Source organism: Dryas octopetala, chromosome 2 (assembly GCF_963921425.1).
Source record: "Dryas octopetala chromosome 2, drDryOcto1.1, whole genome shotgun sequence".
NCBI lineage: Eukaryota > Viridiplantae > Streptophyta > Magnoliopsida > Rosales > Rosaceae > Dryas > Dryas octopetala.
In genome coordinates, this window is record NC_141367.1 from 17,011,331 (window position 1) to 17,133,226 (window position 121,896).

A 121,896-nucleotide genomic window follows, 5' to 3' on the forward strand; every position below is an offset into this window, starting at 1 on the left:
CCAAAACTCATATAACAACTAATTAACAAAATCAGAAGTTGTGATTGAGATCAGAAAAGATAAGTTTAACATAAAACACCTTGATGTTTAACATAAAAGCTCACATAAAAATGGGATTTGCATTAAACAAATATATTAAATATATACACTCTAAGAAGGAAATTTAACCTGTGACTATCAAGCAGAGCAACTTGAAATTCATCTTTATCTTTCTATATCTCAAACTAAAAAAATGCAGAAAAGATAGAAAAGAAAAAATTGAAAATCGCAGATCAAACCCTAAATAATCAAACTAATAAAAGAATCTATTGCAACAAATCACAGAAAGAAAATATTTAAAATGAAAATCAAAACCAAATCCCTAAAAGCTCGAAGCAAGTTGATCAATTAAAAGTCATAATCAACCAAATTGATGAAGAAAACATATTCAAAATGAAAATCAAAACCAAATCCCTAAAACAGTCGAAGCAATGAGCAACTGATCAAATAAACCAAATTGATGAAGAAATCAAATTCAAAATCAACCAGAAATCAAGAGAAGAACTTATCTCCATAACCAGATCGACGAAAATCACGAAGGGGGTGAGCAAAATCCAAGAACAAATCGCGTGAGATAACGCTCCAAAGTTAATAGTTCACACAACGACCAAACTATAATTTTTTAACAATTATTAATTATACTAAACCCAATAAATGGGCCAAGGGAAAAATCAGAATATGAAATAAGCCCACTAGAAATGGGCTAGGCTGGAAAGAAGGTTTGGTATCTAATCTAAAATGTTTTTAAGAAAGTTAGTAGCCAAACTAAAAAAAATAGCCATGTGCTAGTATTCCAAAAAGTTATTAGAATTAGGTAGTTAATCCTAATTTCTATATTATGAAATAAATTCGTAACATTTTTTGGATATAAATGAGATTATATAAATCTTTAAATTTATATTACACGATTAGAATAAAAATAAATAAAAACAAGACAAGCAATAATCCAAATCTCATAAACAACAATCTATGGATAATATGGTACATATAGCATTTACCTATCCTTGGACAGAAGAGAAGGAGAAACTTAACAAATTGCTATTATCCACATTTGCCACTATGCGACAGTAATTATTTGAATTGCATAAAAACCTATATTATACTGTTATTAATTGCCACTGTACAACAATGACAATTTGCCCAATTAAAAAAAAAAAACTCCAAGTGCTCGACACAAAAAATACGGAAAAAAATACAACGTGAACTTTATTTATATAAAGTGGACCTATTTATCCTTGCAACTTTTTATGGGTGAGTTAATTTGTATATCATTAAAAACTGTAAAATTGAATTTAAAATAATTTGCTTAATTTTCAAATTTGTAAAATATGAAAACCCAGCACGATCAACTTCATCACCAGCTTCGGCCACATCACTCCCATTGAGGTTGGGCATTCTGGTTCGGTAATTGGGTTTCTGGGTTTATTTGACCTTTGGGTTTCGGGGTTGCAAAAGGACGGGAAGGACGAAGGATGGGGAAGATGAAGAAGGAGGGGATGGGGGCTGGTGGATATCTGCACACGTGGGTGGGGTATGGGTTTTTTTTAAGTTTTAAGTTTTTTTATTTTATTTTAAGTTATCAATATTTTAAAAAAAGCTTTGATGATATTTTCTGTGTCTTATTTTTTCACCCACCTTATAAATTTACCCCCTTTTAAATTTTAAGAAATAATAATCCTCTTTTTTCACCCCCAATGTCCCTAAAATACCCTTTTAGTATAAACACTATTTCCTCCCCCTTTCTTCATCTATATTTTCTTTCTTCCATAAACCATAAACTCTATTCACCCACCAAATTTTGAAACCATATGCAACCCCATACATACTCCTAGATTAGAAAGGAAGAGAGTGAGAAAGGAGGGGGCAGAGTTAAATCAACCCATAAATTGTAACTTTGTAATGTGTCCAAGAACTTTTATGTTAGGATGAGATTTTGAATAAGAGAATAAATTAAACAAAATAATTGATAAAAATAAGGGGAATTTGGGAATATGAATGATGGAGACAAAATCAAATATTGAAAACAATATTTTAGAGTTAGATTGTGAATAAATCTTTGCAGAAAAAAAATTATTTTTCATGAATCCAAAGTGGTTTTTTTTGTATATTAAAGTGAGAAAGATGAAATGAAATTATGTGGGTGTAGAGAAATGGGTGGGTATATATAGATGACAATTAATGCTATTGTTTAGTGATATAATTTTTTTATTATAATATTTTGATTCCCAAAAGGCTTACGCCTCCGTTTAGACCAAAAACATTTCGCGTAACACCGTTGCGTATGAAAACACTTGTTTTTTTGTTTCTTTCCGGGCCATAGAGCTGCCCACATTTGAAGTCAACCAAGCCCAAGTACATTAACACTTTTTCCACATTGGGTTCACGATCCCATCCCAGTGATGGCACACGCGCACTCACCAAAAAGGCCCTCTGTTTGCTGAAATCTCGACATAGGCACAAGAGTAGTCTGTTTCAGTTTCAAATTTGTTTATATCTCGTGCTTTATCTTTGTGTGAGTGTTAAAGAATCCCCATTTTTAATGCTTCATTTTACACGATCCTGTAGGAAAAGAAAAGAAACACAGAAAATTGGGATTCTTTCTTATTCTTAATCATATCTGATACAAATGGCTTAGAGGCCCTTAAATACAATTAGCTTTGATAAACCGACTATAACTGACAACTAGCAGTGCTTAACAACCTAACAAGTTCATTAACTAGCTAACTATTCTTTGACTGGTTCAAGTTCAACAGTAGTCGATCAGCTAGTATGCAGTTATACTAGTTTGTGATGCAGGTCCATGAGTTTGTGACGCAAAAGCATAAGAAGAGCCATCTCCGATTGTATAGTCTATGGGCTCAATTAATGAGCCCCCTTTACATAATTCAGAAACGAAAATAGAAGGGCTTGGAAAAATAATGGTACGCACAGGGACAAATCCAGGATTTTAAAATGGGGTGGGCTAAACTTATCTTACGAGTAAAACTCGACCGAATGAATGAATTTCATTAGCAAAAAAAAAAAAAAAAGTTATACCTAGTTAGAGTGAACATAATGAGCTTTACCCTAAAAATGCATATCTAAACAAAGAAAAAAAAATCGCACAAAAAAAAAGATAGCAATACAACAATTAAACATGCAATGCAAATACAATATAAAACTATCTAAGTTGGGCCCTACATATAGATATATAATACCTTTTAAAAATTTTAAAAATGCAAAAATTTCTAATTTTAATAGATAGTTGAGCAAAAAAAAAAAAAGAGTAGAGAGATTGGGTGCAAATACATATATAATACCTTGGTGGCTTGGCACCCTTTGGAGATTGGAGGGTTGAGCTATTTGTGTGGGGTCGGGGAGATGAGTTTTGGAGCTGCAGAGGAAAGAAGTTGGAGCAAGTGGGGATCTATGGGCTGTTTTCGGGGGGAGTGGAAGTAAAAATAATTTTTTTTCATTAAACAAAGAGGCAGTAGCTGCAGCATGTGAGAAGTTGCTCCTCAACAGAAAAAAAAAAAAAAAAAAATGAAACTGTGGGCAGTGGGTTACTGGGCTTGGGATGGAAATTGGATGGGCTAAGCTACCTAGGTAAGCTAAAAAAACAAAAAAAGAGCATGGGCTGCAGCCCATGCAGCTCACAACGTGCATTCGTCTCTGGGTATGCATGTCAATTTCTTAACATATATATAATATATGTAATATATAATATATATAATGAACAAGAATGCTCTAAAACTAACTAGTTACTAAGTTAATACAAAGCTAACCACCATACTGAACCCACCGCACAATGTAATCTCAAAATCCGAACCGTTTATTTTTTAGGCCCTACTTCAAAGAATATCCTTGTAAAAAATCTCCAAATTCGGAAATCATTTAGTCATTTGATTATATCAACAACTATTTATATGCTTTTATCGAAAACACTGATTGTCTATTTATTTGATCTCAATTAGATGACTAAATGATTTTCGATTTAGTTGATTTTTTGTAATGATGATCTTTGAAGTACGACCTAAATAATTGATGGTTCGGATTATGAGATTAGTTATGTGGTGGTCCCAAAAACATGGTTAGCTTCGTATTAACTTGCTAACTAATTAGTTTTAGAGCACTCCTCTATGTATGAATACGTATAAAATAAAATAAAAATATTCATAACATTTGTGTACCTTAATAGTGCAAATCAAAACAAATGCCTGTCATGGTCCTTTTTTCTTTTACAGGGTATGCAGAAGGTCTGCATATAATGGTGCAAGAACCAAACAAAAAGCCAAAGTCACACTAAGAATATTCTAATTATTACCCACCAATTTATGGTCACCATTATTGATCATACCAGTTTCACATCTTTTACTAAATATGTACATCCAAGTGGGAAAAATATGTACACTTGAATTTAATTCTTCCAACTGCTAAAGCACTTGGTTTCCAGTTTTGGGGTTTTGAAAGTTGTACCATTTACAGCTTACAACTGCAATATTTCTACAATAACCATCAACTCACTCTCTTTGCCTCTTAATGCATTTACTTACAGAATATATGTTAGCTAGCTATAGCTAGAGAGAGAGAGAGCATTTTCTATGTCATAGTTATAGATATGGATGAGGTGCAAAAGGAAGAGAGCACCAACAGTACTGTTGAAGCTGATTATAATACCAACAAATTAGTGAAGAAGATCAATTTCAAGCATAGAAAGAGAGGAAGGCCAAAGAAAAGTACTAGTGCAGCCAAAGATGATGATGATGATCAAGTTTTGTATGATACAAAGAAAGCAGAGGAGGCTGAAGAATCCAATTCCCATGAAAAAGAAGCAGTTGATGCTGAGGAGGAGACTGCAATTACAAGTCCATTGCATACAAAGAGGCGTAGAAAACGCAAGGGTACACCAAGACGAGCTGCAGTTTAATTAAACTTTTCTTTTAAATTTTTTCATCTTTATTTATGAGCAGAAAAGCTAAACTTTCTAATATATGTTTGTTTCTTGGAAAACTTCATATATAGCCTATTAGTCACTTAGATGATAATAATATTTATGAGCTAGCAATTTAAGGCTTGTTCTTGATTTCCTCATCATACATATAAGTTACACAATCTAGCTAGAAATATTTTCTGAGTACCATATATGCATGTTAGTAGTTGTTATTTTATTTCCTGACCACAATTGCGACAAAATTGGATTCACATGATAATACAAATTCTCATCACATGTAGTACTACGAGCCTTACATCTTGATATACAAAAGTAGTATTATAGACCTTACATCTTAATTTTGAGCTTCTTTGAATGCTCCGATTGGATTACAAAGACATCCAAGTAGAGAGTCTATTTAAGTGTCAGATTCAATATTGTCACGTATACATATGCTTTATATCGCTAAATATAATTGTTATGTTTTGAGAATATTGAAATCTCATATTGAATATTATTATAAGTTTTGTATTTCAACATATAATTCATCGGTCATTTTCATCTATTGCCAGCTGAGACATATGTAGTGTCAATGAGGAGACTATGTTCCCCTTTTGGTGCATGTTGCTCAATTTGGCATGACTTTTAACATTTCCAATTATATGAGACAGAGAGGATCGATACTACTGTTTTTCATGGTTGAACCTAATTTCTAAACATGCACCATCTACTTAATTATCTGCTCAATTTGGAAAGCAATTGTACTTTCTTTGAGTATCATAAACCGAGAATTATCGGTTCACATTGGCAGGGTAGGGGCCAGATCAATCTTCAATGTTTTATTATGTTCAGTATTATGTTCATAAATGTTAAATTAAACCCTTTTTCAAGAGGCATGTTGTACTTCTCAACCACTCATCCTCAACGCATTCATCCAACACTCTAATGCTTCATTGTTAAAATGAATATGACATTACAGCAAAAAAAAAAAAAAACTAAAGTTCAATTTAGACGCTAAACTATAGATGGTATTTCAACTGCATCCATCATTTACAAAATCATTCAAAACATTTCTCATCTAAAATCTAAATTGAAAAAATGAATTTTACTTCTTCTTTTTCTTTTTTACCCTCTCCACCTCCTACTCTCTCTCTCTTCGGCCAACCATCCCAACCTAGCTCCTCTTGACCCTACCCCACCACAACCCGCCGCCCTCCATTTCCACTTACCCGACTCTCTCTCTCCTCTCTCTCTCTCTCTCTCTCTCTATTTTCTCTCATTTTTCTTCTTCTTCCCCGTGTCTCCCTACTCTTTTGCTTGACTTCGCACAATTCGGCCGTGACCAGGCCAACTTCGGCCAAGCCCAGCTGGCGCAGCACCACCAACCCACAACTCCTCCCTCTCTCTCTCTCTCTCTCTCTCTCTCTCTCTCCTCTCTCTCTCCTCTCTCTCCCCCCAACCATCCCTCTCTTCCTTCTCATCTCTCGCAAGACTCCCTCCCTGTGCGCACCTCAACTCAGCCAAGGCCAGCCATTTCCTGGCGGCCTAAGGCCACAGGTGGGTCCCCTGGTGATGGCCATCCCCCCACGAGCTATAGTTGGGGTCAGGAAGGTTGTGGTGGGGGTGGGGGTGGGGTTGGGAGGGGCTGGGTTGGGAGGGTTGGCCAGAGAGAGGGAAGAGAGAGAGGGTGGGAGGTGGAGAGGGGTAAAAAATGGAAAAGAGGAAGAAAAATTCATTTTTTAAATTTAAATTTTAGATGAGATATGTTTTTGAATGATTTTGTAGATGATGATGCACTTGAAATACCTTCTATAATTGAGTGTCTAAATTGAACTTTAGCAAAAAAAAAAACAAGCATAAATTAATTATAAAACATTTAATATTATAATAAAATTCTATATAGTACATTATGATAAGGGAGATAATTTGAACAATTTGACCAAAAAAAAAAAGATAATGTGAACAACAAGACATGTAGGTGAAATAGAGTACTATCCTATGCATGGCAACTGATATTTTATCGAAGCTTTAGTCATAGCTATCCCCCCCCCCCCCCCCCCCCCCCCCCCCCGGTGCTCTTTTCTTGAGTCTGTTTTGACTGATTGGTTTTCATCAGGTTTCTAGACCCAGGGATGTTCCTGGTTAGCGTTCTCTTGTGGGCTTAGGCCCACCAATGTACCAAAATAAAAAATAAAAAAATTAGAGTGCTGTGCATATGATGATCCCTTACATAATCCAATCTATTTGTAACGTGTTAACAGTTGATATATGCATAATATATAGATATAATTTTTTTCTAGGAAATGGATTCCAGTTTGGGACATCTTCTAATAATATAAAGAGAAGTACCATTAGTTTGGGAAGGGTGGACCCAGAAATTTAAAATGGGGTGAGCTGAACTTTAAGGCTATCAAAATTTTCATAGCATACCGTTTGTTTTCATGACACTTCTCAAATTTAAATAACTTGTTAAAACACTTTATTGATCTAAAATGCAATTTAATCAAAGAAATCAAAGTGAATTTCATTAATAAACAACAAAAAATATACATACTTAAGTTGTGTCTTACGATTCTTCACAATATAAAATCATATCATAACTGATAGTATCAACAAGATCTTTTTTAATGTGATAACCATACAATAAGCAAAAAACTCATCACATATCTTGTTTCAAAATCAATTTTTAATAAATTTCATGGATGAAAATGTTAACTCAGTTGTTGTCGTTGAAACAAAAAGAGTCAACACAAGACGAATCAATCTCTCAATCAACCAATATGATTTTCTTGTTCTAACAAGTTCATGACATAATTCAAAAATGGAAGACACATTTTGAAATTATAAATAGTGTGCGAAATATTAGAATTGTCTATTATATGTGATCAATTAAAAAACTAATGTGTATTTAGTAAAATCAATTAACAACATATCAACAGTTAAAAAAATTAATAGTTCTATAACATATTATAACAAACTCAAACATTCTCTAACTTAAAATTTTAGAATTCTTCATTAAAATTGAAAGCCCTAAATTTTAAATTTAGAACCCTAAATTAAAACCATAAATCAAAAAAATTTAGAGATTCAAAAGGAGTTATTAGGCTATTATGAGTAGGCTATTGGGTGTATATTAACAATTGAATATTGAGTTATTAGACTAATGTCTAATATTACTACAAGCTTCTTTTTTTTTTTTTTTGCCAAAAAATGGGGTGGCCTACAGCCCACCCTAGCCCTCGAAGAGGTCCGTCTGTGGTTTGGGAACGCTTTCATATGAATAATGATCAATTTTGATAATTATGATCTAAATTAAATTGAATTTTGATAATTATCATCTAATTATTTGGTTGGTGGCATTTAATAAAAGGGAAGTTTTGGATCTAGTCCCTAATTTTGACCATCCTTTTAGACTAAGAAATGATGAGATAATGCCCAAAGTGCAGCTTGACATATATAATGACCAAATTTTGGGTTTCTTACAGGGTTTTCGATTGGACTTGAGCAATAAGGGATTTTGGGTGACAGTGAAGAAGTTAAAAAGGTCTGGCGATAGTGTTTTTCCTTTAAATGCATGTACGGAAACAAAAGAACAGCTTGGCGGAGAGCATTTTGGGTTGTTAACAGGGTTGTCCGACTGGATATAGTGTTTTGCCGGATGTAGGGAACGGAAAAAAAAAAAAAAGTGCAGCTTGGCGTTATGCACGCCGGTGTGGTCAAAACTTTAAAATCTATGGCCTGATGCTCTTCGTGGACAAGTCTCTGGTGTGGTCAGCCTCTCGTGTTAACTTATTCAAAATTCAAATGAGATTAATTTCTTAAAATTAAGGATATATGTATGAAAATCAACTAAAAAATCTTCCTAAAGTGGGTACAAGATAATTTTGTAATTCTAGATTTTATTTTTAAGTAAATAATTTTAAAGTTCACTTTACAGCCATTAATAATAAATAAACTCACTTAATGTTTTTCAGTGATAAAAATGTGCACCTAATGATAAATAAACTCACCTTATAAAAATAAAAGTTGTTCAAATTTACAAAAAGAAAAAAAAGCGCTAAGTGCGCATAAGGTGATGTGCAGTGCCGATAGCTATGCAGCAATAGTTACTGTTCGACAATAACTATGTAAAGATGAACATGACAATAATTGATGTGACTCCAAGGGTGATTTTTTGTATTATATGTTGTTTTTATGAGCTTTTGACATGTTTATATAAGAAAATTAATGCCTATAAATATCATGTTTTTGCCTTTCTTATAGTTATTGTTGCACAATGAGTAACAATGACTATATATACTCTCTAGTTTTGTTTACAACTCTTCTTGGATGAAGAAAAAAATCAAAATAGAAATTTTTTTTTTATTCTCTAGTTGATGACAACTACAAAATGATATTTTTTACTGACTACGCAATAATAAAAAGAACCATTGTTTGAAAATGTTTACATCACAAATTGGTTTTGGGCCGGATTCACGGCTAGGCCCGGTTTTATTGAAACCCATTGGCCGAGCTCAGTGTTCTTGTTTAGGAAGGAGCCCAGTACGTAGCTGAGCCCAAGTCCATGTGGAACACAAAGATCTCAAAGTATCCTGGTCATTTGGCGCCGAGTTCTCCTTGATGGACTAGGAGAACTAAATCAGAGAATGGAAAGGAAAGCTTGGGCGTGAAGCTGAAGAAAGGAAGTTCAAGTTCAAGTAAAAAAGGGATTTCCTAGAAGATAGGAGGGGGATCACTATATATAGAGGCATTAGGCATGAATAAAGCTTTCTTTCAACAACCTACAATTAACACACAACTTTCAACACAACTTAAGAATTCTCAAGATCTCAAGCATCTCAGTTTCTCAAGCTTTCAAGTCTTTTTCCTTTGTTTTTAGCTCTGCTAGGGTTTACTTTCCCTTAGTATTGATTTTCCTTGAGTTTCAACTATTATTTTCATGTTCTCTTACTATGAGATTTGTTGTTAGATTTATCATTGTTACTCGTTTTCAAGATAATTAATTAAGTTATTCATACTTTTTTCATCAAAATCCATTACTTTTCTATTCATCCAATCACTGTACATACAATCGTACGCACTTACGAATTCGAGAACACAGTCACTGAAACTTACGATTTGTAAAGTCCTTGAGGATGAAGGCAAGTTTCTTGTTCCTTACTTGCTATGCAATAATCTGGTTAAAAGTTTGTTCGGCGCAAATCATAACAAACATCATTTATTTATGCAAACGGCTCTCGGCCGAACGCAGTGGCACACCCGCATTCAAATAAACGACTACAATGTTCTATTCAGAATTCTCGATAATCCCTGCCGTGATTTTTTAGGGTAACAAAAAATAACTGATTCTGAATGTTAATCAACCAAAAAGCTTTTACGGTGTTATTGTCAGTCAATCAATAACATCAAAGTTATTATTGTTCAATGACATTCAAAAAATCGCATAAACTTGATACTTACATACATGAAGTGACAATGACAATCATATCATTGAGCTAGCTAGTGACAGTGACAAAGTATGATTATATTGCGGGGCGTAGAATGCAGAGTAGGCGCGAATTGATCAACAGAGGAATACCAATAGATCTGTCACGCAAAACTTTAGAGCAATTTTTATCTCAGACCGATGGATATAAGTTGATCACATAGGTTTAGTAACCAATTGAAATGTATAGTGTCAAGAGCGGTTATTGGCTAGCAAGGTAGGTGAGTGAACATGTTGTGGGTGCAGAGAGCTTGAAATGGCTGGCCTGTAATCGGTTTTGGAAAGGTATTTGGCAGTTGAAGGTCCCAGAGAAAATAAAACTATTCATATGGAGGTGTTGTCAAGAAATTATTCCATGTGTTTTTAATTTATATAAGTGCACTCTCTGATGGGCCCCATTGGTATCCCTCTTTGGTGGAGGAGAAATGTATGTGAGTAATCAAACACATGCATAGAAAAAGTGAACCATGCTGGGTGTAAAATTTACCACATGAGGAAAGCAATTTTACTATTGCTTTGGGGCCTATTTAATGAAAAGGTGAGCTAGCTGTATGGTATAGCTAAGGTTGGTGCAACAATTGTCACAAACCATGACATTAATAACAATGGGAACTCGAAATTGTGCTGTTTGACATCAATAGGCACTATTTGGTGGTTGTGCCTGATGAAGGATTTTGTAGTAATGTGGACTGCAAGAGAGAGTGGAATATACTTGTATCACAACAAGCTTGGTGAATTTGAAAAGAAGTATGATTGGGTGAAAAATTAAAGGCCAAATTGTATGCTTGGTCCTTGTGGTTTGATCATTATCTTAATGTTATCATGTGGTTCTGAATTTTTTAAATAATACCTCAGTCCATTGTAATGCAAGAATAAAGTTCAATTTCTATCTAATTTTTCATCTCATTTCAAGTTGTATGAATGTGATTTAGCATGCATAAACCAGACTATGTGATCAAGTAGTCTTCTTCATCTTCAGTATCAAGGTATTTGCGGTTTTTGCGGTTTTTTTCTTCGGTTGCCATTACTTGCAGTGTTGTTTTGCCCTTAGTTTTCTTCTTTTGAGGACTGGATTCAGAGCATTCATCTCTAACAGAATGCCCTTCTCCAATTTCATGGCCAGCTCTTTTTTTGCCTTGATGTTCGGGCTACACAATCAAAATATTTGTCAAAATTAGTATAAAAGAGGAAATGAACTAAAAAATGTACTAATTAATAAAAAACAAACTTGTTTTGCAGCTAGCTCACCTCCCCCATTAGCCTAGGCAACAAAGCTCAGAATTTGAGGACAACTTTAATAAGTTGGGTACTGCAACAACAACCACACCAAAGGCAAAATCAGTTTTCATGTAATCATATAAGTATAACTTGAAAAATAAAGCAAGGTATCTGAGCTATGAATTGAAAATATAAGCAATTAATTGAGTTAATCACTTTATTACCATTTTGTAGCCTAAATTTAGTAACATGAGTAACAAAAAGATGGAATTCATTAAAGGACAACTGTTATCACTTTACAAACCTAAAAAACTTCACAAGATACAGGAATTACATTTCATGACAAAAACTCTTTAGTGCCTTAACAACTATATACATTCGAAATTCTCCAAAAGTTGTCATTAACACCTGGCAACAAGTTAAATTAAATATTATATAGTTGGAGCAGATATGTCCCTATTGTCTCTATTTAAGTGTGGATACATCTTGTGGCATATATGATGTATAAACACTATCATAATATGGATCCAACTCATGAAAGCCTCTTGGTTGTGCCTTTAGTACTATATACCAATTTGAGGTTTCACTTTCTCTAGAATAAAAGATTTGTTTAGCTTGTGAAGCTAGAATGAATGGATCCCTTTCAAATTTACTTAAACCTTCGTGAAGATTAACTAATGTGAAACCATCTTTTTTTTTCACACCATTAACAATGTTGGTCCAATTACAGAGAAATACAGGTAACCTAAAAGTGTTGAAGTGAAATTGACCACAAAGTTCATGTGAGTATAGTGTAAAAAAGCTTCTCCTATTTGAACTAATATGTCATTTACCCTTTATTTTTCTCTTTTCATAAAAAATGGTGTTAATAAACTCAATTTTCTTGGGGCGTTTTAATTGGAGCTAAAATAAACTCAATTTTCATACCAAAATCAAACTCAATATTCATTCATTTTAATAAATTAAGAAATGGAAAGAGAATAAGATAATAAAGCAAGGAACAAAATGTGGCGGGAATCCAATTTCTTATACCCCCATCGGCTCTAAGGTTTCACTCCTTTAAACCAAAAAACGTTTCAGTCTTTCAGCGAAGGAACTTTGATCTTTGGGTTTTCCACAGAAACCCAGAAAGTCATGAACATGAGCCAATTCGATGGCAGTGCCGCCTTCTCCGGCGGTGGCTTCATGCCCCCTCAGGCCACCCAGACCCCCGACCCCTCTTTCGCTTCCTCCTCTAAGGTAACAACTCCCACTTGTGTTCACTCTCTTTTTGGTTCCAAAGAAACCAGAGGGAAATTGAAATTTTCAATGGAGCAGCAATTAGGGGTTTTTGCCAATTTCTCTTGAGGGGTTTGTGGACTTCTAGGGTATTAAACTGATGGGTATTGGGTAGTTTAAGAAATTGTTCATTTCTCATGATTTCCTGTGAACCAAACAGAGACTTAGGGATATGCTTTTGGTGTTTTGTGAGATGGCAATGCTCAATTAAAGCAATTTGGTTGTATTATTCATTAATTTAAGTGCGGTTATGAAGGTTTTTGGTGATTCTTTTGCAGAATCGTGACATCCAGGCATTGCTTCCACTGACCGTGAAGCAGATAAACGATGCGATTGTATCAGCGAATGATAAATCAGAATTTTTTATTGACGGAGTTGATGTGAACAACGTGGGTTTTTGTTTTAGTTTTTGTTCTTTTTTTCTTATAAATTTGTGGTTGGATTTTTTTGTTTTTTGTTTTTAATTTTCTTTGTCTCTAGGTTAAGCTTGTGGGGATGGTGCATGACAAAGCTGGAAGAATTACAGATGTTACTTTCATTCTTGACGATGGGACCGGACGGATTGATTGCAACAAGTGGTGAGTTTTCTCGAGCCTTTTCTTATTATTGGTTTGATAGTTTTGTTTTAGTTAATTTCTTGATTCTATGTCAATGATGGCTTCTTGTGTTCGTGCAGGTTTCATGAAGCAATAGACACAAACGAAATAGAAGGAATCCTGTATGCTTCTTTCTTTCCTGACCAATTGCACCCCTTTCCTTATTGTACATCCATTGACATGTAGCTTTATATGGGTGTTTCTCAAACATTAATAAAGCCAATTCTCTCAATATTTCAAGTTTCTTTTTCTTAATTATCTAGGATAGTAAGATGCAAAGTCATATATATTTCCAATTGCATTTTGTTCCATTTTTTCAAGATTTATTGGATATTTTCCCCATCTACTTTACTATGAAATTAAGTGAACTTTTAATTTATTTCATTTATTACATCAAAATATTTATCTTTAATATTAGGGATGGAATGTACGTTCGGGTTCATGGACGCTTGAAAAGCTTTCAGGGTAAGAAGACCTTAAATGTCTTCTCTATTAGGTACAACTCCATTCCCTTTTGTTTCACACTTCAATAGATTTTGCTTCAGAGGAGTAGTCCTCTTCATCAGTCTTTAGGTAAAGTTTGTTGTACATTATGGAATTTTTTGTCTTTGGTTATTACTAGGATTGTGTTTAAATTTGTTTCTTTCTCTTGGGTTATTGTTAGCCTTTTATTTTCCTTTTCATGAAGGTTATTTCTATTGATTGTTTATTTGCTACTGGAGAGATTATAGGCTTGAATATTGTTGATAGCTTGTTTAGCAATTAAATTTATTTTAATAAGATGAATAATCATTCCATCATTGGAAGGAATGAGTCAAGAAAATTGGTTGATACTAGGCAGCAACTTCAGTGATTGATTTAAATTTCCTTAGAAAAGGAATAATTCATGTCTTTACTAAGATTATTTGTAATTAGTATATTGATCATTCAGAGGTAGAATCTGGCCTGTCAACTTTTGGTACCTATATTTAAGAATATATGCAATCAAGTTCAAGTCTAAGGAAAGTTGGGGATTAAAAATAGCTTGGTTTTTCTTTTAGAGGTAGCGCATGACCTATTATTTAGGGCATTATGATGGAGAAAATAATAAAAATAATTAAGGAGCTAAAATTAGTTATATAATAAAAAAACGTCTCAACTTTATCAAATAGTTTTTGACTTTTTGTTATCTTTTTATGAAAAAGGAGCTTCAGAGGAGGTTACGAGATTTCTTGTGATATGGTACAGTTGAAAGGAAAATATCTTTTAGTATGCCTGGTTGTACGTGCATCTCTTAGGATATTGAGTTCTTTATTTGATGAGAATGCTGTTGCTAATATTCTAGTTCTAACAGGAATTTGAGGTCTTCCCTGTGTTGATCATTTACCATCTAAAAAACCCTTGCAATGAGATACTCAGTATATGTCATTTTGTGTAAATACAATATTTCATCCCGAGTATTTGCTTTTCAGCCTTCAGGCATTGTTTTTCATGACAAACAAGGTAGCGACAACAACCTTATGAGGAAGGATTTCTTTTTTTTTTTTTTTTAAATGAATTAGTAAGTATTGGAACTGTATTTTTGAATGAAAAGGTAGTAATTTAAAATTTGTGAGAATGTTGTGTTCCTGATCTTGTTAAGTAATCATGCACCTAAGGGCCACGCTGTAAAGTGAAGAGCTAAAAGCTTCTTTTGAGTATCATGCCCCTAAGGGCCATGTAGTAAAGTGAAGAAACACCCTGAGATGTGACCACTAAAACCAGTATCCTCATTCTGTGAGCTTTTTTTGTATTTGTTTAAGGCTGTTAAGTTGGGTCCAAATGCGTGCCATGGGTTAGAGGACTTGGAAATAACTAAGTCATCAATGAAGCAACCTCATGAAACAGGATTCGATTCAATGACGAACCTATACTTTCTGCTATTGTTCATATTGAGGTTCTAACATTGAAGTTGGTGTGATTGTCAGGCCTGTGGATGACTATAATGAGATTGCAAGCCACTTTATTGAGTGTATATACGTCCATTTCTACAACAGCAGGTTATGGGTACTGGTCTAACCACTGAAAATGTGATTGTAACTTTGGCATTGCATAGTGATGACATTGTTATTGAAGTGTATACTAGTTTTCTGATGTCTTTGTACTTGTGGTGATAGAAACCACAGGTTGGTGTTGGTGTCACTACTCAGCCACATATGACAATTCCAACAAATCAGGTTAGATTATTAACTATAGATTTCAGTCTGATTTATCTTTTATTATTTGCTTTACTAGTCCACTTTATTTTTGCCTTCAGTTTTCTGGCCAATATAACTTCGATAGCTTCGATGGACAGAAGAGCACTGAAGTAAAGGTCCTAGAAGTTTTGTGCCAGCATTCATACCTGTGAGTAACTATAAACTTGAAAATATTAATGTTCATCTATAAGAATACTGCTGTGAAGTGGCAAAACAGTCTCATGGTCATGTATTATACAGACTTGGTTTGTAGCTGATTGTTCATCAGGAAACTATGGTCCTGTGTCCAAAGCCTAAGAAACTAAACATTAACATTATATGGGTCTTTAGGGACAATTCAGCAAAAATTTATTAGCATGTTTCAATCCAAATCTTGTATGTATGGATGACCTCTCTTGGTTTATAAGCACCCATTATATTGGGCCAAAATATATTTGGTTTATGTTATTGATGAGTGCTGCACAAACAGAAGAAACAAGATCTTCTAAAATGAATTGTCATACTTTAATTGATGCAGATAACCTGAGTAAATGAGAACACATTTGTTTGGATAAGATTGAGACAGATTTTGGCCTATGAGAAGATAGTTGGTCAAAGTATCTATTTATTTTGGATATTACTGGGGACAACACACACACACACACACGAGGAAAAAAGAGCCCTGAACAACATTTTTTTTTCCTATAATATTCTGTTAAATGAATGGGATAATTTGATGTAGGTATTTCCACTCAAGCACCAATCTTATGTTAATAAACGGTCAATGCCAAGTCATAATTATAAAATCATCTATTAAATGCACAGTGTTCCTTTGTTTTGGAAGTTGCTAAAATTTTTGACAAGAGTCTGGCTATTGCTTGTTCTTGGCTAAAACTCAAGAATGTTTATGTGACATTTCTATTTTCTGTAAAATAAATAGAATATTTAGTTTGTTTTCACCCAAGCAACAGTCTTCTTCTGATGCTTGATACAAGGCCATTGCCAATTCACAATAATAGAATCATCTGCTAAATGCTTAGTATAATGTTGCTTTCTTTGGGCATTTCTTTAATTTTTGGCATGATCTTGGTTGTTTTAAAATTATTTTGTAGTCCATGCTTAATTTTGACAGATTTTAAATTTGCACTAATTAATTACCAAATGCCAATGGCCTAGAGGCCTTGTATAATGCAAGGAGGTGTTTCAAGTCCTCAGTTTGAAACTAAGGGATGGGAAGGGTTTAAGGGAAGGGAAGGACTATCTCCTCTAGCCACTGGATGGAAGAGAACAAAAAAGAAAAAATATATATATGTGATTAAGAAATTCATTGCATGCTGATTATTGGTATGCAATACAATTTTGAACATAAATGTATAAATGATAGTGTTATTTTTTTTTTTTTGTATGCAGATGTGTGAATTTCATGTACACATTTCCTTTTCTTTCCTTCCTTTTTCCTACATAATTGTAACTAGCATTGCATGTTTCAGTGCAAGAGAAGAGGGTGCACACCTTGATGATATTGCCCGACAACTGAAAATTCCAGTGAACAATCTCATGTCTCTCTCTCTCTCTCTCTCTCTCTCTCTCACACACACACACACACACACACACACACCTACCTGCGCACTTGCCCGTCCAAACTGATATCTAAATCTTAAATCTTTTTGCCATTGGCAGGCCAGCTATTGATAATCTTATACAGGAAGGCAAAGTTTACTCAACAGTTGATGATTATCACTTTAAATCAACTGCCAATGCTTGAATAAAGGCAAATGAACATAGTCTCAGCCTCAATTAGGTTGTGCTCTTTTTCTTTGTTGTGTGAAATCTTGAAGGTATACTAGAAACTTGAGGTGCAGAGGATTGAATGTGCAAGTAATTGTCAGCACTTTGTTTTTAGATGTATATCTTGTAGCCTAGCTATCTAAACTATGGGACTCTGAGATATTACTGACTAGAGTAATTTCCATTTCCTTCACCTATCCTCTATTAGAGTTGCATGAGTCATGCAGGTAGTGAACAATTTGAAGTTTAGGTTAATATAGTTTACTGAGCTCGTTTAAGCTTATGAATGATACTCATTAGTTTGTTATTAAAACTAGTGAACAAGGTCTATAACAATTGCTTCTATTATTCATATTTTTCTTTTGATAAGAAATATAATTGTAGTTTGAAAGAAGTGTAATGCATACTCTATTTAAGTAACATGTTACTTAATAAGTTAATTAACTACGTTTAGAATATGATCCCAATTAAATTCCAAACAAAACAATAGGCCGAGCGTGAAATGATTCATTGAGCTCATAATGAAATTTGTTTGTTGAGCTTGAGCTCTTCTGAAGCTTAATAAAAAGTCACTAAATTTAACCTTTATTATGGTATCATAATAGACAATGTACTCGTGCTAAGTTCTGTTTAGCTACACGTACCCAATAAAGTATTCTAAGCCTCTCATCTCAAAAGAAATAGTATCACGATGTTTAAGTCAAACTCAAGTTTGGCATAACTGGGTTTAAGCTCAATTTGTTTATCCTCTAATCACCTTTTTGTGTATATAAAAGTTTCATTTATCAAGTAGTTGAAAATCATGACACAGCCACAGGGCCCACGTGTCCATACATAACGACATGTTTCAACGATTTCAACTCAGACACAGTCTTCTCCCATACACAGAATGTAAATATAATAAAAAAAATTATTGCAATGACAATAATAGTATCTAAACCAAAAAATAAAATAAAATAGTTGTAAATAAGAAACAAAAAGTAAAAAAACAAAAGATGTCATGTGAGATGTGATCATGAAGTAATAATAAAGAAATGGGGTGCGAACGTGAGGAATGATTCTTTCTCTGACCACAACAAACCCACCATTTGCTTTAATTACTTTAAAGTTTAAACATAGTTTGACCGTGGACAAAATTTGGGGATTGAATTATCAATTATGCAAGCCAGCCAATTTCATACTAATATTTTATCAAATTTATTTATTAAATATGTTTGTTTTGGCCAAATTTATTAAATTTCTTGATTAAATAGAAAAGTTTTACTCAGTTATGTATAGTATACAAACGCATGATCTTAACGGTTCGTTTTTATACTCCAAAAGTATATACTTATCTTTTTGTATAAAAAATTATCTCTGTTAAAAATTATTTAATTATATAATTATAGTTCATTAAATAAACAATTTCGGTAACAGTTAAATTCATTATATATTTATTTGATAATAATTACGTGATCAAATGATTTCAAATTGGTTGATTTTTAGAGAAAACCTTTAAAGTTCAATTTTTAGAAATAATTACATGACCAAGTTTTGATGATAAACTACGATACCAAATGGGAATGAGAATGTAAAAAAGTGAACATAGCTACCTATTTTTTTTATTACTTTTTACTTTTTACTGTAAATAAAATAAAAAATAAAATGTAAACTCCGCCGAACTCTCTGCCAATGTGCTTTCTCTTTGTAGGACTTGAACACTTGCATTGCATTGCACCCTTTTTTGTATTTTTGTGTGGGAATGTGGATTGCTTTTTGGTTGCTTAGTGTAAAAGCAGTTTTAACTCTTATCCGGGTTTTGAGGCCTTCTCTGCTCTTGTCTGCCCACCTTGTGATACCCAATCTAATCTTTTATATTTTATTTTTGGTTTCTCATTCATGTGGATTTTGCTTTGTCCTGCAATAACTGGATTGGGTGGTTGGTCAACTTGGATTTGTCCCTCCCTCACTCACGTACTATGCCTAGCTTCTGCCTTATATTAAACACTTGGGGGCATGTGGCCGCAGCTTCCGGAGGTCCATAGAGGTGGCAATTGGGTGTTGAGAGAGAGAGAGAGAGAGAGAGAGAGAGAGAGAGAGAGAGAGAGAGATTACTGTTGCAAATAAGTGAAAGAACAACATATATGATAACAAAGTACTGTAAAAAAATAGATTGGATAGCCAATGAGAACCGTCCTCAGTTCCAATATGAGAATCAATGAATAAAATGCTTATAGAGTTATCTAAGCATTAGAAGATGCTGGCTGATAAACAATCAAGCTGAACCTATATGTTACAAATCAAGAGGCTAAAAATGAGTTTTCACCTCAATTCACTTAAGTCAGTGTAAGTATATGCATCTTAGGAGTTAATCACCACATGCATGTGAGTATGCAATCACATCTAATATACAAAATTTGTTCCGAAAATAATATACTTCAATTTCCATCCACAACTTATACTTGAGAATGAGAATGATAAGAAAAACCCAATTTTGTTATTGTATTAAAATAAATTAAAAAAAACAATTAATTCATGAGTGTGCTATATTTTATTGAGTATCTATATATGGGCACCAAGAATATCCCAATAATTTAAGAGCTAGCCAAGTTGGGTGACGATGCATAGTAGCATATATTGCATGCATAACCCCTGAGGCAGCCAACAGATCAAAGTCTGGCATGGTGTCTATAGATACCACATATCTCATCATATGATGACATGCCCTCTCATCATTAATTTCATTTCAATTTGTTATCTCATATCATATCATGACTCATGAGGGGTAGATATTATTAATCACAACCCAAATGATATCATTCATTTCATGCATGCAACATGGCATTCGGCGTTGGCATCTTCAGGATCCAGCTGACACGTGTGGATGATACTTATAAAACAATTATATTTGAAGTGCACACGTGTCGCCGAGATGGACATGCAGCTAGCAACGCACGCATGTGGATGCCATTACCAAATCTATCCTCTCGCAGAAGCCACCACACCCACCGACCCACCGTCCCTTCAGGCCTCTCTCTCTCTCTCGCCCTCTATTTCCTTATTTCTTGGATGCTTATAGTAAGCCATGCTCACATATTCAACACTTTCGAATATCGTCTCACATCTCACCCTTGGGTTTGCATGCAAATTTTATAGAGCGTCTAAGAAAATGTATTTGTTTATGTCCCATGCATGTATCGTATCTACTTAAGTGTAGCCACTTTTTCAAATTAGTTCGGTTTTTTCCAAAATTGCAAACCTCGAACCAATTTAATCGGTTTGAGTTTTTTCCAAATCAAAATTGACCAAATCATATACTAAACCAAAACTATCCAATTAATTCGCCGTCGGTTTTGGTTAGGTCGGTTTGAGAAAGAGGACAAATGAACCCAAAAAAAAAAAAAAGACAATAGAATAATGTACACAAATGAGAAAAAATATGAAGAAATTAAAGAAGATAGAGAGAAGTTTTGAAGTAAGAAAGGAATGAAGACATTGACTAAAAGGAGATTGAGATTGACAGGGGAATTAAAGGGATGAAAAAAGTGGAAGAAATCAAATATGCAGTGAGTATGACCATATTAAAAAGATCTTAATTCAGTTTAATTTGGTTTGAGCAGTTTACAAATAGTTTAAATCGCTTACTGAATCGTTAATAACAATTTGCTTCAGTTGATAAATCGATAATCTTTTTTTATTTTGGAAAAAAAAACTGACCCTAGACCGTCCCTAATGGTTTGATTTGATCGGTTTAATCAATGGCGGCTAATTCTGCTTCTCCATTTTCTAGACACAATATTTGTTTAAAAGTCGATCATTATAAGTTCATCTTAATTGATGTTACTCCACACCTCGACTTTTTTTTTTTTTTGTAGAACTCCATCTCGAAGAAAATAGTATAATGGCATTTCTCCAAAAAGAGAAAAAATAGTTTGTTATATAACATTTTATAAACAAAAAAAAAAAAACTTACTTATTGTGTATAGTACGTGATTTCTATTATTGATCATCTCATCATACAACCCTTGGCTCGTCAATTACATTTAAGCTTGACTTGCTTGATAAACATTCCTAAAATATCTTTCCAACTTTGGAATCGAATGAAAAAGAAAGAAAATTACAAAAATCGAAATGATGAATTCATCAATTTAATATTGTTTACAAAATAATTCTTGTTTTTATAAATGAGAAATCTGTGAGCCATAAATTTCATTTAATATAGGCCCCCTACTCTTTAAAGTTCATTTATTATCATTGGACAATCTTGTCTCACCCGTGTGGGTTCTTTACCTACGAAACCGAATGAGTTTTGAAAAATACAAATCCAGCCTCCAGGCTCTTCTCTAGGATTCCCAATCCCAAATCTTCTTTTTCCTGTCTTAAAAAACCATCACTTTTTAATTATTTTCTTTACAGTTGTAGAAAAAATATATTTCCATTTTACAGTTCCACTGTTCCAGTAGCAAAAGTGAAATTTATTTGCAAAAATTTAATGACCGTTAGGGGAAAATTTTCTTTATTTTTGATTTTCAGGCCCATGAGATTTCAACCATTGAAAATCATTAAGGCATACAGTATTTTGTATCATGATTCATGAGTACGTACCATTACACTTATCAAAATTTTCACTAAATTCGCCAAATGATGTGGTAGTTTTTTTATTTAAATATGGGCCATGGATCCCACTTTAGTCTTGATTTATTTTGAATAAATAAATAAAATGTTAGAGAATAATAGGGTTATTTTATAACCAAAAGAACATACCACATTCCTTCACCACAAAGCGAGCACTTCTATTACGCTCTCTCGGCTTATAACAAAAACTTGAGAGCTAGATTGGCTAGAGCAAACAATGACATGACCTCCTTCGCCTAATTAACCATTAAACATGCTTGAAAAGAGCCTGACTCCATGATAAAAGGCAAATAGCTTGTATCTACAACAAGTTGCACGCCTTGTTTGACTGCTAAGAAACCCAAAACAAGAAATTCTTTAATCCGCAATCAATATGTAGTTTTCCTAATTAAGTCGTAGTCATTCTTGATTCAATTGAGAAAATCACAGCAGGCGTGTTGTCGAAATGTTTTATTCAGAATCTCTTCATTTTCGCTTCAAGGCTACGAAATACGATGTAGGCTTAAGAAAAGGCATAATTAACCACAGTCGCTGCAAGAGGTGCGGCATCACTCAAACCAAAACAAAACTAGAGTTTATGGTGAAACTCTAGACAAACCCTCTCTAAAATTGAGTAATAGACAAACCCTTTGTGGGATCAAGAAGGGACAAACCCTCTTTAAGATCAAGAAATGGACAAACTCTCTCTATGATGAACAAGTGGACAAACCCCCTCTAAGATGAAGAAAAAGACGTCTCTCCAAACTAAGAAGGTCAAATTGCTAGCCTGCGGCGGCCTAAGATACCAAAGCCGCCTCGACGAAAGTTTAGAATTTTTTTTCCTCTCTAGTGACTAGGGTTTTTTAAATATACAAAATGAAATTTCTTTATGTAAAAAACCTTGTATAGTCTTTTTTACAAGATATGAAATATAAGTTTTTGTAGTCAATTTTCTTCTTTTTTGTTAACATGGTATCAAATCCATTCTTTGGCCACAACCCACGACTTCTAGAGAAAATGATCAATCTAGCTAGACATAATATTTTCTAATCTCTAATATTATTTGAACATATTAAACCATTCTAGTCCATCATGCCAGTAGTTATTGTACCAGTTATAGTTCTAGTCACAATTCTATTTCCAATTTCAATCATAGTTTTAGTTTTAGTTGATACTTGATAGTCTTTTTCTTGACAATATCTACATAAAAACACTTTACGTCATACAAGCATATCTCAGAATTGAAAATATATATTCTAATAGTCAAATGGTGAATCTGTCAAAATTTAAGGTTTAAAAAAGCCTGTATTACATATGGTGTTTGCATTTTCAAAATTTTAATTCCTATTTCTTATTGTTTTTGTTCCTTGTAGAATGGCTTTTTCTTATTGTTTCAGGGAGTAATTGAAGGAGTTTTGTAGGCGGAAGATTTGAGCGGCAAGTCGGCAACACACATATATATATATATATATATATGATGTTGAATTATTAGCTAGGCAGGATAATTTTGGTTGGGGTATAAAAAGTAAGGGGCGCCCGAGAGGTGCGAGTTGTCTTGGCATGAATCAAAGGAAAATAAGAATGAAGGTATAGAACTGTGGAGTAGGGACAAAAGATGACACGCGGTAAACGCAGGGATATATAGAAATGATTTAATCTTACGAGTCCTAAAGTCCTACAATACACATAGCATAGTCCTCTACTTAGGGTCACGGTGTCCCCTCTCTCTCCCTCTTGCTTCCCCACATTCATACACATAATATCATCCACACCTCCTTTAGTCTTTCCCTCTCTAAAACTCACAAAAAAAAAAAAAAAAAAAATCTCAAAAACCATAAAGTAATGCTTTCTTCGGTCAAGACCCAAGAGAGAGAAAGTGAGAGAAAGATAGAGACACACCGCTCAGTCATCCCATCAAAAGCTTCCACTTTGCTTTCTCTGCTCCCTCCCTCTCTCTCATCCATTTATTCTGATATTTAATCTCATTACTCATCAGAAAAAAGAATCTCGATCCTCGTGTAACCCTTAACACTACTCATCTCCCTTCTCTTTCATTCATTCATTCAGCTCTCTCCTCCTCTTCTACTACAACTACAACTACAACTACAACTAGTGAGTGCTACATAACATAGTCTGCTTGCTTACTAGTTACTACCTCTCCTCAATATCTGTGTCTCTCAACCCCCTTCATTCACTCTCTCTCTCTCTCAGAGCTCTGTTTTTCTAGTCTTCTGTGATATATTCATTCCCATTTCCCATATCCTTTGCTCTATTTCCGAAGACAAAGAAAAACACACACACACATACCCACATATCTCTTTCACCCATGGACTCATCTCAGTCTCATCACCCCCATCACAACTGGCTCGGTTTCTCTCTTTCCAATCACTCTCTCTTCGACGCCTTCACCTCCTCTCCCAACAACCCAGGTCCCATTCTCTCTCTCTCTCTCTCTCAAATATTATTCCAAAAAAAGTTTAATTTCTAAATGAACCCAAAATTATTTAACATCATATTTCTTTTTTGTTTGATCTTACAGCTAGTCTGGATCATCATCATCATCAACAACAACAGCAACAGCAACAACAAGATGCAACCGACCTATCCATCTTCAGCTCCAGCGTGGGCGGCCCGAAACTCGAGGACTTTCTCGGCGGCTGCAGTGGCGGTGCCGCCTCTACCACCACCGCCACACCGACCTCACTCCCTCACTTTTCTACTGAAAACGAGATATACGACTCCGAACTCAAATCCATAGCCGCCAGCTTCCTCCGCGGTTTCTCCACCACCTCCACCGCCACCACCACCGCCACTGCTCCCCAAACCAAACCCCAACAAAACCACCTCCAAGCTGTGGTCCCCATCGAGCCCGCTCCCAAAAAGACCGTCGACACCTTCGGCCAACGCACCTCCATCTACCGCGGCGTCACAAGGTAAATAAAATAAAAATAAATTCTTTTTTTTTTCTTCCTTTTATGGGTTTTTATTCTTTTTTTATATATTTTTTTAAACAAAAATGCTTCATTTCTTTTGTTAGGCATAGGTGGACAGGAAGATATGAAGCCCATCTGTGGGATAACAGTTGCAGAAGAGAAGGACAAAGTAGGAAAGGAAGACAAGGTAATTGTTTTTCATTTTTTATTTTATTTTTTAAAATCTTCGTAGGGTTTTAAGGTTCTTTGTGGTCCTTAGTTCTAACGTGCGCCTAAGGTGTACTAAAATGCTCAAAATCAATGGGTCCACTGGATCTAGCTTATGTATAGCTCTTTGAACGGTCCTGATCATCTTCCAGAGAGCCCACACCGGTACTGTGATCGGACATAAATGTGAGAAGAAGAACAAAACAATATCATGATATATCAATCTAAGGGCTCAGATCATTAGATCTTCCGGCTTTGAAACACCTCAGGCGCTAGTTAATTTTGAAGTAGCAACCCTTGCTATTGTGCGCGTGCGTTTGTGTTTTTTGAGTGATAATCATGAGTGGTAAAGATTCTGATATGGGTTTGTTTCGTTTGTGCGCATGACGTGAATGATTGCTGCCATGGATGCTATAATCATCAACTTGACCTCCATCGCAGTTTATTTGGGTGAGTTTTAGACTTTAGTACTATTTTTCCCATTTTTATATTATATATATAATTTAAAAACCATCATTTTATTTTACTGTAACACATGAATAAGAAGTACATCGGTGAATCATATCTAGTTTAGATTCACTATAGATTTGGGTCACTGTATCAGAAAAATATTCCATGCATGAATGCATTATCAGGGTTAGATTCTCATTGTTGATAGAAAATGTGAATAATTGTTCTATCACATCGGCTGGTATTTCACTCACATTTTTTTTGTCACACCATAAAAGTACAAAAGTATTATGAATCCACAATTTTTTTCTCTGCATGTATTTCAAGACAATACAAATTTCGTATATGCTAGAATGACCCTTGAATAAATTTGTGTATAGGTGGTTATGACAAAGAAGAAAAAGCAGCAAGAGCATACGATCTGGCAGCTCTGAAATACTGGGGTCCAACTACGACCACAAACTTTCCGGTAATAATCAGTTGCATGCATCATGCATGTCTTACTTTATTATTTTGTTTCTTTTTATTATATATTTTCTATTTTCTATTTGATTTTTTTGTTTTTACATCTAACTCTATGATCGATTTTTAAGGTTTCTAACTATGAGAAGGAACTGATTGAGATGAAGAACATGAGTAGGCAGGAGTTTGTTGCTTCTCTTCGAAGGTAATTAATTAATAAACATTTTTTGTAAATATTTCTTTCATTTCTTTTCTCTTGTTTCTTGTTTCTTGTTTCTGGGTTTTCAATGATATGATTTAGCTGTTGATGTATTTTTTCTTTTATGTGCTGTAGGAAAAGTAGTGGATTTTCTAGAGGAGCCTCTATCTACAGAGGGGTCACAAGGTTTGTATATAATATACCCCCTTTCTTTATTATGTATACTTGGTTGATAGTATAACTAGAATCTAATTAATTAAACTAAATAATATTGTTTTTAATTCCTATGAAACCCAATTTTTATATCAGGCACCATCAACATGGTAGATGGCAGGCAAGAATCGGAAGGGTTGCAGGCAACAAAGATCTCTACCTTGGCACTTTTAGTGAGTATTCCTTCACTTTCTCCTTTAAAAATAAAAAATCAAAGTTAATTAAATATTTTAATTATGTTAATTAACAATGACATTAATTAATTTGTGTTGAATGTACAGGCACCCAAGAAGAAGCTGCTGAGGCCTATGACATTGCAGCCATAAAGTTCAGAGGCCTAAACGCCGTGACCAACTTCGACATGAGCCGCTACGACGTGAAGAGCATTGCCAACAGCAACCTTCCCATAGGAGGAATGTCTGGAAAATCCAAGAACTCCTCAGAATCCATCTCAGATGGCAAGAGCGTAGATGGTAGCCGCTCGGTCGATGACCGGGACCTCTCATCTGCGTCCTCTGTGAACTTTGCATCTCAGCAGCAGCAGCAGCAGCCTTGTTCATCCAACACATTAAGCTTTGCAATTCCCATTAAACAAGACCCATCACCAGATTACTGGTCCAATATCTTTGGCTACAACCCTTCTCTAAACAGTGCCAAGAACCCTAACACTGTTTCAGTTGCGCCATCATATCATCAATCTTCATCCAATGGGTCTTTAGTACCCTTCAACATGGACTTTTCTACAAGTACTTCTGAGACCAACATTAATGGGTTCTTTGGTAATTACAATGCTCATGGCCAGCAGCAGCAGCAGCAGCAACAGCAAAGCAGTACTGGTACTAATTCAATCCCATTTGCTACACCCATTGCCTTAAATAGTACCAATGGTTATGAAAGCTCTTCTGGCTATGGAAGCTGGATTGGGCCAAGTCTTCACCCATTTCAGACATCCCATGCAAAGCTGTTTCAGACACCAATTTTTGGCATGGAATAGTTGAGCTGATCACATGATACACATCAGAAGCCCCGTGCGAATTATGAAAGGGAATAATCAAGGACAATGTTTTTGGGCTTTGCATTGCATGCACATGGGAGTCAACAACTTTAGTTGAATTGGTGATGAGGTGGACTGACAATCATAGATCATAATTCACAGGATTGTAGCAGCTGACACACTACTGTACTAACTCAACTTCTTTTGCTAAGATGGTGCTTCCTTTTTCTTTTGTTTTTTAGTGTACCCTTTGGTTTTTTTTTTTTTTTGTTCTTTTAGCTTTTTCTTTTTCTTTTTACTGACATGATTTTATATGGGTATAATGAGAAAGAAATCCTTTTGTAATCCTTTCTTCTTGGCTAGTATCAAATTATCCATGTGAAAGAAAAAATTGAAAAACAAATCCATTTCTATTTTTTGTTTTTTTCTTTTGTATGATGCACCTCCCATGTGATTAAAATGCATGCAACATTTGTGCATACGGAGATTGAAGAATAATATTTGCACAAGATCTATACTGATCCTTTGTATTATTGCACAAGATCTATACTGATCCTTTGTGCAAGTGCAAGTGCAAATAAGACAATCTTATTTGTACTCAATATAGAATTACCAAAGTGCGAAAGGATCCTGTGTGAGTGCAATTTTAGATGAACAACTAGGCGAAAAAGGAAAAGAACAAAGTAGAAAAATTAAAGTTTCCATAGTATATATCAAATGGTGTCACATGCTCATATTTAATTATCAAATATTTTATTAAAAGTTTAGGGGGTTTGGTTAGAACTTAGAAGGGTACGTGTTGAATTTATTATACACTTTAGTACGTCATTCAAAGCCAACACAATTAATTAAGGATAAAGGTAACAATAAATACTTAGATTGAAGCCTAACTTTATAAAATTCTCTTATTTATGTTCTATATATTCTTCCCTTTTAAGTCTCAATACTCTAAAGCAAGAGTGGCTTGAGTGCATGACCAAAAGTGAGAAAGCCAAAACTAAGTAACAAACTTTAACAAGATAATAATATATAATAGGACAAAAACGAAACCCAAATTCTTGCAATTGCATGTTTTATGTGAGCTTTTTGTAGAGAGGTCCAAATGTAAAGAATCCTGTCTTTTCTTGTCTCTTACATCCCTCTTAAGATGATGGCAGTCGTTTCCTTTGTACTTTCGGCGCCCATTAGATCTTCACCTTTGACTACTATTTTGACCACAATTCACAAACATGTGTATATATATAATCTTTTTTGCAAGACAGTTTCACTATGTTATATAGTAAGATTGTCAAAACGAACTATATATTGATTAAGTAGAATTTGTAGGATGTAAGGTTTAGAATCACAAATGAACAACATTACATTTTAGATTGTATAATAAGAGTCAAAAGGGAGCATTACCTATGTATAAATCGTATATGCATATTGTATAAGGGTGCAATTTGATCGGGCGGGTTTGCTTTATTTTTTGGATTTTTGGATTTGGGTTAAGACGGGTTGCAAACAATTAAGTTAACTCAACACAATTCAACCTAACCCAACCTAAATTTGGGTTAGGCTTGGGTTGGCTTAGGTTCAGATTACCCAATTTTAATTGCCTTAGTGAAAGCACTAAGTAAGCGAGCTACCTTTAAAGGAGGACGTTTAGGGTCAATCATAGTCACCTTAGCGAGGGGGTCGGAGGCGAAGACTAGCAAAGTTCATCATTCAATGGTGGAAGGTGACAAGAACACTAGAATTTTACGAGCAAGCTCTTAGCTTTCATCGTGAGTGAGAGAGGAATTGAGGCTGATCCAGCTAAGATGAAAGCCTTATGATAGGCCCTACCCCGTCTCTACTGGATTTGTTTTCTCGTCAAGACGCGAACTTTGTTTGGAGGCCAAATGACTTATCAGCATGGGTTTGGGGCAGAACAAACTGGATTGCGAATCAAGGCATAAAATGAACTTCTTTGGTTGTAGGTCTGTCACTTTCATTACATCAATGTGGTCATCCGAAAAATAGAGCCTTTTGACTCAACCCGCAAAAATATATAAAAACAATATAAGATAGAATACACATTTTGACATCCTTAAAGATCTCTAACTTCTCTTCTATATCAATATATAAAGTAAATATTATATTACTGATTTAAACTAAAATATAAACTATTATATAGATTATAGTATAATTCGAATTCAAAATTTGGGTTGAAATTTGAGCTCGGGTTTGGGTTAGGGTGGGCACGACCTCTACCCAAGCCCAACCCAAAAAATTCGGGTTGAGGTCGAGCTCAGGTTTGGGCAGGTTTTAATTTTTTAAAATCCTCTCACACGGGTCAAACATTGGATTAAACCAAGGTGATCGAGTTCGGGTTGAACCGGCCGAGTTGCACTTACCCCTAACATTGTTGCACCCCTGACATTGTTAAAGGCTCACTTATGAGATACTCTAGCATGCCATATATGTTGTTGGGCAGTGATTTCAAACCGTTGGATACATTATTTGTATGTGCAGTCTTGATTTATATTTTAGCTTGTGAGGTATTTGACATGTTATGACATATTTAATTAGACATAATTACATCTAATCAACTATATTGATTAATAAATTGGTAACATAGCAAGAGGTAGATATCAATATTTTGATTCATTGATTATTTAGTTAACATATATATATATGCAATTATGCATGGATTTCTAATTACAAATTGATTGATGAGAGACCAACATTGCAAACGTATTTGTATTTAAGGATTTGAATTATCTACTTGTCTTGTTTTTTATTGTTTTAATCTTCACTGTGTAATATAAATTCAAAGGTTTATATAATTTCATTCACACTCAAAAAGTGCTACAAATCAATTTCATCAATTGCTCTCTACTCTTAAATAATAAATATACGATTATTATTAAAAATCAAATAAAAACAAGCAAAGAATCCAGATCCTGTAATTAAAATGACATTATTTTGAATTTAGAATAATCATTTTGGATATAGATAAGTTTATATTGAAAAAAATAATTAATTATATGATATAGTCTGAACGTAGTTCTAAATATAAGCAAAATATCAACATATTTCAAACATTGTTAGAAAAATGTGTTTAATATTCATGTAATGACATCAAATAGCTGTTAGTTTAGTAGTATTTCTTTTTCCAATATTGAGAGAGATTTTAAATTCGAATTTCCCTAATATTGCAAGTTGAATGTTGTTTAGCTACTGTGTTTATGTGTCGATCCATTAAAAAATTTTGAATTGTAATGTATATTATATATAGGAAATTCACAGTTATTGGATAGTCCAGTTAAACAGACCGTAAAATTATCCATAACATACGAACACATTCGATTCCCCTCCCCCTCCCTAAACTTCAAAAAAAAAAAAAAAAAATTATATATAGGAAACTCGGCTTCACAGTATATATAGTCCAATGTATGTGTACAATATTGAGCTAGTTAAGCCTATGATCATGACGCCCAAATTAAATTCACCACGATGGGCAAAGTTAATATAGTCAAACATATTGATTAAGATTGTTGTATGCAAAACAAAAATTAAGGAAGAAATAATTAAGTTGTCGGGAATGATGCCAATAATGTAGTCTCTCAAACATTTAATTTCTGATGCGTAGCTAGCTAAGTCAGTCAAACTAGCTAGTGATATATAGCCATACCTGTCTTAATTAGCTAGCTAGGATTCAACCAAAAAGAAAAAAAATTGTAGCTAGGGTTCTCCTTGGTATTATTTTCATGTCCTCTACTGAATTTGATCCATGCTCAATTTACATGCCTAGCTATATACCAAACTGTGATCCACAAATGTCAACATGTTTTTTAAACTACATATATAGGACAAGGGGTTCTCGTGAAATGAAAGTTGATGTGTTAATTATTAATATATTATATATAATAATTGATTAAATACATAGTATATATTTATCGACACATATATGATACGATGGATTAATAATATAAAAATATGGTTATTCTAACTTTATTCTCATTAATAATAAGATGTGTTATTGAGATTGATCTATATATTGATATATTATGTAAATAAGATCAAATATTGTTTTCCATGACTCTTGATCAGTTGCTATTTGATTAATTAACTCCAAGCCTCCATTTAGTTAGCTAGGAGCCTAGGACTCAAGCTATATGTTCTGTTTTTTTTTTTTTTTGGCCAAATAGGACTCAAGCTATATGTTCATATAATCATATGCTATTTGTAAGCTATTTACTCAAAACTCAAAAGGCTTTTATTAGATATCAAATTACAGATATCGAACATAACCAAAAACTTTGTGATATATATTAATTTTAGCTATAATAAAGGAATATTTCTAAAAAAGAAGACTGTTAAATGCAAGAAGTATACGAAAGAAGGGTCTTTAATTTTATGGATGAAGCCAAAAAGGTTGGATCTTTATTTTCGGATTTTTCTTGTTCTTATGTTAATTTCAAGGAGATGTAATATTGGTGCAGCTCATTTTATGTACTGATATGTCTAATTAGGTGGATGTTAATTGTTCCGAAGAGGCTTACTGCTCAAGTGGCTGTGATATTATAACTTCCTAATCAGCTTCAATATATGAAAATCCTCTTTTAATAATAATAAAAAAAAATCAAATAAATCATCAAATTGAATGTTTTTCTCTTTTTTTTTTTTTTTTTTGCATTTTATTACTTCAATAGAAGTATTATTATTGTACATTCATGGCCCATCTAGTACTTTTGGAATCAAGCCAAAACCGGTAGATCATGATCATCAAGTACTGGATGCTCCTTTGATTAAAAGAAAAAAGAAAAAAAAAAAACAATAACTCATTGATGAGCTTATAGAAAGTGGACCCAACCCAAAAATAATGGATTCAAGTTTTTACCAAATAAGAAAACATTGTAATTAAAGAATAAGTGAAAGGGTACCAAACCCTTTGTACTACATCATGCATGTCTAACAAAACTTTGTCTTCACAAAAACAAGGTCACCACCACACCACATCACACCACTCAGCTCAGTAGAGCGCACATGACATTTCCTGAAAAGGCTACGTTTTAAAATGCAACCAATGCTAGTCAAATTTATTCAACAGTACTGCAATAGATCATCATCCACAATTTATTACCTTTTCTTTATTCTCTTTATTAAAACAATTGTGGGGGACCCTTTCTTTCTTTTTTGGCCTACAAACAGGTTATGTCGGCCACACACCCTCCAACCCTTTTTGCTCATTTGACTGACTGAGCTAGCTAGCTAGGGCTTGATAATAATTAATGAATACACAATCAGTATCTTAGAGACCAAAATCACTGTTTGCTTTGGTTAATTTAATCATGAAAATTAAAGATATTGAGGTCTAGCTTAGGCTTGTTAATGTAGGATGTGTACAAGGACTCGTGGATCAAGCACACAATAATAATAATATATAATAACACTACTCATGATCTTGATTAAACTTTGCTTTCTATTCTTCTTTCCTTTATTTATTGATGTGTAGTTGTAATTAATTATTAAAATAATTAATTTGTTTATGTTTTAATTATCTTGCATACAAATGTATATAATAATGATGGGGTGATGAGGCCGCACGTGCTGGCTGACTAGGGTTTTCGGCGACGTGTGCGGTTGAATGTTGGACTTGGAAGTCGAGTCCTCTTCATCACCTCCACACAGCTTCTTGCTTCCTCTGATAGATTAATATATGGTCCTGTGGAGTTTGGACGTTACATTTTAATAATGGCTACTAGCAGTACGTGAAAGTAGGCTCCTCCTTAATTTATATACATTGGTGATAAGTGAAGACCGACCCCCAACAAGTAACATTAATAGGTAAAGGTCGTGTGAATCATGTAGTCGTATATGCTATTTTATTGTTTTTCTTTTACCCTTTTTAATAGGTAAATACACATGCATCAACATGGACCTTCAACCTCACTCTAAGTTCACACTCTTTATTCTTTGAATAATGCTGAGAGTGCTAAATTAGTGTACTAAATTTGTATTTCAAACAACGTGAATCAATTAATTTTAAAAAGAACTCAGATATAAATTAATGAAACACTATTATATCATTTGATATATCTAATAATATTTTTTTTTTGTCAAGAAAAAAAGGGTAATTAATAATCGCGTTCTTATTAGGAGTGTGGATTCTGCCATTGGAGTTAGAAGTGCCTGCTAGTCTCAATGTTTTTTGTCTAACTCTCGAGGTACTTTGTGATATTGTGTTTTGTGAGATTTGGTAAAACTCCTTAATTATCATTGATCAGGTATAGGTATTTATACAAGTGATTACATGGGCTTAGCTTAAGGGCTTATACATACAAGACTTAAGTAACAAGAAATAACATATAAGCCCATTATCCAAAACCTTCAACACTCCCCCCAAACTGGGCGGTCTTGGATAGACGAGTTTCGAACGAAGAAGCAAATGGGAATGCTTGGAGAGAGCTTTGGTGAGCAAGTCTGCAACCTGATCAACATAAGGAACAAAAAACACCCGATAACTACCCAATGCAACACGCTTGCAGACAAAGTGGTAGTCAAGTTCAATGTGCCGAGTTCTAGCATGGAAAACCTAACTCAATTTTTTCTTTTTTGGGTCTGATAATATCTAACTTTAAAACTCTACTATGTCTGATGCATCAAGTTTAGGTGCGTTTGGTAATCTATTTTTTTTTTTTTATTAATCAACTGTTATCCATGAGTTTTGAACTCATGACCTACTCCTACATAATCAGTGGCAACAATTTTCAAATTTTATTTCCTATTTCATCTATAAATGTCCAAGATTTCTGGATAAGTTGGACTGCTATTATTGCTTGGTCTAGAGTTCTATAGTTGTAAATTGAAGATGGAAAGATGAATAAAAGCAAAACCTTTATTTAAGGCAATGAATGGATCAAAACAAAAAGATCAAACAGCCAAATCCAATTAATCTTGTGGAACCAATGGTGTGGGCTGAGCAGCCCTAGTGACCTTATTAGTGGGCCTCTATATAGAGATTAGGAGGACTTCTGGGTGTCTCTGTTCTATTGAAACATTATCATGGAGATTGGGGGTCTCCCCTCCTTAATTGTCCTACGCATTGACCTCTTCATGGCACTAAAAAATAACGTACTTTTATTGGGCTTGGAACTCTTCTTTATGTTACCAGTCAGGCACCTAATTATTCTGTTCACCTCAAGGTCCATCAGTGCCCATGCACCTCGATCTAGATGGGTGAGCTAATTAAAAAGAGATGGGCCATCTTCAAGAAACCTAGGCCGGCCTGAGGGACAAGATTCTTATTAGGCCCAATAGCTCCTAGTCTTTTCTGAAAAATTTGATCTTCCAATGTGTTGAATATTGATTATGGGCTCTCAGTCTTGAGAGTTGAATTGAAACCTGGACATCGACTAATGGGGAGGCACAAATGTATGTGTAGCTCGTTCTCATGAAATTATTCAATAATGGTTCAATTCTAGCTATTTGGAGTACTAATTTGGTACTCCAAATAGAACATCCATATATTTTTAGAGTGAAAACATAATAAATTTGGGTATATGTACCATTTGGGGACTAGATGGGACACCAAATATGAAAATGGTACCCAAATGGTAGCTCCCCATTGTGAATGCTCTAATACTGACCTATATTATTACTGTCACATAAGAGGTTTCTCTCCATGCATGCAGGGTTTGTGAGATAATACCCATTATCTTGATTCTTGAAGGCGATTGGGTGATTTTTTTTCCTTCATTTAACAACACTAATTGTGACCCAAACAGCAACCAGTTTTCATAACTTCTCATAAACACCGATTCACCACAATTGAGAAAAACGAATGCTCCTAAATATGTAAAAAAATCTTAGCTAGACTTACCTAACTTGGAAACAAATAAGAAAATAAATTTGCCTTTTGATATATACGACTGAAGTATACTTTTTAAAAACAACTTAAAAGATGAAAAATGTCATTAACAAAAAATTGCACTCGTCAAGGCACGTAGCTAAACCTTAGAAGAGACAATAGCAATCACCTTGAATATATCCCCTTCAAGTTGGACCTTATCAAATCCATGATCAACAGTCAACACCCATCAAGAATCTTGAAGTGGGTTGGGTTGGTATAATTCTTTATGCTTGAATGTGATTAGCCCTTGGGAACTTTACCTAACATTAAAAGCCAATAGATCATTATGCAATGCCAAAATATTGCCATTGGTGATGTCATCTTAACTACAATGAAAATGTTGTTTAGCGAGTAAGAAACAATTAATAGAGCAGTAGTAGTACTACTCGATCAAGTTGAAGATTAAGTACTTATCTACTCTATATATATTACTCACAATCCAAAATGGTGACCAAGTCATTTGTTGATAACATCGACATCATGTACACTTGTGAATGATTCAATCTACTACACAACATTAATTAACAGACAATGCCTTGGAAGATATATATTTACAAGTAATACTGCATGTACTGCATGCTAGTCTCTGCTAATTAAACAAGTTAACCCAAAAGGAGACATGTTTGCTTACACAGCACAGAGAATTTCATAGTTCATACCAACCACAAGTTTTCTTTACGGTCAAATATGCCAACCACAATTCAAGCCTCCTAATTAAACCCATCTTCAAGCTAGCCTCGGATTCTTTTGCCAATGTGGCACGTGCCACGTGTCATTCTCTAGCCACGTGTGACTTGTGCAAAAAAAAAAATGTTGACATGCTAATTGACAATTTCTCAGCTACACTCTGAAGAGGAATGAACGTTTGGGAATCTATGGCCGCATTTAAATAACTATAGTCCTAATCCCAACTATCCAAAAGCCACGGCTTCAAGATTAAGACAAAGTTTTGTCCCAATTAACCCTTTAACCCCATGCAAAAACAAATTAATGGTCCCAAGGCAGTGCCATAAATATGTCAAAAAACGGAGGGTATATTGGTAAAGAAAATACAAACAGAAGTAAGGACAAGGTACGGGAGTGCTTGGAGCCCACAATCATTGTATGACCAAGTGGCCAAGTACTAAAATCCGAGGGTGACCATTGCGTCATCAACTCAATCAAACGATATATAAAGTTTTAAACTAACTTACCAGCCGGATTATTAAATTCCAATCCAACGTTCCAAATCCGTTCTTCATTTACAAGCAGACAAGATCAGACCGTCTTTCTTCTGTCGGCTTCTCCACGTATTGTTTGATTTTTTCTTTTTGTTTTAGAGTCAAGCTGTTTGGCTCGGCTTTAGTTAAGCCACAACTTCCATTTGGCTTATTGATTGAAAGCATGGCAAGAAGGAAGGAAAATAACACACAAACAACTAAAAATATGAGTCCAGCTAATATGATAAACTAATTATGATGGATTTTGAGAAACTATTTTATAAGAGTTTTTAAATTAATCTAATAACACATGATTTATCGGATTTTGTATAATATATTAGTTTATTTTCGATTTTAACCTTTAAAAAAACTTTGATGTATCTCTACCTCTCTTTATAATTTACTCTTATTTGCAACAAATGTTTATCATAATCTATTAGTATAAAGTAAATCTAAGAGAGAGAGAGTAAATAATATAACTCTTCATGTTGAAAGAAATCACGACCTAGCACTTTTGAACATTTACATTCCCAAACCAAGAATGCTATTAGAATGAAAATGAAATGGAAAAGAATTAATGGGGTATTTTTATAACAAAAGGGGAACACAAATCACAATCGATCATCTTTCATTTATTTTTTTGTATGTTGAGATATTGTACTTGTGTTCAATATATATAGCGTAGTTACCGGTGTATTTGTGCCTTGTTGGCTTTGTGTAACAACCAAAGTTTAATAGATCCTTGCTTTAACTAGTAGAGGGAGGAAGATAGTGACATGAAACAAACATATATGGCATAGTTTTGGATTTAGAATTAAATGATTATATTTAATTTTGGAAAAATTAAAGGAAAAAGACTCCAAAATATATGTTGAAAGCAGATCAAGACTTCCACTTCAAAAGTTGCATCCGTAAGAATTATTATTTCACTTAAACATCAAATAAGGTTATTCCGTCATTCTATGTTGGTGATGTCACATAACCTATCTTCAATGCATGCAAGTTTTTCTCTTAAATACATATATAACTAAGAAAGATACTATTGATGCTCCCAAAAAGTCATCCTAAACTTATTTTCTTCATAACTAAACGAAAGCATATATGAAACGACTTCATTTAGGATGTCGACATAACCACAATATTGTATTAGTGATAATTCGGATTGCTGAAGCTTTTGGTAGGTAGCTTAGCCGAGCTCAAGTTTATTCTTTAAGCCAAGCTAATGCAAATTAGAAGTAAATTATGCGCACGATTAACAATATAAAATTGTATAGGATATGAAGGCCCAGACAAACGAATAATAGAGATGGGTATATGCCTATTTTAATTAAGTAATACTCACCAATTCTTGGAGCCACCTTAATACCTTATATATAGTGCCAAAGCAATACACTCTAACCCCATGTGGTAATCTAGAGAAAAAACCCATCAAAGCTCAAATACTATATACAACACAACCTCCTAGCTAGCAAGCAAGAAACCGTAGAAAATCAATCTCTTGTGAATGGCAGGACCTGAACTCACAAAAACCACCATTGCCACAAGCACCACCACCACCTGCACCAAAAACATGGTGACCAAATCATCATCAAGCACTAAAACCGCACTTAGGAGGTTTGTTGGGGTTCGACAGAGGCCTTCAGGAAGATGGGTAGCAGAAATCAAGGACTCCTCCCAACGTGTAAGGCTATGGCTTGGAACTTATGACACCCCTGAAGAAGCAGCAAGAGCCTATGATGAGGCTGCTAGAGCCCTACGTGGGGATAACGCCCGCACCAACTTCGCCTCGCCACCACCAGGAGGGGCAGTGAATCCCAGTGGGCTTGAGTACTCGAGCCCATTGGGTTCTTGTCCTAATCCAAATGGCGGGTTTATGTCCCGCAGGCAAGGTGGCGGGACGGGGCTTAGCTTCTCTTCCTTGAAGGCCAAGTTAAGCAAGAACCTCCAAAGCATCATGGCTAGTAGTAGTGACCATAACAAGTCATCCAAGAGTAGGGTGAGTGACCACTTCACTTTTGCAAGCATATTCCACTTCAGGAAATATCATCAGTACCAAAACCCAAATCCATTGATTGACATGAAGAACATAGAGAAAGTGGTGCAGCCTAGCATCATTGTGCCACATAATGGAGATCATCAAAGTAGTGCTAGTGAGCCCTCTTCTTGGGAAACCTCTAGTATTTCAGACTGCAGTGCGGACGAGTGGGCTCATGGGTTTCGGATTCCCGGGGCGGATTCTGAAGGATCGGATGTTGGGGAAGGGATGACTGTGGACCAAATTATGGGGTGGATTGATAGTCCGGAATTGAGTAGTGGTGCTGGTGATCATGGTGAGGGGTCAAGGAGTAAGAGGTTCAAGGTTTCTTCTTCTGTGATGGTGCCTCCAACATTTAGTACTCCTGGACCTCCATATAATTAGTGGATTGAAATTTTAAAATTAATCAAGGGAGGGTACGGATTAATTATGCAAATGTGTTTGCTAATTAATTATTGATCCGTATGATCATCATGTGATATGTCTAAGGCTAGCTTCTTTACAAAAGGCTGATAAGTTGGCCATAACAAGTGTACTTGTTGCTGTTGTAGGTTATGTCAAAGCTAAAAAGTTCTCCAAATTAAGGAATTAATGTACAGAGAGAGAGAGAGAGAGCTAGAGAGGCACACTTGGGAATAAAAAGATTATAATTATAATGAGTAAAACGTGAGATTTCAGCTGTTTTCAGATGACGACAGGACCAAGTTGGGTACTAATGACAAGGAATATGTTAAAATTAGAGTAGACGACAAAGTCTAATTAGTAGTGTTTTATTGTTTATGTACGTTTGATTAAAAATGCATGCACCCCAAACAAACCAACATCGATCGATCACACACAAATATATATATAACCAGAAGAAAATTGAAGTTAGCTATTCATTACTTCACGTCCCTCTTCAATCCAAATTATGAAAACAAAGATCGTTCGGTACAAGAAAGTGCATACTTTGCAAGTACATTGAAGCGGCCTTAATTTGTGGGTCTATTTTGGCATTTAAAAAAAAAACAAACAAAAAACTGCGAAACAAACACCACCTAAAGGGCCAATATGATCTGTCGACTTGAGTGAAAAATTTCTGCTCACATTTTTCATATAATTGAGGGAGATTGGAACTGAGCTATAGCCGTCAAAATCCTACAAGATCAAGAACACAAGCTATCTAAGTCACACCGGCATGGTGTCGATCAGCTGAAAGCTCTCAAATGCGCACTTAATTAAGTCAAGAGGAAATTTGGATTTGAATCCTTTCCTAATCTAACCTTTTACTAATCTATCTAATTAAAGTTTTTTTTATCTCATAACGCCACATGCAATTTAAATTTGGTTGTTCCTGGGACAATGTGTTGTACGCTTTTAAATGAAAGTGTATAGTTTTATTAAGGGGAAAGTGAGGTAGTTTGAAATGATTTGAAATTGCATTACATTTTGAAGTTCGGATTTTTTGTTGATGCAGAACGGATGGCGGAGAAGTTTATGCAACGGCTTGATCGTTGCAAACCCAAGAAATTTGGGAAATGATTTCTACTAGTCGTAGGGTTTGGCTCTAAAAGTGGCACTAATGCATATCGTTTCGAAGGGAATCGCGAAACGAGTCAAATTCATCGCTATGCCATGATGTATGGGCTTTTTCGGCCTTCTGAGGTCGTCTAGGGCCTCAAAACTGCATTTTAAACTTTCAGACATTTTATTAATTTTTATTTATATTTTATTTAGGTTTGTAATTACCCGTGGGCCTTAATAATAAGGTTGCTTGCGCCCTAGGGTTTCTTTAAGCATACTTAAGCAATTTTACAATTGCTAGCCAAATTATTCTATTATTTTATCAAATTAAACATTGAGGTTTTCTCTCAATTTCTTAGTGGATTCCAGGGTTCTTGTTCTTTTAGGTTTACGCTTGTAAGCCTTGGTTGATTGTACTACATCATTTGTGAACTAAATGTAGTTGATGCAATCATTTGTGAACTAAATGTAGTTGATGCAATTTGTTGCTATGGTACCCACCAAGACATAGCCAAGTTGAACGAATAAGAAAATAACTTACCTATCCCCGTGTTAGGGGATAGGTGGTATCACAAGAGAGAGAGGAAGAGAGAAAGAGAGAGAGAAAGAAAGAGAAAGAAGAGAGAGATAGAGAGAGAGGGGGGATGGGGATGGGGATGGGGATGGGGATGGCAGGTGACATCCCTTAGGGTGCAGGTAAGTTCTTCTCAACGAATAAATTTGCTCGATCAATTCTAGGATTAGGCCTTACTCAAACCGATGCAATCATTTTATGTTTTAGAGTTACTCTTTGAAGAAAGTTATTTGAACTATATATATATAGGTTAAATTTTACTTTTCGTCCATTTATGTAGTTATGGTCAAATTTTACTTTCGTCTTTATATTTTTAATTGTTTTGATTTTGGCCTTCTATTTTACAAATAGTTGCAATTCAGAGACATGTTAGTATTTCCATCCATTAAGTCGCTAAATCGATATGTTCTTGAATTGCTAACGATTTTTAAAGTACATAACTAAAATCACAATAGTTTGTAAATATAAACAAAAAATGTAACGGATTCGACAACTTAATTGATGAAAATGCTAATGTGTCTTTAAAATTGCAACAATTTGTAAAGTATATAACCAAAATATGAAAAAAGTATAGAAACAAAAGTAAAACTTGACCAAAATTACAATAACCAAAAGTAAAATTTGACCCTGTATTTATTGATCACATCGTTGGACATAGAGACGATGCCATCCCTGTAGGCTGGGCCTTGGGGTGGAGAGGATGGGACTTGGGGTGGGTTAGGAATTTAACATAGCAGGATGGAAGCCAAGCCTGTTAGCTACCTGGAGTTCTGGGCTCCAGTCAGGCCTTGCATGATAAGACCAAAGTGAATGGGCCTGTGAGCTTTATATTGTTCTAGTTATGAGGATCCACATCATTTGAAATCATGGTTGAAACAAGAAATTAAATTAATTTAACAAAGTCCTCTGGGGATCAGAAAATCAATATTACCATTCATGCTATGCTAAAAGAATTAAAATTCATTCATACAGATGATAAAACCAAGCGTAGCAATGGTTGGCATATGAATAATACTAGCTTCTTGGGTTTGACTCTGAACTTTGTACAAAAAGTGTTAAAAGTGACGACCCAACTATTTGTACTTGGAATTCAAAGTAGTAGCTAGACGAAATTTTATTTGACCAAGTAATTAGTCTTAGTAGGCATCAAAGAGATTTAGTCAGAAACTGAGTACTGAAACTGAAACATGCTTCAATTAATCATGAGGAGCACAAAGTCAAGTCCTATATAAGTATATAGTCCCAGGTTCACAAGCAGCAGTACTGGGCCTACTGGCTCATTGTTTTCAGAGACAAATTTGGTTACCAGCTGCCGACAACAGTCAAAAGTTTTGAGCTTGTATGCATGCATAATTGCGTGTTCTTTCTTTCTTTCGGCGTTTGGAAAACGTCAAAGTGCATAATAAGAAACACTTTTCTCAACTAATATATGTTGAAGAAATCAGGACCCATTCTTCGTTTGACTACATTTTAGGCTCCAGCCTTTACATCTGTTTGAATATAGAATGAAATCTTTTTTAGAATGATTAATCGAAAATATAAAGATTAGTATTTTTTGTACACATACAGGCACATTAGGATCCCTCATTAAAAACTCCCTCTATATACATATATGCACAAACATTATTATCAAATGTACATATAATATATGTGCACAAACATTTGGAAATATTATTTCTTCTTAGCTTTATGACAAAAGTATTAATCCAAAAAAAAGTTAGTATAGCCATAATAAGTGTTCGTCTCCGATCAATCCACACACATATAACAATTACTAATTTTTATGCGAGAGTTTATAATTTCAGTGATCAACTATTTTACTCACACTTTTAATCAAATTAAACAAAATTATACTCATGTTCACGGCAAAATTTTGACTATCTTCTTCTCCTTTATTAAATAAAAATAATAATATTTATTAAGAACTGTCATCATGGCCGGAGAACATTGAAAAAAAAAAAAGAGATGCAAGAACAGAATGACAGTTTTGGTTTGTGGCCAGACGCATAAAAAATTGGAGATGGTGCTCTGCTTTTTATCTCCTAGTTTTCAAACCAAGCAATGATCTCTAACCTTACATTTAGCTATATTAAATTACTAAACAGTAATCATTAGAAAGCATGTTAATTTTATCATTCCAATCATTATATTTCACTCTTAAAAAGGAAAAATTAAAAATTAGAATTCAAGCAACCTTTTTGGATAGTTTTCAATGTCAAAGTTCTTTTGGAAATTTCTTGAAAGAAGATAAGTATATATGCGCATATCAGAGACATAAAGCAGTTAACTAGTACTTCAAATTAATTAGCAGCTTCTGCACAATCCATTATTGGGCCTCGAGAAGCTTTTGATCAATGATCATAAGCATCACTGAAAGAATTAAGTCCCTTTGGAACTGGATGCTCTATTAATTTTTAGGACATTCTCTCCTGCTTAAATGGGGTCAGTGATGCCCCCATTATTGAGGAATATGTGTTTATTTCATTTGACACAAGAGGGTTTTGAGTCTGCCTGGGTTCAATTTGGCATGAAGCAAACAAAATGTTGCAGCATTAATAAAGCAAAGGTAAAAGTTTTAAAAAATAACTTTGACTTTGACTTATATGTCAATTCAGGATGCGTATTATGAATTGTACTAATGTGCCCCTTTAATTTTAATTTTAAAGCTAATTTGCCCCTTCCGTTAATCTAATTACATTTTTTGTTCAAAAAAAGATCACGTAAGTGAAGTTGTTTGACTTATATGTTCTTGTATTACAAATAGAATGATAAATTTATCCTTGAAAAAGTGATCACGTGTGTGACATATGATTAATTGTAGACAAAATTTGCAAACCGAGTTGATAAAAGTGGCACATTGGCATCGAAAGTAAAGTTGAGAGGGTAAATTGATATAACTCATAATTTATATCCTAAATTAACATAGAGATCAAAGTTAATTTGTTTTTGAAAAAATTTCCCTTAAGCAATTGCAAACAAAATGTTGTTTTCCTTTTTCTTTACTTGGACTTTGAACTACAATCGGCATTAATAAAATCATTAATAAAATCATGCATGGACACTTTTTTCAGTATGCTCGTCCATTGCGTTAAATTGTAAAACAATCGCATAAGATTGATCACACTAAGATGAGTAAATCCTATTTTCTTAAAATTTCTTAAAAATAACTCTAATTTTCTCACACAACTTTTATTAGCGAATAATCAAAAAACATGATCTGTATATAAAGCATCTCCAAGCTAGCCAATTAAATTACTAATGAATTTGGAAACTAAGCTTCTTTCCTTAGCAAAAATAATCCTCATTAATCAATATTAATCTCATGTGACATTTTCTAGAACATCTATTTCTCTCTTAACAAGCCTTACAAAACTTTGAAAGGCTTAAAAGTTGATATTCTTTGGCAAAACCCAAAAGCTGGCGTGTAGTGCTCTCAAAAATTGTTTGCTTGCTTTATGTGCTCTCTTTCATGCACTTTTAGCCAAAAGCAAATAAATAGAGTAATAATCACCACTCACTTTCATGCTTTCTATGTGATTCTTTAAACACACTCTCATGGAAAATATTTATCATGATTATTGGACTGACATACACTACTAGCTAGATATAGAATTATAGAGGCTTCAAGATCCTCTTAATTCTGGTATACTCTTATGTCACTTTGCGCTTTATATGGTCACATCTTTAATTGATAGAGATTATACTATCAAACTATGGAGGACTCTAGCTCCCGTTTGCCTAAAATAGTGAATGAATGGTTGCTTAATTGTAAATTTTAGGTAAAATTAAATTATGTTCATCATTTGTATGTACATATATATAGGATATGTACTATTCTTTTGACAATCTGTCAACATAAAATGCTTATATTTTTAACTATATGGACCGTGCATGTGTTTGAGTAAGAATTAACATAATCACTAATATAGATTAACAGTTTGGCAATATAAGCATTTTATATTTGTCAGATTTTCTGAAAATATTACATTTATATATACACACACACACCATATATAATGTTACGCCAGCGGTATCCGGCCTATAGATTTACCTTTCCTAACTCCATATAAAATAATGTAACAGCTTTTGTTTAAAAACAAAAAACAGAAACAAGAGTACATTGAATTCTTATAATAATTATAGGGCAAAGTGCCTGCAACAGGAGTTTTAATCCCAAACAAAGATATAACACACTAATTAAGAGTTATATATAAAATAAATTAGCAAAAAGCCACAAAAATTGTAAGTTTTACTCATAGACTCATATAAAAAAATCTATTCATTTTAAAGCCATAACGAGTGGCTTAAAACTAAACTTTTTCTCTAACGTCGTATGTAACCCTTACAAAGTTACACTTTATTTTGTTATGATGCTGAATGTAACTTTTGTAGAGTTACACTTTATAATTTCGTAGAAGAGAAAATTACAGATTTAGTCAACTTATTTTATATCTAGTTCAATTTTAGTCTCTACTAATTGTTCCACTTGTTCAATAAAGGTCCAGATTTATTTTTTCAAATTTAGTCTGCCTTTTACCTTATCAAATCTCACTCAAATTCAGCAAACATACACTTGTTTAAAAGTTATGCATCTCTTCTTTACAACCATATAAAGATCATTCAAATTGGAGTTCTAAAACTCAAGATATTTGACCCCAATGTAAAGTACCCGAAATTGCTAATTTTTCAAATTTCACCCAATCTCAATTTTTTTAGATTCTAATACTCCAAATTGGTTCCTATGACTAAGAAATGTCGAAATATAACTTATACTTTAATTATAATTGAAGAAAACACAACCCAAATGATTTAAAATTACAAATTTGGACATTTATTGAACAAGTAAAACAATTAGTGGACTAAAACAGAACTTAAAAAAAATTGTGGACCAAAATTGAACTAGGTATAAAATAAGTTGACCAAATCTGTAATTTCCTCTTTTGTAGAATTACACTTTGTTAAATGATGTAATATTATTTTAAGGTTTAAGCATTTAGAGTTTAAGTTTTATGACTTCATATTTAGGGTTTTAGAGCTTTAGCTCTAAATTCTAAATAATATACCATAAACCCTAAACTCTTAACAAAAAAAAAAAAAAAAACTAAAACTAAAACTAAAACTTGGGTATGCTTGAATATCTTACTTGAGTATGCATGAGTTTGAATAGTATTTAATGCTTCATATTTTATTTTTATGAATTTGAGATTCATAAAATTTTCTTTAATTTCTTGTATAGTTGCTCTCCCTCAGACCAAAAAATAGATTTCTCTCCTATTTCTTTTAACAGCTAAGTAGCTAACTATTCATCATTGTTTTTTTCTGCACAAAAAAAAAAAGGGCTAACTATCCAGCATCCGTACAAAGAAAATTCTCCCTCTTTCTTTTTATTTGTCTTAATCCAAAGTTCCAAACACAAGAAAAGGAGATAGTATATATCTTGTACCGCCCCTTGGTTTGTTATTCTTTTTCTTTTCTTTTTGTTGGATACTCTGCTTCAAACTTTGTCTCAATTATCTGTTTTATGAAGAAGAGAACTTGTTTGACATGCATAACAAACAAGTTTAACGGAAATTATATTAAGAAAACATTTTTTTTTTAATTTCTTTGTCTCGATTTTATGATTCATGAGATATACATGGATATGATAAAATTATAAATAAGTCTAATTACAAATAATTGTGTACTACAACTACAAGGACCACATAGATGATGGCATAGCCGCATAGGTCGTTGTCAACTATCTGCTCCAAGTGGCTAGCTGATCGAGGTAGTGACTTGGTCATTTATAAAATTAATAATTATTCACTTTACGTCTTTACTGCAGTTGTTGCAGACTTGCAGTGCACAACAACCAAGTTAATTCCCACTATATCATTGACTATAATTGTGTTAATATTTTGCACCTCATGTGGGAGCATTAATAAACATGCATGTTAAAGTTGGATCAAAACATTGACTTTATCCTAACTTTATATTATTAGAGTTACAGAAACATGGACATCTGAATTAATCATCCCAACGATCGATTCATTTTTTGGTGTTATTATGTGTAATTTATGTGCAGTTTCACTTTTCCCTTTTCTTTTAATTTCTAAATCATATCTGATCATTTTGGTTTAATGCATGTGTATCTTTGTTCGGTGAAAGTTGGAAGTATATGCCTCCCACAACATAACATGACACAATAATTTTCGTTGGGGCGCCTTTGGATATATCGTGCTGTCTAATTCTCTCTCAATACATGTATGTCAGTATGTGTATATACATATTATATATATAACATAATTAGTAAATTCGCATATAATATGCGTATTATACGCGCACGTACGTTTTTTTTTTCTTATTTTTCAAAAGATATGGAAAAAAAAACGCGCATTTTTCAATCAAAACATATAATACACATATTTTTCAATTATATGCGTATTAATCTTGTATTGTTCTTATATTATCACATATTATTCTGTATTTTTTTTTATGTATTATTCACTTTTTTGAAAAAAAAAATAGAAAAATATATATTATATCATAATTTTTCACTGTATTTTTAGAACAAATATTCTGAATAATACACCTACGTATTTTGGCCATCCCATATATTACTAACTTTGATATATAATATGAAACTGTTTTCAAGAATAGATTCTCTATTTGGATTTCTATTACTTAACTTTCAAATATTCGAGTTGTGTATAATGAATCTAAGAATTCTTTTTTACGGAAAATATTTTAAAATTAACTAATTAGTAAGTTAATACAAAGTTAATTACCATTTTGAGTCTACTATACGATGTAATTTCATAATCCGAACTGTTCATTCTCTCTTTTATAAATATAATTATACTTGAATTAATTATTTTTATTTGACTTATAATTCGAGTCATTTATAAAATATTTAAGAATTTTTCTTTATGATTTAGGGGCGGATCAATAATAAAAGTCAAAGTTACAAGATAACTATTCATAGAATTTGTAATACAAGGCCTAGATTAAAGGTAAACAGAATCAAAAGAAGTTTGTTCCAATAGTGGGTCTAGTCAAATTGTAAATTAGGCCATTGTTGATATAAATGGTGGATGCTAATTCAAATGGTGGATGCTAATTAATATATTCAAGCTTATATCCAACAACTGAAGCTGTCATATGCAAAAAGGGCTCCACGTTCAAGTGAAGGTATGTACATGGTTCGTTTTCAGGGCCACTCGCTGGTTTGGTTACTTTGGTACAATGAGAAATTAAAATGCAGGTGACTGGTGACCACTTTTTGTATAGTAGTACTGTTTATTCAAAACATTCTAATGTAGAGTCAATCCAAATAGTAAACACCAACACTAGCAGTCTAGCTAGCTACCGCAACCATTTCTCTTTTCAAGTAATTTTCGACTTGTTTCCATCAACACCCTACTTTTTCATCCCAAGTTCCCAACCCAACTCATGATATATAATGAAATTAAATGTTCAGATATTTACTAGTTAATTAATATTTCAATAAAGCTCTTACCATGGTTTAAAATCTAAATGATCTTTAAATGAAAATTCAATGGTTTAAAAAACATATGCCAGTAAATTGACATGCTATAAATCTTTAATATCTAGGTTTCATTTAACAGTTTATTAAAACATTAACCGATAAGTGTTAGACGACTATTGATAATATATTAATTTCATACATTTTCATTTACCTAACTTTTTGTCATCACTAATGTGCAAACTATTGGAGTGAGTAGATGATGAACCAACTACTCCGCCCAATCCATGCATTAACTGTTAAAAATTCAGGTGGCAAAAGTGGCTTTGATTTCCAACACCTACCATAAAATAAATTATTAACTAAGGAAATACTAATTATCTCGATACTCTTTTCTAACTTTTGATTACTAATTTCCGTCACATCAATTCATTTTACAGGGCTTATCTTTATTTTTTAAATTTTTTTTTTCTCTTATAGAATCTTACATAGAATGAACCATTTGAGTATTTCTTATAAAGCATTTCTATTCAGTAATGCTTTTATCAAAAACACTTCTAGCTCAAAAGCATATAAAATTTTTTATAAGTATTCTAAAACACTTAAATTTTTAAGTGCTTCATCGTAAAGCACTTGATAGGTGTTTCTCAAAAAATACTTAAAAATACTTTTATAATGCAGAAGCATTTTTATTTATTTCTATTAAATAAAATCAAAATCAATTTTACTAATTTAAAAATATTTTTAACAATTTTAAAAATAATGTCAAACAAACTCTAAATTTTATGTAAATTAAAGAAGATTAGTTGAAAAAAGTATTAGCTAATTGGCTTTACTTCACTCCCATCCCATCCAACCATTATTTCCATTTCCAATATTTGATGACGTGCGAGAGTTTTATGGCCACTTTTAATTTGTCGGTGCCCAATTAGCCAACTCCTTATCTCTAATAATCCTTTCATGGCTGTGTTAGGCATACGTCTCTTTCTCTAATATATAATTGGATGGTTCGATTATATAACCAAAGAAAATTATATAAAAGAAAAATTTTCAACCGCGCAATTATGTTCTTCCACGTGATGTGTCACAATCTTTTATCATTTATTGTGGTAAACAGAAAGTTTTCCAATGTTACTTCAACGTCATATCACATGTAGTTATAAAAAACTCTATAAAGTTAAGTGGCTAGTTAAAAAATACGATGTTAATTATTTTGTTGGGCCTATTATATAACATAATTTTATAATCTAAATTGATTATTTTTAGGTCTTCATTTAAAAATCATTCTTATAAAAATTATTTTGTTATTTGATTATCATAATAATTATTTCAATATTTTATAAAAAAAAATTGTGTTTGTCTATTTGTTTGTGCATAATTAGCTTATTAATAGTTGATTAAAATTTTTTTTATTTATTTAATTTTTTGTAAGAATGATTTTTGAATGTGGTTTAAAAAAATAAACAATTTAGATAAATCGCATTGTATAGTGTGTCCAAAAAGGTGCGCTATATTATCTTACTAATTGTTTAGTTCTAGAGCATTACTCTATGTGTTAAATGAAAAAAATGTCATATTATTATTTTTTTTATATTTTCCTTATTTGTGGAGGGGTTCAAATTTATGATTTTTTTTTCAATATTAAAAAAAAAAATTATCACTGGACTAATAACATATTATGACATATTAACATGTTATATATGTCACCCATCTCCGATCCGATCGGCCAGCGCAAGGTCACCACTCACCAACCTCTTTTTCTGTCTAGTTAGAGAGACTCGAAGAGAGTGAGAGAGGCCGTGGTTCGATGGGCAAAGGGGTGTCGTGGCCAAAGCAAAGGAGTGGGCTTTAGGAGATGGGGTCGGCCTGAGGTGTTGGGGTTTTTTCTGTTTTTTTCATTTTTATTTTTCTTAACTTTGTTAATTGATATAAGAGTAGAATAGGAATTATTGTAAGAAGAAATTAATGTTTGGGGCTCAACTCATCGTTTTAGGTGGATATATAAAAAACAAATTAACTCATGCACTCCAAAGGTAATTGATGTAGAAATGGAAGCACATATATATAGACCACATCAAACACAGCTATCGGTTTGGTGTTTGAACAGAGAAACAATAAGTTTCATGACACAATTATAAGTTGGTGAACTTCAAGAAATATTAACCATCATTTTTTAAAAGTTTGGCAAATTCTAAAACCATATAAGCAAACAAACCTTTTTTTATAAAAAGGATAACATCAGCAAAACTCATAATTTAGCTGATCATGCCACAAATCAACTATTTCCATTTATTTTAATTAGTGTTCAATCTATATATGTAATTTTCAGACAAAAATTAAATTTGGCACCTTATTGCATGTATATAGGGTTTATATATTCAGCTGGGAGAATGAGAGCAAATTGATTCCAAGTTGATGAATAAAGTTCAACAAAGCGTCATTGCTCTCAAAAGCAAAACATATATCCACTTCTATATATGACAAAACGACACTACATTAATCTTATCTCCATATAGCTGTTAAATCAACCACCCCAAAAATAGCATAATCCATCACTATGAAATTATAATTTAATATACAACATATAATCATGCAAAAATTATGAAATTAGTTATCCTAAATCCCATGTTAATTTCTAGGTTTAATAGTAATTTTGTTCTCTCAACTATGGTCCATGTGTTAAATTGCTCGCCAAATTAAAAATTTGGTTAATTTAACTCTGGAATTTTAAAAAATAGGCCAATGTATAGTAATTCCGTCAATTTATCTCTCAAATTTTTAAAAATAGGCCAATGTTGTCAATTCCGTCAATTTCTTAAGATTTCATCCATAATTAATACATGTCATATGTCATGTGCGTGAGGGTAAAATGGACAATTCATGGATAAACTTGAGCTAAAATAGCTATTATAAGTAAAAAAAAAATTCGTGATTATTGTTTTAACAGTTTTTTATTTTATTTTAGGCATAATAGTCATTTTACTAACTATCTCGGCATGATTTGTCCATTTTACCCTCACTTGCATGACCACATTCACATTAGCTCATTTTTAAAAGTTTGAAGGATAAATTAACCAAATGTTCAATTTTGGGGGCACTTTTAACACCTGAGTCATAATTGAGGAGGTAAAATGCCTATTAAGCCTAATTTATAAATTCCAAAGCCATTATATTTTAACACATTCAAATATCAAACTAGGTTCTGATTTAACGCATTCACTCCTCTAATGTTTCATGTAAATTTTTAATTATTATTTTCTTAGCATATTACAACTCGAGCCTCAAAACCCAAGCACTAAACTTCATAATTGAGATTTGGACTTCGGATCTCAATGTTTATAATATAAAATTCCACAAAAAAATTATAAACCCTATATGACAATATATGATATTATATATATCTCTTTATTTATTGTGAATTTATTTTGAATGAAATACTCTACTTTAACATTATATTGAAACAAATAATTCAACTGTGAAACTCAATTATCACACACATATTCTACATCGCTTAATATAAATCATCCACACATTTCCTAAGTGACCCAATATGATTTATTCAAGCATTTCGTAATTGTAACGATAAAACGGCCGAGAGAAGCTTGATGGCTAATAAGGCAAGAAAACCACCAACCATAGTAAACCATTGTTGCATGTTACATGTTGCATGTTGCATGTTGCATGTTGCATGTTGGTCCAATAAGATAACACCCTCCCACTCTGGTAAGGCAAGAGACCAATGGTTTGGCATGGGGAGCACCATCATCGATTCATTGTACAAATTTAATAACAAGTCAACAAATTTTAAGAAATCATGCAAAACCCCACCTTTTGCCTTAATTATCTGACACTTGTATCATTTTTGTGGGGGGATTGTGGGCTATCCCTCGTGCACTTGACAAGTCCTATCACCCTTCTGTTTCTTCTCATTCAACTGGCTTATAACTTATTAGCACAACAAAATCAATCTGAATTTAAAGTGTTACTTCCGAATTGACACTTTTACCCCTCTTTGGTTGTTTGTTTATATTTTGGGCCCATACTTGTTTATTAGCAAAATTGAACCATCAAATATGGCCCCCCCCAACCTAACAATATTAAAGTGCCAATATATTACATGGACCAAGAAGAAAAGAAAGTGCTAATACAATATTACGTTTTCTGCTTGACAACTTTTTATTATTTTATAATTTCATGCACAACTTCTTGTCCTAGAGTTTTCACAAAAAAAGAAAAGAAAAGAAAAATAACTTCTAGTTCTAGAGAGTTTGGGTGCCACTTACTCTATAATATATGAATCGTAATATTTTCTTGACATTTAAATGGCTAAAATAACCTTTATTGTCTGTAGGCCAAATTACACAGATAGTCTATATGATTTGATCATTCTACATGCAATCTATCCCGTGGTTTAATTATTTTTCTTAATTATAATACTCATGTTTTGATATATGGTACAATCTTAGGATAGATTTCATTTTCTTCAATTTAAGTGATGGAGGGATCGCGTGAATGTATATTTTCGTCATTTCACCTTCATATAAAATTTAGTTGATATTCCTCCATAAGACACGAAATTATGACAAGAAGTAATGTAAGATATCAATTAAATTGTCACGAAATTAGGAATTTAAAATGAATATATTTCTTGCATCATTATTGCAAGTTATTAACTAAAATAACTTAAGTGAATGTAAAATGATGAAAAATAGCTCTTTTAATGGAGAAATTATTCTATGTAAATGATACACTGCCACATAATGTAACTAATCTAACGTGTCATAATATGTGTGTATGTTATTAATACTATACCCTAAAAATATAAATAGATCATTCAATAATATCCTTTCACGTTAGATTAGTTATACCACGTTGAATTGATTACACCACGTGGCAGTGTATTGGATACACCTAATAATTTTTCCTCCTTAGTGATGCACATGCATGTAATCCCATCGTCACTTAAGTTAACCTAAAATAAAAGGTGTCTTAAAAATTACACAAAAGGTTATACATTAAAAAAATTTAAAACACATAGGTTAGATTGTACAAATGACCAAATTACAGGGACCACAATTTGACTTTATTTCTAATTACATATTCCTCAAGGATTATTCTCCTAATTGTTTTTTCAAAAAAATTATTCTCTTATACTTTTGTTTTTCTTGAAAGGGTATGTATAGAATCATTCACAAATTCATGCAAATATTTATAAAGAATCAAAGCTCAAACTAATTATTACCAATTTCAAAATCTCAATCAATTGATTTACTTACTCATACCATTATATGCATGATAATTCTTTTGCTATAAAACACAAACTGTCATTTTTAAGTTTTTGAGGTCAGCCCAAGTGAGGATAAGTAGGGTAATGAGATCTGATTTGGTTAAATACAGGGTTTGATTCCCTACATTATTATAATCAGAATAACTTTCCTTTTTATATATATGGCTAAAATAATAGAGACATAAAAAAAAACAATAATGCTAATTGTCCCACATTTGTATACCACCTTATGTGTCATTACTTTACTGGAAGGGTATTTTTTTTTTTTTAGGTATTTTTTTTTATTTTTTGGTATCCAATGCATGAATGCCATGTAAGGTGGTATGAAATTGTGGTATAAAAATGTGGTAAGTGTAGCATTACTGAAAAAAAAAAATTAGGGTTGCAATGCATGTGTAACTCATATGTGGGAGAATACCACATTTTAATAGAAATCATTGAAGTCGAGGCATACTTTTGTTGAGCCTAGGGTTCTTATGAAGAATAATGTTAGACATCTCAAATTAAAAACACAAATTTAAATATTAAATTGTTATTAGTTGAAAATAAGATAAAATTTCCTAAAAAAAAAAAAGATAAAAATAATCTTGACCAACAAAAATATGCCATGTCATCAAGATTCATTTATTCCAGTACTGCTAGCAATTCTAAAATTGTATACCATTCAGGGACAATCAATTTTTTTTTTTTTTTGGCTACTTATTCAGGGACAATCATTAACATAAGTCATTCTATGTATCACTAGAGTCACTAGACCACTAAGTAGTGACCAAAAAGGGAAACCGAAAACTCATCAAATAATAAAATAAAATCACAAAGGACCAAAAACGAATGAGACTAATTTGGTAATTTAAAATATCATATTAATTACAATTTACAAATAAAAGTACAATGAAAATAAGGAAAATGGTAAATAAGCAGCAATAACGCTTGAGTAGTTGAGTGAGTGAGAGAGAGAGAGAGGTGAAAAAGAAGATGACATGCAGCCGCTTTTGCCCTTGTCGTAGACTCTCTCTCTCTCTCCTCTCTTAAATAAATTGATTTAATACTTTTTCCCTTCTCTTTCTCTTTCACTAAACTCTCTCTCTCTCTCTCTGAATTAGAGGAGGAAGAAGAAGCAGCGGGCTAATAGTCCTGCTCATCGAATCTCCTTCCACTGAAAGGAAAACAAAAGGGTGGAGGTGGAGGAAGAGAGAGAAGTCATGGATTCGTAGGTTGTGCAGAATTTCAAGCGTCTTTTTCTTGGTAGTTGTTATTCTATTCCCTCTCATTCTCTCTCTTCATCATCCACCCCTTTCTTTCTTTTTTGGGTTTTTTTTTTTTACTTTTACTTTTGCTATTTTTGTTCCTATGTGGTGGTCTCTTTCTCTGTTCTGAAGGTTTTTCTTCTTTGCAGGTTCACAGAATTTGGGCTCTTGGCGGTAATGTGCTCGCTATTCAACAACTATGGCCACGGATTCTTCCTTTGAGGGTAACGCATCTGTTGTTTTTCTCTTCTATTTTCTTTGTTATGCTCAACTTGTTTCTGGGTTTTGATTTATCTTGATCTTTCAGTGATTGGTTTTGATGTTTTTCTTGATTGGGAAGTAAGGATTGCATCTTTTGCCGGATGTGCAATATGCATATTAGTCAGATTGCAGGAAATTGCGTTTTGTTCTTGATTTGAGCTTCTGGGTTTTTATGGGTATGGATGAATGTTGACGGTAATTGTTTCTGTTATATTATTTTTGTATTTATAGTGTTTGTTTAATTATTGTTTCTTGATTGATCTTTGCTTTTAGATCACCTTCCCTGTGACAATATTCAGTATTTCGCAGCTAAATTGTGAAGGATAGATTTCTGAGTTGCTTAGCTGCATTTCATCCGATGAAATAATGCAGTGGTGTCTTTTTTCGCTGCATAATGTTATCTCTTTTCATTATTTAGGAGACGTAAGCTTTATATTTTTTAATGTGTTTATGTTCACGAGTACGCTATCTTAGCAAGTAACTAATGAGGAGGCTCTTAAGAAAATGCAGAGTCAGGGGTATATCAAAGTCAACTGAGTTTATGCTTGGTTCCAGGATTGGAGTGGACTTGATGGGATCTTACCCAATTATGTGTGACCGTCCCATGCAGTTCTTATTCTATTGGTGTAGTTGGGCTGTCTTTGTAAATGCAAGTCAACCAATTCCAAAATAATTGCTTGCAGTTTGTTTTACTTTAATACCAAGTTCATTCCACCACAAAACTTAAACTTTGGATTCAGCTTCTTAATGAGTCTCTGAAGTGGCTGGTAATGGGGATTAGTAGACAGTTATATAAGGGTGTATGTTAGTTGGTTAGAAATTTGTGTTACTGATCTTATCATGTTTCTGGTTCCTTATTGTTGACATGTGATGCACATGGACTATGGAGTCACAGTGATGATCCTAATTGAGAAAATGTGCAGACACGAATGTTAAAGATTTGGATTTGTGAGGAATTTTGATTCAAAATATGGTTTCTTTTGGAGTTGAAAATCTCTCTTTTTTATTTTTATTTTTTTTTAATTTGTCCATCATCTCTCTCAATATATCTTTCCCCTTTTTCTTGGAATTATTCAGAGATCTCTGCTTTTTCTTTCTTCTATTCAACTCTTTTACTTCCTATATGCTGATATACATATTCTTTTTCCATGGCTTTAGGACTTGCACTTGATCAGTCAAAGTGCAGTAAGTTAAGCATGGAGAAAAAGAGAGAGCTTGTCTATGAAATATCTAAGTGGTCACATGGTGCCTCTGAAATGCTACAGTCATGGAGCCGCCAGGAGATTTTACAGATCCTATGTGTAGAAATGGGGAAAGAAAGGAAATACACTGGCTTGACAAAATTGAAAATAATAGAGCACCTTCTGAAAATTGTGTCTGAAAAGAAACCAGCGGGAAGTGAGGTTGTAACTGACCTTAAACCACAGTCATCTACTGCACCTGGCCAAAGAACTACCAAAAGGCAGAGGAAAACTGAGAATCCATCTCGACTACCTGTTCCAGAAAACAGTATTTCAATCAATAGTAGTGGTAGTGACTTAACCAATACTAAATTCTGCAAAAACTCAGCTTGCAGAGCTACCTTAAATCGAGAAGATGCATTTTGCAAGAGGTGTTCATGCTGCATCTGTTATCAGTTTGATGACAACAAGGACCCTAGCCTTTGGTTGGTTTGCAGCTCGGAGCCTCCGTTCCAGGGTAATTCATGTGGCATGTCGTGCCACCTTGAGTGTGCTTTAAAACATCAAAGATCTGGTATTGGAAAAGAGGGAGGACACAGAGGACTTGATGGGAGCTTTTATTGTGTATCTTGTGGGAAAATTAATGATTTGCTCGGGTAAATATTTCCACATATTAACTTTATTTTTTATATTTTTTGGAGTTTTATAGACAACTGTGTATAGGTTTGATGGATTTCATTTTTATTTTTGAAGTTCATCCTAAGACCTCCAGTTTATTTTTTTCTTTATGATTTTTTAGATAGTTATAATTTAATAATTTTGGACAATGGACATATCTCTATTTCTATTCAGAATTAATGGTTTTATATTTATTAATTTAAATAGCTCATGAATAAAAAGGCATAATAACTTAGTTGATGGGCTTTGCTTCCTGCTATAGTGGTTGTACGAGAGTCAGATAATTTTCATGACCATTCACACTTAATTTGTTTTATTATCATGTCATATCACTCCTATGTACAAAATTCATAGACCATGGAATAAAGAACTGCAATCTTTTGAGGACTTATCTAGGATTCTTAGTGTGCAATTTATCCTTGAACAATATTACAAGTTTGTACAATCGTCTAAGATGCAGTATTGATTTTTTCTTTTCTTTTTAATCAGTTGGCATTTGTAAATATGAGTTCTACTACCCTATATCAGTTTTAGTTGTGTTTTTGGTGACTGTGATGTGACCTTTTATTAATTTGGGTTATTCTTGCTTTTAAGTGGGATAAGCAATTGCAATTTCCTTAACGAGGTGACTTCTCTCAGTGAAGGTCATGGAGGAATGATACTGAAGAAGCATTTGAGCAGAGTTTTTGTTTCTCATCTTATGCTTTGGCAGATAGGAATTAGTCTTTTATCTAATCAAATCAATAAAAATCAGTCTCTCAGAAGCTCTTTTTTGGGATCTCGTTGCGTTGGATTACATAAAAAACACATTATTCTGGGATGGATTTCCTGGGATGCTTTCCCCCCTCCTCTGTGTGTTTGTGCTGTTCATCAGATGCAATTAAATGGTTCTCTGGGGTGATGTTTATAATGAAATACTTGCCAGCTGTACAAAGCATGTAATATCACGATGAAGAGCATAATTTGTACTATTTTTCTTTACTGGTTAGTTTAGATGTCACTGTTTCCTCGTATACAACAATCTGATTGGGATTTTCTTCTTACATGTATTTAGATCCTTGCGAAAACAACTAGTGATGGCAAAGGATACCAGACGGGTGGACATACTGTGCTATCGTGTCTCTTTGAGTCATAAGCTTCTCAAAGGGACTGAAAAATATCAAAAGCTTTATGAGACTGTGGGTGAAGCTGTGAAGAAACTTCAAGATGAAGTGGGTCCATTAACTGGATTACCTGTAAAGAAGGGTCGGGGTATTGTTAACAGGCTTTCTTCTGGACCAGAGGTTCAGAAGCTTTGTGCATTTGCTGTGGAGTCATTGGATTCAGTGCTTTCCAGTGCAACATCGCAACCATTGCCCAAGCTTACAATACAAGGTAATCTAATATGTGTAACTGTCACACCATGACCACAATCATTGGATTTACTTGCACTCCAAAATTCTCTGGCCACCCTGTGTAACAAGCATAATAATGATATTAGTTGCGAGAAGTGATTAGTTTCATATGGATCTCTTCAGTTATTTGATTCCAGAGTTATCTGGTTTCTTTGCTCTCATCACGGAAAATCCAAGAGGTTTCTGGAGAAATTTTCTTAAATTTTGTTTATCATTTTCTTCCAACATTTGTGTGTCAAGGGATTTAATGGTTGTTTTGCTGTTGTCTTTCAAAAATTTCAGATTCAAATTTGATTGCTCAAGACATGGTCAGATTTGAGGATGTCCATGCGACATCTCTCACTGTGGTTTTGGGTTCTGAAGATCCTTCCCATGAAAATGTAGTTGGTTACACGTTATGGTATCGTAAAGCTCATGATATGAATTATCCAGCAGAACCAACTTGCACACTGTTACCAAAGACAAGGTTTGTTATCACAGGACTAACTCCAGCTACAGAGTACTTTTTCAAAGTCACTCCATTAAGCGTCTGGGTCGCACGACAGAAGAACACCCAACATACAGATGCACATTTTAATGGTACAAGGAATTTAGGAACATGTGAAGTTCGGTTCTCCACAGGTACTGCTGTTGATGAAGTCCCAAATTGTTCAGTGGCAGAGAGAAGTCAGAGCCCAGCTACCAACTATAGTAGCCTTTCCAATCCTTCTTCAGTGGAAGATGAAACTAATAACATTACTCCATATAGTGATCAGGCTGATAACCGAGTGGACAATTATCTTACTCATTGCAAGGACACTGAAAAGACTGTTTCTGCTAACATATCAAATGATGTTATCAGCTGCGATAGCATGGGCGGAGGACCTACAGCAGATGCAGTTTCTTTGCTGGATGAGGAACATGCCATTGGGATGGTTGGCCCCATATCCAGATCCGATGTCCTAAAACTTGAGTACAAGCAATCACCAGACGGCCAAATTATCGAAGACATCAGCACTGATAATGGGTCTAATTCCCCTGTTCGAACTGGAATGGAATGTGTGCCATTTGTTGGTAGCTCAGAGGCTGGCTTGCCCATCACTCCTTGCAAATTGGAAATACTTAAAGATGGGCTAGGAAGGAATGAAAGATCCAATTCCAGCAGCAAGGATTTAAAAAATGGAACTGGGAAAGGAGAAGAACCCCAAGATGGGAGCACATCAAAGAAGAGAAGTGCGGAAAGGCAAGATGGGGAGCATGTGGCAAATGGGCTTTCAGATAGGGATTTTGAGTACTATGTGAAGGTCATCAGATGGTTAGAGTGTGAAGGACATATCGAGCAGAACTTCAGGCAGAAATTTCTGACTTGGTATAGCTTGAGAGCAACCCCACAGGAGGGAAGGATTGTGAAGGTCTTTGTAGATACATTTATTGAAGATCCGGCGTCTCTTGCAGGGCAACTTGTTGACACCTTTTCAGAAAGTATTTCATGCAAGAAAGCATCTGTTGTGCCAAGTGGGTTCTGCATGAAGCTTTGGCATTGACCATCCTCTGCTACAGCAATTCGTTTGAGACCCCCCCACCATTTTTCATTTAGTGCATCATCAATTATATTAGCATCATCATTTGCCATTCTTATGATGTAAGGATGCTAGAATTCATTTCTTATTACAATGCAGTTTCTGCTTCATTCGTTGATATGTTTCCACTAGCAATTCATTTTTTGACAGTTTATTAAGTAACAAAAAATGCTGACAGTTGGATGCTGGTGTTGATCAAAGGGCCAAAGTTAAAATCCCAAATTTCATCAGGGTTTTATGAAAATTTGATCTTATTAAAGGACCTTAATCTAAAATCTTAATTTTTTTTTTTTCTTTTTTAAATAATCATATCTTTACTTTTCTTAAATAATCATATTTGTATGTGTAGTTTAAACAAAAAAATTAATATTTTTGTACATGTCCTTTCTATTGAGGAATCCCTTAAATAATTTTATTTGATAGATTTTTCATAGAGAAATTGAAAATTATTTAGCTATCTAACTTTAATCAAATAAATAAATAAACAAAATATTTTTGATAAATACTTGAAATGATGACCATTTAATTAAACGGGTAAATGATCTTCATTTTAACTAATTTTTTGTAAGGATGATTTTTCAATGGAAAACTAAAATGTAAACGGTTCCGATTATCAAAATATAATGTGGAGTGAGCCCCACAAAAGATCTCTTATTTACCTTTAAATGAGGGCTCCCTCAATAAAAAGGGCTCTTAATTTTTATAACTCTATTGGTTTGAATTCTCTATCCCCAATATTGTTTAATAGAATAAAATTCTAAAAAACAAAAAATAATTTCATACAAATTCTTTATTTTAGAGTAGAATAATTCTATAATTAAAATGAGATACAATTCATCAATTGTACGGTCCATACGAAAAAAAGAGAAATAAAGCACATGACAACATGGATTCAGATTCTCTCTTAGTTTTTCTCTTTGTAGTTTATGTTAATCTTTTAATTTTAGTCATGTATTTATTATCTAAAGATAAAAAACAAAAAATAAAATAAACTCGTAGCCCCTTTTGTTTGTGTGAATTAAATTGTATTCTTATATTTATATTACACTACGATATAGTGAATGATGACATTTGAACTTTTTTTTGTGTATGATTGTAATACCAAGTGTGATTAATTTACTAAAATTATAACATGTGTATAATTTTAAACGTATTAATTAAGATTTAGAGTGTTAAATTTTAGAGTTAAATACAAAAATAATCCATGAATTTTACAGTAAATCTCAATTTGGTCTATTAATTATAAAAAATGTCAATTTGGTCTACAAACTTTTCAAGTTGTACCAAAACAGTAGAAATGTTATTCCATAAAAAACTTTAACAAAAACTGGTAATGTGCACAAGAAGTGACTACATTTTCATGTGACCAATTCTGTTAATTTTCGAATGAAAATTAACTTTTGTACTGCTTTGTTGGAAAATTCATGGACTAAATTTACAATTTTTATAATTAGTGGACTAAATTGAAAATTAGTGTAAAGTTCGTACACGATTTTTGTATTTAACCTTAAATATTAATAAACGTAGGTGTTGTAATTTCAATGGATTAGTCATACTTTTACATAATATTCCAGTCACAGGGAAAAATTTCTCATATGGGGATTTGGGTGGTATAAAATGGGAGGAGAAACCCTAGAGACGACAAACACTACTTGATCTTATCTGAGCAGAGAGAGAAGGCATCGAGTGCTTGAGCCACCCTCCCTTGTCCCTTCTTGTTTAGGGTTTGGGTCTGCCGGCGGCTCACCGGTCACTCACTGCTCTCTTTCCTGCGATGAAGACTGCCCGCAGTCAGAGCCCCTTCTTTTTGGGCAGTGATGGCGTCGCGGGCTTATCCCCCATCCAAATTGATTTCCACACTTATTTTTAGCGGTTTTTATGCATCACATATTCATTTGGGTACTAACCATTTTATTTGTAGAGCTCGATTTTCTTAGTTTCCTTTTGATACTAACTATTTCTAACTGCTACTGAGTGATGCTGGCTTTGATTTGCCTTACTTCATATCTTGATGTGGTTTCTCTAACTGTTAAATTTCTGTATCTTGATGTGGTTCCTGAATTTGATGTTGTTGTTTTTGTAGCTTTCTGTTTGCTTGGCCTATCACTCTGCTTTTTTTTTTTTCTTTCTTTCTGTTGTTGGTTTGTTTTTGGCTGTGTTTGTCTCTCTGGGTGTTTTAAGATTTGCTGAGTGCAGAAAAGAAGAACATCATCAATGGGTTTTTGCAGTTGGTAGCTCTGGGAATCTGTTTTTAAGCATCTTATAGTGAAGATGGATTGAAGGATGGGTTGCTGAAGGCTTGCCTCTGCTACAACTTTCTATGTTCTTGGAAGGAAGAGGAAGAGAGGTCCTTTACACTATGTTTTGTTCACTTTCAGTTTCAGCTAGAGAATGTACAAGAAAGAGAAAGAAAACAAGGTTGTAATGTTTTCATGTGTTTGGTTTTATATAAAAGGAAATAAAAGGAAATATAAAGAAAAGGGAGATGAAATTTTGGTGACTTTTGTCTTGATTTAGCTAACTTCCTTTCGAAATCTCCTCCATTTTATTGAAATAGTTTTTATAGAAAATATTTATTTACCCTGATTTTGTTGCCAATCTCATTCTTATTTTCATATCAAATAATGAATAGATGATTTAACTATTTCAATCATTATTCCCGTTCTTCATTGGTTAACCAAATATAGTGATAGTGTTGTATAATGAAAGGAAAAGAAACATAGTGTTAGGGAGGAAAGAGAGGTTGATGGTCGCGTATCAAATCTAAGAGGGTATCCCTTTAGAGTTAGTCCATGTGATGAATAAAGATGATAATATAAATGATAGGATATGAGCTCGATCATAAGAAAAATAAATAATGAATAGGATATAAGCTAGATCTCATCAAGTATATTGTTAAAAATCTAAAACGTAACCGAATAATATTTTTAGGGGAAATTTAAAATTTCTATTTTAAAGTATTATGTAACAGATGAAGAGAACATACCATTAAACAAAAGATGTATAAAGCATACACATTCACTAGCACTAGTAGTCATATAATTGTTTATAATAACACCAAAAAAAGAAAAAGTCTAATATCAAGAATAAGGGGTCAAATTCTTTTTTTTTGGTAAAACTAAAATGTTTTTTTACTTATTTTTTAAATTTGTGGCTACAAATTTTTGTTAACATTAATTTGTTTTAAGAACAACATTATTAAAGTATTCCTATTATTTTATTAAGTATATTATAATTTTAATTGTACAAATAAAATGTTATAATTAATTATCACAATATAAAATATAATTAACAATAGACATATTTTTTAATTTAAAATAAACAAATATAAATTATAGAAATCAATAAGGGTAGTATGGGTAAAATAAAATATTCATTATTGTTGTAATTCACTGCAGTTTTCAAAAGCACTTAGAAACCTACATTCTGTTTTTGCTGTGGGGAGTTGAGAATTGTGGAGGAAATCAATTTTTTATTTTTTTACCAAACACCAAAACTGCTGTAGGTGATTGAAAATTGTCATTCACAGCAACTTTTGGGTCCTCTGCAATCCCACGGGGCCTAAAAAAAAAAGAGTTACAATCATTCCAGCAGACATATAGGAATTTTCTCTACCCAACAAGTAAAATCTCCACAATATAAAATAAAGTAAAACGAGTAAAAGCATGAGTGGCAGTGTGGCACCATTATAATTCTAGACACATTCTCACAATTCTGTTTGTGTTTTCTGTTTAGCGGCTAGGTTTTTTCCATGTCACAGACTCACAGGGGTCAAAATCTTTTGAAGCTCCACTTTGTTATTCACCCTTCAATTTTTTCAGCTCAACATTTATTTTATTGACAATGAGGGGTCTTGGATTTGAATGGCTTATGGTGTTATCCTCATTTATTACAGTATGATGCCACAAACAACATTTTCCCTCCAAATTTTGATGGACCAGAAGGCTTAAAATGTGAGCTACTTGCTTCTTCTTTTTTTTGGGTGAGAGATACTTGCTTCTTTGCCAACTCCAAAGTGTTCTCCACATGAGCAGAGTCTTTTTCAAATCAGTCACAGACCCTCCTCCATATCTTCTCCTACTACAAAGATGCTCAAGCATCAACGAACTAAAGCAAATCCATGCCCATACAGTCACCACTGGTCTTGCTCGTTTTACCTACATCACCAGCAAGCTCTTAGCCTTCTCTGCACTATCAGAACACGGTGATTTGCGCCTCGCAGAGACTCTGTTTGGTCAAACTCAGAGACCCAGTGTCTTTGATTGCAATTCCATGATAATGGGGTTCTTGAAAAACTCGGAATCTGAAAAGGGTCTCTCTGTTTACACCAAAATGAGGAGGATGGGGATTGACCCAAATGCTCGTACTTTCACAGTTTTAGCTAAAGCTTGTGTTGGTGTATCTTTGCTTGGTCAGCTACATGGTCAAATAATGAAGTTTGGGCATGGCCGTGATGTTTTTGTTACTAGCTCAGTTATTAGCGTGTACTCTAAATGTGAAGCTATGGAATTTGCTCGTAGAGTGTTTGAGGAAAGTTTGGATAAGAATGTGGTTTGCTGGACTAGTCTTATTAGTGGGTATTGTAGTAATTGGTTGGTTCATGAAGCCCGTGAGCTGTTTGATGCAATGCCGGAAAGAAATGATGTTTCTTACAGTGCAATGGTTTCTGGGTATGTTAGGAATGCTTGTTTCAATGAAGCAATTGACTTGTTTCGTGAATTGAAGAGTTGTACAAATGTGAGGCTCAAAGTGTCTCTTTTGGTTAGTGTTCTTAATGCTTGTGCGTCTGTGGGCGCATTCGAAGAAGGGAAGTGGATTCAGTTGTATTTGGATGAAAATGGTTTTGAGTATGGACTTGAGCTTGGTACTGCAGGAATAGATTTTTATGCAAAATGTGGATTCATTAAAGATGCACAAGAAATGTTTAGCAGGATGCCACATAAAGATGTAACTACTTGGAGTGCTATGATCATGGGACTTGCTATTAATGGTGAGAATGAAAAGGGGCTTGAGCTTTTTTCAGAAATGGAAAAGAAGGGACCTAAACCTAATGCTGTGACATTTGTTGGAGTTCTCACTGCATGTAATCACAAGACTCTGGTAAATGAAGCATGGCGGTTAATGGGACGTATGAGTAAAGTTTATGGCATTGCTCCGGAGATTGAGCACTATGGCTGCATGATTGATCTCTTAGCCCATGCTGGACGCATGAAAGAGGCAGAGATACTAATAAGAAGTATGGCAATGGAACCGGATGGAGCTATATGGGGGTCTTTGCTTAATGGGTGTCTGATACATGGCCATGTTGAGTTAGGGGATAGGGTGGGGAAGCTTCTTATTCAATTAGAGCCTCAACATAGTGGAAGGTATGTTCTTCTAGCCAACATGTATGCCAAATTGGGCAATTGGGAATATGTGATGAGGCTAAGGAAAATGATGAAGGGTAGAGAAGTAGTTACAATATCTGCTTGGAGTTTCATTGAGGTTGATGGTGTTGTCCATAAATTTGTAGCCAACGATAAGTCTCATTCTCATTCGAGAAAGATATACAGAACTTTAAATCAACTCGGAAGGGAACTTGAAAGTTTTGCCTTTGCTAGTGATGCATCGTTACTTTAAAAACTCTTTATTGTGGAATTGGAAAGAGTAATCCATAGGCAAGTTTGTCCTGTCTGTCCCAAGATGAATCCAGCTACATATTATTACATTTTACTTTATAGAGTAGCTGAGCTGAGCTTAGCCAAAGAGAACTGAAGCATGCGTGTGATGATGCTGTTGTATTTAACTTAAATGCCTGCCTCCTTTGGTGTGTCCATAAGTATGCTATGGAATTGAGAATCTTCTTCCTGCTGCTTTTGTTCGCCAAGACCTTCGGCTATGCAATGACCGGACACAGTCATTGTCATGGGACTCTGCTACGCATTGACCTGCAATATCACCCTTTGAACGATTCAAAGTCGCTTATTGAGGCATGGGGCTTTTGGCTCCAGTGGTAGAGTTTCTTTACCCCAACACTCATGTTAAGGGTTCAAATCTTGCCCTCTCCCTCCCTTGAATTAAAAAAAATCTCTCACTGAGACAGATTAATATTTTTATGATTGTTCATATAGTTTTTAGATTATAGAGAGAAATTTCCCATGGGGGATTCTCTTGCAACTTCAATACCTCATTGAGAAGTGCTGGGGTAGCATAGTGTCCTCAGTCATTGAGGATTCTGTTGTATCCAAGCCCCTGATTCTTAAGGGTCAAAAGATGCTTGGTTGATGGTTCTTATTTGTAAGATTTTAATAATTCTCATATTCTTCATGGCATCATCATGCTTGTCTATTTTGGTTCATTTGTTTATTGAACGGCTCAACTTGGTATCTTGCCTTAGCAAAAAAAAAAGAACAACTTGGGAACCACAACAATAAATTATTTCTATCCATGTGTAAAGAAGGTTGTTGAAATACCCATGTCCACATCCCAGCATTTTTTTAACTTTTTCTAAGATCCATGAAAAGCCAATGGCAGAGATGAGTCATATCTTCTTTATATTTAATTGAAACGGTTACTATGATGTCTGCAAAACTGGCTAGCAGAGACTCTCTAGTGGCACCATGAAGTTGGTGGGGGCCAATCGTTCCTTGGCATGCCAAGTGGACTATGACTGGTAGTGAGGATGGCAAAAGCAGAAGAGTTGATGAGATCAAAGGTCAAGTGCCTTATAAATCTCTCCACCACCTTGTACCCATCTCCCTCAATACCATTCACTCTTGCAACCAATTCCACCACCTTTAGAAATAAAACTTTCACTTTGTGTTTGTGTTTGTGTTTGTGCACTGACACACTGTGCTGTTTTTTTTGTTAAGCATCAAGTTTGGAGATGTCTGCTGCAATCTTTAATGCTCAAGTTGCTGCATCTGGCTATGTTGGCTTGACAACCAACCCTTCAAAAATTTTCCCAGTTAAAGATTCTATTGGGTGGACCAAGAAAACTGTCTCCAATGGTTCAAGAACTCACTGCATGAAGGTAATGTGATCTAACTAGTTAATTCCCAAGTTCCCAAAATCTCATCCATGGTTTGTTTCTCCATTTTTGCACTCTGTTCTGAATTTTACAGACATGGAATCCAATCAACAACAAGAAGTTCGAGACCCTCTCCTACCTCCCACCACTCTCTGATGATTCAATTGCAAAGGAGATTGACTACATGCTCAAGAAGGGATGGATCCCTTGCCTTGAATTCGATGAGGTAAGTTGATCTCAGAATTTTAGCTCTATATTTCTAAAAGAAATCAGATTTCAACTTCTCTAACACATAGTCATACTAGCAAGGATACCTTTCTGGTGAGGATCTTGCGCTTGGAATACCATCTACCCAAAAATTGTGAAATATGATTGAAGTAGAATCATCTGCTTTTGTTTTCTGTGGCCCTGTGCTGAGATTGTGCTTGTGTCCAAAACTCTATCGGAGCTTTTGGGGGTTAATCTTGTGGTTTAGGATTAAGCGTTTGAGGTTTGTAGGGGAAAGATAATTAAAAAAAAAGCTTGTAACGACGTAGTTTTAGATATAAACACAATATCAGCACATAAAATATAAGTAGAGAATCTGAAGCCGTAAAATTTTTGGGGGTTGATTTTGTATCATTGATATTTGATTGCTACATTTATGGAAGGTGGGGTATGTTCAAAGGGAGAATAGCAGGATGCCAGGGTACTATGATGGGAGATACTGGACACTGTGGAAGCTGCCCATGTTTGGTTGCACTGACCCTTCTCGGGTGCTCAATGAAATGCAGGAGTGCAAAAAAGCATACCCAAATGCTTATATACGATGTGTGGCATTCGACAACATCAACCAGGGTCAGTGCATGGCCTTCATCATTCAGAAGCCAACTGCCGCCACCGCCACTACCACCGACGCTTAAAAAGGCGAGATACAGTTTTCCCGGTTCCTCTATAGAGCTGCTTTCCAGGAACTCAGTTTTTCATTTTCACATTGTCGCTGTTTTTGTTCTTTGAATTCTGTGGTATGCATGCATATATGGAGGTTGTAGTTTATACTTCCCTGTTTTGGGAAGATACTAAGAAACTTTAATTTATAATAAATGCCTTTTAATCTGTGTGAGATATCCTTCAGCCCATGGTTTTTAGCTTCTTTAATGTTGGTGGTTGGAAAAGTCTAATCCCATGAATTTGAGGTTGGCGAGTGGTGGCCCCATTTGGATTGGATTTTTCCTTTTTGAAAGCTAAGCAGCCTAAGCAACTTAAAAAAAAAAAATATTATATAGGTCAATTATACGCATCTTGCTCACTTGAGCAATAAGATTTGAGCATCACAATGAGCTCAAATTCAGTGATAGGATTTGAGCATCACCAAGTGCTCAAATTGTTCAAGCGGTGGGATTGAATTTAATGGGTAGAGATCTTTTGTCCCCAAATCCTCTGTCTTTTCATGTCTCTTCTCACAAATTTTGAGAGTTTTTCTTAATTTTTATTTTACTTAAAAAAAAAAGATCAAAATGTGTGAGAGGGGACATGGAGTGACAGGGAGTTTGGAGAAAAGGATCTCTACCCGAATTTAATTATTGATATTAATAACTCATTTTAGTGGTGGGATTGAATTTAATTGCTGATATTAATAACTCATTTTAAATTGTTAGATTTGTTCTAATAGTTCCATAATATTATTTTGATACATAACAAAACCCTAACTGCCACCCCCTAAACGCCCTCTTCTCTCTCCTCAACTATATCTTCCTCAACCAAGTATTTCCAGGGGTGGGGGCGGTGGCTTTTGTGTTCCTCAAGGGATACTTTCATCCCTCTTTGTGAGAGTTTTTTCATTTCTTCATGTGAGAGTTTTTTCTTCTCAATAAAGGAAAGCTTTTTCGATCACTTTGGTTTGGTTTGTCCGTGGCGTTGTGCAGGATTTGCGTGTTGTGCAGCGTCGAATCCTGCTCTCTAAAGATCTTTCTTCCAGTTTGTCTCTGGTTGTTGTCAAAAGGTGTAGGGATGTCACTATGCTCGCCGATACCGGTATTGCCTACTGTCAAATCCGTCACCTTAATCTACTATCAGACTCGATTTAGAGATGTTGGTTGAATTGTGGACCCAAGCGCGACTAGGTCATTAATTTCTACAGTGTCTCGCTGGCTCTGTTTGGCGGTTGTAGTGTTTGCTCGATGCTGACGTTATGAGATTGGACTCTTATTTCGTTGTAAGCGTTTAGCTTGTTGGCCCTATTGTTGTAAGACTTTTTGTCATATCGTTGTATTTTTTATATCCTTTTTGCTGTTTTAATGCAATGTTATTGCTTTATAAAAAAATAAAAAAATATCTAATAGTTCCCTACGTTCAAGACGGAGCCGCAAAAAGAAAAGCTGCCCTGGGTGAAACTAGTTGTCTTTCACTCACACACCGGAGCACAAATAGTGCTACAGCTATTACCTCTTGTTTATAATATGTACATGGATTATTATGTTGTGGTGGGTTCTATTATTCTATATGAGGTTTATACATAATCGATGATACAAAATTAAAACTTCTCTAGATCCCAGTGTAATATTTTACCACCACTGACGAGTATTAGATTTGTTTCCACTGACTGAGTTGTATTTGACCAAAAAAAAAAAAAAACTGACTGAGTTGCATCCGGCTACCATAAGAGATAAAATATGTGGGATAAGTAAAGAATAACGATACATGTAAGACTAGATTTACTTAAATAAAGTATTCGTTTTAACAATCATGCTAAATGTAACTCTTGAATGTGTTATCTCTTAGTTGTTCCTCATATTAGCTACTGTCTTATAAATTTTTTGAATAATTGCCCTAAAACCTGTCAATGATTCCTCTCAATAGTGTATTAAATTATTGATTCACTTTTAATCTTTCCATTAAAGTTGTACTAGTAGTCTTGTTTTATGTAGGTGAGTGTTACCACAGCACTAATGGTTCGTGATGTCACGTTTCAGTTTGATGGGCACATTTCAGACAATTAGTTTACTTACCACCATTAAAATCTTATAATCTAGACTCATCTTTCTTATATATGCTTACTTTTCTCATGTTTATTTATACTTCTTTCTCATGTTTATAACAATATTTAAGAGCATTTACCCTACCCTTACATGAGATCCAAAGTTCAAATCTCCTCGCCTCAATATTGTTCGATTAAAAAAAAGAAAGATATATCTCAACCTTGTTATCTTCTTTTTGTCTTTTCTTTTTTCTCCTATTTGTTTTCTTTGAGTCATGGGCTATGCCCATGGTCCCAATGAGCTTACTTACGGTAGTCATAACAATAATAAGCTTATATTGATTAGAACTTAGAAGCATAAAAAATTACCCAACACAATGTGTTTCAAATGAATTGAAAGTGATTAACTATAATGTAAATCTTACAAATTTGAAATAACTAGATTCAATGAATCATTTAAAATGCTTGTATTTCTTCTATTACTCCTCACACAAATATAACTTTTATGCATTGTTAACATCATGTTCAAGCAATTTGATCATAAACATTGTTAAAACCCTTACATTTGGAATCTTACACTCCAGCTGTTTCTTACTTGTGGATATGCCCTTAACCCAACCCTTTTGCCTTGCTCTATTGGTTTACTTTTTCTAATCGAGGGGGAAGGGCCTCAATGTATAGTTGTATACACACTCACCATATCAATCTCTCTCATCGCATCATGCTAAACCTCCGCTAAATGAAAGTTTTAGTCCAATTATAAGAAACTACATAGCAGGGAACCAAAATAAAATGGATCAAGTGAACTTTTCAAATAGAGAGGCTGTTTTGCACCCTCTAGTTCATAGGATAGAATGTCCAAAAGCTCAATCGAACTGCAAGAATAATCCAGGAAGTAGTGATTAATAAGTTCCCGCTGATGGTCTTCCTAAGAACTTTCTTAGAATATGATAGAACTCACCTTCTGCAATCAAGGAGAATCTGTTACATTGCACTATATCAGGCTATAGCCTCCAATTGCACAACTTATTTTTAACACAGTGCTTGTAAATAGAGGAAAACTGACTTCATTATTCCACCAAATACATAACCCTATGATTTGTACTGGTCAAAACCCTAACCAGTCACCACCAAATTACCATAACCACCTTCATTCATTTAAGCTCAATCTTATGATTCAACTTAATCCTGTTCCAACCTCAAGTAAATGCCAAAGTGTGGCTGAACCATACCCTACCAATACCATATGCTTCAGACAAAAAAAAAAAGTGTAAGATCTATGCATTGCAAATCATCAATTGGGTTCAGATTATGAATTGAGAAGCAAAGCAAAAACTATCACAACTGATCCGCCTAAGTGACTAATTCGTTCATAAACCCTACACAACAATCACATGAATCTCATGGGAATCATAAGATGAACAATACAATGAACTCAGGAAAGTCTTACATGGTCTAATTGATTTGGATCCTACTTATAGCTTTCAAGTATCCAAGTCTTCACATGGGTTCAACTCATGCTAGAAAATCCTCATCTGCATGCAAAAGAAACTGACAAGTAAGAAATATCAAACTAATATACCTGTGATGTACAAATCTAAATGGTTATGTCTCAAAGGCAAGGTAAAAAGAACACAACTGAAACCCAAAAACGTGTTATTACCTAATTAGGCACTATTAAATAAACATTATCAGACCAGCAAACAGAGCAAACCAGCTTCACTACCAGGTGATATTAATTTCTTTATGCCCTTAATTACCTTGTATCCTTTTCTGGTGTACTTAGATAATGTTATTCTTGCAAATTTTTTAATAAAACTTGTTTATTCATCAAAGGTTTTCCAGGCGATAACAATGAAAAGAACTGGCATATGTTTTGTGATGAATCAGAAACTCAATGGTAAAAATTATAATTTTTAATACTTTTATGCTATTCTTGTCCTACCTAAATAAAGTACTGCACTTCAGATAAAAATAAATAAATAAAGTACTGCACTCACTTGTGCTATGTGGTGACCCAAAACATTCTGGAATTTCCAATTGAGTAACTCCCTAATCTTTAAATTCCTACCATAGTGACATTCAACCACATGACCTTAGAGGTACCTCTAACTAGAAACACATATCCATTGCACTTCCACAGAAGACGTGGGAAACACAATTGACCCCTGAACAAAAGATATAGGAAAACACAAAAGACTAAGTTCCATCAAGCAGAACTATTCATTCATTGAATTTTTCTACAGTACTCTAGGTCATGGGCTCCCAAAACCATAAGTTGCCTCATGAACTAGACAAGGGCATATCCGTGGTAACAATCTTGCCTTCTTCCATCCGCTATTCATCCATCCTAAAATAGTTCCAAAATTTTATTCAAGAGTGAAAACAACCATAGTTGAAACATATATGACCAATAATTTCAGTCATTTTATTCATTTTTTCTTGGGGGAAGGGGGTTCAAACATTAGAAGACCTCACACCCAACAAACTTCACCAATAGAAGGTCTAACTCCATACCTCCATTAAAAAGAGTGTTACCTGAAGATTTTAAGATTTGTTACCAATAAGCAAATGTGAAACCAGTAAGTGACCCGTTCTGCCTAATCCAGCTTACAAAGATCCTGTCTGGTAAAAAAAAAAAAAAAACTTATAATGCTCATGGTCATTTCAAACGATAAATAGCTGAGGTAAAACCTAGGACCGCCTAAAAAAGAAAAAATACATTTTGTAGAATCCCAACCTCCAAACCCATTATCTCCTGTCTAAAGCCCCATACAGTTCGAACAAAAAAAAATATATATATAAAGAAAACACCAACAGATCATCTGCACATCATTCACAGCACAAAACTATGTTTAAATGATGTAGAGGAGATCAGTTTAATTTCTTAAAATAAATTTAACCAAGTAATATACCATTTTGCTAAACACATTGCAGACTCCATATCTTTCCATTGCATAACCACAACAATTTGAGGAATGGCTTGAAAGTCTTTGATAGATTGAATGGATAAACTCCCAATCACCCATATAGAAAAACTTATAATAAAATCACATATCCAAGCATCTTGGCCCAAACCAAGAGGCAAGAAAAGCTTGACCAAGAGAAAACACATCTCCTTCATGACAGCATACTTAAGATTTGCTTCAGTTGGGAGGAAAAAAAATCTTAAACTCAAAGGACCAAAGGATGATGATGATGAAAGTACTTAAAAAAATTCACACAAGACAATGAGGCAAAAACATTCAAACACATCAAATTGTACTTTTGAGTGCATTGATTCAGTTTCAGATATTGACTCTAACATGGTGCAGGGTTTATAAGAAGGAATTGAAATAAAGGAGACAGTTAGAGAAACAAATGATTCCTATATAAAAGTCAAATAAGCATCTACAGTAAATATAGAAAAATTGAAGATGACTTGCTTAAACAATGCCATGCAAAGTAACAGACCAAAAGCTTGTCATCACATTTAGGTAGGTATTGAAAATGAAAAAATTAAAAGGAAATGATAAGAGAAACATATCTGTCAGAATTAAGGCCATTTAGGCAAATGGCTTCATGAATAATGTTGCATTAAGAAAATCAAGCTTCTTGCTTTTCTCTAGTTCAACTCCGGTACTAAATCTTAATTCTATTCACATACTCTATGTCTCCAAATATTTTAGATTAGAAAATAATAAGTACTACCCACAATGACAATGTAATACCTACCAAAATTCAATTAGAAACTAGTACTACCGAGCAAATTACTAGCTGCCTGAGTTCAGCCCACAATGTGATAACTCCAACCCATTCCTCAAGCAGATAGAATGGTCATCCTCCTCGATACTAAGAACATGACTAACCTACCCTAGAAGGCTAGAACCTATTAAACTGGGAATTCATCCCCACAATAATATCCAGGGGGAACAGAACACAATAACAGGGAAATGTACAAAAATTTGGGTCAATTGCACCATATAAAAAAAAAAAAAAAAAACTTGAAAGTGCAAGCTCTTCAAGTCCAGGCATTGGTGCAAAACCCAAAATACTTTATTCTAACCGCCATGAACAAGAACAAAAGAAAGGCATAGTTCTACCACCCAAGAGTTGTACATAAAAATCCAATAATTAACTTATCATAAACTAAAACCTTACTACGCTCAACAATATCCAACTTATCCAGTAAACTTAAGCAGCAAAATAAGCACATTCCTAAACCATAAGCCAAACAGCAAATAAGCACATTCACCCTTACCAGTAGTCTAGCGATTCCGCTCGGCAGGCAACGGCCGATTAAATCCACCGCGGCGGTTCATGTACTGTCTCGGCTGCCGCTTCGTGACCGCCCGAACACCGCTGACGTCGGCTCCAGGCACCGGCTTCCCTTTCGTCGAATCAAACCCTATCGGAATCCCCAATTTCTTCATCATCTCAATCTCGTCCTCGTCCGCACCTCCCCCCTCTCCGCCGCTATTGCTGCTCTGCTTCTGCTGCTGCTCCTTCGCGATGCCCTCAACGAAGTCCGCCACCACCTTCTGCCGCTCCTTCTCGTCCTCGACGGTGGGCTCGCGCCGCTGCCGCTTGCTCCGCGGCTCCGGGGAGGGGCTGCGGTGATGGTGGCGGCGCCGGTGGGCCCGGTCTTCGGGAGTGCGAGAACGGGAGTGGGGGGAGCGTGAGCGGTACCGGTCCGGCGAGCGCGTGCGGGAGCGGGTGTGGCGCGGTGGTCTAGTGCGCTCGGGTGTACGCGACCTCTTGCTGCGGACGCGGTCGCGGTCACGGCCACGGTCATGGTCGTCTCTGTCTCGGCGGCGGTCTCTGTCCCGGTCTCTGTCTCGGATTCGGTCCCTCTCTCGGTCTCGGTCGCCCATAGTCTGCGAGAGTAAATGGGGATGTCATGAGTTTAGAGGGAGAGGATGGTTTTATGAAGCAAAAGTGATTCCAAGTACGAGTTCGAGTTCGACACTCAGTAATGGTTTCGGGACCATTACATTATTTCATGAGATGTATGAAGTGGGCCAAAAGTTATCAAACTTACAATTGACACTGAAGGATTTGAGTGGCCCATTAGGGCCCATTAGAACCCAAACCCAAATTTTTAAATGGGAAAGGGCTTCATTTGATTTAATTTTGGGCCTAGACTATTCCAACCATCTTAAATTTCTGATTTGATCACCTTATTTTTAAATTTCAATTTTATCCTTAAAATAAAAAATTTCAATTTTATTCGTCGGGTCATTCAACACTTGTCTGTCGAAATGTTTATGGTTATTCGGCACCCAACTGCCGAACATTGACGTAGTTTTCTGTAAGTAATCACCGAATGTAAATGAAAAAGGCATTCGGCAATATTTTGCCGAACATTGTCATTATATTCGACTGTAGTTGCTGAACTCCTTAGTATATTTCAGTGGAATACAGTCGAATGAGTTTGGGTGATTCCATAATTTTTTGCAAGAAAGGGTAAAATAGGAAAATTTGTCCAAAATATGTTAAGGTAGTCAACTCAGTAATGGAGGGTGGTCGGAATAGCTTTCGCCTTAATTTTGTTAGAATAAAAAAGAATTGCATTATTCAGGTTTTACATTGTGAGTCAACGAGGAGCGCTCTAGATCAAACCACTTAATAAGATAATACGACGCTAACCATCATTTTTAGTTCACTACACAATGTAAACTCATGATCTAAACCATTAATTTTTTAGATTCTCAATCAAAGATCATTATTGGAAAAAAAATCAATAAAATCAGAAATCGTTTAGTCAATTATCAGTAAGCTAATTGTGCTCATGTAAATGGATGAACACAAATTTTTCAATAAAACATGAAATGATTGTAACGGTAATCAAATGACTAAATGATTTTATTTGGTTGATTTTTTGCAAAGTTGATTTTTGAATGAAAACCTAAAATATGAATAATTTAGATCATAAAATTACATTGTGTAGTGGGTCCAAAAGTGTTGTTAGCACAATATTATCTTACTAACTTATTAACTCTAGAGCATTTTGGTGAGTCAATAATCTGACTCTCGTTTTTCTTTATATACCCCTTCATTTTTTTGAAAGTCGAAAACCTAATTTTACCCTTTGAGAAAAAAAAAAAAAATTTACACAGCGAATCTCCCTCTCACCTCCTCCTCCCCTATCTTTCTCTGGTCTAGACACTAAGACACCCATGCCAGAGGCCACCACTAGCTTTTTAAGTGCTCGATCAAGATTTTATTTTGAACATTTTCTCTTATACACACATTCCGTGCAAGTTGTTTATCACTATTTTTTTTATTAAAACGAGATTTGTTTGTTTAAAACCTTAAAAAGGACTCGATCGACTCTAAAATCTTTCTATTTCAATCCGATTTCATGAGTTTGTAAAAATCACGGATTGGGAACGTCATGGGGCCTTGAAATTTTGTCTTCAAGTTGCGTTATCTACCTCAGATATTAATTTCGAACATATATTGTATGGTAGCAGCAATTTTTTATGGTGTATTGGGTTTGTGTAGACCTGGAGACAAAACATGGAGTGTCTTCCAGGTATTCGATGATCATGATCACTGATCAGAAGCGACTACTTATTGATATTTGTTTCCTTCTTATGGTATGCTATACGCCTTGGCACGTACCTTAAACTTTGGAGATGATCATGCATTAGAATTGAAGTTGATCTATATATAGCAGAATAGAAAGCGACTGGTCCGAAGTTAATGACAACACTGAACTTCATGATCAGTATGAAGTCTGGTTGAATGCAACATACTTACAATATTTGTTAGAATCAACCAGCAATGAAGTCATGATAATCCAGCAAGTGTTTGATGCTTTTTTAAAGAGACCAGAAAATAATGATGAGAACTCTATTTTGATACTGGTAAAACGGCTGGAAGCGTTCTTTACCAAGTGCCATCTTGTCAATGCGGTCTAAATTCACTTGGTTTTCTCCAAGTTTATGGTAGACACATATATAGAGATCAATAATTATATATTTGCTTAAAAAAAAATTTTGAAAGAAAAAAGAGTTCCAGTGCAATAATATTTGAATTGGAGTATTTGTTCAATTCCTTGTTGAATATCATCGAAAACCAATGTGGCAGCATTTCCTTGTTGTTCACTCCTTAATTAGGTAATATATCATTGGTGATTAATAACCATTTACAGTGTTGCTTATTTATTAGACAAATTTTGAGCACCAATAAATTAACAAAAGCTTTATTGCACTAATTAAGCGGTTGAATGTAATACAAGAAGTCCACAGGTTAATTATTAGTTTCAACACTTCAGACAATGATTATGCATCATCTTTCATGGGTGTTCAAAATTTATCCTCCAGTGAACTACTATGAGCCAGACAAAGGCCATGGACAGACGCATAGCCAAGCTTGGGGGGTCGGGCGACCCCCTAAACGGCGGAACACGCAGGCTTGGACCTCTGAATGGCGACACTAGTGACCCCTCGACGTGAAGAAGGCAACCTCCAGCCCTCCAGGTGTTTGATGAAAGTGCTCACTGAGAAAGTGAGAACAAAAAAGGGGGCTGGGCTGCGGGCTGCTCACTGGGTCACTTGGCTTGGTTTTTTTTTTTTTTTTTTTTTTTTTTTTAAGTTCCTACTCAAAACAACGTCGTTTTGAGCTAGGAACTTAAAAAAAAAAAAAAGACTATTGCTGACCCGTGTGTGTGGCTGTGTGCTCTTCAGCCCCTTCCTCACTCATTTCCCCAAACAGCAAAACCCACACACAGAGCCCAACCCACTAAGGCTAGTACCCAGCTAGTCGTCGCCCCTGCTGCAGTGCTCCCCGTTTTCGTCCGCCGTCTTCCCTGATGGTATAGTGTACACTATGACCCCCCGGAATCAAATTCCTGGATTCGTCATTGACAAAGGCTACTTCCAATTTATAGTACATGTAAACTGTTGTTATTATTATTATTATTATTATTATTATTATTATTATTATTATTATTATTATTATTATTATTCGTATATATTATATGAGAATTATTTTTTTGTTCGTTTGTTTTTCTAGGTTGACGATGCCTAATTATAATATATGAAATAGGAGTGAAGGGATCTTTAGAATAGTTTTAAGACGTTAACCAATTAACTTGTGAGGTTTGAGGCCTAACAATCTCTTCTCCTTGATGAGTCTGTACTATGGAGGGAGGAGTATCCCTCTTGGTTGTATGCTACCTTACTTGATGAAGGCACCGTTATTGGCCATGAGCCTTGAATGAAGTTATCTACTTCCCATTAAAAAAAATGAAAATTGTATTATTTCAATTATTTTTTTAACAAGCTATATTGTATGTACACCGCATCATTAATTACTATACGGTATAACATAACGTGAGAATGTCAAGTAAAATGTTAAAGAAAAATAGTTGAATTAAACAGCATGCACATTGTTCTTCCAACTGAAGGAGTTTTCACAATCTGACCAAAAAAAAAAGAGTTTTCACCACATTAAGTCATATATAGCCCCAAAACATTGAGATGTAGTTGTATACTCTTCATACCGATGAAGGGTGATTGGTGAAACTTTTGCTATATCCAAAGAAAAATAATTTTTGAATGTCTTTGGCTTAGGATGAAAACTTTCATGAGACAAATATAAATATTTTATACATGTATTTATCTCAATCATCACGTAACTTGCAAAATATCGACCCAAAACACGTTCTCGATCATTTCAAGGAAGTTTTGTTCTTGACGTAGCCGTCCTATGGCGTGCAATCTAATCCCAAAGATTATCATGAAGACAACAATCCCTTGTTAATGTAGGTCTTGGCTCTTGCATGCATGCGTACACCGAGAACTGGAAAAGCAGTTAGGACTTGGACCCGACCCTCCCATCTTTCAAATACGAATAATCTTGGGGACAAGTGATTAGGCAATTTTTTGTTCTTAAAGTGGCAAGTAATCAATATATTAAATACACTGGTCTAGTCTATATCTTTCTTTCTTCTAAGGACAAATTTTGATAACAGCGCCAAAGGGAAAGACAAACTTGTACATGTGTATATATATATATATATATATATTATATATAAATTCAGTCAATTAATTAGATTTCTTTATCTATATATTGATGTTGATGAGTCTTTGGGAGCTCTCCTTTCAAAATCGATATATTAATTTCAACTTTTTTAAAAAAATAATGTTTCTGTTTTTTAATCATACATGATACACCCACTTTATTTACTGCAGCTCGTGAAGAACAGTAAAGCATCACTTTCTTAATTTATTGAACAAGTGGAAAAGTAATTACAACATTAATTTGATAGTTCTTGGTTGGCGGGAAAAACATCCCCATCTGAATTCTGAAAGAGAAAACTTGCAGAAGATATCTGTTTGAAAAGTTGTTTGTTTTTTTTGACCCAAGCTAGAAGTGAAGAGGAACTATTCTCTGTGCAGAGTACTATACTGCAATGCAAGCTTTTCTCTCCCACCCTTAATTTGCCTCCATTTTTGGTTGAGGTTTGTGGATATACAGTCAAACATAGATATTGGGTAACTAGGTAGTCCTCACCCCACCTATGATTTCCTTTGGACTTTGGGTAAAAGTTAAAACTAGAGTTTCGCGATAAATTTAATTTTGACCAAATTAACAATTTGTCAGGACTCATGGCAAAGATTCTTGAAAGCAATTCCAGATGGTAAGAGATGAATATCCACGATTAAATAGGTCCACAATTATTCAAGATTGATTCCTAATTTGACTATGTTCCATACCCTAAGATGACATTTATTGGAACCATAATTGATCAAAATGCCCCTATTCAATCTTTGTGCAATATGACAAAACTAAGGCTACCTAGCTAATACTAAGAACCCCCTAATAAGCAAATTTGGTGCTAAACAATATTGTGGATGCAAACTCGAAATGTATTGGACTTGTTTGTAAACTTGAAATGTGTTGGACTTGTTTTTCTCTTTTTTCTCTTTACAAGCTGCTGGACAATGGTTTAAGACAAAGTGGTAAGCTGGTAGGGTAGGGGAAGATTACAGCTTCAATCTTTTGTACTTGATATATTGGACGTAGGTGGAGCTGTCTACAAAGTTTAAAAGGCTGAGTAATATAAAGTTTAATTATTAAGAGGCTGGTGACATGGGGTGGTTGGTCACAGTTTTGCAAAACTTTTGTACATAAAAATCACATGTATAAACAGTATCATGTTGAAATCCATTCATGTCCAGTCACTGGTCAATTACCTACCATTGATTTGATAAGACAACTTGAATTATAAAGAAGATGGTTAACAGTACGTAATTAATTACTATAAAATGAGCTTTATCAAATTTTCCCCTGTTAGAAGTTGATCTAGCTAAATGAATTTCCTAAGGGGGAAAATTGCGCAAATTTGTGGGTGAAATCGTAGTTTCTTTGATATGGCTTGAAAGGGTTTTTGTCTTTTAACCTCATATTTCAATTTCAAAATCCAAATCCTTCAAACTTTTAAAGGATAAAGAATTTGGTTTGGTTGGCAAATTTTATTGATTTTGTCATTTGGGGAAGCTATCCCGAATTTTATCTTGTAATTTGACTAATTTGTATCTCTCTTATACTTTTTTATTTATTTAGGATAAGAAAATTTAAACTTATAACTTATCAAACATCGTAAAAAGAAATATTCCAAAAAAAATAGCACTAGATCAAAAATACCTCCTCACACTTTTTGAACACACATTTTGCAGGATTGAAAATTTAATTACCATTAGCTGCTGCTTTCTACATTCAACTTTCATATTCGAAATAAGCTAACCAACAGTCATCTTCCAAGACTTCCCTTCAAATGGGAGTCATACCCACGTGTGGAATCTTCGCATTTACTCTTTTTAGTTTCTATGGTAATACACATTTTTGAGGATCGATCTGCCAACATCTAGTTTATTTGATGGTTTTGCCATTTAATTAATTCATTCTGATTTATAAAGGTATTTTGAATGTCACAAGACCTTAAAATATTGCTTTGTGATACTACGCATGCAAAGCCGCTTCAATGTTTGTCTTGAAAACAACATTTAATTACAAAAGATATCATATGTTATTTGGCAATTTTGTTCATATAATATCCAAAATTGAGCTTAGGGGGTATATGCGAAAAGACAATAAATTTCAGGGAGTGTATGTGAAAAGACGATAAACCTCAAGGGGTGTAAATATAATTAACTCTTAATCTATTAAACCATCAACAAATCCCATATTTACTTTTCGCATTAGTACACAACATTAAGGTTGCCATGATTTTGAAAGCTCCAATGGACTCAATATTTATATTGAAGTTATTTTTTCTTTCATTGTACATTTGTACCCAAAAGGAAATAAAAGGTCTTTATGATATGGAAATTAATGCTTTAGAACTGAATTCTTTTCCCAAACGGACTTACATAGAGTAAAACACATAACATTATGATTCATGTGTGAGAGAGTTAAGACAAAAAGTTGAGAATAAGAGTGGGGTTCTATAGTTTGACCTCATCCTAATATGCTAAAACTTGTAAATATTAGGCAATTAATTAAGAATATGATAGCTGTTGTAAACAACATATATACATGTATGAATGTCCACAAGTAAAATACTTGGAGTAGCTTCCAGTACTAAGGGTAGTCACCAAGTAATCTTGGTCTCCAAGTCCTAAGATCTCCACAAAACCTTGGAGTAATCTCCAAATTTATGCAGTGACCTCCAAACACCCATCATGTTCTATGTAAGAAGAAAAGACAACCTTTCATTTTAAAGAAATTTTCTTCTTCTCACTTGTCTCTCTTCGATCTCTCTTCTCACTTATCTTTCTCATCACTTATACCTCTTATCGATCACTTTACAGAAAGACTTGATATGTGTTTTGTGGACGTAATTACTACACATATATCTATATAGATCACTTGATAGTGACATTTACATGAAAGTTCTTAATTAATGGATTTAAACTGCCTAAAACCTATAATTCAAATTCACGTATCTTATACTCAATAAAGCTATGACGATCCTTATATGGATTGAAGCAATCCGGACACATGTGGTATAATTGCCTTAGTGGATACCTTCTAAACAAATGGTATATAAATAATTCAATTTGTTCATGCGTTTTTATCAAGAGATCAGAAAATAAATTTGTTATTTTAGCAGTATATGTAGATGACACCATTTTTAAGTGCAATTGAAGCTCTTATGTATCTTGCAAATTGTAAATCACCTAACATAGCTTTATGTGTCAAAGTATTGGCAAGATATAGCTCTGCACCAACTCAAAGACATTGGAAAGGTATCATGCATATATTGAGATACCTTTCTTGAAGAACAAAAGACATGGGTTTATTTTACCAAAAGGGATCAAAATCAAAATTAATTGGCTATGCTGATGCTGATTATCTTTATGACCCTCATAAAACTTGATCTCACTGTAGTAACATTGCCATTTCTTGGAGATCTGTGAAGCAAACAATTAAAGCTACTTCTTCAAATCATTATGAGATATTAGCACTTTATGAAGCAAGTCGAGAATGCATATGGCTGAGATCTATGATACAATATATCTAGGAAACATATGGATTGTCTATCATTAAAAATAGTCCAACCATATTATATGAAGACAATGTTGCTTGTATTGCACAAATTAATTAAAGGCCATAGAACAAGCATATATTGCCTAAGTTTTTCCATACACATGAGCTTCTAGAAAATGGAGATATAAATGTTAGGGCTGTGTTTCATTACCAAAATATAGAAAAATACCAATGTCGTATCGGTTTAAAATTTCAAAAAATATCGAAATAGTCGATAATCGATACTGACACTTGGGTTTTTATACCGATGAGTTCGGTAACGATATCAGTCCACAAAGCTCGGTACCGATGGTATACCGATACCGACCGTATATTGAATAAATATAATTAAAATAATTCATTTTTATACATTTATATACTATAACAGTATACCCTAAATAAAAAATAAAAAAGAGTAAAATACTACATACCTTTCTATATAATTTATAATTTTATATAATACATTTATAATTTTCTATAATTTATATAAAACATATATAAATTTATAAACCCTATAACTTATTAACTTATATGTTTTTTAATTGATATAATACATTTATATATAAACACTAATTAAAAATAACTTAAACCCTAATATTATACTAAATTATAAACCTTATATAGTAAATGTATATCATTTCAGTATATGATATCACATACTAAATTACTAATTTCTATACCCTAATAGGCTAAATTGGCTAATAGCCTGATAATCTAATACTATAAATTTATAAATCATAGACTCATAGACTCATAGTTGGTAACTTGGTATATAATATATGGTATAATATGGTAATATTAGTAATTCAGTATATGGTATATCATTGCATAAAAGTCTAAAAATATTACTAGTTTATATTTTATATAATTTATAGTTTTTATATTGTAAAAATATTACTAAAAGTTCAAAACTATAATTTATAGTTTATATACTAAATTATTATAGTATAGGGTTAATTTTAAAGGTATAACTGTATAAAGTTTCGGACTTTATGTTTTAGGGTATAAAGTTATGATGTAGAATATCAATTATAATTTATGGGTATAAGGTTATGGTGGGTAATACAAATTACCGATCTTTGTGGGATCAACTCTCCATTGTATTTAAATGATCGGAATCGTTTATTTTGTAGGTCTCTTCTTAAGGATCATCATCACAAAAAATTAGCTAAATCGGTAATTGTTTGGTTATCTAAACAATGCAAACAAACAAATATCTTTAAATAATGTTACTTCTAATCAGATGACTAAACAATTTCTGATTTAGATGATTTTTTGCATGAATGATCTTTGAATGATTTCCTAAAACATAGACGGTTCCGATCATTAAATTGTGGGATCGAGATAACCCCAATTTGCTCAAACCCCAATTGCCTAAAGGCCCTAAACCCTAAACCGGCCTTTTTTTTTTTTTTTTTTTTTCTTTCCTTCTTTTTCCTCGTGACTACTTTTTCTTCCCTCTCATTTCACTTTCTCTTTCTCTCTCCCAATTCTCTTCTATGTTCTCTCTCCTCCCTCCCGCGACACTCTCTCTCCTTAGTCCGGTGTGACACTGGTGAGTTAGGCAGCGAGACCACCACCAAACTCTCCCTCTCTTCTTCCTCTCCCTCCCCATGACCTTCTCTCTCCTCCCTCCCCGATCACCTCTCTCGGCTGCTTGCCTTTTCTTCCCCTTTCTCCCTCTGGTCTCCACCCACCCGAAACCCCCTCTGTCTATCTCGCTGCCTCCTGGTTTGCATTTCTAGGTTTTGCTGCCAGTGAGTTTCCCGAGTACCATTCCGACATTGCCCAGCTCCGACCGATGCCGAATGCATCGAATTCCGACTACCATCGTCATGATATCGGGGGTCCAAAATCCTCACTCCGCTCACTCTCGGTCGAAAGTCGGTATGTGGGTTTTGGTTCAGTTACCGTTCCGAACCCACCCCTAATAAATGTCCAACATATACACTCAAGCAAAAATCTTGCAGATTTATTCACCAAAGCACTCCCAACCACAACATTCAAGAAGTTACTACACAATATTGGGATGTGGCAACTCAAATATCTTTCGTGATTAGAGCACCTACATCAGCATTAGGGGAAGCGTACTATCAAAACAAAGCAATCACAATGTACTATTTTTCCTTTGTCCAGGTTTTTGTCCTATTGAGTTTTTTCTAGCAAGATTTTAACGAGGTAGTGTTGCACACTCCTATAGTTATAAAGAACACATTGTACTCAATCTTTTCCCTAGCTAGTATTTTTTCCCATAAAGTTTTTTTTTTGTTTCTTTTTTTCTAGCAAGGGTTTATAATGATGCATATTCAATGTGAAGTGGACACCCAAGGAGAGTGTTGTAAATAACAAACATTGTGTGGATGCCCACAAGTAAAATACTTGAAGTAGCTTCCAGGCACTAAGGGTAGTCACCAAGTAATCTTGGTCTCCAAGGCCTAAGTATGATCTCCGGCCACAACACCTTGGAGTAACCTCCAAGTTTATAGAGTGACCGCCAAACACCGATCACCTATAAATAGGTGTTCTATATTTTCAAGAAATTTTCTTCTTCTCACTTGTCTCTCCTCTCTTCTCACTTGTCTTTCTCATCACTTATACCTCTTATCACTCTATAACATCATCATTTCCACAACAATAGCATATTACATGCTCTCATAATATGACAGAAGAGCATATTACAATACTAGACATGAAAACTAATGGTTAATTATGACTCATTAGTCATGACCCAGTAGCAAGTGGACTGTCCAGAAGGAGCTGAATTTTGCAGCCATAGACCCATTCCCATCTATCTTACCCCACAAGAGCGCAACCAAATTAATGACCCATTGCCGCTCCAAATTGTCTTTAGCATCATGCCAGATAGCTAAAGCTAAAGTATAAAAGTTTAATCAAAATTTGAAACCATTTTTAATTATTGGTTAACAAAATAATCAAAAATGGCCATTAGGCAAAGCTTATGCCACATTGCCATCTCCTGGTAATGTTTTCTTTAGTGTTGATCTTGTGCTATTAAACTCATAGTGGCTAGTGGCCTTATTCACGAATTGAATCAAACAAAGCCCTTTAACCTTAGTGGTAGAGGTGGACTTGATTTTACCATAAATGTAAAGAATGTGAATTCCCTTATAAATGACCACAAGGCATGGATCTAGTTTTTCTACTAATTAATTATGTAAAATTTGATTTTACACTTATATTTAAAATTACGTTGCTTTAATCTTTTATATAATGAGTATTTTTCTAGAGTAGTTAACTGCATGTCTTTTTCATGAATTCCAACTGAGCGCTTGGTAGTGTAATTTTTCTTCCTTTGTGATTGATTGGACATGATTGGTCTAAAATTCTATAATTAAAACCGAATATAAAATCTTTCACAAACCATTCTACCCCTATAGGAGTAAAACCGTCAGAAAATGGAGTAAAAAAGGAGGAGGTGGTGGCGAGCTCTTCTTGTAGCGCTCGTCTATTATAGAAAAAAAAAAACAAAAAACAACCTACACTGAATGATCAGCACCACTACCAATTTCGCAATGCTTGAATCCGGAAAAAAAGAAAAGAAAAATGCGGATAATCTTCTCTAGAGAATTATTTTTATATAATTATTTTTCAAATATAAATTTTAAATGCTAAATTGACCCAAAATGGTTAACTTTAACATAAATCCTCTTCCATAAGGCACAGCTTTGCAACATTGCGATCTCCTGGTCATGTTGGACAAAGCCTTTTAACCCACTTTAACAGACCTTTGTCACCCTTCTATAAGTAATGATCCCATGCATGGAGATCCACCATTGCTCCCAAGTTCCACACCCGCGCCACACACACACACAAACACTTCCCTTTGAACCAAATATAAGAAACAGACAACCCCATGACTCTGCCTCTTAAATTGAGAGAGAGAGAGAGAGAGAGAGAGAGAGAGAGAGACAAAGAGAAAGAGAAAGAAGGCTCCCTCATTTTGTTTCTGTTCCACTTGAGCTGCTGGAGATTTTTGTTTTCTGCTTTCACAACTTTGCCATTGCTCTGCATTAAACTGGGTTTTCCGGTTGAAATTTTGTTGCAATGAAATACATTAGGACAAACAGCTTGAAAAGGCTATTCTCACTCAAACGCAGAAGCTTAGAAGAAGCTGCAAGCCCAAATACAGGCTCTAATGGCGAAGAAAACAATGAAAGCTTCAAGAATGTTGAAGCAACAGAGCCCTATCAGAGACCCATCTGGAAATGCTTCTCCTATGAAGAAATTTCTGATGCCACCAATGGCTTCAGCTCAGGTTTGCTTCACAGATGACTCTGGATGTTGTTTTTTCTGTTTTGGGTTTTCTTGGGTGATTGAAATTCATGTTTTGTGATGTGTGGTTTCAGAAAATTTGGTTGGCAAAGGAGGCTATGCAGAGGTGTACAGAGGAACTCTAAAAGATGGTGATGAAATTGCAGTGAAAAGGCTCACAAAAGCTGCCACTGATGAGAGGAAAGAGAAGGAGTTTTTGAATGAGATTGGAACCATTGGCCATGTGTGCCATCCAAATGTGTTGTCACTTGTGGGCTGTTGCATTGACAATGGACTTTACCTCATCTTCTATTTCTCCTCTAGAGGTTCTGTTGATTCTCTTCTCCATGGTAAACATACATCAATCTTGTTTTCTTATTTTTCTCACAGAAACTTATATTTGGACTAATTATTGGTTTTGTTTTTCTGGATTAATATTTTCCCACATATTTCTTTGAAAATTCTTGTTGTAGATGAGAATTTGCCACCTATGGATTGGAAAACAAGGTATAAGATAGCTATTGGGACAGCTCGAGGCCTCCATTACTTGCACAAGGGCTGCCAGAGAAGGATAATTCATAGGGACATTAAGTCCACAAACATTCTATTGACTGCAGATTTTGAACCGCAGGTAACACATATAGAACCATAGTTTCTTGTGCCTTTTCTTGATCAAGACCAAAATGTTCATTTGAAGTGGGTTCGATGCATTGAGTTTGATGTTTATTTGTTGTTTTTGAATTGTCACAGATATCTGATTTTGGACTAGCAAAATGGCTTCCATCTCAATGGACTCATCATTCAATTGCTCCAATTGAAGGGACATTTGGGTACTCAATCTTACAAGCTTTTATAAACCAAACCAATGATTTGAATCACTGCCAAAATGATAGCTGATGTTATATATATTGTGCAGGCACTTGGCTCCAGAGTACTATATGCATGGGATTGTGGATGAGAAAACAGATGTGTTTGCTTTTGGAGTTATTTTATTAGAGCTCATCTCAGGCAGGAAACCAGTGGATGGGTCTCACCAAAGCTTACACAGCTGGGTAATGGCAACCCTGTAGAATACTTATATATGATTTAGTCTATTACAAGTTACCCATATTCCTCCCTAGTGGGTTCCTTAACTTTCTTCTAGAGTATTGGCCTACTAAGAAGAGGTGATCAATAATTAATTGGGATTTTATATGCAATTGATGTGGTTTTAATAAATTTTAAATCTGATTTCAACAGGCAAAACCAATATTAAACCAGGGAGAGATTGAAAAACTAGTAGATCCAAGGCTTAGAGGGGTCTATGATGTTACACAGCTGAAAAGACTTGCCTTTGCAGGAGCTCTCTGCATTCGGGCATCTCCAACATGGCGGCCTACCATGAGCGAGGTAACCATTAATATAGAGTAATGTTACACGAGCCATATTCTAGATCACATCTCTAATAGAGATACGACCCACTTGTACAGAAGGTTCGCCGACTCCTTCTAATGATGTGGTCTATAACGTATTTAAGACAGTTTTATTGTTAATTAGAAGTACCATGCTATGCCTTAATGACATATTACATATTAATAAATCTTATCATGTATTGATTCATTGAACATATGGCAATGTCACACAATTAATAGTAATTAAGCTCATAATCTTTCTAAATAAACTATATATAACCTGAGAGGAATATTAATTTATCATATCATTGTAGATAATTTGTGTGTCATGTTGATGAAAGGGACATTCAATAGTAAACTTTTAGTTGACCAGCCAACCGACGTAGCTGTTTGTATCAGAACCTAAAAATGTCCTAGTATACTACTGCGCAATTAATAGTTATGTTATGGTTCAAAATTGTATATGGTGGTTGCCTGTAATGACTTTCTTCATATTTTTTCACCACTTAGGACCAGAAAGGAGAACCTTAGATTTAGTCTTTATTTTTAGGAGTTGGTGGCAGAGCATTTGGGTTTTTTCACGCAATTCCTATAATCCAACAAATGGTTTCATCCCACCTAACCATATTTAGACATGCTAAAACATAGAATATATATAATAGGGCACTATCATGTACGTGATTAGAAAAGATTAAGATATGATTACCAAAATGATTGTGAGAGTAGTGGGTCCTAATGTGACTCATTATTGCAAGGCACATGTCAATTTCAGTAGTCTTTTTCCATTGCATATTGAATTATAGGAAAATGTAAATTATCTGCACATTGAAAAGCAGGACAATTTCTTCTCATTCACATACAAAAGGGAAAGATTAAAAGAAGAGTTTATACCATCTAGATCATTAATAATTTAATACCCTATTCATAAATTAATGACCCCTAGCAGTAAACCAAAGTTAATGAGGTATAACAATACCCTTTTTTGCTGATATTACAGTTACCCAATCTAATCAGTGAGCTTAATTTGTGGGATTAACTTAGTTTGTTATATGATTTACATATAGCAAAAATTATTACTCTGAAGTGCAATAATCAAAGTAACAATCTTGGGGCACAAGGAAGAGGCTGTGCCTAGAAATCATAGAACTGTTTCATCAACTTGAATTTCACTTCTGCAATATATATGAGGAACTGACATTGATGGTAATTGTGGCACTATTTCAGGTATTGGGGGTGATGGAATTAGAAGGGGACATCGATAAAGAGAAGTGGAAGATGCCAGAGGAAGAAGAAGAGCATGATGAGTTCTGGGGTTTTGAGGATTTAGAATATGAATTTGACAGTTCCTTCTCAATTTCTCCCCATGATTCCATTTGACCAAAGGAACATGAAGTTCTTATAGCTGAAAGGGTTGGGACTTGGGAACCACTTTTGTGACTTCAAACCTTAAATTTCACCAACGTGTACATATATAAATACATTTACATATGTCATGATCATGATGTATATATAAAGCATACATCTAGAGACAGATATATATATATATATATATATAGCTGTTAGTAGCAAGGGCCACTTCATGTGACTGTGATTTGACTCCATGGCACTACTGGACATCACTTTACACCACTTTTTCTATACCTTGCTTTTGCAAGACTGAGAAAATTGAGACTGAAAAAAGGGCTGATATGGTGGGTGATATTTTAATTTCATGCATTAATGATTCAGTCACCGTTAATTTTGATGGTTGGTCGTTTGTTAATAATGTTTGCACTATAAGTAACAGATTTTTAACTGGTATTTTAATTTAGAATGTAAATTTTTGTTTAGATATATAATTAAGATTCAAAAGTATGATAATATAACATACCAATAGAGTTAATTACACTTACACCCCTGAAGTTTTAATAATTACACATACACCCTTTGAGGTTTCAAAACTATTACATATAACCCCCTATAATAGAAAAAAATAAATAAACAAAAAAGAAAATATTTGTATTAAGATTAGACCTTACACCTTAAGTAATCTTATTAGGCCATTTTACCCCTTAACATGCATTTTTGCATAATTTCTCATCATTTTTCGTCTCACTATAGGGGGTTATATACAACAGTTTTGAAATCTCAGGGAGTGTATGTGTAATTATTAAAACCCTAGGGGGTGTATGTGAAAAGACGATAAACCTCAGGGGTGTAAGTGTAATTAACTTCATACCAATAATGCCAATTTCTATAAATATAGATGACAATTGAGCACATGGGAGACATGACATGTAAGACAAACAGTGACATTTGGCATCCATGAAGAAAAGTAAAGAAATCACCTAAAAGAAAATTAAAGACAAGCAAATGACATACAACGACATATCATATATAGGGACACATAGCATGCATTAAAGCAAGACACTTCAAGGAAAGCTTATAAAATGGACACTTACCAATTTATTATAGCTCATTGGAAGGAAAAATTAATTCGTTGGGATAAGATGTACATGTGTCATGATAGTTTCAAGTAAGACTTCACATAATTCTCTGCTGATCACTTTCCTGTTGATCTTGTACTTGTGTGTAAAACTAAATTATTTCCGATTTTTATAGAATTAGTTTTCTAATACAAATCATAAATAACAAAACCATAAACTCAAACATTTAACCGTTAAATCCAAAATTACATTATTTAGATATAAACAGAACATCAACACTAACAAAATTAGTGTAAAATCTTATTTTTGACTATAAATACAAACAAGGCTCTATTACATCACGAAACATGTTGTACTTGAAGTTGATATTATGGTGGAGGCATGCTATATGAAAGAGTACGATGGTGTCAAGGTTTCAATACTAAGGCTTTTTTACCCAAATACCACCTGGACTATAGGGGGTATGCTCACGTACCACCCAAACTTTTTTTCTTGCCAATTGACCACCTGAAGTATCAATATGTGTCAATGTGGCACATACAGTAAATTTTTCTAGTTAAATCAACTTTTTTCTTAAACTTACTAATTTGCCCTTAAGTATAATTAAAAAGAGAGAGGGAAGGAGAGGAAGGAAGGTTGGCATCGCCAGGGATGGGTCGGTGTCGGGGGTGAGGGTGGGTTGGCTAAGTTTTGTTTTTTTTTTTTTTAAGTGTATTTGAAATTTAGGTTTGTTTTTCAGATATTTTATAATATGAATCGACAATATTACCCTTCAATTAACAGAAAAATTGTCATAAATGGATTGCAGGTGCCACATTGGCACATATTGATACTTCATGTGGTAAATTGACAAAAAAAAAAAAATTTAAGTGGTATAAGAGCACACCCCCTATAGTTCATGTGATATTCGGATAAAAAAGCCCAATACTAATTATAAAAAAAGGGAGAGAGATTGAATGAATGAATTATAGTAAGAATAATTAATTGAACAATCCATTCGGACGTACATGGTTGACCCTGAATCAAGCAAGGTGAATAAGACAATTGCTTAGGGCTCTCAATTAGTCGATCAGGACCCCAACTGGTTTCAGCCTCCAATTTGATTTTTTAATTTAAGGCAAAAAAAATTATTTAGATCCAAACATGCTCATAGACCCAATTAAATTTGTACTTAGTAGTACAGTGTTCAACTATTAATTAATGATTCTTGACGTGATCAAGTGGATCATGCTATTTACAAAGGATAAATGTTTAGCCTCTATTTAATTAGTCTGATAATGTGACATTATTATGTTGTGAATTGTGAGTATAAATTGTCAAAATTAAATGACTCATTGCTTTTATATGTGACATGATTTGAATTAAATACGCAAACACTTATGTTGAGTGATATGGGAGAACATGTGCTCGTTTAGTCTAATACATGAATTGCGTATTCTAATACTATGAATAAGTTAGACTATTAACTCTAAGACATTATATATCGTTTATCAGGTAAAACTTTATATTCTCTCATTCATGATGTGAATGCGCCACAATGTAACAATATTTGGAGCTGATCATAATCAAGATGAAGAAATGCATGGAACAAATTCCACCGTATTAATTTTAAAACTGGTTTTATAATTATTGAGTAATGATTACATTGAATCTAAATAGCATAACATAACAATTAATTAATTAAACTACTTGCTGTCACTGCCATGCCAGTAGGCATGTATGTTTTGAGCCCTACCAAAAGGTCCACCAGAGCTGTCATTGATAGAACCCAAAGGAAGTTTTTCCCTCATAATTATGTATGCCAGCTGCTGATCTGTAAAATGATTGTGTTGGTACACTATTTCATGCAGCTTCACTGCCAACGTCAATCATTGAATGACATTCTTAATCAATTCAAATTGATTGATGCTTGAATTTGTGAGATATCTTTTGAACTCTAAAAATTAAGCTATGAAGAAATGAATGAACAAGTTAACTCCCTAATGTGTATTTGAAGGCTTGTAACATAATATAAGATTAATTTTGGCATCTCTACAAATTTCAATTGGGTTTGAATTGGATTGATATTCCAACTTTTAACATGTTACCCCAGTGAGCATGCAATCCACATGTTCAACCAAATTACTATACATTATCTATGGATCCAATATAGTTGATCTACATGTTTGGCTTACTATTGTCGCATTTTGAAAGGGTGTGTTGTGAATAATATACATTTCACATCGGATATAAGAAGCTTTAAACTACAATATATAATATCTTAGACTTTTCTACCCCTGCCAATTGATTGAATCCAGAAACTACTGCAGAACTATAATATCATGCTAGACAAACATTAAACGCCAAAATTTAAATTATTTTAATATTAACTAATAATGTATATTCAAGTTTCCCATGAAGGTTTGATCATTAAAATGGTTGGAAATAATACGTACTGATGAAAATAATAGTTTTCAGTGAGAAGAGTTTCAATAATATATGCCAATTAAATGCCTTGAATTATTATTTTTCTTTCCAATTCTGGCAAACCAGGTGGCAGGGCTATCACACCAGAAATAGAATTAAAAGTTCATATATATAACAGGTGGCCCGGAAGCAGTTAGGCTTTTGAGCATATATTAGAAATTAAAGTAGAATCATTCGAGACAGAGATTTTATACTAGATTTATAAACCATATCCATTACACACACACACATATATATATATATATATGCGCATAATGTATGTATTTTTGATACACAGGGCTGGTCCTGATTTTTGGAAGACTCAGGGGCGAAATCTAAATTGGGCCTCTAATAAAATCTTTGCAAAACAATTTACAATTGACAAGAAATCAATTAGGAAATTTTTGATCACATCAAGAAATTAATTAGGAAATTTTTGATTGAATATCAAGAAAATAATTGAAAAAAATAATAATTTATAGGAATATAAGAGAAAAATTAAAAGGGAAAAACACACACTCAAACATTAATTACTTTCTTGTTTCAATGAAACCTCTCTAATTTCTTTCAAATTAAAAGAGTCTGTGGAGAACAAAAAAAAAAAAAAAACCCAATTTTCCACAAAACTATATATATGGAGAGGCAGAGATCCGTCTTTGCCAATTCAAAGTAAACATACTTTTTGAATCCAATTTTCCAGAAAAAAAAAATGTACTTTTGATGAAAAAAAGAGAAGAGGTGTAAACCAAGGGCAAAAATGACCCACTGCCATGCAGATGAGGATGTTGACTTGCTTCTCTTGTGATTCATGTGAGAAGCCAAGGAAAAAAATGAAGCAAGTTGGCCAAACACAAGTTAAGGAAATAAAAAGAAATAAAAAAGTGGTCAACTAATAATCAAGGAAAAATAGGTTGCAGAATCCAAACTTTATATCCTAGAAGGGGCCTACTTTTGTTTTTTTGTTTTTGTACAAAGTGGGCCTAAGCCCAAAGAAAGAAACTAAATATCAAGGCATAATTGCAACAAAAACATTATACATAGACTCAACAACTATTTTTTTTTAATATATATATAATATAAAAATTTGTGGCCCCTTTTAGGCGGTCGCACTTCGTGCCCCCGCTTCAGGGCCGGCACTGTAATGATACCCCAATGCATGCAATGAAAATAATGTAAGGAAAGAAAGCTAGCTACTAAATTTATAATATGTAATATATTAATGCTTCTGCATGGAAACATATATTTAAGTGGGTAGTTGATGATGAATAGGAAGACTTATTTTTGGATGGCGCATGTTTGCTCCATATACCTTTATTCTGAGGCCACATCTGTGAAATGTGTTAGTTGAACAGTAGCCGTCCACAGTCCACATCCCTATCAAAAAGAGACACATAGAATTTGTTTAGGACTTAGGACTAAGGAGCATCATCTTAATTATTGTTCGGCCCAATATTTATTAAACCTCAAAAGTTTAAACGGTTAAAAAAATACTAAATCAACAAAAAAAATGAGTAATAAAGATTGGAAGTTTCCTTACGTACCTAAAATTCTATCTTGCAATTCAAACAAATACCATATTAGACCATTACTAAATTCAATTACAAAATGAGACAATAGTTAATGTATGCTCAAGCTAACTCTTATGTACCCATTTTAAATGTTAGCTCAACTTTTGTTCAGTGGGTTGAAGGTTGTTTAACTTAAAAAGACTTTGGGGAGAATAATAGGGTAGTGCAACTGCAATGACAATAACAATCGACAATGCAGTCACAGACTCACAGTAGTGTCGTGGAGCTTAAAGAGAACTATGGAATATAAAATTTAGAGTTGTTGATCAGTGCCCTAACTCCTAAGTTGTTGCTCATGTTTAAATATGCATGCATTATTGAATTGATTAGTTAATGTCCACTATCATTAGCTTAATTAGTACGTTTAAACAACTAATTAATTAAATGCGTTCAATAAGAAAGAAGCCCATAGAGAAGAGAGAAAGGGCTTAATTAGTTAGTGTATATTCACCACCAACTTTCTATGTACATTGCATTTGGCTGGCTGGCTGGAGATATAGGAGCTAGTATTATGTATCTAAGCATTTATATGACTAGCTTTACGCAGGGAATTGTTCCTAAGATTCTGTATAATCTGCAAAATAAACAATGTTTACTTAGCATAGTGGGGATTAAAATATATTAACCCTCGTTTGGCTGCTTGGACTAGGTTATATTGGACAAGATTATGCATCTTGAACATGATAGATTAGAACTAGACTGGGACGTGAGAATCATGTCTCGTCGTGATCTATGTCTCAATTCAGGTCAATTGGGCTGAAATATTTTGAATTTTGGTCCAAAATTCTAGTCCAGCCCAAAATCTTAATAGGTACGCCAAACATGCGTTGAGACTATTGTCCATTTTAATTCAATTTATCATACCAGTTTCACTTGCAAAGAGGCCCTACTATGTAATGTATTTATATGACTTTTCTCTCTGCAGGGAATTATTCCTTATATTCTATATATAATCTACAAAATAAACAATGTTCACTTAGCACAGTGGGGTGTAAACTATTAGTGTATGCTCATTGAGAGACTGAAACCGCCAGTAATATCATGATTAATTTGACATGGTATTAATATTGGTGGTCTCAAATGCAACAAAAAAGACACTGTCTTGGTGCAGATACCACATGCACCACCAAGCAGAGCTAGTCAATCAACTAGGGGAGTGGCACATGCAGGTTCTATTTAGAAGTTGCTATAGCCACACTTCCTCTGTCTACTTATAGATAAGTACTTGTTATATACTCTATACAATCCATGTTTTTGAAGGAATCGGTCTTTTTTTATTGGTTTAATCCAAGCAGGCAAACAGTTTTTGTTTGGAATGCACAATGCTTAACATGTTTTTGAACAGGATTCTGCTGTGTGGTTTTACCAACATGAATTTGATAGCAACTTGCACTAATCAGATTCACATATTCGTCTGCAGGGTTTCATATAAACACTAGAGGATCTAAACAGCAGACCAAAACGTTAATTGCAGATGTTTAGGCTATAAATTTCATGATCACTTTTAAGGAACAGTGATTAATGAAGGCGAAATTTGCAATTTGGCAAAGGCTGAACAGTTTATTAACAGCACTGTGCTGTCTGTTGTACTATACATTTCCCTTTTGAGTTCATCATGGTTAGAAGGCAAGATTGCCTACTAATTGAATTCCAAACAGCTTCTGTTGTTGATTAGAAGTTAGAACATACCAGCACAAGTGGTCTCATTCATTTTTTCTAGCAACAATATTTTCTGGAAAACGGTGTCCCATGTTCCTATAATAATGCTATGTAACTGCTGACAATATATTGGAGTTTTATTCTATTTAAAGAGAATTTTCCTTCCCCATGAGTCAGAGCCTTCAAAGGCAAACAGAAACAAGGCATTTGAGATGCAATTTGGTGCCTACTTTTTTTGCATGCACCTTATTATCTTTTGGTGACCATTCACTGGATTTGAAACATTAGGCATGCATTCTTAATTTCTCTCGTCAATGGAAGTAGATAGAATTTTGTCAAAACCATTCAAAAAAGACTAATTAACTTCTTATATCGGAAAACATCCTACAGAATCCTCACGGCATAACCACTCACAATGTGTACGTTTTTCGTATATGTCGTATGTAGAGCAGTCTCAAATCAACTGTGAGATGTGGTTTCAATGCAGCAGCGGTACTTCCTAAAAGTGATTTGTCTAGCAAACCTAACCTATGCCCTTGAATTTGAGATCCAAGTTATGCATTTCCACAGTTCCCCCCATAATAACAATAATCAAAAGTACTTAAAGAGATATAAGACTAGAAAATTCCTTTTGACACAGGGTGCAGCAAGAAATATATTTCGAGCTGCATTTTTAGATCAGAGAGGGTAATAAGCGAGCCAACGATCCAGCATTGAATAGCATTCCTTAGGTTTGTACTCAGGAGCCACATGACCTGCACCCTGCATGAGGCACAAACATATAGAACTTAATAATGATATAACTTCCATATAATAATATTACTTGCTTGCATATTGCATAATACGTTTAAGTGGTTTTTTTTTTCTTGCCTTTATTGTTGCATATATCAGATTATAGTCACCGTTTGTAAACTTCTCTGTGTATCTGCATAAAGAAAGTTACTGTAAATTAGTCACAGAATTTTGGCAAGAATAAATTATAGAATATAGACAACAACACAATGTTTAGAACACATAAAATGTTAGAGATTTTGCATAAACCTACCCGGCAACTTGACCATCTACATACCACGGTCTCCAAATGTAACTTGAAGACAAATTTAGAGCACGGATCCAGTTCTGGGTACCAATGTGTGTGACAGACATGTCATGATCACCACTGCAATCAAAGTTTTACATGCACTGTTATAGAAATTTCTGAACAGATGTTACAGAGTTGAATACAAAGGGATAGTTGTAATTGGAGATACATGATATTTTATATATCACCTGTATACAAGAACTCGAAGATTTGTGCTACTGAGATTCTTATGATATTCAACACTACTTGTGACAGTCTTTGTGTAAGCTATGCTGCTATTGCACCTCTTCCAAACACCGGTGGTCCCCTGCTTAGCATCAACAGATTTCATCAATACTTGTCAAATTGTTGGGTAATGGTTATACATTGATCAGTTAACATCAAAAAATTTGCGTTCTATTTGATAATTAGAAGAATATGTAGATTAAATACCTCTGTAACATTAAGAGCTTTACGGACACTTTTGTCATTAGCCCATACGCCGGCGAGCACATAGTTATAGTACTACAAAAGGAGGAAGCAGACAGCTTAGATTCAGTTATAGTTGGCTACAAAAGATAGAATATGCAATCTACCCACCAAAAAAGAAAATTCACAAGAAATATATAGAAGTATTTACCCGGCACCATAATGCAGAACTAGATTGTGTTGTAAGAAAATCATCTGAGTATTCTTGGAGTGATCTTCTTCCTTGTTCTCCATTTCTTGGGGAGGCGGTTTGACAATTGGGTTCCACAACTTGCATAAGGTTAATTTGAAGAAGCAGCTGAAATGCCAAATAGATTGCATGATCTCAGTGTCTATAGAACTTAATAATGATACACAAATGTATCTAACTAAATAGCAGCTTTAGCCTCTCTTACCTGATCAATTTCTGCAATATCCGTCACACATTGTGTATTGGTTTCGTCAACATTAACATAATCACCGTTGCAGCTTTCTTTGGCAGACTGGAAGAGCACAAATACATCAATTTTTAAGGTGGTGTATTTTGAACTAAAATATAATTGCCAAGAAAAAAAATATATAATGAATAAAATAAAAATATTGAAAAGGGAATACCTCATAAAGTTCATCTGATATGAGTGTCAACCGATGGGCAAATGGGATTCTTGAGTTGTCATCAATGAAATCGTCAGTCTTTGGGTTTCCAAGCACATATCCCTATTAACATTACAGAACTCATAACCAATTAACCATGATGCTTTTTGTTTTGCCAAGGAGTTTATTAAAGAGTAAATACACTTCCAAATCTCCAACATTCAGGAGTATCAGTAACATTTAACTATTTAAGTTTTATGTTATTTTTTCTTTCAGAAACCAATTAGATTTTACAGTATCTTTGAGCTTTGCAAAAGATATATATATAGGGATGTACGTCTGTGTGTATGTATGCATACACAATGTAACAAGGTAACTCAGTTTTGCAAAAGAGAAAAAAGCGAGTACTGGAAAAAAGAATTATGTACCCGAAGGTTTAGATAGGGCACCAGTCCAGCATCGTTAGCTGCAGGAAAATTCAGTCAAAAATTGTAAGCCAAAGTTCAACATTATAGAGTAGATTTCTTAGTTAAGTTTCCATGAAACAGAAAATAGAGAAAAGAAAGACCTCAAAAGCACCTCCAAGTAGGAGAGGTATTGGTCATCAAGAATGTAACTCACCATCAAACATTTCTTGTACTATGATAGGAAGAGGAATGCCCGAATAAGAATCTCCACCAATGTAGAGTATATTGTTCAGATATTGAGGGTGATTCAACAACCACTGCATAGCAATTTAGTGAACAAACAAACGTTAACATCATCATTCATCATCATTTTTCTAAGAAAATGAAAGCAGAACAAGCCTTCTCAAATAAACTGTCTTTTAGTTGCAGACGAGTAGATGGTGGATAATGGAGTAGGTCTTAGGATCAAATATTATGGATTAAAAAGCAGAAAACAAATCACTGTACTTGTACTTAGACCATCGTCTTTGGCACCTAAGAATTCATAATGTATTCATCATTGCCAAAGCTAATTTTGAATTTATATTGGGTTCTGTTAAATTTTTTCTAGACTCATTCTGCATACCCTCCTGAGAAACTGAACGTTCTGTGCCACGGCCTTTTCGTCGTCTATGTAGTAACCTTCTTGGGTTGTAGAGTAAGAGAATCCAGTGCCAACAGGTGCATCTACATATATTATGTTGAGGCTCTGCAAAAGTTAATTATACCCTTGGATTAGATAAACTTGGCTAGAAAAGAGTACTATATATTAAGCAGGCATAAGGTGCAGATATGAATTGTGACCATGATAAGTGAAATTCTGCACCTGTGTCCATGAATATGGATTCACATGAAGTGAGGGTACAGTCCCATTGTAATCTACATATGTGAATTGTAATGGACCTGCAAAAGGTAAAAAAGAGAAACTTAATTTTATAAATGCTTGGAATCCTTGGATATATCATATGTAAACTCTTCTTAGTCCCCAAAATTGCTTTCTAAATCAAGAGTAGCCTGAATGGACTAGAATTTATTATGACACAAACAATGAACTAATAACTTGAAGTCTTGAAGTAGAGTCCTAGTCATGGACTTTCCATTGGAAAGTTTTCCCTGGAAAATTCAAACCCAACTTCTGAATTAACCCAAACCAATCACCCTGTATTCAATTCCATGTTTGGGCTAGGGGACGATGTGGCACTGCCATTAAGCAGTAATGACAGGTTTAACATTGGTTTTTTTTAATTATCTTAAAATAAGTTCGAATTCGTTGAAAGATATTTAAATAGAGGCCTGAAATGACACAGTTTTAATGATATAAGCACATCTCTGCACATAAAATATAGGTAGAAGATTTTGTTTCTCTTAGAATAGATAGTGGGCCTGCTACCTACCATATCTACTAAGGCATTTTCCTGGACGCCTTTTCAACACTCCAAAGAACAAACATTCATAAGTTCCATTGCTTATGGTCTTTGTTTCTATAAAACTTTCTTCTATGTTTGGAGTTTTTAAAGATCATAACACAAATAATGTTTCCCATACAGAACTTTTTTTTTATAAAACTATTTTATTTCATGATGTACATATTTTGTGGTCCAAGTGTCTCAAAATGAAGATATCCACACTTGAAGCTCCCTATATATATAGAAATATGTGTGTATGTACATAAAACATATAATTGTGACCAGATATACTCTATCAAAGTACCAATAATGGTGCAACAAAAATGTCTGCTCTGCTGCACTACATGCATGTGTGCTGTGTGACAACAGTTGTGACTATTTCCCAATTTCAATGCAATACTTGTTCATAAAATGAGTGAGAATTCCAGGATCATACCACTTTCATAAAAGAAGGCAGAGAGAACAGAGCAGCCAGGGCCTCCAGTGAACCAAAGCATAAGTGGGTCTTCTGAAGGGCTTCTCTGTGACTCAACAAAATAGTAGAACAGTTGGGACTCATTTGAGTCACCCACACCCACATACCTACAAACCCAAAAAAACCCATCATCCAATGCTTGCTCAAATCATCAATAATTGCACAATAAGATTATTATTATTAGTCTAATAAGAAAGACAGAGAAACACAAAGCAGTACAAACTTACCCAGTTTCTAGTGTGAATGGAAGGTCCCCCTCTAGACCAGGTAATTTGGTGACTATAGTTTGGGAGGAGGCAATGCCACAGAAAATTGATAAAAGAAGTACATGCAAACACACCAATGGACCAACATAGCTACTGCAAGTGTACAACTTTTTAAGACATGGTGGGTCTGCTAAGCCTGCTTTTGGTGCCATTCTTGGAGGCTATTGTGTCCAATAGCAACTGCACCAGAAGTTTATGAAAGGAGCAATGGGGTTGAGTCTCTTGCACTACTTGCCTTTGATGGAAGTTCTGCCAAATAGTGGGCACCAGAAATATAAGGGACAAGTTAGTGTAGTTTGCTGTGTAGTCCAACTTTGTACTAGAAAGTTAGCTATATAACTAACCCATTCTGATGTAAAATATATGAGAGATGAAACTTAGTTACAATATAACAGGGCACGTGCTAAAGCCCCATTAATTAAACATCAAACATCAAACTTTCTTTCATTCACCAACAAAATAGAGAAAGATATCCCATTCTTTATTATATAAATTGTTTTCTTATCGGACACATAACATAAGAGAAAAGGTTAGGGGGACCTAAGTAGCAGTAGCTAAGGAACATTGGTTAAATATGATTTTACTAGTCCTATCAAATTAAAGACATTGTGCTATATATTGTTATCAAAAGTAGCTGCGATTAAATAGAAGAGCTTAGTTCTCCACATGCCTGTGAATATTTGATTCAACTGTGTTGATTCGACTATTGATATAGGTGAATTCCACAATCGATGTCACATACATTAATTGTTAATAATGAGACCTAATACGTTATGATAAAACAGTCGGACAAAAAAAGTGTATATATCCGTAATGACTAAGTTTCTTTCTAATTACGGTTTTATATTGACTTTAGGATTATCTTTATGTTTTAGGGCCTTGGTAACCAAGGGCATTTTTATAGTTATATAATCATTAAATAAAGATGTGACCTAACTAAATCTATTAAAATATACTATTAAGAGGGATTAGTATCACTCATAAAAGAACTAAAAGCGCTGCAACACGTGAATCAACCACAGATGACCTCAACTTTTTTATTCATTATTGAATGCTGAAACACAAAAGTTTGGTGTCACTGACCTTTCAACTGAAGTGATTTATCCAACATTATGTATCAAGCCATGAAGGTAGCGTTTTTAACTTCCAAGCATATAGTTAGAACTTAATTAGCACCATGATCCAACTTTCCAAAGCCCAATTATTCTATATAAGAGAGCTTTCTCTTTTGTTCTTTTTAACTCCCTTGTTTTAAATTGAAATCCTCCCTTACACATGTTATACCATATTTAGTAATTTACTAAGTATAATAATTGGGTTGTGCATATACTTGGTGGGTTCAATTAGTGTAAAGCATAGGGCTGAATCCAAATACAATGAAGCCTAGCCACAGTTGAGACAAAGGTTCAAAGAACTGGTCAATAAGTTTTCACCTTCCAATAGAATTTAAGAGCTGATACAAACTCATCAAATTTACAAAATTTCTGTAGAATATAAGATTACAAAATTTTGCTGTAGTTGTTCCCTCAAGGTTACAAAATTGTCAAAGCCAAAAGAACTTAAATTGGACAGGACTTCCTTCTTCTCATATGGCCTTGTACTTAAGTCAAGCAGGGATTCACAATAAATCAAGAGCACAATCCTCACCAAGACTACTAAACTTTTAAACTCCAAAATACATGATTCCTTTAATTTAACTGAGTGTTGACCTCATTTATACAACATCCAGATTTGCCTTCTGCCCCAAAGCCACCAAATATGTCACATTCCCAATATTATCTTTGTTTATCAACCAGACAGCAAATCTTCTTCACACCCTCACCTGATGATATCTAGATTGACAGTGGAGGGCAACAAAACAACTTATTCTACAGTGGCAGTCCTCCTTTCTAGCAGCGATTCCATAAATTCTGAACACAATTTGGTGAGGGGTGGAAGTTTATGCGACGACCCACTAAATAGAGTCTCCCACGGCCTCTGTGATGGAGCAGATGGGGCCAACAAAGTCTGGTCTCTCTTTATATCAAATTGCGGTAGCTCCCCATAGATGGATGCATATCCAAATTGCCCTGTTGTACGAAAAATTAAAGTAAAAAAACAAAATATTTAGAACTATTCAAGCGTGGAATCTGCACCTAAACCCCAGATAAAATATTATAATATAAGCATGCATACACACATCATATGCAAAATCAGATGCCATTCATAATTCTGAGGTTCCAGAACGCAACAGTAATATTGGTTATAAACCCTTCAGTTGATTTTACCCAACCAACTCGAATGATGATGTTGATTGTAATATTTTCTACTTGAAAGCAGATATATGTATGCAGTTTAATTAACAATGAGGGACCACTGAACCAAAAAAATCTAACTCACCTACATATAAATCAACTTTTTCTAACCTCTTCTCTTGAATAATAATGCAATATTCATAGGTATTCATAGGAATACATGTATGTATATATGTGTATGTATGCATGCTTTATCTAGACATGCGGATAAAAAGTTAGATGGTGAATATGTCTTAACCTATGGATATAGTTAATTTTTGTCCCAAACTGAGCTTGCAATCCATGGTAACTAATGAAAGCTTATTCCATCACGAGATTCTCAGTGTCGTACCATTTGCACCCATATAGGACACATTTCATATGCTATTAGAATATATGCTTGAATATTTAGGCCTAAGTCAATAAAAAGTAGTCAGTCATATTCTTCTTCAACATAAGTGATCCTCATTTTACTGTATTTGTTTTTATGAGTGAATATTAAAAACTCCTTGTAAGGTATGAGTATCACTATATGCCAAACAAAACTAGAATTAAAATTGAACTTTCAAGAAATGAAGGTGAACCAACAAAGCATTTCGATGTATCAATTTCCAAGCATTAAGGAGTAGTAAACTTCATAGTAGTATAATTTGAAGCTAGATCCTAAGACGTAACTAATGTTCAAGGAAGTCTCACCTGTTTCATCAAGGGCAGTATGACCCTCCCGCCTGGTTAGACTAAATTCATGTGCTTCATTGTCATATGGGTCAAAGAGGATGTACTCATGGTCACCATTTATATAGACAAGCAAAGCTTGTGGTGGTTTCCCATCTAAAATATTTTGTTGGAAGGAAGGTGAATTTCTGTTAAGGAAAGCAAGCGCCCCTCCCTCAGCCTGCAATATAAGCATAAAGGATCAGAATACAATTTATTCATCTCTAATACAATGGAAATTAAAGCAATTAAAAACACAGAAAAGCATCACGAAATCACACTTCATCTGCATACACATCTAGAGTTTTGATTAAATTACAAAATTGTTTATACATTTTTTGGCCTGTGACCAAAGGATCATTTGTTTTCCTTTTCTTTGCCTTGCAAGAGTTGAACTTTTTACTTTTCAAACAAAGTGACAGAGGCCTTCTTCATTCTCTTTGGTGAAAATGCAATTAGACATTTTATCAAAAAGGAAACCCCCTCACAAAAGAAAAAAGAGAGGCACACAAATGTGAACAGACCATGAAAGCAAGCAACTGATTATATATCTTGTGAAGATTTTCCATTTTTGTTTCCTTGTTTTGCTTCCTCTTTTTTTTTTTTTCTTTCTTTCTGTGTGCATGGTATTCATGGATCCAACATCTCAAAGCACATTTACATTTTCATATTTTATGTTAAATGGATTCTAGAAGGAAAAAAAAAAAAAAAGAAATATGGGGAAGCATATACCAAAAAGCAGAGATTAAGTATACCATACCTTCCTTACAGACCACATAGCCAATGGAACAGGATCTGTTGCATCGAATAATAAGATAACCCCATCTTTTCCTTGAAAAGATGGTTCATTAGAGCCTATACATGTAGATGATTTGGGGAGAAGGGCAAGAACAGCAAATGATGATGAGTCTACCGCACAGGTAACATCTGAAAAATGTATAAACAACAGAAATTCACATTCGAATTAGGACACGAATGACATAACTGTCACAATTATTAAAAGGAACATTCAGTTCAGCTTGACATCAGTGGAATATAGAACAACAGGGCACAATGTTGTCAAAGGTGCTCTGAGCTCTTCAGAAGTTGTAAACATAGGCCTAGCTGGCTTAAACCATTATATGGTTTTATCACGTGAAAGCATACAGGCAGAAAGCTATTAGACTAAGCTTTCCACAGAAGCATTTATTGAGTGGCTTTCTTAGCCCTTAGTATATTGTCTAGTAATTTAGTAAACTGAATTTTACACCAGGAGCAAGATAAAAGCCTTGAGTCACTAGTTTATTGCACAAGCAATAGTGATGAGATTAGGAAAACCTTACGGAGAAAGAAAATATACACAATAATTTAAAAGGGGAATATTTGTTGGCGGGGAAGGGGGAAGAAAGAAAGATATCCAAACCTTCTATGTGAAGCTTGTATGACCAAGATTCTGACAATTTTGACAGGCTCCACACAGATAGTTGTGGCTTTGAACCTTGGGAGACAGAGACAAGATACTCTGATTTTCCAGCAAAGGACAGGGTCACAATTGGCTGGAAAAAAAAAAAAAAAAGAACAATTATATGTGTGAGAGAAAGAGAGAGAAGTGATTCATCAATACTCAAACTAAATGCAGTAAACTAAATTTTTTATATATATCTTCTGGCAACTCTATAGCTTAGACCAGCAAGAACATGACATGATAGATGGGGAGATGAAAAAAATAGTCATATTCTAAAGCTCAATTTGGAGAGCAGGGAGGTCTGAAGTTCTTCCATAAATGAAACATCAGTACCCAAATGAAAGATTAGAAGGTAGACAGGCCACATGTGACTGTTAAATTTCCATGAAATAACATAATGATTCACATGAAATATATGTTCCTGAAGCGAGATTAATGCAAAAACAATTGGGATAGGAAAAATCACCATCTGCATCTCTCCAATCACAGCCACAAGCACATTGTTGTCAGGGTCCCAAAGTGTGATTACAGTTTCAGCTGCAACAGCCAGAACAGAACCATCAGCGGAAAATGCAGCAGCTGTCATTGGCTTTTTCCTGCATGGGCAATCCTTGTGCATAAGACTGAGAGTTTCCAAAACCAGTTCATATGTCTTACAAAGAGAACCAAGAGTTTTGAACACCAGGTTATTCTTCTATATATGCAGAAAAACATCCAGCCTGCACGTCATTTTTTTTCTTCTACAGTTGTAATTTATTCTATCCTCCCCCCTCCTCCTCTTCCCCCCCCCCCCCCCCCCCTCCCCCTTTTGCATGAATTATTTCCGTACTCGGAGGTGTCAACATAATTATGCAGTTTAGCATACAAAGCTTTGGCGAACAAAGGACGGCCAAGAAACAAAAAAAAAAAAAAACAAACATGGCATAGATAAAACTTAAAACATGACGTCTATGGCTAACCAAGATTCACTTTGAAAATCCTCATCAAGAGACTAGAATGGAATTTTAATAATTCACCTCGTGAGGTTTGGTATTCATGAGTTAAGTCCTCTTATTACTTAGTAAAGTTTTTTCAACAAGTAAATGTAGGATATTCAATTCCCAGCAAGGAGAACACGGTGATGGCCTCTACAAGAAAGTTTTGTCTTCCAAGATAGAGCAGGAACATACTTGTATGAACCTATAGCATGACACATCCAACCAGAATGTTGCAATTCCTCATGTTTCTGCTGAATCTCATCACTGCAAAGCCAAATCTGAAACATTGAAATAAAATTGTAAATTTCATAGGAAACATTACCCTCATTAATAAATATACAATTCATTCAAATTTACCTTGAAATCCCCACCATAGGATGAACTAACCACCATAGGGCGAGTAGGATGGAAAGCAAGTGAAGAAATTCCAGCATCCCTATAAAAATATATATGTATATATTAATGGTTACCACTAACGTATATTATATATACAAAAGACTATACCACCTAATTAATTCATTATCTAGCTTCACAACTATTAAGCATATAAGAGATTGTTATATTCACAGTAAGATATGATTTCTCAATGAGTATCACAACCTAAGAAAAATATTAAATGTCACCCACACCACTTTTCAAGGTAGATCAGTCAGGCCCAAACCTGTGGGGTTCATACGCAATGGTGGACAAGCTGAAATTTTTGTTCTGTGATCCTGATGCCCAAAACTTAAGACAAACAAGACTACCTAATCCCTCCTCAGGAATCTTAACTTCAACAGTGCTCATCATAGAGCCATCTCCAGATAGAGACACCAAAGTCACTATTACCTGTGACCACAATATCCCAAGACAGCATCAAATTAATGATCATATGTTTAAGAGATATGCAAATAAATGAGATGGTGCTCTCAAGCATGAAAGTAAGATGAGCAACTTACTGTAACATCATCACCTGGTTGATGGTTTCTATCACAGACTTGAACCTGCGAAACGTCCAATCCAGAAAAATTTAACTCACACATCATCACTTATAAACCACAGAGCAATCTCTCTCTCTCTCTCTCTCTCTCTCTCTCTCTCTCTCTCTCTCTCTCTCTCTCTCTCTCTCTCTCTATACATATACATAAGTATATATATATATATTTTTTTTGGCCAACATAAGTATATATATATATACATATATGTCTATACATAAATGTCATGCACATTAAAAGGCGATGGAGCAAGTACATGATGCATCCAACTGGTAGATCCATTACTGCTCCCAACATGAACAAAATCAGAGCAATATCACCTTTTTAAATTCACAAGGTTAAAACAATAAAAACTCCCCATAAGTAGTAGCAATGAGTTTCTCCAATTGAAAAAATAATTTATGTCAAGATTTAAATATCAAGGGAACTGCTTCAATTAAGGGTCCTTTCTCTCTTCCCAAACATGTACACCTAAACACACACACACACACAAGCGTATTTATCATCAAAACATTGATGCCATATAGCTAGTGGGTTAATATATAAAGGTAAATAATAATAATAATTCATCAACATCAGCAGCTAGTGCTTGTCCCTGGAATTGCTGTTGTGGGTAGTTATCAATGGAAAACTGCCTTAGCAGGAGAATCAAAAGACCCAGAAAGCAACAAAAAGCTCATTGTAACAAATTAAACATTTATCCACTGAAACATCAAGTAAAAAAATATAACATCCTCACCTGAGAAATTTCACGGTCATCAAACAAGCTATAGAATTGGATGCGATAATTCTCTGTACGCAACGCAACTAACCCAGCAGTGTGATCAAAGGCAAACTTGCTGCTGTTACCTTCACATATCTCTGGAGATAAAAAAGGAGGCTGAAAAGTAAAGAATAAGAGATTTAGAAGCTTTGACACTATTTTATTCATCACATGAAGCTGCTGAAAGTAACTTCAAAGACATGTAGCACAAAAGGTGAAGGAATCCATCAAAACATACAGCAGCCATCCTGGAAAAATTCATAAATAAGTTGCTTAAGCACCAGTTCACTATATCTCACATATGCACACATTAACATTCAAACTGGATATAAGGTTAGAGCAATTTAAGGCTCATCACAAGGCGAGGCAGTTCAAGAATGTCTCCGGCCAATATCATGTAGAAATTCATGATGCATATGCTTCTCAGCCAACGTATGGTGCAAACTTTAATGACACGCTTTTTGCGTGCTTATATCTCAAACCATGAGGCCCACACCTCTTGTAACCCATTCCAAAGGTTCTTCAAGAGAAAATGTCAGTAGGATTTCATTACACTTGCCTCACAAACAAAGGCACAATTAACTCTCCTTACCCCCAGGCAATGAGGCCTACTCCACAAGCAGGGACCAAGCAAGAAATTTTCTATTTAGGGGCCAAAGTAGCAAGATGAATATAAAATAAAAACAAAAAACAAAAAACAAAAAATAAAATTGTGAAATTAAGCATCCAAAAAAGACCTCTCCAAACTTACCTCTCAATTTGATTGGGTCTCTCTCTCTCTCTCTCTCTCTCTCTCTCTCTCTCTCTCTCTCTCTCTCTCTCTCTCTCTCTCTCTCTCTCTCTCTCTATATATATATATATATTTTTTTTTTTTTTTTCTGTATTGGATATTTCATTGCCAAAGCCCAAAGGCAGGAGAAACAACAGGAAACATACAAAGGCAAAAGAAGCCCAAGCAGCCGGGAGACATAACAACTAGCAAACTGAAGCAGCAAAACAAAACAAAATCTAATGAATGATACCAACAGACAGAAAACACATCAAAAGTAGATGTGGATCTCTACATAAATTGGTTTTTTCCAAAAATTTGCAGGGGCCATGACCCTCTTTGGTCTCCTCCTAGGTCCGCCCCTGTCCACAAGGTTTTGATATTAATTTACTATTAGTATCATGCTCATCAATACGCAACTTACCGATAGCCATGTTTCCTACTAATCACTGTTACCTAAGTCTATTAAGCATCTATAATATGTCAATAACAAAATAGTATGGCCTTAACACACATCAGAATTTCCAATTGAAACAAACCTTGATCCCTGAAATAGACTTCAAGATTTCCATTGAGGGCATTTTTAGTATATGAATTTGATTATCTGCACAAGATATCTGAAAACCTTATATCAGTAAAACCAGTAGAATTCATTAGTTCTTTAACAACAGAGAATGTATGACTATGTTACAATACTCCATCCCAGTAAATTGGAAGTCTTCTTACAGAGGAAAGTGAAGGATCTGGAGAATCAGTCAAATATAGAAGTGGAGATCCAATTCTGGGTAAAAATTTCTTTTTTCCTGTGTCTAGCTGCCAGACCACAAGAACTCCTTCCATTCCGCCTGTAAATCAACAGAGGTGTCAAAAGTAGGACACTTTACACATTAACAAAATCATGAAAAAGAAAGGAAAAAAAAAGGGAACAGTAAAGAAAAGCATGGCATAATCCAGACACAATTTTCACCTGAAATACCTCAAAACCCACATACCTGAATACAAATAGGCTCCGTCAGAAGAGAACGAAAGGACACTTATTCCAGTAGGATGCCAATGCCATGTGGAGCAAGAATCAGCATCATCATCTTCCCTAACCCCAGGTCTTTCTTCCTTATTATTCATTGATCTTCCATTTGCTAGTTTGTCACCATCGGAAAAAATACGATTACCAAACCCTCTCCAGATTAGAATTCTCCCACTTACATCACCTGCAGCAACAAGTCTCTTGGTTGGATGAAACGCAAGAACCGTCAAATTTCTTGTATGATGCAGAGTAATCTTCTTAGACACTAAGAGTTTAGAATCTATAGCAGGGGCTCTCCATATATGAAGCTTCCGCTTGTTCCGAATGCCAAATAATTTTCCTGAGGGACTGATAGTTATAACCTCTGGTTTTCGAGTCTGTCAAATTAAAAAACAATACAATGTCATGCACCTTATACTACAATAGGGGAAATAAAAAAATGGAATGAATTAACAATACTCAAGGGGGTTCTCCAATTCATTTCCTAAAGATTTAGAATTATATCCAAAATAAAGTATTTTACTTAAATTATGGTACAAGTATCAATAACTTGAACCTCATCTCTCCATTATCTTAACCTGTTTGAGCAACTTTTGTGTAATTAAGACAAGTTATTCACATAGAAAAATGGCAGAGGCTGTCACAATCTCAGGCATCAATGAAATTATCTTCATTTTTCTTTTAAAGAAAGTTTCATCTCCAAAAGTTAATAGGCACTCTTAAGAAACAAAAATACGAGAACAATTGGAATCAATTTAACATAACTGAATGGAATGAATTAGTTTTTGCCATCTTGGACAGTATAAGGAAATTGGTGGCAACGCAGATTAGCTCTATAATCAGTATATAATGCTGAAGTTCAACTAAAATATTTAGAGAAAAATAAAATAAAATAAAAGGACTTGCTACACGAGAATAAACGAATAGTTAGGCAAAGGTTGTAATGAAAGAAAAAAAGTAAAACAAATAAAAAAAATTGTTATGCAAAGGCAATTTGAAAAGGCATTTGCATCACCAAATGAAGTTTATCACCATACCACTTTTTAATAGAAAAAGACTAAACAACATATTTTCTTGTAGTACAATAGGAATATCATGGAAAAGTGCATATAGGACACATGTTTTCATAAAATTTATGAACTTCAAATGCTATATCCTTCAAGTTCTGGTCACGAGTAATAATATCAATATAAATAGGTTATAAGTATATCAGCTATCCAATACATAAACCAGTACAATCAAGAATTCCATATTACACTCTACCAAAAGTCCACAACAATAAAAAGCTATCAACCAACATGAAAATCATGAAACACATAAAATTATACAACTCTATGTAATCAATCATATCACAGAACTTCTTATTTGTTCCCTTTATATACTCATTTCCTTGCATATAACAGTAAATTCTCATTAATACCACATATATGCAATAGCAATAACTTTAAAAGCACATAATTTTTAGTACATAATCCTTGCACCTCTGCGAGAACACTGCCAACCAAACGAGACTCGGTCAAATTACACTTGCGAATCTGTCCGCGCAAGGCCTTTGGTGTGTTTTCTTGCACTTTGAGATTTTCAACAGACAGATAAGCAAAAACAACATTCAACATTCCTTTCTCCGGTTGGCCCAAAATGGACGGAATAACCTGAAAATCAAAATCAAACAACACTCAAATTTTCTCGGTAACCAAACACAAAATAAGAGAATACCAACAATAATAATAATAATAATGTAATAAAGCAACCAAGCTACCATAGAGAAAATGGGCATTTTAATATCAATGGTCTTCATCAACTCGGCGACGGAGAAGTCCCAATAGCGAATGGTGCCGTCGAGCGAGGAGGTCCAGCAGAAGCTCAGAGCTTTGTTACCGGGAACCACTATGACGGAGGTGACCAAAGCTTTGTGACCCTCCAAGGAAGTTATCTAATAAAATTAAAAAGGATGAAACTTTGTGATAGACAGGGGTATGTATGTGAACGTAAATTGAGGAGGAAGTGGAGGGTAAAATCGGAAACCTGTAAACCAGTGGAGGAGCTGAAGACGGAGACGGTGGTGCCTGTGCAGACGAGGAGGCGCTTGGCATCGGTGGAGAAGGTCGGCAGTGCCGACACGTAGCTCTTGCCGCCCCCAATCATCTCTGCAACTGCAAGAGAGTTTCAAAGTTTGGGGTTTTGGGGGTTTTTGGAGGGTTTAAGAGTTTACGGTGGCTACTGACGACTACTGCTTCTTTGTTGCTCTAATGCGGAAGCCCTGGCTCCTCTGACTCTCGGCTCCCTCCAATCTTTATTTTTCACATGGGCCTTAGGCCCAGAAAGTCTATTGAGGGCTTGGGCCTCAGGCCTTGAAACATAAACAATTAACTTTGTCTTGGGCTCCTTAATTTGTTGTCAACATATTGTTGGTGTTGTTGTAAGTTGTGTGCATGTGTTGTAATTGAAGGATAGGAGAAATGAATTTCATGATATATTATCTTTTTAACAAGAAAAAAAAAAAGGTAGGGAAATTTTTGGTTTATTTCTGTTGAGGAGGGAATTTCTTCGTTACTTCAACAAAACTGCATATGTCTACAATTAAAAACAAAATAATGGCTGTTAACATAGTATTATTGAAATATATCCTAATGCTTTTCGGTGAATAAGATTTTCTCTAAAAATAAACAATATATAGAATTAGAAGGTAAAGTAAAAGTTGCACAAACATAACCAAATATTAATTAATAAGAAAATCTAACTAAACCACAATTACACTAAGAAATGAACGCTAATTTTTTCATTTGTAAATTAATGAGGACTAAGGAACAGAATCCAAGTTTACAACACGTTATCATGTTTCTAAACCAAAAGTTAATAAATTGGTGACTGCCCTAACAACAGTACGACCAAACATAACAATTCGTACTAAAAGTCTAAAACAATCATTATTACAAAGTTAATGAATATTAATTAGTTACAAAACTTGGCACGGATTATTCCATGTTCCATATTTGTTGTGTGAAACACTAATGTGTGACAATGTTGGTGGTGGGGGGAATAGTTTGGAATAATAGTGACTGTTATTCGAGCTTAGTAATAACTGGATCATGTTGTGTTGGGGTTAACTCTAAAATTGACACGTGTCACTATTCTAGCTGATAAAGGACAAGCGTGACATGCAATAAAGCTGGCAATATATAATACGAGATTAGGTGGGACGAAAAGAATTAAGAAGAGCCCTACACGTGGAACCCATCCAAATAGGGTCACGTTAAACCCTAACCTCGAAAAAATGATATAAATACGAAGTGACAAGAAGAATAAAAAAAATCATCAACCCCCCACATTAAAACCAAATCCCAAGAGGCTACTCTCTCTCAATTTTCAAAGCTCAACTTTTGTATTGTACTTTCAATTGATTATTTGGCATTTAGGTAGTTGTAAGTTCATTGTTCTTAGCTCACTTTTTGCTCTTTACCTTTGTCTTTATTTTGTTCCCTTTCATGTGTAAGTTTGATTATGAACAGTGTGAAAGAAGTTGTTACTCTTTTCTTGTTTGTTTGGAAATGAATGTTATTTATTTATCTGCTTGACTAGTCTTTTCCTTTGACTCTCAAATGAATGTTACATTTTGATCATTACTCCTTGGGAAAACCTCATTTATTCTCTAGATTTAGTTCCTTTTAATTTGCTTTTTTAGTGGATTTATTTAATCCACCCTCTTTATTTACACCAAATGGTATGATTGGGTATGAAATATATATGGTCAGATTCGTGGTAAGGACCACCATCACTTACCAACTTTACCCACAACATATTTCTCTTATTTTCCATTTTAAGATTTTCTGTTTTTATCTAAGTCAATCCGCTTTAGTCCCCATAGTTATCACACTCAAATTCACACACAGAGTTAGATCGAATCAGTACAAACTAAGCGAAGTCCTAGAGCTAGATCATTCTTTAATTCGGCAGACCCTTGTTGGTCTCAGCCAAGACCCCTGTTTGATTCCGTCTTTTTCGGATGGTGGCATGCCCGCAATTCCTTGCCCCACGTGGCATAGGCAATTATTTTTAGGCCAAAACATGTTGAAAATTGGAAATCCTGTCAGGGGGAGACATGCTTGCACAGAAACAGGAGGAGAGGCAAAGAAATTACAGCCCAGCTCCAACGCCACCATATTACACATATGAGACACTACATCTCCAACTCTGACAGCCCAGAATGATTGTAGCCAAAGGATGAAAGTCCTCCACAAGCCTTTTTAGCAAGAGCCACAGCAGAACAAGAATAATCTAGCTAGCTAACTCCAGAATAGCATCCCTAAAGGGAAGATCCCAAGCAAACTTAAGCCCAAAAAAAAAAAAACATGCACTACCAAAAATAAAAAGTATGGTCAAATTTGCACAAACAAACATAAGAAACAAAACCATAATTACATCAAGAAACAAAACCCTAACCTTGTTATTTTCGTGTTAGCTATAGGTACCATTATTGCTTATATGTTATTTAATACATACAGCCATATTCAATACACAATATATCATTATGAACATTGATCTAAGTATACATACCAAGTGTTTTTTTTTTTTTTTTTTGTGATTATCAACAATTAGTATCCATATATGAGATTTAAAATTGATCGATAGGACCGCCTTCTAACAAAAGGAAGGCTAGGTGCTACGGCACTAGACTAAATGGTCATTGATATACATAACAAGTGTTGCACATCTCTTGCTATACAACCATCTTCCAATTAACATGCAGTAATTACTTATGAAATTAACAACAGTTAACCAAAAAACTTTATCTCATATTCCATATGATAATATATTGTATTATCATATGCAGGGGGAGCAAAAGTTCAGTGACCCGACCAATGTTAACCAAACTTTAATCTCATATTATCTTGGTTGTTTTATATGCAGGAAGGCAAATAGTTCAGTCACTTGAGGAGAAAAGGATCCCAATATATACAGGCTTAGACATGGCTGCCATGCATGTAATATCTCCTAATATCCCAAAACATCGAACTATATGCCAAACAAATTTAGTGAAAAAAAAAAGGGTTTTTTTCAAATTTGGTACCTGAACTATTACCCGTGTCCCAATTAAGTATCTGAACTTTTATTTGTCCCTATTAGGTACCTGAACTTTTATTTTGTACTAATGTAGTACCTAAATTGATTTCCGTTAAAAAAATGGACGGAAGCTGTGAAATCCAAGGGTTTTTTAGTCAATTCAAGTGAGATTGTTTACCCATCATCTCTATTCCCCAGCCTATTCCCCAGCCTGTCCTTTTCCCCACCATTGTCATCTTCTCTCCTGCGTTAATTGGCATTAGGCCACTGTAAGCCAATAAAAAGTTTATATTTCAGTACTTAGAAGCAAAACACAGCAACAAACAAAAACATAAAACGAAAAACCAAGTCAGATAGATAACAGGATATATAGGATTAGGAGCTTACTTTGACACCGGACTTCTCCTTCTCGTACACAGCTTCATTAGGCAAAGATGACTGTAAAAGTGACAGAGAAAAGTGGGAAAAGTGGTTAAATATGATCAGGCATTCAATGACAGAACATAACCCAACAAAAGAAATGAATATAAAAAGAGAACCATGTAATAAAGAGAGGTGGCATTGAAGAGAGGTCGAATGGGCTTGTCCCCAGAAGAGGAAAGCCTGCGAAGCGCCAATGCCATTGCCATGTTTTGCTTGATTTCTTGGTTTCAGTTGGGTTGGGTGAGGCTTTGGTGGTTGTAGGAAAACTTTGTGTGAAGGTCATGCCCACTTATGCCAATTAACGCAGGGGAGAAGATGACAATGGTGGGGAAAAGGACAGGCTGGGGAATAGAGATGATGGGTAAACAATCTCACTTGAATTGACTAAAAAACCCTTGGATTTCACAGCTTCCGTCCATTTCTTTAACGGAAATCAATTTAGGTACTACATTAGTACAAAATAAAAGTTCAGGTACCTAATAGGGACAAATAAAAGTTCAGGTACTTAATTGGGACACGGGTAATAGTTCAGGTACCAAATTTGAAAAAAACCCAAAAAAAAAAGGATACTAATTAATGTAGTTTCTATAATTCTATCCCAAAGAGATTATTATATATGGATAAGTTATTAAATAAAATCATATGCATGTATCCCTTAACAATTTATGAATAAGTGAATAACCAATAAAAAAAGTTTACGAATAATCAATTAATGCTCATTCACAAGCCAACTCATCCCATCTCCGGATCTCCCTGTCTCCATGCCTCTAAAGAATGGCTCATAAAAGCTTATTCAAAACAATATTTGTAGTTTGTTGTTTGGGGAAAAAAAAAAACTCAACAACACAGATCAAGTCTGTACTAAATACAACTAATGAGGTAAACGAGTATCTTTCACTAATAAACTTTCAGGTACGCCATTAATAGAATAGAACTAACTAATTTAGAATTAATATACTATTTAATGCGAAAGTAGAAGCATAAACAAGACGTACATCTCTAAGAACAACATATACTTAGCTATGTAAGTCATAGCACTCCCCATATATATGCTAGCGCTGCAAACTAGCTAGCTTAATTAGAGACCCATATGTTTAAATTAAGGATCTTAACAAAAATTATTGGAAATCATATTAAATCAAAGTGTCCGTTTATTGTGAGGTGAGGAGTACTGGACGCTTATATATTAATGTACAATTGGCAATTTTCAATGGTCCAATAATATTGTAGATCCAAATTCCAAAGGCTCCACTTACGTAAGTAATTTAATAATAAAAAAGGGTGCTATTTACAAGTATGAACTTTGATCTTTCACTTCATATTGTACACACTATGACTTTACATCGAAAGAAACTCAATTTCGATAATTACAAACTACATATTTATCTTTCAAAAAGCCAAGGAGACAAAAGTTTCATATACACCTAGCTAGGTTGAAAAAGGAACAAGAGCAAAATATAATCAATCCCAAGATTTTCCCCAAAACAAATAAACAATGTTCATCGATCTATAGCTTCTTTCAACTTATTCCAATTGTGTTCCATTAGGGTTCGGAAAATTGTGATTTGGAACCTTCTGCACGGAAGCACCTACGAAACCATCACGTATAGTTTATCTGTTTTATGACTGCAACATGGAGGAACCTTAATATTCTGATGTAGGAGGAATGAAAATAAAATTTGTTTCCAACTACAGCCTCAAAAATCTTGTCAGACCATGGCCATGAATCTTTGTTCTGCTTTGGCAACCCTCTTTCTCAATAACTGGCTCAAGTTTGGAGGAAAGGCATTACTTGGCCGTTGCCTGCCTTCACCTCTCTGACTTATTTCAGTTCTCCCTCCAACTCCATCCTCCACAAAAACTGCACCAATACAGAAAGTCAGCCTCATCTCTAGAATAGAAAATTAAAATAAATAATTTGTGTACGTCAAACAACAGATCAACCAATTCAGGACCAATATATGGATTTCCCAGATCGAGGCAAACAAGATTTGCACAAATTAACACAATTTAACATCTATAAGGAAGAAAGTTGTCGTTTGAAGAAAAAGAAAAGGACAAGGCTTTGAGATATACGTACCTCTGGTAAATCATTGATCCGATCTTTTTGAACAGCCAAACAAGCTCTCCATTACTATAGCACCGTCTTCCTCTTCACCCTGGGCGTCAGCTTCAGAAACTTCCACCATTCTCTATATGAGAGCCTAAACCTAATCGTTATGTTAGTGAATTGGAGATGAAGGGCGGCGCTAGGTTTGCACTCACATATCACTGAGTGTTTAGGGCATTTTTATAGATGAGATGGAGGGATATAGAAGGAAAGTTGGTAGAAACAATGGGCTTCAATCTGTGTCTGGACTCTGGTAATAGGTTTTGTTAGGTGGATTGGTCTTATCCTGATTCAGGCAAGTGCTTAAAAAAAGGTCGACCTTGGGCTGGTTGGGGTGCATCCTCACCGGCCTTCCCTCTAGCCTAGCTTGTGGTTAAGTCTTTGTATGCTATACCCCACGGTCAAGGTTTGAAGGCTGGTATCATGCACCAAAGTTCTTTTTTTTTTTTTTTGTACTAGTTGGACGTGATAAAAAATTAGAAAACTTCTTTTCAATATTTTTTTCATCAACTAATGCTTAAAAATCTGTATAAGTGGTGAAATAATTATTTTGAGAGAATTATAGCAAAATGGTCCTCAAACTTTACCTTGAGTATCATCACTTTGGTTCACAAATTTGTTTTTTAAATTATATAGTCCACGAATTTTCACCTGTGTATCGTCTATTCCGTCATATCCTCTACTAATCTTTGTGTGCTGATTTCATACTAATAAATGAAAACTATGTCATTTTACAGTGTAAGCTTATAATCGGAATCGTTCATTGTCGAGATCATTCTTAAAAGATTATCTCTGTAAAAAAAAATCAACCAAATCATAAATCGTTTTTATGTAACTTTTATTGAATAATGGACAGTGAGTATAATTGTTACTAAAACCGTATGTTATTTATAACAATTACATGACCAAATGATTTTCTATTTGGTTGATTTTTTTGTAGAGATAATATTTAAAAAATAATTTGAAAAATTAAACGGTTCCGATCATAAGTATATATTGTAAAATGACGCCCTAACATGACCACGATGAAAATTTATTGATGTATTTCTCTATTATATTAATACCTACTATAAAGTACCGAGAATATATATATATATAACTATACAAGCTAGCATACTTGGAAACAAAAAATTTATTCCATAAATTTTCTTGATGTATAAATATCCTAGAAGGTGTACGTGCGCGCATAAATTAAGTCTTTGGCTACGTACGTTGGAATGGACTACGTGTGCATCAGTGCATGGCTATGTACGTAGACTACTATGCATGCCAATACGTACGTATGTATTAATAAAACTGAAACTTTTTTATTTTAAAACATGTTCTACAAGTTAATATATTATTTATTTAAAAGGATACTAGTGAACATTTTTGAAACATTCTGATCGTGCACTACCAAAAAAATGGCTTTTGACGACAAAATCGGTAAAAGTCTTTGCCAACAAAAAATTTTGTCGGCCCATTTTGTATCCCAAAGCTCGTCGCACAAGGTCTTTCCCCGACAAAATCCAACCATTTTTCGAGAAAGTTTTTGTCGAGAAAAAAATATCCTTGGCAATTTGGTCGGTGAATTTCTTGCAGGATTCAGATTTATGAATTTTCAAGACAAACTTTTTGTTCGGAAAAACACTTTGGCCAACAAATTAAATAACTTCGTCGATTAAGGTTTTAACTTTTCCCGGCCAAAGTTAGTCTGGAAAAGTGCTTTTGCGGACAAAACTATTCGTCACTAAAGATTTTTAATGTTTGGCCGACAATTACTTTGTTGGCAGATTCTAGCTTATACTTGTCTTATTTAAGAATTGTTGTTTTGTACTTCTATGCTTAAATTTTTATTATGATATATATACTAAAATTTAATAAAATTAATCATGTATAAAAGAAGAGCAGTGATCGATCGACTCCATATATATAAAAATCATCAAAATACGCATTTAATTATAATCGTATATTCAAATCTACTGTACTAAGAACCAAAAAGAGTATTAATTATATAATGAAATTAGAAACTATATTTTTCCAGCTCCTCAAGTAGGCATCCTTCAAGAGCATCACGTGCATCCTTCAAACTATATCCAAGAAGTTGGGATGCACCAGTACCTTGTTGATGTTTCACATTATTAACTGTCAAAATTTAGAAGTAAGTAGAACTAATTAAAGAGAAACATGACATGAGATAAGGTAAGAATAAACAATTTATCTGTCAAAAACATAGTAAGGTGTTTTCACTAAATACAGTAAGCTGATTCTTATTTGGTGTTTTATGAGAGGGGTTTTTCTTCTTTCTTCCTTTTATTTTCTTTACAGCTCCACCGCAAGGAAAGAACTAAGAAACCTATTAATGTTTACCTTGTTAATCATAGCTAGACACCAAGAGCTTTACATTCATGTAAAAGGAAAAGAATAACTTGCAGCTCACGTTAGCACTTTGGTTTGACATGCAATCTCTAACTTGTTTGGGAGTACTTCTATAACAAACGCTTTTGCTCAGTACCGCTTTTACTATAAGCTCTTTTGTTAAAAATTCATAGATTTTTTTGAAAAAAATTCAAGTGCTTTTAGAACTCAAAAGCGCTTCTTATTTTTTGCCAAACATAATCAAAAACGTTTTTGACTATTTGAAAGCACTTTTAAGCCTTCTAAAAACACTGTCAAACAAGCCTTAATCAATTAAGTTCAAAGAGTATTTACTGATGTTTTCAAAGAGCAGCACATAAATTCCTTTATTGACTGGTACTCTTGTTCCAATTAAGTTCTATAGGTTGTGTTGCAGACTTGATACTTACGAGTTTTAAAACCTACACTAATTAAGGACTTCTATTGGTAAGCTATCAAGACTTAAAAAACAACTAAAAAGAACAGTACGAGGTTTTAGGAATACTCTCCAAGGCTACGTTTGTTACACGGGATTAGATAGGATTAGACAGGATTGTGTTAAATAACACCTGTAATATATGTTTGGCATCACCCGGTGCTATTTTAAGTGGGATTGCATAGCACCGGTTTTAGGAAATCACCCGCTTAGGCAGGATTGCATAGCACCGTGTGGAAGGACGGTGCTAAATAAGAACTACTAGTCACTCTCTTCTCTCTCCCTCCCCCTCTACTGTACCAAGGTGGCTTGGGATTGATCTATTGGGTTTTTCTTAATTTTTTTGGAATTGATCTACTAGATTGATGGATTGATGGCGTGAGATTGATCGGCTGGGTTTTTTTTTAGCCTTTTTGGATTTATGGGATTGTTTCTTCCGATTGATGGCTTGGGATTTCTGCGATTGCTTCTTAGTTTTTTTGAATTTCTTAGATTTCTGGGATTTCTGGCAGGGCCAGAGTCGATCATGGCGGCTCAAATCTTGCGGCCGACAATGGGTGGGTTCGAGGAGGAAGAGGAGGCTCTGATGGTGAGAGCGGTGGGGTAGATCTAACTCATTCATTTCAATTGAAAGGTCATTGACTTGTAGATGCTAGTTGGTTTTACCAATCCCAAGTATCACTCTACTGCAATATTGAAGTGAGATCACTTGCCTACTTCTCCTGGATCAGACCTTTCACCCCCAAGGAAAAGTAGGAAGGATGTTGATGCAGATTGCAAACGTTTCTCCACCAAGGAAGTAAAGTGGTAGCAACAGTAAAACTAATGCGAAGCTGTGATGGCCATTGTACAGTAGAAGCAAATACCCAATATTTTGTGGGTTTTGTAAGCAAATACCCAATAATTTCATAGAAATGTCTTTTACTAATTTGAATATATGATTGCTCTTGAACATAATATTTGTAAGTTAAGTTTGCAAATGTTACTTTATATTTTAGCCCTTGAAATTATAGTTTTTTTAAAAATTTATAATTAAATTTTTTATTATTTTAAAATTTTAGGCTTATCCGGCTTCATAATCCGACACAGCATCAAACATAGGATAACATTTAGTCCAGCTTACTCCAGTCCAACACAATCCAGCATAATCCATAAGAATAGTCCAGTCCAACACAATCCAGCGTGCCAAATGTAGCCCAAGAGTCCAAGTTACTGCCTTATTAAGTATTGAGTAATACTTTCCTTAAGATAACAAGTCCCTTTCCTTCCTCCCTTTCTTTTCTTTAATCTCTGCTAAGTCTTGTCTAATTAAATTCTCTAGCCTTATTCATTTAACTGTCATTTATTATATAAATATGTTTTTTTGGGGTTTATGGTTTCCTTTTTGTTATTCTTAGAACTCACAGTGTATTATGCATGGTATAGCTAGTTTAAGGATGTATTAGAATACCAGGGTGCACAATAGGTAGAAACCTTAAATCATTTGATAACAACTCAGAACCAAAGATTTTCTAATTTAACACAAAAGGGAGAAATCATAACCAATTCCAATTTACAGTAAAACACTGGAGCATAGATACACACAAAACATGCAAAAGATGATTGTGTCTTATTTAGGCTTTATTAGATTTACAGGGCTGGCTTCCCTTACCTGTTTCAGTTTGGAATCCTCACAGCCCCTTCTTTTCAAGTTCCTTAGAATTCAAAGAGTGGTTTTAAAAAGGAACTCAGTAATATACTTAGCATAGCTGGTAATATATACAAGAAA

General features: G+C 34.4%; 9 protein-coding genes and 1 pseudogene across 20 annotated transcripts; 7 read left to right on the forward strand and 3 right to left on the reverse strand.

Moving 5' to 3' along the window:
* The first annotated feature begins 12,630 nt into the window (after window positions 1-12,630).
* Window positions 12,631-17,849, forward strand: RPA32B (Replication protein A, subunit RPA32). The gene is made up of 10 exons (XM_086232651.1): window positions 12,631-12,890; window positions 13,208-13,318; window positions 13,410-13,507; window positions 13,606-13,647; window positions 13,944-14,021; window positions 15,472-15,550; window positions 15,661-15,720; window positions 15,801-15,889; window positions 17,211-17,279; window positions 17,401-17,849. The coding sequence occupies exons 1-10, from the start codon at window positions 12,786-12,788 to the stop codon at window positions 17,483-17,485; spliced, it is 816 nt and encodes a 271-aa protein (XP_086088777.1). The 5' UTR covers window positions 12,631-12,785; the 3' UTR covers window positions 17,486-17,849.
* Window positions 17,850-24,401: 6,552 nt separating this feature from the next.
* On the forward strand, window positions 24,402-27,578 carry AIL5 (AINTEGUMENTA-like 5). The gene is made up of 9 exons (XM_086230420.1): window positions 24,402-24,530; window positions 24,641-25,034; window positions 25,139-25,221; window positions 25,683-25,691; window positions 26,072-26,160; window positions 26,285-26,358; window positions 26,488-26,538; window positions 26,662-26,738; window positions 26,847-27,578. Exons 1-9 carry the CDS (start codon window positions 24,428-24,430, stop codon window positions 27,557-27,559), a joined length of 1,593 nt encoding a protein of 530 aa, XP_086086546.1. The 5' UTR covers window positions 24,402-24,427; the 3' UTR covers window positions 27,560-27,578.
* Window positions 27,579-38,067: 10,489 nt separating this feature from the next.
* LOC147293557 (uncharacterized) lies at window positions 38,068-39,056 on the forward strand. Its single transcript, XM_086234348.1, has 2 exons — window positions 38,068-38,633; window positions 38,721-39,056. The coding sequence occupies exons 1-2, from the start codon at window positions 38,142-38,144 to the stop codon at window positions 39,054-39,056; spliced, it is 828 nt and encodes a 275-aa protein (XP_086090474.1). The 5' UTR covers window positions 38,068-38,141.
* A 15,508-nt stretch (window positions 39,057-54,564) lies between these two features.
* VIN3 (Fibronectin type III domain-containing protein) lies at window positions 54,565-59,934 on the forward strand. Of its 7 annotated transcripts, none has more exons than XM_086233338.1 (6): window positions 54,565-54,746; window positions 54,898-54,972; window positions 55,056-55,204; window positions 56,168-56,846; window positions 57,923-58,242; window positions 58,545-59,934. In XM_086233338.1, the coding sequence occupies exons 3-6, from the start codon at window positions 55,192-55,194 to the stop codon at window positions 59,783-59,785; spliced, it is 2,253 nt and encodes a 750-aa protein (XP_086089464.1). In that variant the 5' UTR covers window positions 54,565-54,746; window positions 54,898-54,972; window positions 55,056-55,191; the 3' UTR covers window positions 59,786-59,934. The 7 variants fall into 7 exon arrangements, with proteins under 7 accessions (XP_086089464.1, XP_086089467.1, XP_086089466.1 ...); XM_086233341.1 differs by having other exon boundaries at window positions 55,056-55,185; XM_086233340.1 differs by having other exon boundaries at window positions 55,093-55,204.
* Window positions 59,935-63,639: 3,705 nt separating this feature from the next.
* LOC147293559 (pentatricopeptide repeat-containing protein At5g06540 pseudogene) lies at window positions 63,640-65,982 on the forward strand (annotated as a pseudogene).
* Window positions 65,983-65,987: 5 nt separating this feature from the next.
* On the forward strand, window positions 65,988-67,911 carry LOC147293560 (ribulose bisphosphate carboxylase small subunit, chloroplastic-like). 2 transcript variants are annotated; one of them, XM_086230526.1, is made up of 3 exons: window positions 65,988-66,833; window positions 66,925-67,056; window positions 67,604-67,911. In XM_086230526.1, exons 1-3 carry the CDS (start codon window positions 66,687-66,689, stop codon window positions 67,730-67,732), a joined length of 408 nt encoding a protein of 135 aa, XP_086086652.1. In that variant the 5' UTR covers window positions 65,988-66,686; the 3' UTR covers window positions 67,733-67,911. The 2 variants fall into 2 exon arrangements, with proteins under 2 accessions (XP_086086652.1, XP_086086651.1); XM_086230525.1 differs by having other exon boundaries at window positions 66,001-66,833; window positions 67,481-67,911.
* Window positions 67,912-70,293: 2,382 nt separating this feature from the next.
* Window positions 70,294-74,682, reverse strand: LOC147293561 (U4/U6.U5 small nuclear ribonucleoprotein). Of its 5 annotated transcripts, none has more exons than XR_015120482.1 (4): window positions 74,027-74,682; window positions 72,325-72,411; window positions 71,237-71,321; window positions 70,294-70,750 (listed from the first exon to the last, which is right to left on the reverse strand). XR_015120482.1 is itself a non-coding variant. In XM_086232872.1 (2 exons), exon 1 carries the CDS (start codon window positions 74,637-74,639, stop codon window positions 74,034-74,036), a length of 606 nt encoding a protein of 201 aa, XP_086088998.1. In that variant the 5' UTR covers window positions 74,640-74,680; the 3' UTR covers window positions 71,087-71,321; window positions 74,027-74,033. The 5 variants fall into 5 exon arrangements, 1 of the variants encoding a protein (XP_086088998.1); XR_015120481.1 differs by lacking the exon at window positions 70,294-70,750 and adding an exon at window positions 70,758-71,035; XR_015120480.1 differs by lacking the exon at window positions 72,325-72,411 and having other exon boundaries at window positions 70,302-70,750; window positions 74,027-74,680.
* An 11,534-nt stretch (window positions 74,683-86,216) lies between these two features.
* On the forward strand, window positions 86,217-89,716 carry LOC147293562 (Protein kinase superfamily protein). The gene is made up of 7 exons (XM_086232969.1): window positions 86,217-86,584; window positions 86,676-86,930; window positions 87,054-87,211; window positions 87,331-87,410; window positions 87,497-87,632; window positions 87,820-87,969; window positions 89,196-89,716. The coding sequence occupies exons 1-7, from the start codon at window positions 86,374-86,376 to the stop codon at window positions 89,346-89,348; spliced, it is 1,143 nt and encodes a 380-aa protein (XP_086089095.1). The 5' UTR covers window positions 86,217-86,373; the 3' UTR covers window positions 89,349-89,716.
* A 7,031-nt stretch (window positions 89,717-96,747) lies between these two features.
* Window positions 96,748-100,936, reverse strand: LOC147293563 (serine carboxypeptidase-like 18). Its single transcript, XM_086231086.1, has 14 exons — window positions 100,746-100,936; window positions 100,480-100,625; window positions 99,464-99,540; window positions 99,224-99,346; window positions 98,813-98,915; window positions 98,620-98,657; window positions 98,213-98,314; window positions 98,014-98,100; window positions 97,770-97,916; window positions 97,583-97,654; window positions 97,339-97,457; window positions 97,115-97,228; window positions 96,940-96,994; window positions 96,748-96,831 (listed from the first exon to the last, which is right to left on the reverse strand). Exons 1-14 carry the CDS (start codon window positions 100,934-100,936, stop codon window positions 96,748-96,750), a joined length of 1,458 nt encoding a protein of 485 aa, XP_086087212.1.
* Window positions 100,937-102,202: 1,266 nt separating this feature from the next.
* On the reverse strand, window positions 102,203-111,968 carry LOC147293564 (Transducin/WD40 repeat-like superfamily protein). Its single transcript, XM_086231675.1, has 16 exons — window positions 111,748-111,968; window positions 111,482-111,655; window positions 111,204-111,374; window positions 109,691-110,099; window positions 109,425-109,543; window positions 109,238-109,315; window positions 107,906-108,046; window positions 107,131-107,175; window positions 106,854-107,020; window positions 106,550-106,628; window positions 106,385-106,470; window positions 105,682-105,811; window positions 105,174-105,306; window positions 104,532-104,698; window positions 103,754-103,952; window positions 102,203-102,853 (listed from the first exon to the last, which is right to left on the reverse strand). Exons 1-16 carry the CDS (start codon window positions 111,865-111,867, stop codon window positions 102,648-102,650), a joined length of 2,424 nt encoding a protein of 807 aa, XP_086087801.1. The 5' UTR covers window positions 111,868-111,968; the 3' UTR covers window positions 102,203-102,647.
* Window positions 111,969-121,896: the final 9,928 nt, after the last annotated feature.

Excerpts from the sequence above, each read along its gene's own strand:
- RPA32B (XM_086232651.1), top strand. The coding sequence starts at position 12,786 with ATGAACATGAGCCAATTCGATGGCAGTGCCGCCTTCTCCGGCGGTGGC. Across the intron at positions 15,721-15,800 it reads TGACAATTCCAACAAATCAG|TTTTCTGGCCAATATAACTT; the intron begins GTTAGATTATTA and ends TTTTGCCTTCAG. Across the intron at positions 15,890-17,210 it reads TTGTGCCAGCATTCATACCT|TGCAAGAGAAGAGGGTGCAC; the intron begins GTGAGTAACTAT and ends TGCATGTTTCAG.
- AIL5 (XM_086230420.1), top strand. The coding sequence starts at position 24,428 with ATGGACTCATCTCAGTCTCATCACCCCCATCACAACTGGCTCGGTTTC. Across the intron at positions 26,161-26,284 it reads CTACGACCACAAACTTTCCG|GTTTCTAACTATGAGAAGGA; the intron begins GTAATAATCAGT and ends TCGATTTTTAAG. Across the intron at positions 26,359-26,487 it reads TTTGTTGCTTCTCTTCGAAG|GAAAAGTAGTGGATTTTCTA; the intron begins GTAATTAATTAA and ends TATGTGCTGTAG.
- LOC147293557 (XM_086234348.1), top strand. The coding sequence starts at position 38,142 with ATGGCAGGACCTGAACTCACAAAAACCACCATTGCCACAAGCACCACC. Across the intron at positions 38,634-38,720 it reads ACAAGTCATCCAAGAGTAGG|AACATAGAGAAAGTGGTGCA; the intron begins GTGAGTGACCAC and ends ATTGACATGAAG.
- VIN3 (XM_086233337.1), top strand. The coding sequence starts at position 54,948 with ATGGCCACGGATTCTTCCTTTGAGG. Across the intron at positions 54,973-56,167 it reads CACGGATTCTTCCTTTGAGG|GACTTGCACTTGATCAGTCA; the intron begins GTAACGCATCTG and ends CCATGGCTTTAG. Across the intron at positions 56,847-57,922 it reads AAAATTAATGATTTGCTCGG|ATCCTTGCGAAAACAACTAG; the intron begins GTAAATATTTCC and ends ACATGTATTTAG.
- LOC147293560 (XM_086230525.1), top strand. The coding sequence starts at position 66,687 with ATGTCTGCTGCAATCTTTAATGCTCAAGTTGCTGCATCTGGCTATGTT. Across the intron at positions 66,834-66,924 it reads CAAGAACTCACTGCATGAAG|ACATGGAATCCAATCAACAA; the intron begins GTAATGTGATCT and ends TGAATTTTACAG. Across the intron at positions 67,057-67,480 it reads CTTGCCTTGAATTCGATGAG|GTGGGGTATGTTCAAAGGGA; the intron begins GTAAGTTGATCT and ends CATTTATGGAAG.
- LOC147293561 (XM_086232872.1), bottom strand. The coding sequence starts at position 74,639 with ATGGGCGACCGAGACCGAGAGAGGGACCGAATCCGAGACAGAGACCGG.
- LOC147293562 (XM_086232969.1), top strand. The coding sequence starts at position 86,374 with ATGAAATACATTAGGACAAACAGCTTGAAAAGGCTATTCTCACTCAAA. Across the intron at positions 87,212-87,330 it reads CTGCAGATTTTGAACCGCAG|ATATCTGATTTTGGACTAGC; the intron begins GTAACACATATA and ends GAATTGTCACAG. Across the intron at positions 87,411-87,496 it reads CCAATTGAAGGGACATTTGG|GCACTTGGCTCCAGAGTACT; the intron begins GTACTCAATCTT and ends TATATTGTGCAG.
- LOC147293563 (XM_086231086.1), bottom strand. The coding sequence starts at position 100,936 with ATGGCACCAAAAGCAGGCTTAGCAGACCCACCATGTCTTAAAAAGTTG. Across the intron at positions 98,916-99,223 it reads ACGTTCAGTTTCTCAGGAGG|TGGTTGTTGAATCACCCTCA; the intron begins GTATGCAGAATG and ends ATTGCTATGCAG. Across the intron at positions 96,995-97,114 it reads GTAGATGGTCAAGTTGCCGG|ATACACAGAGAAGTTTACAA; the intron begins GTAGGTTTATGC and ends TTCTTTATGCAG.
- LOC147293564 (XM_086231675.1), bottom strand. The coding sequence starts at position 111,867 with ATGATTGGGGGCGGCAAGAGCTACGTGTCGGCACTGCCGACCTTCTCC. Across the intron at positions 109,316-109,424 it reads CAGATCCTTCACTTTCCTCT|ATATCTTGTGCAGATAATCA; the intron begins GTAAGAAGACTT and ends TAAGGTTTTCAG. Across the intron at positions 108,047-109,237 it reads AGTCTATTTCAGGGATCAAG|CCTCCTTTTTTATCTCCAGA; the intron begins GTTTGTTTCAAT and ends TTTACTTTTCAG.